This window comes from Stegodyphus dumicola, chromosome X1 (assembly GCF_044657685.1).
Source record: "Stegodyphus dumicola isolate Sdum_Otavi_A_Nest chromosome X1, ASM4465768v1".
In the NCBI taxonomy this organism is placed as follows: domain Eukaryota; kingdom Metazoa; phylum Arthropoda; class Arachnida; order Araneae; family Eresidae; genus Stegodyphus; species Stegodyphus dumicola.
In genome coordinates, this window is record NC_140780.1 from 26,512,161 (window position 1) to 26,656,339 (window position 144,179).

At 36.2% G+C, this 144,179-nt stretch overlaps 1 protein-coding gene across 1 annotated transcript; it reads right to left on the minus strand.

Annotated features, from left to right (window-relative positions):
• Window positions 1–7,326: 7,326 nt before the first annotated feature.
• Window positions 7,327–65,902, minus strand: LOC118189433 (protein GDAP2 homolog). The gene is made up of 11 exons (XM_035360031.2): window positions 65,650–65,902; window positions 53,272–53,445; window positions 51,055–51,194; window positions 44,904–45,057; window positions 28,962–29,050; window positions 26,217–26,456; window positions 25,684–25,849; window positions 24,014–24,167; window positions 21,378–21,572; window positions 14,751–14,894; window positions 7,327–8,273 (listed from the first exon to the last, which is right to left on the minus strand). Exons 2-11 carry the CDS (start codon window positions 53,442–53,444, stop codon window positions 8,226–8,228), a joined length of 1,503 nt encoding a protein of 500 aa, XP_035215922.1. The 5' UTR covers window position 53,445; window positions 65,650–65,902; the 3' UTR covers window positions 7,327–8,225.
• Between the last annotated feature and the right edge of the window lie 78,277 nt (window positions 65,903–144,179).

Genomic DNA, 144,179 nt, shown 5'->3' on the forward strand with positions numbered 1-144,179 from the left:
ACTAATTTACTGTCTTCCCCAAAATAGTTTTCCTAAAACTATTAATTTGCCACATTATGTTTGCAGCTTTTTCATAATCATCTTCATCAACATATAACCAGCTATTAAAAAAGGTGGAAAAGTAAAATAACTTCAATCTGGCAACATCATTATAATTTAATACTTTGAAAAACAGTTAACCACTAAACCACTAAAAAGTTGAAAAAACGAAAAAAGCTACAAAAATTCAAAAGCATGAGAACAGTACTGAAATATTTCGCTTCTTTTACTCATCTACTGCTGTTAATTCAAGAAACTAAACTTTTATTGTTGAATAAAACTCAAAGTAAATTTCAAATTTGAAAGCTCTATTCATTTCTACATTTTCTAATTCAATATAAAATCATATGCACAGAAAATTATCAAAATATTAAAAACCATATTATCTTTCAAAAAAATAAATAAATAAATAAATAAATAAAAACCTAAATTTACATAGAAGATTGCAATCTACATGTTACGACAAAGCGTCATCATTCAATTTTATTCGGGACAATGGCATTTTCATGAAGTACTATCACAAATTTGGTGAAAATTTCAGAATAAAATTAAATAAAGCACTGATATTATTTATATTTAATATTTAAGGCTGTACACAGAAATTTCCATATAAATCTGTTCATTTGGAAGCAAGCAATACTGGAAAAAAATTACCTACAAAATAGATATTAATAGATTAGCAATGTAGCATTCCAAGATTTCAACATTTCAAAATGTGGACAAATTTATACCAGAAGTCTGCCTTCAGCGATTAAAAAAAAATTATAGTTAATAAAATTTTCAGGAACATTCACAGGGATTTAGCAACTAATTTTAACTAATAATATTATTTTCCTAAACTACAGTATGAACTGCATTTCTTTTCAGACCAAACTTGAAGTCAGTTGGCAAAATTTCTTTCTCGAAAAATATGAACATTTCTTGCTCAGATATAGGTAGTAATTACAAAACAAAAGTGGCTAATTTTGGAAAATGATGATGCCATATTAATGCAAAACAGAGCTTGTAACTTTACAGCTTGCTGCACTTCGAAATTCCCAGAAATTTTAATTACTTCACCCTTTTATTAAACGTGCTTATAAAATAAATGATTCTTATAACTGCTTTCCTTCATGATTAGACAATTTTAATGGCCAGCAGAATACATTTAAAGTCTTGATAATTTTATTCATTAGTTTCACAGGCTTAAACTTTTTTTCACCGCTCCTACTCTATTATTCAGTCAAGCTTAAAAACCTAGACCATTATCTATAAATTTACACCTTCTACCAATTTAAAAATTTCAATTATTGAGATGTATGAACTTCAGAAGGTACTAGGTAAATAAGTATAAAATTTTCATGAAAATTTAAGTCCCCGCTGAACTTTAACCTTTAATTTCCCTGATTTTCCATGACAAAACACAATGAAGTACAAATAATTTTAGAATTTAAACAAAATGCAATGAATCAATAATTTATCTTGCTTATTACCATGAAGCAAATTAATATATATATATATCTAGGGGAAATACATATCCAAATCATTTATAAAAAAAGTAAAGCAGTTTATAATGGCATATCACTTATAAATACTACTGTCTTGAAGATTAAAAATAAAACTAAGGATCTTAAAATTATTACTAAAAAAAGTCAAAAAGGGGTTGATTAATATATTTATTCACTTACAATGCACAACACAATGTACTGATTTTTAAAATAAAATATTATTTACTTTTGAAGGGCTATGTTTCTAAACAGAGAGACAGTAGAACAATAACAAAGAGGTGAAGAAAACTATGAGTTAATTAAATTACATCAGATATAAGGGTGGTAAAAAAATTTCTGCAATAAAATCTTTCAATTTAAATTCAGCAATGTACTATTTAAAACATTATTATTAGAGAGAATTGATTTGTACTTTTTTGGGGGGGGGTAGGTTTATGGCATTTTGTGGAAATTAGATTTTTCTTGAAACCTTTGAAAAAACATTTATTTTTCATTTCCATAACTTTTCAGGATTTTTCAAATGAGTGGCAGTACTAGAAAACTCATCAAAATAAATATTAATTTCTTAACCTTCCTGTCATAAGGTGGAGTGAAAACAATGAAAAACAAAGATCTCTTCCTAAAATAATAAAGTTGACTTTACCAATTAAAAGTAAGCTACATAATCATTACCAAAAATTTAAAAGGGCAAAAATAAATTTTCATCACCTATGAAACTATCGGAGGATTTGCTACGCATTTAATATTTTGATAGGCTCAAAATTTCACCAAATATACATTCCACTTAAACCGTCTAATTGCATATGTGTTATTCATGCCAGTAACTGCATAATTAATTAATCACATGCACTTGCTCTAAAAGTAAATTTGAGTTTGGTAAATTAAACTGCAGTTACTTGAAGTTGATAAAATTTAATTTTGATAGAGTTTAATAAATGCAGCTAATATAAAAGGTACTAGTGTTTTTTACCATTTCTCAACTTACCTTCTATATATATAATTCATTTCAAAGACTAAATTCCTTTAACTTTTTAACAAAGTCTTTCACATAATCTGTTAATATGCAAGGATAACAAGAATATCTACAGTTTCAAACAAACTATTAAAATGTTTGAGCAAGTACTGAAAAGGTAGCAGGTTCATAATCATTATAACTGCTAATTATAATGAATGAAAATAAGATTATTAAAAAAATACCCAATCCAGAGACCCTGTATATTTATTTCTATTATTTTAAATTTTCATTCAAAAACTCAAACACATACTGTGAAATTTTAGAAAGCTGAAATTAATGCTGCATGAACAAAGAATATCATACTTCAAAAATTTTTCTTTACTATCAACAGGAATTTTGCAGCCATATTTTTATCATCATGCAAGATCAAGCACTCAAAAGAGATGCTACAAACATGATTTAAGAGTAAAGAACATTTTTCTGCAGTGTTCTGTCTAGGCCATTCAGATAAACTTGTCTGTCTTATTAGCCCCATCAGTTTCAGACATTTTATTCAAAATCCAGTATCTCATGTGTTAACCAGCAGATATCGCAACCTATTTATAAAAAGAGATTATCTGAACCAAATGGCAGGAAAGAGTCTTTGCCTAAAGGTTTTAAAATATTATCTAACAGTCAGATGCATAAGCTAAAGAAAACTCCTTTTTATATCTCCCTCTGGAAGAACAGATTTAAGCAAGATATAATTCGATGAGACATTTCTAAATCAACTTATGAATTTTTCATACACTTTGCTAGAAACTTTATTAACAAAGTGAACATTAAACATATCATAAACTGAATTATGTAACGATCTATACAGAGATTAAAAAGTAAATAGCAAATATGTAAAGGAAGGTAGAGGGGGCCAAAATAAGTATACAGTACAAAGTTCGAGATCTGAACTCGTCAGGACTTCCGCAGTTTTGGATTTTTCCAGATATCTGATCATCAGTTTAAATCTAGTAAGATGTCATGTAGAAATTATAAAATTAAAAATATGAAATCATGAAGCATTTATGATATAAAGGGTATCCAAAAAAAAAAAAAATGCTTAGGTTGCTTTGTTTCTTATGCTTATACTTTCTCTTTAATTCTGCATGCAGACAGACAGAACTTCTTGTTCAGGTACAAACTTCCATTGTTGAAGTCCTGTTATTGCTGTGTCCAGAATTCAAACTAACTTGTCAATCAAAATTTTTTTGTTTTCAGTAACCTGTCACTTTCTTCACTATCGATACCGGTATTTTCCGGATTTAGAACCATACTACAGATTTCACCACTCGTTAACTGATTGATGACTCAGGAGCATTGTCAGCACAATGAAAAACTTTTTATACAATTTTCATTTATTACCACTGATGTACGTGTGAGAAACACGTGCATACGAAAATATCCCTAACATTAACTAGGAAAGCCAAAATCTTAGTTAAGATAGACATGTTACAATTAATAATCAAATTTAATAAGGAAAAGTAACAGTTGCCGGGTACATTATAACGGCTTAAGAAATTCAGAGCACAGTACAGATGCGAGTACACAAGTTCACATATCTCGGCGAAGCAGAGACGCACACATTTGTTGAAGTAGTTCCACTTGACTGCCGGGGAAAATTCTTCTCTCCCCGTCAGCCTGTAGGTTTGCCAAACGGGTTTACTGTTTCGCCAATTGGCGCTTTTCTGTACAGTTTTTAAGTCCGTATCGCCTGTTTGGCGCTGCCGCTGCACCACTTATCATAAAATTTAGCTGTTGTTCACTACACATACTTGGCTATGTAGCATGAGATTGCCGATTAAAGACAAGTTGTTCCACTAAATATTATCTTGCTTCTTTTCAATGAATGGGACAATTAAGCCTGAATTGCATTAGTTTAGTTATTTATTATACTTTTGTCTGTTTCTTGCACATACTAAGGCTTATCCGAGTCCTGAATAAATAAATTCCCACATGTATTTAAAGGCTCATCGAGGGATGGCGCTAGATATCTTATCGCCTGAGGCAGTCTCTGTGGGTCCTAAAATTCTGCCACCAGGCACCTGTCTTTGTCTTCCCAAAATTCTGCCGCCCGGTGCGGCCATACAAGCTCTGGCGCAGGTTCTGGGTTTATGCAAATAACAAATTCGCTATTCTTAATTCAAATAGCACTAAATGTAATCTTTTGGCCTAGGAGTATCATTTATAAAATCTATTTTCAGCATACGGAAAGAAGTTTTTGTTAAATTTTTCCTAGTCAACATTTCTTAGCGCATTTAACTTAAATCTGTAATCATCGCCAACCATAATATCAACATAAAAGGTTAATGTTAGGGATAATGGAATGTTAGGGATACTCTTTATTATTCAATTACTAATATAAAAAAATTACTTAGGCATCCCAACATGGGTCATTACTCAAGTTGCATGTGTTTGTAAACATGGTGTGATGAAAGTAAAATATAATAAATAATGATTCGCCAGGGGTTATAAAATATTAGTAGGTGTAAAAATCAAATGTAGAATGTTTAGGTTTGAGATGTATGCCAAGCAGATACGGAGCCAAATTATTGATCATACAAATTAATGCTAGAATAATTATTCCTTCAATAACAAGGAATTTTATTTAGTGAAGTGAACTTAAGAATCGGAACTCTCCACGTTTTATTATGCCCGGGGGGGGGGAATTAAATGCATATGCACAAAGCATACCAAAAAAAAAAAAAAAATGTTGTTGGCTTTGAGGTCCGGATTTTAGGTCATTCCGGATATTGGACTTGTATTCTGTAATGGAATGCGAGCACAGAAATGGTACACTGAGATGGCACATGACAATATTGAGTGGTAGATAACAGATTTGCTGGCATAAATTCTCATTTCCTGTGCTAATTTCAAGCAGTGTACACTGTTACACAAATGCATAGCTCACCAATATACGAGGGTTGGAACTTTAATAGTGGCAACTATTTATTTACAAGGAATACAAAAGTGATTCATGTCACCATGTTTTACAGTCCTTCAATATAGTCGCTAGCATTGTGTACAACCTGTTTCCAATGATGTGGAAAGTCGCAGAATACCTGCAGCAGCGCCTGTTTTGTTGATAGTTTGAATGGACCGGTCTACTGCCGCAAGAATCTCAGGAACAGTTTGGAAGAGAGTGCCACGAAGTGGTTCCTTCATCTTAGGAATTAAGTCATAGTCACAAGGGCTTAGACCTGGGGAGTATGGTGGATGGTAAAGCACTTCCCAGCCCCATCACTTGAACAAATCAGTCACAGCTTGCGCTGCATGTGGCCGAGCATTGTCATGCAAAATGAGAGAAGCGTTCTGCAGAAAGTGTCGCCATTTTTTTCTCAAAGCTGGTCAGAGATTGTGCTCCAAAAATGAGTAGTAATACTGCGCAGTGATGGTCTGCTGTGGGGGAACCATATGCATTAGGATGACACCATCACAGTCGTACACGAGAATCACCCTAACTTTCACATTGCTGGGGTTCTGACGAAATTTCGAGCGTCGTGGTGACCCGTGATGACGCCATTCGTTTGATTGGCATTTCAGTTCTGGCTGGTACGATCCGGCCCAAGTCTCATCCAGCATAATGATACGGTGTAAAAAAGCATAATGATACGGTGTAAAAAAGCATCTCCTTCGCGCTCATAGCACTCCAGGTGGGTTCGGGCAGCATCGTATCGTAGCCATTTCTGCATTTCCGTCAATTGATGTGGAACCCATCGTGAAGCAATTTTTCTCATGGACAGGCGTTCCTTCAGAATGTGCAGCACAGTCGTATGCGCTAATCCTGCTTGTCCGGCCAGCTGACGAATCGTTTGGCGGCGATCACTGTCCATTAGTGCGGCAACAGCTTGCACATCTGCATCGCTGACACTTGGATGACCAGGCTGCAGCATGTCTGCCATGTTTTGGCGTCCTTCATTGAATGCTTTCACCCATCTTGCTACGGTTCTGTAAGGCAATGCAGATTCCTCGCAAGTCTCTTGAAGCCCTTGATGACACTGTCGTGCTGTACAACTTCTGGCACATTCAATTTTTATCCAACATCGTTGTTCTTGTTTTGAAAACATCCTGACAACACTTACTTTAGACCGCGAGCTAATACAAGGATCCGTTCTTTGCGTCACTCCACATGCACGTGACGTAGGCAGAACGAGTCTTTTTGCTGAGAGGTAAGGTAGGTATGTAGTTCACGTGTGGTATACGCGATATTCTTTGGTTTTGTTGCATAGCGTTTTTTTCAGCTGTGTTGCCACTATTAAAGTTCCAACCCTCGTACATTATATCTATGGAGATGGTGGGCTGAAATGGAGTAGCTGATCAAAGGATAGATTCAGGATTTGTTTGTTCTCTGCAATTCTTTTGAGTAAAAATTCCGTTTTAGCTACAGCTCTATAAATAAAATGCTTGCCACTTGAAATCTGCACAGGAAATGACGATTGAAGGCAGCAGAACATTTTTACCTGTTACTTAACAGCAGTCTGTACCATCTCAAAGTGCTATTTATCACACATTCCATTACAAATTTTGCTATTTCAGGCCCTCTACATGCCTTTACATTTTTATTTGACATTTTTTAAACACCTTGCATGACAAACTCAACTGATTAATTCATTTTTAAAAATTTAGTTTCAAGAAATACAGTACTTTTGCATTTTTCAACTATAAAAAGCACTGTTGTAAATACTAATGATGCTTTGATCAAAATTAGCTGTTAATCTGGATGAGGCATTTTCATTAAATACATATATAGGCATCATAACTCAGTTTTAGCGGATTTTCTTCTGTGATAAAGGAACTAAAAAGTAATTACTTGAATCAACAAAAATATGATAAGTTTTATTTTTAAAATACAGTAAAACAATTACACCTGAAATAATTTAACAAGCAGGAAGTTAATGAAATCTTGCATTAAGAACATGATTCTAACAGAATATATCTTTAACAGACAAATATTTTAAGATACAATTTATGAGTTATGCAGATGAGAGCATAATACACAGAATTAAGTTACCCCTCTAAGTAGCATGGCCTTTTGCACCTACTCATGAAGAAATGTATTTAAACTATATTTCTTTGCTAAATTTGTATAATTACTTTAATGTTTTCATAATCTTTCATTAAGATAATATTTAGATCATTAAAGAAAACAAGAAAACAAAATATTTTAAATAATAAGGCACTATACACCAAATGGCAAAAAAAAAATTCATAACCAGATAAAGGCAGTGCCACTCGAGGGGACTAAAAAAATTATTAAAAAAATAACATGAAAAAGATCAAAGTATTACACATTTTAATGATGAAAAGGATAGTCAAATTGAACCAAATTTGATACATTTTACACTGATAATATATTTATATAAGTTCTTACTAGATAACAGAATTACTGACAAGAATTCTCCATTATCATACCTGAAGTTTTCTCAGTAAGTTACAGGAAAGAACTTCCATCAAAAGTTCATTATATAAATAAAACTTCATGCAACTGATAAGAAAAGGTCTTTTTTGGTCATAAAATGCATATATATACATTCACTTTGAAACTTAAATAAGTACAGGCATTCAACCAAATTTTAATGTTTATTTACATGTAAAGAAATTACAAAAATATGTTTAAATTTGAGATTTATTTTGTATACATATATTAAAATAGATACTTCCTCAGATGTATTAAAATATATGGAAAAATATTCTTCAGATGATTCCATAAGAATTTAAGCTGTCTGAGCAGATGAGGGTTGGCAGTATCGAACACCATTCACCTAATATGAAAAAATGAAACATTGTTGTTAACTTAGTAGATTATATGTTTCATTTAAAATAATAGATTAAATTTTTAAATCAATAAAACAAAAAACAATCATTTGGCAATTTTAAAATATAAACTTTATGAAGCATTTTTTTTTCGAATTGCAAAAACAATTGCATGTTATTACAAAACAGTCAAAATATAGTAAAATGATCTGTTAGTTATGTGTTAGTTATGTACACATGGTGAGCACCAAATCTTTCTCAGATTGAAAAACTTTTACACAAAATAACTGCAGATGATAGAAATGTGAAATCTTTTATCATTATGTAATCTTATTTTTTTATAGATTTTTACCATGAATTCTTGTAAGGAAGGACAAGTAATGAAATGGTCTCAATGAAAGAAAGTGAAGTGGGTTTTGTGGTATCATTAAATTAAATCTGTCAACAATGGTGATTTTGAGCTTTGTATTGATGCATTTGTGCAGATATTAAGAGCATCAAGAATTAGGGAAAAAAGTTTTGATTAAACTAGGTTGATTCAAAAGACATGATGCTTTTTTTTTTTTTTTTTTTTGTTGTTCTTCAAAGGTCTTTTATTTATATAAAGAACAATGATCAGTCAATATTATATTGCTCGTTTTGTTTGGAACCTCTGTGCTTTATTTTAATAAGCGTCATAATTCCTCATTCACAGAGGAACCTAGCTTTATCAGGAGAAAGCTGTAGAAGGCACTGATAGGAATTGAATGTTATACCATGAAAAAAATTTTGAAGACTGTGAAACAAGTGAAAGTCTGAGGGCGCAAGATCCAGTGAGTATGATACACATTTCATCTAAACTCTAATAATTTTTGTCAGTAATCAAATTTGTGTGTGGTCTTGTTTACAAGCTCCTACCAATGAGCCAACAAATCAATTTGAACGTATGCTGTTGCTAACAGGACAGTTTCAATGAATCCATCTTCCGTAAACTCAGAGCCCATTAACCATACAGGAACTTCATTCATCTCTGTAACACGAGACCACATACACAAATTTGATCATCAGACATAAATTATTGGAGTTTGGTTGAAAATTGTTGTCATGTATATCATACATGCCCGATCTTTTGTCCTTAAGACTTTCACTTATTTCAGTCTTCATATTTTCTTTCATGGTAAAACATTCAATTCAGATGAGGCTATAAATCAGCACCTTGTTTAGCTTGTTGTTAATAATGGTTGGTTCTTTAGAGAGTGAGGATTTATGAAGCTTATTAAAAGAGCAAAAAGTTATCGAACAAAATGGACAATATACTATTGACTGATCATTGTGCTTTATATAAATAGAGAACATTTGAAGAACACTAAAAAATGCATCATGATTTTTTTAAAAACCGGATATCACTGGTAACCATCCAAGAAACGGTAGACCTGCTAAGAGTAATGAGCCTGTTGACAGCATCTGTGAATCAGATTACATAATAAGGACTGAATCCTTGCCAAACCAGTGTGTCATATTGGAAGATCAGAGTAATAGATGTTATATCAAGTTTAACAGAATAAATGTTGAAAAACAAGAAGGAAGAACTAGAATACCAATCTGACATTCTTCAAGCTACAAAGGTACACTGCGAAAATAAAAAAAAAAAGGGACATTTCTATATCTCCTGTTCCACTGGGACAATTGATGAAATTCAACTTGCATTTTTTATGTCTCGAAAGCGCGACTTAGGATATGTATTAGATTTATATACGTCATTGTTCTAATATAGGTATTTTGACACAAAATTGGGCTTTTTCTGAAATGACATGCCAATTTTTTTCCATATTTCGATTCTATGACTTGAATTATGCCAAATTGCCAAGTTTTGTAAAAATCACGAGTAAATCTTAAAATTAGCTCTTAAAATTTTAGCTCCCCAATGTTAATTGAATTTGATATATACTTATTAATATCTCTTTTTTTTATAAAGTTCATTTGATTCTTCCTTTCATATTTCGAAATTTAAGCTCATTAAAATACACACCCATTTTTAAGATTTATTTTTAAAATAATTTTTATAAAATTTTCGAAAAAAATTCGAATTATAACCTATAAACTTTTTGGCAATCATCTTAAAGTAGATGTGTTTCTAAACATACCTGCAAAAAATTTTGCTCTATGAATGTACAATAGAAAAGAAAGATAGCAAAAATGAAGACAGAATATTTCAAAAGTCCCCAAACTGTGATATATCTATGTGAGCAACACACTTATTTCCACTATTCAAGGTTTCATAATTTAAAAATTGTTGTCAAACATATGTTTAGAAAATACATCAAAAGTAATGTTACAGAAGCTGCAGATAAATACTGCAAGATTTTTTTTAGGTCATATTTTATTGCACATAACCAAGTGGATGCTTTGAATGCCAGTGGAAAGCTTTGAAATCTAAACTTGTCAAAGCTCCAATGCATTCTCTATTAAGAGTCTATGATACTACATGACAGCAGATTCAATAAAAGCAACCAGATAGTGATACAGTGAAACATGAAATGCCTTGCTTTGCTACTCTCAAGTTCACTCATAAAATCCTTCTGCTGAGGCTAAAGCAAATACACCAAGGAAAAAAATAAGAAAACTGGAGTTTGTTCTAATGGCTTATTTGGGACAACACACTGTGAAGATGAATGAATCCAGCAAACCACAGAATATCTTAGCAATAAATTAATGACCTCTGCAAGTTTGCTACAATGTTTATCCCAATGCATCCATGATTTTAAAGGTAAACGGGCAAATGAAGCAAAATTAAAAATGAGATATTAGTAATATGTGATTAATATTAAATAAAACCAAAAAAAAAATTTTTAAAAATAAAAACAAACCAAATGATTATAATTTACATCATTGAGAAGCTGTTAAAATAAAGATATCCAACATTATTTAAAACACAAATTTTATCAAAATTAGTACAAATATTAAAAAAATATATACATAAAGAAATTAACATAACAACATATTTTTTATGCAACTTCACGATTTAAAGAATTTATCAGATTATGTAAAAGAAAAAATTTAGCTTCATTGATACTGACATTAAAAAACAAGACTGAGTTGACACAGTTTATTTTAATGGTGAGAAAATAAAATTTATGAAGTCCTATGTGGCATAAACATAACTCCTTTTCTTAATACTGACATACTATTAATAATTTACTTAATTATGCATATACGTAATGCAACACAAGACATTTTCCTCGGTTTTAAAATGAGTTAAAAATCATTAAAGATATTCAACAGGATAGAAAAGGCTACAGATTTTAGTAATGCTTGCTACACAGGAGAAAACAACTCTAAAATGGCTTGACTGTGAAGATATTGATAAAGTTTCTGAAATGAATATAAAAAAATTAATTTTTACAGGCTGTTTAAGGACTATAATTACATACAGTTTTATACATTTTTCATTACACCAGAAACTCCTACATTATATAATTATTATTGTATTAGTGTTTGTAGTTCTCATTATTAAAAATTCTGAGTGATGTTATATAAGATTTCATTAGGAGCTACTTCAGTAAATCAGATCCCAACTTTAATTTTATATAGAATCCACTAGATGCTTAATCCGGAATTGTTTTAGTACCTTTTACTAACAACTTCAGTATGAAACAATCTTTCATGGTATTTAAATGCTGCTGGCATAATTCTTCCACCTGAAGGACAAAGAACAATGATACAAGTATTTTTGAACATGACAGCAAACATGCCATAATTTATCAAGATATGGCATCAGATTTTATTAGTCAATGTTCTATCTAGTTTTTTTTTTTTTTTTTTTACAAAATAAATGCTTCAGGATTTTGATACACTCAATTAAATAAGATTTCAAAAAGACACAATTAATTGATATACCAGCTGGCCAGAAGAAAGTTAAATCTTCACCCAATTGAAAATACCTTGTAAACTGATTTTACAACAAAATACATAACATTATGTTGCAAAGGGATTCAAAATTCGGATGTGTTACTGTTGGGATAAAACATATATTAAATACAGTTAAATGGCAGAATACTGGCATATGAATATAATAACGTCATAGATCCCTCAAAGGAGCAAATAATGGCAAAATATGACAGTGAATGTACTCCACAAACATGTAAAAATATTCTACAGACAATGAATAGCATGCTTCTAGCAGAATGGAGTACCATTATATTCAATTCAAAACTAGGATTTCTATAAATCCTCGATGTGTTCAGCAACTGAGATCAGATCAGATGACTTGGGTGATATGACAAAACTCTGATGAGCGTTCTACTCTAGATTTGACTCTAGAATTTGGCTACTCTAGAGTTTGGCAGCTCTAGATTTGTGTCACTGCACATTGGCTTGTTAGATGAAACTCATCAGAAGGATTTTCACATAGCACTAAACTACCCCAAACATTTGTAGATATAGCAAGGGTGAAAAAAATACCAGCTTAACAAACCCCATATCATTTTGGAGACACAAGATCTGTTTCAGTCAGTTTGCTGTTGATATACGAGATCCACGTCTTCAGGTGCTATTCCCCATTGAGACACTATTGCGCATTTACAAAATCAAGTTTCCGAATGTCTCAAAGCCCAGATGAACTACTCTAATTGAGCAATTGTCTCCTAAAATCCCTATCATACAGGTAATGCTCCACAGTCATTGCACTGATGTTTGTTGAGGCCCTAGCACTAAATTATGATACTACTTGCAGCTGTGTTGTACCTGTATTGCATAAAACAATTCTGATTAGCTAATGCTAGTAATGTTCATCTCGTAGGAATTCTAGAAAACCTGATACGTTTCTGAAATGGCCATATGGGAAATTTCAAACTACATTTCTACCTCTGAATTGCTATGACAAATCTCATAAATTCCGAATATTAAATTGCATTATAAAACAGCCTAAATATAAAAAAATTTCCATTCTTGGTAATAATAGTTATGGAAGTTTCTATAGATGTCTATCATATTATAAATGCACTGGCTGATGCAACTTATGAAGTGAAAGACCATGTATTTATAATTTGCTTAAAGTCAAATGTGCTGAAACTGTATGTTTATAGTTTTATGAAATATTAATTTGATAGTTTGTATTGACTCCAGGAAATGCCACAATGCAGCTCGCCAACAAAAAGACTAAAGTTTCTCATTACTTAGGTTAAGCTAAGTTTTTGCCCAACCATTAAGTGTTGAACCTAAGGAACATTAACAAAAGAATATGAAAGTTCTAATACAGTCCTAACACACAGCTTGATGACACGCGACTCCTCCTGACCCCATCTTTGGGCAGCAAGACAACTACAAAAAATGCAATTTACAAAATATTTGATCATCCAGTTATGATTAGTGTCACTAGACACAAAATCAGATGTCGATCAACATCCTCTCTAGCGGGGACCTAGATCTGATAGGTGTGTCTCTTAGTTTTCTCCTCCTCATAAATACAACCAACTGAATAACAGTCAAAATTTGCCTCACAGCCACAATGCTGGCTTTCTGCTAGGGTTCTATACCAAATGACTGAATGATGGGTTGATGTCTTTTTATCTATCCCATTAGGACACTGCTATTTAAAGAACTATTTGCAAGTCACACGCATCAAAACTGTTTAGGAAGTTTTTCTGCAGCTGCCATGGTTCTTTCTTAAAGCAGCAGGATTTCACAAGTAACAAATTCTATCACGCTCATGTCTTGTCTTCATGAAGATATCCAGAAGTTGCTACCCATTCTGATTACATCAAATATGCTAAAGAAAAATTCAATTCACAATTGTGTAAGTGCTTACATTATTTAATTTGTGTGACAATTTGCAGAACCACACATAGCAAGTGGTATAAAGGTACTTACTTATTAAGCTCTCGGTAGAATGGATAACGATTTTAGGATGTCTCTAAAAAGAAAATCAATAAACTTGCCATTGATTAAATCAAGTTTGTGTTTCCTCAACACTTCAGTAGAAGATCAGACCTCAGGGCCTTAGTGAATGTATGGCCTCACGGCTTTAGTAATTTTAAAAACTCTGATTTACAAATATATTCTGGCTGCACAGTTCAGTTCGAAAAGATACCCATATGCTGCAATATTAGAAGGAGAGTACTGCAAGAAATATTTGCTGCAAATTAAAAATATCTCAAAAATATTAATCATATATTATATATCAAATTAAAAATATCTCAAAAATATAATCAAATACATAAATATCTCTTAGTCCCCCCCCAAAAAAAACTAATTATGTATAAGTGACTCTGATAAAGTGACATTAAATGGCAATGACATTCTTAAGAAAGTAGTTATTTATAATTTGGAACACAGTATATAGTTAAATGACTTAAATAAGTTTACAGTTTAAAAAGACAACAGGGTTTATAAAACCATTAATTTTTCTAATATTAAACCAAATCAGAGACAAGTTCTAATTCATAATAAGTATGTTTTCTAGAAGCATATGAGAGAAAGGCTTTGTACTGGTTCATTTCCCAATTTACCTTATAATCATAATCAAGAATGAACTGCGGAATTTCTAACTGATCAGGAGGAATTAGGTAATAGAGATATTCCACACCACCCAATAGCTGGACTTTGTTCTTCAAGGAAGAAGCAGTAAACGTTGTGAACCACCAACACATTAACTGAAAAATAATTAAGCAGCTATGTAAGAATTTATTATACATATGTAAAAATTCATAGAAATAATTTTATAAACAAGCAATTTTTTATGATAAATACTGTTTGAAAAATTATGCACGACATCACTCTTTTTATTCATTTCTTGAGAAATTTTTAAAAAGACATACCACATATTCCAGCATATAATATGCACTTTTAATACAAAAAATAAGATCAAAATTAATGAGTGCATATTATATGCTGAATATAAAAATGATAACATTTAAAAATAAAGGAAAAATGTGTATACAAAGACTAGATTTCTACATGCTGTTTCATGTTTTAAATGCAGTTTATTTAAAAGAAATGATATACTACATGAACTTTCATTATCAGATAACATGAAACGTTCCTCATATTCATCATCCATTATATCTTCATGCACATCAACGAATTCTGTTTCATCTTCATAATCGTTGTTACTCTGATCCATAAATAAATAATCATCTTCCATTTCATCTAGATTGCGAGACATTTTTTAAATGACTTTTACGCACACCTAAAAACTGAATTAATGGCATTAGTTTGCCTGGAACAACTGCCATGTCTGTATTTAGACTACATGAACAGTTTCTCCATAGGACTTGATGGGGTGGGATCTGAACATGTCCTAAACTAAAAGATTTCCTGGATTTTTTAAGGCAAAAAACGCTTTTGCCAAATATTTCTAATCCACGATTTCACACCATTTCATCCATTCATAATTTCTTGTGAACAGGAATCAAAATACTACTTGGGAAATTATATTTCGGCCATGACTTTCTTTTTAAAATAAGGATGGGTTTTAACTGTATACCGTCAGCTAAAATGAAAGTCCTAATACAATAAGTTGAGATTTTTTGTGACCTGTTGATTTTATATGAACAGTTTTTGTTCCTTACATGTATATTGTTTAATTTTCTAACATATTAAATGTTATTGGAGTGTCATCCATATTTCCAATATAGGGCAGTAATAATTCTTTTGCTTTTGTAGGTCAATAACATACTTTTTGGAAACTTACCAATTTGTTGTCCAAATATTTTGGAAGCCTTTATCAAACTTTTTTTTTTTAATCATAGAACTAAGTTATTCCATGAAGTTTTCACTTTCATTTGCTTTTGTTTCCTACTTTAAGGCATATAAACATATCCTGTTTCGAGTTACAATTAAACCATTTTGATGATTTTCTAAGACCCAGTTCACAAAACTTTTCTCTAGGATAGGCCATTTCATTACTCCTTTATAAATAGCACACTTATTCTTCGGCATATTAGTTACTGTGATTTCATTTTCTTCCAATCAAGAATGGGGCTTTCACCAACACCAAGCATCCTTGCTGCAGCACAATTTCCATTTTCTGTCACAAACTGGAAGACTTTGCATTTGAAAGCAGCAGCAGCACTGCATTTCATTTAGCAGGAGGCCATATTTACTACTAAAAGAAACATTAGAAAAACTGCACTGAAACTAAGCAAATACTATTTACCAAAGTCTTCAAAGTTCACTTCCAAATCATGCCTTCAAATGACTGTAGGAAAAGAAAATTTGACTCCTAATTCTGTGAATTCATTAGAGTCAGTCATTGCATTCGTACTCGGGATAATGTTCTCCTTTTTTCGGAACCCTAGACTAACATTCTTTTGCAAACTGAATTAAATACAAGCCACTCTTTTTGAAGAATTATTTACTCCCTTAAGCATTTCCCCTACATACATACTGTTCCCTTATTGTTTGTCAGTTCAGTATACTACTGTTCAAAAGCCTAGGAAAAATTTTCGAATGAATGACTTCAAAAGATAAAGAGCATCCACATGTATCTTTCAGAAAAAAACTTCTCCAATAATGAATGAAAATTATAAAGAAAACAGAGATTCAATATATGCATTACACTTGTACGAACAGAACAAAGTTATAGTTTAAAAAGCCCTAAAAATTTTCAGTTTACTTAAAAATTATTTTTGTTGGTGCATTTAAAGTAATAAATATGCATTAAATTATATGATATAATGATATCCTGTAATTCTATCAATTAAGCACCATGCAGGGTGCCTACAATTAGACAGGAAATTGGCAATAAGTTTTATCTAAAATGGGATATCAATGGAAGTTTCAGTTGATCAGACTTCTCCACAGTGAAAATGTGACCCATGATACTTGAGAAAGGACATACACAGCCATAACTTTTATTCATCATACACAGATGCTACAAAAGTTTCTTAAAATTTAAAGCCCAAAACTGATTAACAGATTTTGTGTGCTATATCAGGCTAAGAAATGCTACTTCTGCATGCAAATGAACTGATGGAAATAATTTTGCTGACCTTTTTAAAACAACACAATTCATTCATAGGGTGAACAGAATGCTCAAATTGGATAACACTTTGGGCTGATATGAAATACTTCTAATATACTGAAAATAAGTAATGGTACTTTGATTATGACAACTACACACAGTAAAAAAATCAACTATCTAAAATGTTCGGGAAATGCCGAATGCTGGGTAGATATACACTGTAGATATTTGAAGGAACAAAAACTGCAATTCACAGTAGAAAAGCCAAATGAATGGAAAAAATTTTAATTTAAAATTATAAAAACAATCATCTTATTTTTTAGCAACAAGAATATCCAAAGTCTACATTTAAAATCATGTACAATTAAAAAAATACGCGTTTCAGACATAAAAGCTGACATATTTCATAAAAAACATCTTATCCAATAATGTAATCATGTGCATTGACCACAAAAGCTGGCGAAGATGTTGACAAACTTGTGTCAATCATTTTACAAACAATTCAATAGAATGGATCATTATTTAGTTAGATATTCAATAGATATAAGTTATGGATATATCATAAAAAATGAAATTGCTTATCATAATTTTTCATGCAACATTACCATTGCTTATCTATTCTCAAATAAAATTGCATTCTGCATCCATTAACACACACTTTTCTTAATGCTAGGATCAAGCAACTGTGATAATACTCCACTGCATGCTATTCTACAGAAGGTAGGACCAAAACTTTAACCACTTTTTTCTTATTTTTAAATATGAGGGGGAACAGTTCAACAGCAGTTAACTACTTTACAAAAACTAACTCAGCTTACTAAGAATTAATCGAGTTTACATAAAACTATGGTGAACATTTTATGCTTTTGTTGTGACGTTTAAGATTATCCATTATTGTCACAAAACCTGTTTGGTTACAGTGTCCTTTATAATGATTTTACAAGTCTCTCATTTGCTTAATTTTTTGGTTGGGGGGAATCTAAAACATTCCAGTAAGTTGAATGCCAAATAGCCAGACTTTCACTGTACTGTAATCCTTCAATTTGTGCAATGCTTGTTAAATTTCCACTTTTAGGTTATTTCATAATGAGAAGGGTTTTATGAAGAACATGGATAATTTGATATTAAAATTAAAATGGATTATTTAATTTAGACAGGGCACACAAATGATTTTTGCCTAAACTCAATTTGATTTTCAATGAGAGCCCCAGGGGGATGAAATGTTCCAAATACACTACAATCACAAATGTTCATGCCTTACTTGGGATTTGAGCTAAATTCAGCATTAGAATCAGTCTCCAGTAACCATTATACAGCTGGCCAGGGGTTAAGTTTATATTATTAAATAACCTTCCTCTATTGGGGTGATGTCAACTGATTCAAGGCAGAAAGGTGGAAACAGTCAAATAAAAAGAAAAATAATGCAAGGGCCAAATTCATATTTTACAAGAATTATTTTGGTAGAAAAACTTAATTAAATTGGATTGACACACATATCATCATATATTCCTTTCTTAATATGATGCAAAGAAATATGTTATGTAAGATATTATTTCACTACCTTAACTACAGTACTGTAAAACCCTGAAGTTACAGGATAGGTAGGACTAACAAAAAGCATGTCGCAGTAAATCAGCATCCCTTAGTTCTGCTTTAGGTAAATAAGAACAATGGTCAAAAAACATTTATTCAGAAGAAAAATACATAATAAAGATCACAGTTTTTATAAATATCAATATAAAACAGCATTCAAACAAATGTACTACATAAAACAGCTACATAAAATAGATATAGTGAGACCCGATGGTTTCACCATATTCTCTGACAGCCCAATATCAAGAGGGGGAGGATAAGAATGTCAAACTCTGTTCCTTGCTTTTTTAGTATCAAAGTATAAAACAATAACAGAACTGTATATATAAATTTAAAAGAAGTGCATTATTTATAAAGTTTTTTTTAAGAGGGTTGGTTATTAGTTTTAAAACACTGGACATAAGTTACAATGCAAATTACTGCTTTAAGTCAGATGCCATCTCACTAGTTGAAGATTTTAACTTAAGAATAAATGACTTTCCAAGAAAAAAGGAAAATAATAATTAAGATTAATGAATATCTTTATTACATTAAAAAGTAATTATTATTACTTTCTTTACAACTGTTTAAGGGTTTTCTTAATTTGCATAAATTTATTTTAAGTTTACCTATTCTCAACTTCTCATTCTCTCGCCAGGATGTAAATTTTAAGTTAAATGAAGTGCTATTTAGTGTTTCATTGTTATTTCGCATTAACTCGAGTAAGACCTTTGGCCTTATCTGTTTAGTATCATGCCGGTTAGATCTCTGTCAGTCGATCTCTCAGGAGTAATTTTGAAGTGTGTTCTTGCACTCGTTTTATTTTTCAGATTTGATTTTGTATTCTCGTCTACGTTTAAGTTATCACCGCAAGTGAATGGTGTTTTTTTAATGCACGAAGTCCGTGCTGTCTGTTATTTTAGTTTGAGTTAATAAAGGGTTATTTTCACCCTTTTTCTGTACTGGTATTTATTCCACGCGTGTGCGAGAATTCGCCAGGTTCATCATAGGATCTAAGTTAGTGCACGTGGACAGTTAGAGATATGTCTTACACTGTCTCTTTTTAAAACTTTAGGAAGGGATGCAATCATATTTCTTATAAATAAGTATCAGATTCTAAAACTTCAATTTTCATTGCTTCATAAACTAGCACCTATCTTTGATATTTCTACACACATTTTCTTCACCTCTTAGATTCATACCGTCTTATTAATTCTTTAAGCTATATTCAGAAAATGCAGTTTCACTAAAAATCTGATGCATCTGATTTTGTAAATGCTTATATATTGCTAGTCTGATGTTATAAAACAAGCAATATGCAAGCATTTCCAAAATTAAAGTTAACTAAAAAATTCAAAAAAAATTTTTTTTTTTTTTTAGTATTCTTCTCACAAGAAACCTGCTATAAACGACCAAGCTTGCACTTTCCATAACAACAATGCTTAGTTAAAAATACTAAGCTTAATCAGCTTATTGAAATCATTACCATTTTCATCAATCATTGCCATCAAAAGCACACTTTTTACAGGTTTTAAATCTGTCCCCCTTGCAACAAAACATTTCCTGGTAGATGTAACAAAAATTCGTTTAACAGAAAAATTTACATTTTCTTGGCATTTGAACATTATTTCTGTAGCAACCTTATTGTTATTCCTTTTGCTTAAAAATTATGTTTTGAATGAGCTATGGCTTAATCTTTCTCTAGCAGTTGCTAACTATGAATTAAAAGTGTCCCATGGAAACATCATTTACAACAAACATACTCAATCACAATGAAAAAATTCACTAAAAGAATGACTATTAACAGAGTGATCTATCCATGTGTTCAGCAACATCATGAAAAGTAAAGTAATAATGTAACAATGCACATTTTGACAAGGTCTCAAGTAAGATAACCCATGTTAGTTTCATTTTGAAAGGTAATTCTAGTTTTCATTGCTTCATTTTGAATGCTTGAGAGAGAATGGGTACGTTAACTTTGCATATTATATGATGGCTACCAGCTACAGGTGAGTTATACATTCACATTTTTATAAAGATTTACAGCATAACACACAGGAAAATCCTGAATCGTCTATGCATCCAGCCCATCTGGAATAGATTAGCTATGCTTTATGACATTAACCATTTGGCTACTAGTGTGGTCCATGACATACAGAAAAGAAAAATATATACACACATAATAGAAATCAAAATTTAAAAGTCATATTCAAATACAGTGAAGTAGAACAAAACAAAAATGATCAAAGCCACATAAACAACCTCTGCATAAAACTGAGAAAAATGAAAAAGTCTTAGTATTATATTTCTTGCCACATCTTCATCAGAGGTTTGATGTTCAGATAAATGTAAAAAGTATAGCCTGTTTCTGAGCTAATCAATGTAAAATTTAAAAATGCTAAAATATTAAAACTTATGACTTTTGAATTTGCAAATTAAATTTTATTTCATTAAATTATAGCAACTTTCACTATATAATTCAGGTGATAGTTTATTTAAACTTATTTTTTTTTTATTTTTATAATTTTATACATTATGTATGTGTAAATAGACATATATAAATTTTTAATGTATATATACATATAACAAAAGCACTTACTCTGCTCCAAAATGTAGGATGAACAATATAAAATGTTCTCAAATTCTTTTTATATTTATACTCAAGGATGCTATAAACATCTTTCAAGAACGTCAGAGATGGATTATTTTCACTTGTTGTAAGAGTATGAAAATACACAACAATATAATCTTTCTGTACAATGGAGTCAAGAGTAAGAATGAAGTACATAACAGCCTGCAAAGAAAAAATATTGAACATTTATTAAACTATTAAGTACACAATAAGTAGAACTCACAGCCACAAACTTAATCATGTTCTTATAAAACAACAGTTGTTACCATAGTATTTCCAACAATCTTTAAATCAGATTAACATAAGAAAACTGAACCAGATACAACAGAAATTGTTTTTATAGATTTTATAACCCCCCTTCTTGATTCTTATAATAATACAGTAAATCTAGGAATTGGAAAAATTTCAATTTAAATTTTCTCACTTAAACTGAGGGGGGAAATATATTGTTACAGCTACCACACTGCCCTCCCAAATTCTTGAAAATATAATCCAAAATAATTACTTTACATTTTTAATAAAAATATCCCAAAAGTCTCAAAAATAAATCTGTAAGTTTAGGAAGTTATTTAAACTTTAATCTGTAAGTTTAGGAAGTTATTTAACTTTTAAACTCCTAAACTCTCACCTTTTTATTTCATTTATTCCTCACTCAGCAGTTACAAAATAACACAAATGCAATTTGTAAGGTTTTACATAAATACAAATTAATCACAAAAATTTTGAATTCAAGGAAAAGATTTTGAATCACAAGAATTTATGATAACAAGGTTAGCAGGAGAATATATTTAGATGAATGAAACATGAACGTATCTCAATAAATGAAAAAGAGAAATTATATACATAGTACAAAGTCAGAGATCTGGAATTATCAGGATGTTGGCAATTCAGAAATTTCCAGATTTCAGATCATCAGTTAAATCTAGTTAAGATGATATGTACACATGCCAACATCAGAGCCCTGGTTATTGTTAATTCAGAAGAATGCTGATTTTCCAACAAGGCTAGTACTGGGAAGAAAATTTTTGGATTTAGAGGAGCACCAAGCAGCAAAATTTAAGAGATGGCAAACAATTTTAAGTTTAGGGCCCACAGTGCACAAAGCAGAAAAATGCATACTGATGCACGATAGAGGCTAGTTTGCATTCATAATATCCATACAAAAAGTTAAACTTCCATGCCAGAAACCAAATTCAAAATTAAAAGTGCTTTTATATAGGCTCCTTATACTAGAAATCTCATTTATAATATTTTAAAATATCATTAAAAAGAAGATGTTCATTTAATAAAATTTTTCATTTAATAAGGCATAATTGACACTTGGGCAGATAAATGAAACAGGTGATCACAATGTCAAAGAGTTATACGTACTCCAAATTTGAATCAGTTACACTAGGAGATTAAAGCAAAGAACATTCATTTTTGCCACTAACTAAAATGCCAAAGTATACTATTATAGATGTTTAGATTTGCAATTCAATGGCAATTATTTACCTGTAGACAGAGCAAAGCTACACATAGGAATGTTGCAGTGACTAATTTACTCTTTTCCTGCATATATTTGTTCACACTAAACATTATTTTAGAAATTAGATAAAACATTTATACAATTATTGCTGTTTCAGGCTCATCAGTATAAACTTTGGATCAGGTTTGCTTATGATTACATAAAAACTGTAATTTTCCATATGCAGGAGATTGGAACACAAACTTATGCATTTCACGTGCCCTTAAGAATTAATTTTTATACTTCAGTTCTGAAGAGACTAAAAAATTACAATTAGACAGACCATTATTAAAAGCAGTGTTTGGTAAAATCTTTTATTGATTAGACTTTGAATTTGACCAGATGGAAGAAAATTTTGAATACAACTGGTGTAACAAATCTCTGGACAAATGAGCAAAGGAAATACAATAGTAGTTAATCAGAAAATTTTATAAAACTGATCATCTATAAAGCTTAGTGACCTATTTATATGCTTTTCTTATTTATTAAGTTTGTTAAGTGATGTCTAGTGATACACATTGCTGCTGGAATATGCTTAAGAAATATTTATTGGCAAATGAACACAATTTGTACAATTCCCTATACTTTCAGTTTCGTTTTGTCCTGAGGGTAGCACAGGTCCTTTGTATGTCCAATTAGGTTAACTTATAAAGAGGTTATACTCCGAAAATGAATCACCACAGAAGGTGTTACTCACATAACAGTATACCTTTGGTCCTATAATTTGAAGAGCAAGGTTGTCTGCTCTCATATTTCAATTGTCTTTGTAAGACAGAAAAAAAGCAGAAATGATACTGGAGCACATTTCCTCTGATACAACAAATTTTAAAAAAAATCGCAGGATTTCAATTTAGATAATAACAACTCCCAAAAATGAAATATCACACTGAAACTTGCTCTCTTTGAAAAGAAATCATATCTAATAATAAAACATTCTTCATACAGAGCTGAAAAGGAAATTAAAAATTTAACAACACCCCCCAAAAATGAAAAATCACACCGAAATTTGCACTTTTTCAAAATAGAATCATAGCAAATAATAATAATAAAAAAAATTTCATCATACAGAAGTGAAAGGGAAATTAAAAATTGTTACCTTATTAAGATCTAACTGACTTGCTTTAAATCTTTGACCAATAAATACAATAACTGGCCTACCATACCTATCTTCACCACTCTGATATAAGCAACCTAAATTGGCAATGGAACGTAAATCTTCATTTCTGGCTTTACGCAATAACCTTTCATACCTAAAAATTAAAACAAATAAATACATGAATATACAATATGTACTTTTCAATAACTTGTGAATAAGGGAGCTTCATATACAAAATGGTATTATACATTCTGGGCTTAGATAATATGCTTTAAGTTTAATGATTAGATTATATTATGAACTATAATGACACAAACATGTAACTGGCTATGGCAAAGCTCACACTGCCTCATGAAAACTACTTTCTGTATAACTTTAAATGTTTGATAAGTACCCTTCCTGGAAAAGCCCACAAGGTTTAAATAACAATAGAGCCTTTTAAAGAAAAAGATTATGCAATACACATATATATTGCTAAATATAACTGAGTATTAAGTGATGTATTTGCTACACTGCCAAAAATCATTAATTATGTAAACTTTACAGTGAAGGAAACTTTCACCGAGTACAAACTTCCTAAATCTCATTTTCATTCAAGAAGTGTTGGGAATGATTTCTAATTGCAGGAATGATCTCATTGCAACTTACAAGTTGGAGAAAATGTAGTAGCAATAAGACAATAGCAATAGCTCGCTATAAAACAATATAATTTTTAATCAGTGTGATGATATTTAATATAAAAGATGTCAATGCTATGTCTGTAGAGACAATTAAGATTCTTGAAGACAGGAAATATGATCAATGAATTGTGCTCTCACCAGAATTCGAACCAGACCTTCCAATTGTTAAGCAGGACATTCTAACCACTAACACCACAACAGCACAAAGGGACCAACAATGCTGTATGAAAAACTAAACTCAGTAGTGCAACAGTCCTAGTGTGCCATGGACTGCAGTGCCCTGAAATCTGCTTTCTTGACCTTGGGCCCCAGAGTGCATCAACATATGCCCTGGGCAAGTGGTCAGCTTGTCGCAGAACCCCTGATGTTTAGTCCCCAAGAGAACTCGGTACTCATTTTATCGACCCACTCAAGGAATGAAAGGCTGAGTCAACCTTGCCCAGCCCGGGGATCGAACCCCAGACCTGTGGTGCAGCTGTGCGATGGGCTAGCCACTTTGCCACAGGGGGGTCACAATGCCATATAATCTACTCCATTTAAAGAGTAATTACGAAGATGCACAAAATCCAATCAATCACATCCATGAAGTATGCTGCAGACTAGTAAGTAAGAAATCATTTGAGCCCTCACTGGGATTTGAATCCTGGATATTTCAATTACCAGCATGACAAACTGTTTTTAATATTTAGTACACACATAGGTATGCTATAATTCCATATATGATCATGCTTTTATTTACAGTTTTCTACAATTTAAAACAATTATAATCCATATTATGCTAGCACATGTAATAAACAACCTCATTTGTTTTAACTTTTCATACAAACTTCTGAAGTAAAAACAAATCTACATTTTACTTCCTGATGTTTTGGTATTTATAAAGAATAAAAAATATGCAGCAAAGAATAAACAAGTAAATAAATAAAAAAAAAAGCAAAAATAAATAATGGGGCAATTTTGAAAATAAATTAACACAGAAATAAAACTAACTTCGTTTTCCTCTGGACTTCTGATGTTAAGATATCTTGAGAGAAAGAATGTTTATGTGCAATTGTTCGATGCCTGTCTAAGTCAGGATGCATTTTTGCAAATGCAGTTTTCCCAATGCATACCGATGACTGCAGTTCAGCAGCTAAATCAACACTTTCTTCAATATCTGCAAAAAATATTGAAATTATAAGAAATTAAGAGAGAAAAAAATCATATAATGCTGAATATAGTAAAACCAAAAAATAAATGAGTAAATACTCTACTTGCTAAAAATACTCTACTCCATAAGTTACTTAAATACTCTTATTAGCTAATAACTGAAAATGTAAATGAAATGAAAAAGGAAAATATATAAATAGTTATAATCAATATACTTAAGTTCTTTAAAAGTTTACAAAAACTTGGCTAAAATATTATAAAATCACCAGCTTTGAAAATATTAACTAAACTACTGAAACAAACCAACTTTTAAAATAACAACTAATCATTATGAATGAACTGAGCATATGAATAAAAATCTGCATTATGCATACCAGTTGTTACTTTGAAAGGTCTTTCTACAATTCTCATCTGCCTTTCAGGAATGCAAGCTTCACCATTTTCCCCTCCAATATCATGTGGTAAATAATATAAAGCATATTCTTGCTCTTCTTTAGATCTCGGATAATATAATGGCATCAAAAGTTCATAAATACCAACATCTACATCTTCAACAGCAAAAACAACTAAATCTATTGCATCACCATACTTCTCTAAAAATCTTCTTACAGTTCCTAAATATAAGATAAGATATATAAGAAAGTTTAACAGTTTTAAAAATTAATATGAAATTTTCATTCCTTTCAGAAGCTTATATTTACCTCTGGAAGTAGTTTAATAGCATAATTAGTTTTTCAGAAAATAGTGACACAGAAAATAAATAGTACTCGTATTCAAGACAAACATCCCCATAGCAGATTGAAATTGTACAGAACTATGCACTATTATTTTAAAAAGGTTTCACTGCACATAAGGTTTACCATCATATACGGTAACTACAGTGGTATGCTGATATAATAGGAAAATGAAGAATAGTGTATTTTCAGGCAAATGCTTTGCGATTACATATTTTCCACCAGTTATTTTTACATTTTTCAGAAATATCAATATCAAAATATTTTGTGCATATAAAATACACCGAATTAAATACACCGAATGAGCTACTTAGACAGAAAAATGGTTTGGATTCATTTATTTGATTAAGGCAAAGCATACAAGGGCTATCTGCCTAAAGGAAGGAATGTCTTGTTAAGATCTTTCTAATGGAAACTGGCTTGTATCCATGGAATGGGGACATCTAATGGAAATGTGGAAAACAAAGAAAAAAAAAAAAAAAGAGCAACCATACTGTTCACCTGGAATAAAACACTGGTCAAATTTCCAATGTTCATTGACTTTACTGTTTAGTCACTGACGGGCCTTAATGGAGATGAAAAAAGTGCTACCCAAGAAGAAAGAATGGATATGGTTTATTTCTAAAGCCTTAATTCCAAACCTTCAATCTACCAGATATTCAATGACAAACTTTTCAAAAATGAAATTTAAAAAGTCCCTCCCAATTACAGCCATGGAACCATTACACCTGAACATGTATATGGATTATGAGCACATGGAAATTAATTTCTTGAATAAAAGGAAACAGTTTTAAGAGATGGTTTCCAAAACCAAAAGTTGTGATTTAACCAAGTATGAAGATGCACAGATATCGATTAATTCTTGGCACCAAGCACATGAAAAGTAAAGCATAAAAAAAAAAAAAAAAAAAAAAAAAAAAATACAAATTAATATTTTTAGAGCTTTGAGAAATAGACTCAGTTATCTTATTTCATGGTTTTGATTTGATTCTTTTATTAATTCATTTTTAGTAGTACTCATATCCAGGAAAAATGTTGACCATTCACATGTGGATTACTGAGGAAAAAAATTAAATAGTTCAGAACATATGGGTTAGTTTTAAAATATGTCTTATTATACAAACCAATCTCATTTACAATGTCACATAAAACAAATCTGGAATACTTAACAGGAACTTTTCAAAGCATTCATATTTAATACAGACAGCCTTCGACTTTTGCATATTTTTAAAAATACAGTTTCTGAAAGATTTTTGGCCTAGATTGTGAAACTCTTTTGCCTCCATGCAGTTAGTTACTCATATAATGCCTTTGGCAGACTTCTCAGAACTGTTGTGCCTTCACTTAGGTTCAAAGCCGCAGTAGCAGGGGCCAAATTTCAAATACATACCAATGTGTTACACAGGTTTAGTCTTGCATTTTGCCATATTTTGATGCACTGTGCGTTTTGTCTTTTTCAAAAAAATATTTTGCTTTTATAAATTTATAAACCTGAACAAGAAATGGGGAAACTTCAATGCTTATGCAAACAAAGAGAAATTAAGGACTGGTACATTTGATACGATTGAGACAAAGACGGAAATACATTCTGAAAGCAATGAAGCTTTTGCTTTAATTGGCCATTCATATAATATAAACAGGTCTATGACTTGTTTACTTTTGCAAAACAACATTGCAGTATATTCTCAATGATTGTTTCCTAAAGATATGGCATATTGATGGATGACAGGGAAAGCTCTTTGTCACTGTAGATTGATAACATCAAAACAATATTCCTCGGATTTTTGCAGTTATTCAAGCTTATGCATTCAGATCAGAAGACTAGATTAAAAGAAGATTTTAAACAATGTTTCAACCAAATAATGGCTGGTTCTACAAATTTAAAATGAGATATTTTTAACATAATATTAAATTCAGTGGAGAATCGGCTGATGCAGATAAAGATACTGGAAAAGAATCTATTTCTTCATTGTCCAAAATTATTATAAATGGAGAATATTCTCTTAGTCAATCATTCAGTGTTAACAAAACAAGTTTATTTTTCAAAAAATGCCTAATCAATAGAGAAAGACAGAGCACATTATAGAACTCTTTATCAAGAAAAAAAAGTCGGGGGGGGGGGGTCGTATTCAGCTAACTCTTGATAAGTTTATAAAGAAAATATCTGAAAGCATTGAAACACACCTCATTAACTTAATTATGCATAAAATTATTGATTAATAAATATTTTAAAATACAATTCTTTTCTGCATCACTCTACTTTTGAACATTCAACATTTACACATATATTCAGGAACCAATTGCGTGCAAAACTCAAGGGCCACCTGTATTATTGTGCTAAATCACTACATAGAAAAGCCAATGACCAAATCAGAATACACTTACGTAAAGCTATATGTGCACCATCATGAGGTGGATAGTTTCGTCTCAGCGAATTAATCACACATAGCCCAACAGAACCAAGGTTGTGTTCCCTGAAAATATTTCATTGATATTACTGAAGTACATGTTATCAAAAGTTATTTAACAGCAACTATAAAAAAAATTTCAATTTTAAATATAAATTGATTTTGCATATTCGAAAGTCAGCATTTTGTATTTTTTTAGAGCAATACATCAAAGAAACTGCTATTATGCATGTAAATAAAAACATAACGACGTGGAAGTAGTGAATAAATTAAAAAACTAAAACACTTAGATTCTGTATCCCCAAATGATTACAACAACAAGAAAATATAAATTATGTGCTCTGTGTCAATTTTCATGGCCCCATTACCAAAACAGAGGCAAGACTATCACCAAGTTTAAACTGCTCGCATATAGTTTGTGGCTGCTGCATCTCTACGATTGCTTTTAATACGGCATCAAAAGGCTCACCTTTCCCAGAGGATTTCTGTCACATGATTACCGAAAAATACAACAAGACAATGCTGAGCCATTGCCCTTTGCTTTTTATTTAACCATTTAATAGAACCCCACAATCTTTCCACATTTTTTATATGTGCACATGTTGTTGAATCAAAAAAATTAAATTTGTGATTTACAGTTAAACGGCTGAAACTAGCCTTTACAGGCACATCTGTTTTACAGGTTTCGCCAACAGGCTAAATTAAATATATTGTTGACCCTACATGGTCTACAATCGTCGATATCAGTGTCCTTGCTTCCCAATTTGGAATCTGAAACAAACAAAAAAAGCACTGTCCACTTTCACGTCATAACGAACTGAATTTTTTTACTTTTGGAGCTGTACACAGCAAATTGAGATATTAGTGACAAGTTGGAAAGGAAGTGAAACTTTTTTTCTTTTGTGTTAAAGCACTGAATGCAAATGGCAGCAAATTGGATATATATTGTGATAAGCTGTTTTTAAAATGTTATATTGACTGCAGATATAAACATGCTTATAATTATTTTTATTCTATTTATATGAAAGAAAATATAGGTGTGTTTTTAAGGGGGAGTTGAATTTGCTATATACGCATGGGTAAGTTTAAATGATGAAAGGGACTTTGCAAGTTACTAATGCCAAAAAGCTGTCAAGTTATTTTTATGCTACTAATTAATAAAAATTTGCAAAATTTACATCCAATGCAATATAATTAGAGAGTTAATTACTTCTAAGTATTTTTGATTTGATTGGTGTTAACATTAAAAAATTAAAAAATGAATTAAGTACTTATTAAATATTATAAATAATATTTTCATTATTAGAGAATCTAGCATTGTTTCTAAAACAGTACAGTGCACAAAAAAAGAAAATGAATTTTAATTCCAATGCAATACAAAATAAAGCAGTTTCTACATATTTTCTTTACTAATTCTGTTCCTTTTCTTTTGCTTGGCTTCGGCTATTCATTTTGGTGATAAACTATTGTGTGAGACTGGCAGCAGGTAGTACATGTGAGGTTGCATAATACTTATGGCATTTTAAACTCAAAACATATTTACAACAATTATGAGAAGCTCTTTACCAATATATATAATTCAGCAATATCATAGAACAGTCCTTATGGTGTGAGGATCCTAACGAGAGTCTTTCTAGCTGAGATTTCAAGAGCATTCTGGGGATCTCTAGTTGAGAGTTCACGAGCATTCTGACATGTTGTCCTGATGGAAAAAATCTTCAAACTGAATTAGCCATGCCTTCTTAATTTTTCAGTAGTATTTTACATCCACTGATTCGTTATATCTGGAACGATATCAGAGGAAAACAAGGTCATTGGTTTGTCAGCCCTCTTGAAATCAAGAGGCTTTGATGAAAGACACAATGGAGAAGGCTAAAAATCTACTGTCAACTGGAACGAATTATTGCATCTGCAATATCAGAACCTTGTCATGTGACATGTCGTAAAAGCTTGGAAACAGTGACTTGCGGGGACTGCATACATAATTTTCTCATCTCTGTGTGGTCTGCCGCATACTGCCCCTCCAGTATCATCGTGATGACATGTAAAAAATCAGGGAAATGCACATGTCTGCCTGAATGAATTCGACGAATATATGGTTTGACGTGATGGGCAGATATAAATTTCAAAGTATCAGAATGGTAAGTATCCCTGTCAACATTCAACAGAAATGCTAGTTTCACCCAGTCAATCGAAACCAAAACAATTTTTCTATGAATGGATAATTTGAACACTTTTTCACCATATTTGAGAACTTTGAAAGGGCTGTCGTATGGTGGGTGCAGTGCCTGTCGTACTGTATCACGTTGCACAAACACATGTGAATATGTTTTTTAATCTCTGACAATAAACACTGTTTTTGCTATCCGAGCCCCAAGTGGTTTTGGTTTAAGTTACTGCATGCAACTTTGAAATTGTTTGGCGTATTCAACAGGATCGGTTACAACATTCGATGTGTTGAAAAAAAAAGAAAAAAAAAAAAAAATCACCTGGGAGTTTAATAGTAGTTCCATATACAAGGTTTAGCAGTAGTGCAACTGATGGTTTCTTTGAGAGCTGTTCTCAAGGCAAGTAGCACAGCTGGTAAAACTTCCACCCACTGTTCTGTATCACTGATTTGGTACATTAATGCAAAGGATGGTGAAATTTCTCAATTAAGCCATTGCTTTGAGGATAAACAGTTGTGTGTATTCATTGTACACCTAGGAGTTTAGTTAGAACCTTAAATAAGCAAGACTTGAATTGATGTCCTTGATCAGTTGTAGCTGGCACACAAAGCAGGTGATCCAGTTTGCATAGAACTCCACTACCACTGTAGCTTGAATATTAGCTTCTATCCATCTAGTAAACCAATTGATAGTTGTTAGGCAATATGCGAATCCATTGGAAGGTAGAAGTGGACTGATGAGATCTATATGAATATGTTGAAATCGTGTAGAAGTTTCACTACAGGATTTTGAAGGGGCTGAAATGTGTGTATTTTAGATTTCTGGCATGAAATACACTGTCTTACCCAGTTCATGACATCTTTGTCGATATTTGGCCACACATATTGACTACGAAGTAATTTTGACGTCGTTTGATTGGCTGGATCAGCTAAATTATGTTTGCAATTAAAACACAATTTTCAAAATGCCTTGGGAAAATAAGATCTTGCTATGCTGGTAGATATATTGCAATATAACTCTATTTCTGAATTTGGAAGCTTAACTTCTTTTATTTATAAAGAATTGTTAGTGTTAAGTATTTCTTTTAACTCATCTCTTGATTGTGCTTGAGCAATTTCTTCACAATCAATAGGACCAATAATTTTAATTTCATGAATGTGAGATAATGTGTCGGCGACAATACTATCAGTTCCTCTAATGTACAGAATATCAGTTGTAAATCGAGAAATAAAATTTAGTTGAATTTGAAGTGGGGAGCATAGTTAACATTTTTGTTTGAAACAAATATTAATGGTTTGTAGTCGGTAAATACTGTAAATTTGTGTCCTCTATCATGTATTTAAATTTGTGAATGGATGAGTATATTGCTAATAATTCTCTCTCAAAGGAACTGTACTTTGCCTCAGTGGTTATGAGATTTCTAGAAAAAAAGCTAGGGGTTCGACTCATTGTTTAGTAACCTAATTTAGAGATCCGCCAATAGCATAGTCAGATGCATAGACTTGAAGCATTAGAGATACATTTGGTGAAGGATGTGTTTGTGCTAATAATGCAGCATTTGCTGTTGTTTAACATTTTTAAAAGCTTCACTTGTTTGAACAGACCAAGGAATTTTGCGTTTGTCATTCTTTTTTTAACCTTTTCTATATTTGCTGAGTACTGCTTGATTATGTGCTGCACGTGGCAGGTACCTACAGTAAAAATTTAGTAAGCCTAAACACATCCTTAAGTCTTAAGTTTCCTAGTTTTTTTTTTTTTTTTTTTCCCCCCAAGTTCAGGATTGTGTTGACCAGTTCAGGTAAAGGCTTAGTGCCATACTTAGTTATTAGACAGCCTAAGAATTCTATTTCAGGAGCCTCGAAGACACATTTTCAAGTAATTAAGTCTCAATTCATTTAGTTCATGTAAAACTTTGGAAAGGTGTTGTTTATAAAGTGTTTTGTTTTCTGAAAATATTAGAATGTCATCTAGGTATGTGTAACAAAAATCTAGTCCTCTCAACACTTCATGCATGAAATGCTGGAACATTTGAGAATTTTTTAGAGCAAAATTTAATTAAGGAAACTCAAAAGGACCCAAAAGGTTAATTACTGCTGTTTTAGGTATGTACTTTTTACAGACGGATATATAATGATAAGCTCTTGCAATGTCTAATTTAGCCATGACTGTTTTGCCATGAAGGGATTGAGCAAAATCTTGTATGTGTGGCATAAGATATGAATCAAAAAACTGTAACCGAATTAAGTACTTTATAATCTCAAACTGGTCTATGTCAGTAGGCTTTGTATGTTCTACGTGTAGTGGTAATGACCAGATACTATTAGAGGGTCAACAAATTCCCTGATCTATCATAAATTCAAACTCCTTTTTTGTTTCCTGATAAACTTTGGGTCGCAGCTGTCCTGCTTTAAAGTGGACTGATTGTCCTTTAGTTTCAATATAACGAGCTGTGGCATGTTTGATTCTTTTACTGTAAATAGAAGGATTAGCAAGTTCTGGATATTGTCTAAGAATTTTGTGATATTGAGAATATTCCAAAACAGTCTTAATATCCAACTGAGTGCTGTGCTATAATTTGCCACCACTAGTGAGAGTTGTTAACGTATCAATGATTCTTCTTCTTCTCCCCCTCCCTTTGTTTTGTGAACAGACTAGTAATCCAAAATGGGTGAAAAAATTGTCACCTATTATATGAATTCAAACATTAGCTATTATGAAATCCCATTAAAATTTCACCCGAGATCAAAAGTTAAATTTAGCTGTTTAAATGCCGTATGTTTTTAATTTTAATATTATTTGCAGCAAATAGCTGTATAGTAGTAGCAGTATTTGTTTGGGTTCTGGCACACAACCAGGAAAATATTTACACCAGACACATGTCAGATACTTCTAAATACAAGTTTAAAACCAGAACATGAAATGAGATACATTTATATGAAAGGTACACAACAATCAGATGATTAAAGATGTGAAGATGAGGTATATTAAAACTCACAGTGTTAAAATACAAAGGAATATTCTTAAATATGATTCAGATTAAATAATAAAAACCAGACTCTTGCAGGTAATGAAATAAATTAGTGTTGACCTCTTTTCTGATTATTCGGTCAAGATGCAAGTCACAACTGTTAAAATGCTTCACATGAAGTCTGTTATCAGGGAACTGAGTTAAAAAAGTGACAAACTGTTAAAACAGCATTACAATTGTGACAGATGGGGTTCACTTGCACCTTTTAAAAGAGGATTATGGGTAATAAGACAATGACCAATTCTAATGCGAGTTAAAATTACCTACTCCCTCCGGTTTCCAGAAGCCTCCCAATATTCAACTTTATTCTTGATGCTTTACAACTTATTTACTTGTAGGTTCCAAAGTTGATGCCATTTATTTATGATCTTGTTTTTGATGGCCATGATGATGTTTTTAACTGGAACAAACCTAGCAGAGAAACTCGCAGTAGATTTTGCAGTAATGTCTGCTAGTTCGTTTCCCTTAATACCTGTGTCCAGGCACCTAGTGGTAAAGAATCAGATATCCATAAATAGTTAAATTTGAATGCAATTTTAAAATTTCAGCAGTTATAGAGTTCTGGGTATCAGTAAATGCCTCCAGAGCTTTTAGTGCACTATACGAGTAGGAATTAATAATAAACTTTTTCTTCGTTAACTTTGATATCTACTTCTGCTTTCCTTCTTTATGATTTACCATTACAAAAGAAGATCCAACATGACTGCTTGCTTTTGAACTCTCAGTGTACATGAAAGTGTAGCCACTGTATCTATGTCTACACTCAAGAGAAAGTTGTTTAAAGATGATGTCGCTCGTATTGCTTTTATTCAAATGATGAAAAGCATTAAGCAGCTGGATCTGTGCATTTTCCCAAGGTGCAATGTCAAAATGCTTTACTATCTGGGCCTTCAAGTTAGTTATAAGATGTTCTTCAATCAATGGCCAGACTCTTAGGAGGAAAGAAGGCATGCAAGATGGTAATGCATCAAACAAGTGAAGAAATAAGTCACTGTGCAAAGTGGTGTTGCTGGGATGTCCCAGTTGTGATAGTATATATACCCCTTCGCACCGACTGTCATGTATATGTGCCAGCAACGAACGCACTTACCTACCGGCCCACACGCAGGTGTGCCAGAGGATTGTTCCATTCTCTACCGACTGTCACGTATTTGTGCCAGTACTTTGGAACGTTTTTCAATCTATAATTTCTGCCACAAGATGGCACTGTATGTCCATATGGTTTCAGATACATATATATTAGACCTTCTACTCGAAATGAGAGAAGCATGACTCACATACACGTGTTTCTGATTATATAAACAAACGGGGAAATAAATGTTTCCGAATGGCGTGATTTATGACGTCTCTTTAAATCGCACTTTATTCGCACGTGGTAGTTGTTTATTGTAAGTAGAGAAGTTTTATTTGCTCTAAAGTGTTGGGTATTTCAGTTTGCAGTTCAGTTTTTAGAAAATAATTAGATCTAGTTAGACGTGAATTCTTTGTTTTTACCGTTCAATGTCGAAGCGCTGACAATGTTTAACAGAGCATGAAATAGCAGAAATGATGCAAAATATTTCAGATATTGATTCTGAAATTCTGATATTGATTCAGAAAGATTAACTGAAAGACATTTTCCAAAACTTTGTTCAGAAGAGACTGATAAGAAAATGAGACGACGATGCTTCGTTTGTTCACATTCCCGGAAAAATCCTCCAAAACGGCAAACGAGTTATTACGAGTGCAAGGAATGTAACGTGAGACTGTGTGTAGATCCCTGTTTTCAAATTTTTCATACGAAAAGAGAATTTTAAGTAATATATTTAGTTTTCAGATGTATAATGTTAAAATTCATAAAATGGTGAGTAATTAAAATAAAATGTGTAAAATATGCATTTAAACAAGAAATAAGGTAATTAAAGTATATATATAAAACTATTTATAAAGCATAAGCCGTTTAAATACTCTATAGAGCATTATTAAACAATGCGTTGATACTTCGGAAATTTCATGGATTTAGGCTTAGTAGCAAAAAAGCCCCCGGCCCTGGAGAGACGCTCGAGTAAGACACTGCTGGCCTCAGCGATAAGCGCGCATTTTCGCTACCCGGCTCGCAGGGATTAAAATAACGACTAAGACTACTACTCATGCCTTAACTGGAGAGATGGTTCAAATAAGTCAACATGTAGTCTCTGAAAGACGTCCTAAATGCCGCAGTACATATACAGAGAGCCTGGTGGTGAAGAGGTTCAAGTTTCGACAACGGAGGTAGGCCGTGCCGAGCCCTAAACCACTCAGCCATAGTCCAGTTTTGAGCAATTTAGTGCCCTGTAAACATGGAGTATAGTGCAGTCATCTGCCCCCCCCGGGAGGTGTTCGACAAGTAGTAGCAATGAAATGCATCCCTTTTGGCACTGAAAGGCAGGAAATGTCACTACCTGTGTCAACAAGAAACTTCATGTTTTTATGCTTGTCATGTATGTGTAATTGCTCAAAGTGTTTGCTGCTATTTCAGTATCCATGACTTGTTTCGGAATAGCAGTGGAATTTAGTTTTTCGCCTGAAACGAACATGGAGAAGTACATTTATGAGCATCAGCTTTAAACTTTTGGTGATAATAACAATAACCAGTATTGGCATGATTTGCGTGCCAATTGCGTAGCCTACTTTGTGAATGACTGCAGTTATCGCAGTATGTTGGATTTTTATTGTACTGCTTTTGAGACAATTCTTCGACTTACATAACGAGATTCTGTATTTGTTTGATCATTAAGCTTACTGCTGAATTTAACTCTGAATTTTTTTCATTATTTGATGCTGCACAAATAGCAAGTTTTACGTCATTTGTGATTTCCAAAACCTTACCTGCTATCTGGGATAGACTAATTAAATTTGCATCCAAAATGGATACAATTGATTTCGTACTGGAAGGAAGTCTTTGAATAGACAGATTTTTTTTGGAAATCATCATGTATTTTGTTTGATGCCATCTCTTTCATTTGTTTCAAAAGGATTGGATTGGATTATTTAACTACGGCAAAGCACACGATGGCTATCTGCCTAAAGAGAGGGATGCCTTCGTGGAGGACTTCCTAAGGTGAAACTGGCTCGTATACACGTTACACATGGGGAAAACCACGAAAACGCCAATGCAGCCAGCCCGTTCGCGGGATTCGAACCTCGGACCGAACTACCAGTGAAACTAGGATTTTTTTGTCCCCTAATTGTAATTCTGATAAAAGTTTACGAATTTGCTGTACTTCAGAATCTTGAAACTGTGCAATTAATCTGTTTTTTAAAGTTAAATATTGTCAGTTTCAGGAGGTGTTAAGATTAAATCCGAAACATGTGGTAAAGATGATGTCTAAATTTGCTACAATATGTGTAAATTTCATGTTATTGTTGGTAATTACAGCCAGATCAAATTGGATCTTACACTTAGCCACAATGTAATATTTGATTTCCAAATGGTAGGTATTTTCACAGCTATTCTATGAACCTGATCAGTTACAATTTCATGCGTGTACATCATTTTCCCGGAACAGCATTTCCTGCCTCCCAAAACAAAATGAGGAAAAAGGTCAGTGGTCTCAACCTGATCAGCTGTATTTGACAGAGTTATTTATACGCAATGCAAAATAATAGAGGGAAAATAAACATACCTCCATGTTCTTCTGTTCAGTTCGGTGAAACAGTGGGCACTTGCAGAAAATATTTTTTTGAAGAAGCACAGTTGAATATAAAGCACATGGTAAGCACACACAAATCACTGAATACAAGATGCTGCACACTACATAGCTGTCACACAACACTAATGAAAGTGAGAATTAGATACTTCTGGATTGGAGAAAACCTTTAGCGAAGATGCCTTTACCCAGATTTTCCGGGTAAGACAAGAGCGGTGTGAAGAATCTCGGTGTTACAATCCGCATCAGAACTGTTGTCAGAGAAGATAAATTTAATGTTCACTTGCGATGACAGTAGCTTGGTATTTCTTTTACTATTTGCTGCATTACATCAGTATAACAGGTTCTTCTTAGTATTAAACGTTTTTACAACAATATCTGTAAGAAGTGTTTTGCTGTGCAGTTGAACTTCCAGATGACCCAGCAATTAATGTGAAGATGCAGGTTGGTTGGCATTTAATGAAGCTTTGTCAGACGAACATGTGAAGATGCAGTTAATGAAGCTTTTCTGGACGAACTGCCATATAGCTGTCAGAAGAGTTCATGATAGTTTAGGTTGTTATCGCAGTTGTCAGTCCTTGGTCACCACTGGGGGGAGGGTGACTGGAGGCAGGTAGCGCATCTGACTCCGTATAATGATTAGTACATTTGTGAGGTTGCATACTACTTACTACATTTTAAACTCAAAATATACTTATTACAATTACAAGAAGCTCTTTACAAATATATATATAATTCAGGGCTAGCATAGAACAGTTAGTGAAGTGAATTATAGTCCTTGTGGCGTGAGGATCCCGACAACAAGAGTCTCTCTAGATGAGAGTTCAAGAGCATTCTGACGTGTTGCCCCGAGGGGAAAAAACTTCAGATTGAATTTGCCAAGCCTCCTTAATTTTTCAGTAGTATTTTACATCCTGATTCGTTATATCTGGAATGATATCAGAGCAAAAACAAGTTCATTAGTTCGTCAGCCCTCCTGAAATCAAGATGGACCCAGTGCAGAAAACTAAAATCTCTTGACACTGGTCATGGAGTTGTGCCTCTTGTACTGTTAACTGGAATGAATTATTGCATCTGCAAAGTCAGACCCATATCCTGTGACACGTCGTAAAAGCTTGGAAACGGTGACTTGCAGGGGCATGAATTTCTCATCCTGTGTGATCCACTGCACATATGTATTAAAAATACAATGACAGTGGTAAATGTCTTATAATTTTATGCATGCTTAAGCATTTTAAAGTAGTAGTTTTCAAGATCTTTTCAAACTTTTAACAGCTTCAACAATGCTGCAATCATACATCTGGATTTTATCCACAGTAACTGAAATTAGCTTCATGCAAAATAAAAGATCTGTATTTCACGCGACTGTTGTATTAAGAACTTTTGACTGAATAATCTTTTCTATTACCTCTCAGCTCTTGTTCACATTTTACATGAAAATTTATGTTCTTTTTACAGACTTCAAGGGTCACATCAGATTATTTGATTACAGTAAGCATACAAGGGCAAGGAGAGGGATGCCTTAATGGAGAACTTCATTAACGCAACACATGTATGGAGATTATTGCTTGATTGTGGATACTGGGTAAAATGTCTAACATCATCTTTGACTAAGATATTATCACATTTCTCTACTAATTGCTCGTATACGTAAAAATAGTTACATTTCTAATAATAAATTAACAACAGTCCATTAACTCTCCTCTTCATTCTAAAAATAACAAAGCAATAACTTTTTTAACATAATCTTTACTCGCTGTAATTCTAAGGAGAACTGGCTCATATGCATGTTACATAAAAACCTAACATGTTACCATCCCACTCACCTCAGGTTGAATACAGGTTAAACTGCCACTTTTTAGCAATCTTAAAAGCATTTGAGAGTGTTAAAAGATGGTATATTTAAATCAGTTATTTAAATCTGGCTCAGACAAGCAGGTGATTTCAAATCTATTTTATGACTCAATAACGCTTAATAATGCTAGACATAGTTAAATCTTTGGTCAATATGGTATGTATATAGGCTGAACAACTACGAGATAAAGTTGAAAATTATTTTAATTCTTTTTTCCCCATGTTTGTTGAATTATAGATTACAAAACTGTAAATTTTAGATTTGAATTTGCTTTTAACTTCTTTAATGGCACCCAAATTTTAACTTGAATGTGATATTAATAAAGGCATCAATAATTTTCACTAAACGTACAACACATGTATGGAGATTACTGCTTGATTGTGGATACTGGGTAAAATGTCTAACATCATCTTTGACTAAGATATTATCACATTTCTCTACTAATTGCTCGTATACATAAAAATAGTTACATTTCTAATAATAAATTAACAACAGTCCATTAACTCTCCTCTTCATTCTAAAAATATCAAAGCAATAACTTTTTTAACATAATCTTTACTCGCTGTAATTCTGAAAAATATCCTTCATCTAATCTCTGCTGTGTACTTAACGATGAAACCTTGACCCAGAATATGGATATTAATATGTTATGTGATCCAGAATGTAATCTGGTATAAGAGGTTTTTGCTGCGCAATCTCTCTTTTTTTGTTTCAACTTCTCTTCTTGGTTGCTCATTGGTTTGTCGCTCTCTCTGCTTTGTCTTGCTGCTAATTACACCATTAATCTAAAATGTTACATGCAATATAAAACTGTGGGGTGCATACTGTGCAAATGACGATGTGTGAAGAATAATGTTAGATAAATAGTTTATTGTTCAGCAATAAAAATCATGTTCAAGTTGGCCACATCTATCTGCAAGTCTCTCCTTCGTTATGGATCTTATCTTAAGCTTTGATTTTAACATATTTCCTATTACTAAAAAAAGGGGGAGACTATCTGATTTTAACAGACAAATTAAAAAAAGTTCTGAATAGTCTCCCAGGTTGTAAATCACCTTATTTACTTTTAATTTGCATGTATGCAAAGCTGGTAAGTAGTCCAGGGCAGTAATTCACTAATATCAAAAGTACAGCTCTGCATAAAGCATCATTAGGTAGACTTGCAGGAATAGCTAAATAGCAAAGTTGTTGAATTGCAAACTCAGCATACAATATGCTCAATCGCTTTGATTCTGGGAAACAAAATGAAAATTGGAATAAAAAATTATTTGCAAAGTGAAATATATGGTCAATACGCCCACCTCAGAAATAAAGACTAAATGAGCATGCACTTCTCATGCACATGAATTTTTTGTAAAAATGGTTGTTAATATGGCTGATTTCTGTAGCTTGCTTTTTAGAAAAAATATCGTATTCCCCAAAATTTTGTTCAACGATATTTTAGTTTGTGAAAATTACAAATCATACTGTTAATCATCTGCATTTTTTCGGTAGTTATCTTTCTCTTAAAGACAATAAATTTTATGTTTTCTGAAATTCATGTTTCTACCTACTACTGTACTTAAATATTTTATTTAAGTATATGAAGAACTTGGTAAAATATTACTCGAATTTTTCATACAGCTCTCATTTGAATCTAATAGCATACTAATTTTAAAATTAGCATATGCTTCAGATAGGTTTATAGAAATGAACTTATAATAGTGGTCCAGGAGATCAGGGGTCAATACTTGTGTTCATTTTTTTTATAGTTGCTATAAAAAACATGCCCTAATCAACAATTCTCAGATGAATAGGCTAGCTACATAATTGGTTTTTACCATGTGGATCACAGATTTTTTTTTGTAAGGTTAAAAATAAAAATATGTTCTAAAAATAAAATTCAATGGCACATATCTGGTAGTTAGAACTGCAAATGATAAGCATTTCTTTTATAACAAACCTGAACGAATATCTAGTCAAATGCAGAAATTAAATGAATACCTTGGGCACATTCATGAATTAAATAAAATTGTTGCTTCTCTAATTACACACACACACACACACACACACAAAAAAAAAAAAAAAAAAAAAAAGGAAAAAAAAATTGGATTGATATTGCAAAACACCTCTTGATACTTATTCTGAGGAGGATGGATTTTCTAATCAAAACTGGCTTACAAACCTGAAAATACCCAAATGGCGAGTTTGTAAGTGAAGATTTAAAACCGGGATGATTGGACTGGATTGGGTTATGACAAAATGTAGGACGTTTTAAGAGAGATTATTGCAACATTTTTTTTTTTAGCTTTTATAGATACTAGTTTATCCTGACAATTGAAGAAGTGTTTAGACTTAAATACAAAAGTGAAAATTAATATGATTTTTATAATTAAACAGGAAACATACATTTCATAACATGTTTAATTTTATTTGCTTTGGATTCTGTTTTATTACAGGATGTATAAGTTAAAAAAATATTAAAACACCTCTGAAAAGAAAAGAAGGTATCAACTTTTGATAAATAAAAAACACACTATTATGAAACCTGAGCTTTAGACTGGGTAAAAGTGTACATAAACACTCTTGCAGCAAAAGCAATTACACCCCTCTAGGAGTTTCAAAAACAGGGTAGTCTATATTTTAGGATACCCCTTGGATTATCGCAAAGTTGTTTCATTTATGGTAATCTGAGTATTTTATGATGAATGTTATGGAAACCCTATTATGATGTGATTTGTTGTTATGCCTGATTGTGGTGATTTTGACTGTTAGGAAAATATTTCTCAGGGCTTATTTATGCATTAGATGGTGGTGAGGAGATACATTGTTTATTTTGTACTTTACACCGCAAAATGCCTGCTGGCAGTACAATTAACCTGTAGTTTCTGTACGCTTTGAAATGAATGTGAAAGAAAGCACTGATTGACTAGTATGATTTGAAAGATAGAAGACTTAAAAGGTTTCTTCACCTCTCAGTAAATTACACAGTGAGATTTAAGGATTTGGAAACCGCAGCTCATAACACTATCAAAGGTATGTGGGATGTAATAAAAGGGGATTTTTCAAAAGAAATGCCACCGACAGGCCAGCCATATGGAGCATATTTTTTATTTTTAATTTTGTGAATTTATGTGGCAATGACAGTATGGTATTAGATAAATGTCACGATGGCAGTATGGTATTAGATAAATGTCACGATGGCAGTATGGTATTAGATAAATGTCATGATGGCAGTATGATATTTATGTGGTGATGACATTTATGTGGCAATGGCAGTTTGGTATTGATTTTAGTTCACATAATTTTAAATAGTTTTTGGATGCTGTCGAGAAATTCTGTATGTGGCACATTGAAGACAGACATTTCTAAATAAGTAAAGTCGATATTTTCTTTTTGTACTGCGCAGATTAGATAGCATGTACATTCATTTTTATGTTATTTCCTCGTTGTATTTTGAAATACAATTTATTAAGATTATAATTTTTTTTTTACATTTAAATTACATTTTATTCTATTATGTTTTGGATGCTATTTTGAGACGGCATTGCACATAAACAAGAATGGTGCCAAAACAAATCACAAATTTGTACCCTAAAATATGTTTTCCCCACAAACAAGGGAAAAAAGTCATGGTCAGTTGAGCCATAGCCATTATAGGATTTTACTGGTAAGGTTATCTACAGTTATTATGAGACTAGTGATCAACACTGCATTAGATTTTTCTTTTTCCTTACATGAATATTTTACTTGAAAGTATTTTGCAAATAGACAATGCTTTTTGAAGTTACTGTTTATCAAAAATTAAAAAATAGTGTATAAAATGATCAACTATTAAAAATCATTTCTTGTTACAAATTTACAAAACATTGCATTGATATTCTATTCTGCTTTTGCAACACTTAAAAAAGAGAGCATTTAGACAGAAAATTAACAAGAAACTGCATTTCTATTCCATCAGTCACCTTAATAGAAGAAAGAAGCAGAATGTTTTAGAAATTTGATTGTCATGCATATTATTCTTTAAAAAATTAGCAGCATTTACTTGAACATTTTACAAGGAAAGTATAAAACTTCTTAATGACAACCGCCACAAAACTTTCAAGAGTGATCATGGTTTCAAAGATGTAAGACAAAAAGCACAAAATATGTGAGTTTGCGTCAACCGCAACAGCCAGAAAAGGACTTGGTAATTTTTGCAAGCATCTGCAACATCCACAACCACAAACTGGAAACATGATGAATATCTTAGTTTTGGGACAACTTGGCTTCCAGAGAGAATACCCACCTCATCATAATGCTGCATATATAGCATACTTACATCACTTCAAGCCACAGCTGGAAATTTAAGTTGAAGTCTGCATTACCAAATTGGTACTGATGGCATTAGATTCTCAGCTAAGAGTATTACATATCACACACAGTAAAGTATATGTCTGAAATTGATGAGATATTCAAGATGATTAAAGAAATACACGATGGATACAAAACTGAGATAGGTACTCTTCTCATTTCTTGATTTGCTAGTAATAAGCTGTGACTTCTTCAATTTTATACACACATGCTCTCAAATTCATTCCACATCATGTTCCAGAGGTCTATCTCTATCAAGTCTTGGGAAAATTGGTCGTACTTTGTTCGGTACTGTCTCGTATTTTCAAACTACTACTGCTCAGGACTTTAGTTGCTATGGCAGAACAAGCAACTCACATACAAAGTGCATGCCAAATTGTGCTGGAACAATGTTATTTGCAGGCTACAACAACATAGGTGCCACAATATGGAGATTACTAGCCATTTGACTAAGCATACAATATACTTATTACTCATTAACACTATTTGTTTGCAGTAAACATATGCATACTCCATACCACACCACTGGAGTTAAGTCACTGCCACATAATATATTTGATATCAGCCAGGGATGTGCCTTTTATAACTTACAAATACATTGTTTGGTGGTCGGTAACTGCATACATTGAGGGCATGTGCATACCACTTTATGTATTCTGTTTCGAGGATTGAGATCAATTGTAAAATGGAAATGCACCTGTTGTTTTACTCACGTTTTATCACCCTTGAAAGTTTCACAGCAATTGTAAATAGGAAGTCCAATAGCTTTTCTTATTAATACATTGCTTACAAAATCACCATTCAACATACATAGCTTAATCACTTCAAGCTTCAGTTCAAAAACATAGCAGTTTTGAAACAAACTTACTTGACAAGTTGCAAAACCTTGAAATAACAGGAAAACAAAGCACTTTCTGCAGCTGTCTGATATTTAACATTAAACTTTGGCCCCACGGTGTGAATGACATATCGAGCAGGTAAATTATAGCCTTTGGTCAGCTTTGCTTCACCAGTTTTGCATGCTGATTCAAAATATAGTAAATTTATATATAAAAATCAAAACTTTATTAAGTATCATTTCAATCATGTTTCATAATAATATGAAATGGTTCATACATTCATCAAAAGTATTTCTTTTTTCATTATTACTGTTGCTTACAAAAACTAATGACACATATATTGCATCCCCGAAAAAGTCCGTATGTGGCCTTTATTTTCATAACGATTGGTCACAGACCTTCAGTTACAAAAATATGTTAAATGACAAGTTACGGAATTTTTAAATCACCAGTAGTTTCTTAAAAATTATGGAACTAACTTTTTATCCCCTCTCTACAATAAAAGTTTATATTCATTCAAAAAAGGTCTCGACTCCTACATTACAAACATTACTAATATTTTTAATTTCAAAATTTGAGATATTTTTAGATTTTTCAGTACTGTTATTGCCTTTTTCTTCCAGGGGTTGATTCAAAAATAAATTATGATAATTCAATTTCTTTTTCTAATATAATATCATTTAGTAGTATTCTTTCGCGATTCACTAATGCACAGTATTAATTAATAATTTTGTTACAACTGGTATGCCAAAAGCATTTTTCATAGGAATAATTTACAAATGTTCATGTGCTAAAAATATGTTACTGATCTTCACAAGCAGTTTTGTTACTTCAAAATCATAATCCAATAATGGCCCATCAACTACCAAGTAGTAAAATTGCTAAACACTGGTAATTCAACCATGTTCTGGTGAACAGGCTGGCTGCATGAGTTCCCATGGTTTTCTCCATATGTAGCTGGCTGCATGGGAGTTTTCCCCATGTGTAACATGGACATGAGCCAGTTTCCCTTAAGATGGCCTCCCAAAGGCATTACCCCTCTTAGACAAACATATACATACTTTGGCACAAGTTAAATTATCCAATTAAATGAACAATCCAATAGCCCTGCAATAGAATTTCACAGCATTAAAAATATTTTTTTATTTTAAGTGCTTGCAATAATACTAAGAATTTACTACTTGTTAATACTGAAGCCTTCCACTGTTTCCTGTAATATTAAAAAAAAAAAAAAAAAACTAAATGAGATCTATTTGAAAAAATCTGTATTAATCAAAACTTTTCATGACAGTTTGTTCATCACTTAATCTATTAAAAGTAGCAAAACGTTTTCCCTAACTAATAAAGCATTTTTAATTACATACAAATTTCAATATTTTGGTCTTTAATTTGGACATGACCCCCTGTATATTTAAAAACCATGATATGAAACTAAGATTAAAATCTTGTACCTTTTTTTAACATTAATGTTTGTGAAAAATGCAACACCATGAAGGAATTGTCAGAAATGAAAAAAAAATTATTTCACATATTTACCAATAGAGGTACAAATAAATAATCAAATTTACATGACAAAAAAAGGAACATCTGAAATCAGTACTTTGCGTGTCCTGAGTGACGAGAGCCTCTACACAAACATGGCATTAAATCACACAGGTTCTGAACGTAATCCTGGGGAATGGCATTCCATGTGGCTTCGACTTGATGCCAAAGTTCAATCTTCGAAACATACTTTCGCATTGTAGATCCTTTACATATTAGTAAATATATATATCGGAAATACTATTTGACATAATCGAAAGTTCAAACTTACTTTTTTAAAACTGCTCTAACAGTCTGCAAAAGATAATAAGCCGGATCAAATTCGAAGATTAAGGAACAACGCAATCTGCAACATTAAGTGAATTAATTTTAGCTTAGCTTATACCGTCCATTATACATTAAATGCGCAAGTGTAAACGTATATGCGCATGCACACATGCATATTTGCAGCCGTAAAGGTCTTACGACGCATGCGCAGAAAGTTTGTAGCTTTGAGGTCCGGATTATAGATCATTCCGGATTATGGGTGTCCGAATTAACGACTTTTGACTGTATATTCCATTTTCATTGCTTAATTTTTGTTCGTGCTTGTAACAGAAAAAAATTCCAGGGCAAAAAGAAAATTTTCATTGCATACTAGTTAAAGAATAGGTTTTAATGTACACAGCATGCTAACATGTACATTATTCAAATCTTTTCTGTGCCACTGAGTTTAAAAAGAAGAGTATGAAATGATCATAATAATCTCCCATTATTTTAAAATATAGAAACTAAAAATAAGCATAGACTTTTAAGTGGTGTTAAGAAACATCGGCATACTAATAAAATCTTGTAGCCCATTATTATCACATTTTTAATTATATATTAAAAGGACATTTAGTAGTTTATTAATTGTAAATTGCAGTTCTATTACTTTTGTTATTTGTAGTTCCAAACTCCACATAATTCCTGTTCTTTGAATATTGGCACTTATGGATGTTGTTTTAGGTTATTAGCATCTCTTAACCATGAATGTTAGAATTTAGGCTTTTTTGATATTATATTTAGGTAATTTCTTATACAAAATAAATTTTAATGACATTTATAAACTAATTAATCTAGTCTTTCATTAACAAGTGCTGGATATGTAAAAAATGATGGTTGTAACATTTTCCGCTACGAAACGTAAATTAAGTACTTCAGCATAGTTAAAATATTGATTATTATAATTCTTACCTTAAAAACCACTTTCTAATTTTTCATAACATCAGTAATTTTCAATCTGTGTTTATATTATTATAAAATGTTTGTTTTCTATTTATCTGTTCATTCAATCAAATTTATGCAAAAAGCTAATTTAAAACGCGCTCAGAAAGCCTAAAACGTGAAAATAATATATACAGCCTCTTTTCTGTCAGCTTACTTTAATTAAATGTGCAATATGGTAAAAGACTATATTTCTAATGAAAATTTTAAAACATCCATTTCCAGACACAAAATAATAATAAGAAAATACGGGTAGTTTATATTTTGGGGTCCCTTTAGATTATGGTAACCTTAGTATTTTACTGTGTATGTTTTGAAAACTCTACCATGACATGATTAATTGAACCCTTACCCCGATTTCGATTGTTGAGAGAATATTTCTAAGGGCTTATTTCTGTATTAGATGTCGGTTAGGAAGTACGTTGCTTATTTTGTGCTTTACACCATAAAATGGCTGTTGGTGATAAGATTAACCTGAAGTTTCTGTACAATTTGTAACAAATGGGAAAGAAAACACTGCCAGAATGGAAGGTGTTTTTTTTTTTTTTTAAGTACTTGAGGACACAAGAAAAGAAACTTTACTGAACGTAATTTGACGGAATAATCTTACCTGGAACGAAAATTATATCCGATTGCTGGAAGTCGTACAATTGTCTTTCTGATAATGGCTTCGTTCACCTCTCAGTAAATCATGCAACATTTAAGGACCCGGAAACTGGAGCTTAAATTAACATTATTCAAGGCATGTGGGGTATACTAAAAAGGTATTTTCAAAAAGGAATGCCACCAACGGTCTGGAACTATGGAGGCTACTTTTTTATTCTTACTTTTGTGAATTTATGTGGCAATGGCAGTATACAGATTCTAGTTCAGATAATTTTAAGCAGTTTTTGGATGCTATTAAGGAATTCTGCATGCCACACACTGAAGACACAATTTCTAAATAATAAGTTGGTATTTCCTTTTTGTACTGCTCAGTTTAGATACCATGTAGTTTCCACCTTTATTTTATTTTCTTGTTTTATTTTCATTTAAAATGCAGTTTATTTAGATTACTATTTTTTGTTTAAATGAAGTTTTTATTGCAATATGTTTTGGATGCAATTTTACTCAGGAGGGCATTGCATGTAAACAGAAATCACACACACACAAAAAAAAAGCCAAGAGGGTGAGGAGACCCCGAAAATACACATCTGCAGCGTTTCCAGATGACCTTATATATACATATATATTAGATATATAATGCTATAAACAGGAACATTTTCTAAATTAACGAATTCACTGCCAAAACTAAAATAGTGAATGAATTCGCACACGTCAAATCCTATTAATGTTTTATGCTTTTAAATTATTTTCTGTTTTATTACTTAAATATAGATATAACAGATTACTTTTAGCAGTAAATAAATTCACACAAGTATAAGCGTAGTTGGCATATGATAAAATATTTTTGCTTTCTATGCCAAATGAAAAATAACTGAATTTAAAAAAAAAAAATTACCCTGTTCTGTATGTTCACGCCAAACTCCTGCACTTGTGTTATGTTATTTTCTATTATTTTTAGACAAGTAACTGCACAAGATTTTTCGCAAACCATTTATAAGATTTTCTAAGTAAATAATGAACTCCCCAATAAACAGATTTGAGTTCTAGAGATTTAGCAATTGTGTCTACATTTAGAGGCATCTACACTTTGAGATTTTAAAAGAGGAAAATAAAAGATGTTAATCAAAAGGCTCTTTATTACTGCTTAATAAGTAGGCATATAATAAAATTATTTGGTGAATCTTCAGATTATGGTAACTTGGCGATTCTTTGGCGAAACTTTGGCGACCAACCCTGCTACAGCAACCTGCTAGTTTGTTTTTTTTTTTTTTTGACGCCATTTTGTTTTTCACGAAGTATAGGCATTTTTTTTTTTTTTTTTAAACTCAACATTTTTTCTAACAAACTGCTAGCCGAATTACACTTATGCTAGAACTTTTATGGGAAAAAAGTGCTTAATGCGACTTACATGATTTTTATGCAGTGTCTTATGCTGAATTGCTTGTAAAAAGCCATTGGTGCATCATGCTTTCCTTTGTCTAGTGCTTTATTTGCAGATATTTAAGCTTTACATAATAGGTTTTGCATGTCTTTATCATTCCTTGATCCACTAGTTGGAATAAGAAAGTGGTGTTTGGCAGAAGGAATAAAACCTCAACACATAGATGCAATGTTGCAAGGGCTTCAGTACTGTGTCCTGGAGCCTTATCAAGACTAAGGAAAATTTAATGCTCTAAGCAATGTTTCATTTCTTTAAGAAACAAATTTTCAAACCAGTCTTTAAAGAGGACTACCCCAACTTGACTGATGCTCTGCAGTCCACTGCACATAATTGAAATTTTCACATTAGACAAATTAAATGGAGACATTTATGATAATGTGTATGGGCAAAATTGCATTCGGCAAGGGTTTACTGTAAATGATCCATTTCAGTTCACCAAGTGTATTATTTAGATTCTTCCTGTATGCCAGACATCTAAATGCTGCATGTATTTGTTATGGCAATACTTATACTAGGTGATTTAGGTAAGGCAATCAGTATCAAGTTATCTCACAGCTGATTAATAAACTTAGTTTGCTAACTATGAGTATTCTCATATATAGCAATGTCTGATGTAACTCATTAAATATTTTTGGTTAATTTTAATGGTTATGGGCCCCGGTTAGGGGTATATTTTAATAGTTATAGGCCTGTGTTACAGATTTTTCAACATCCTATTTTTTTAAATCCAATTTTGCCATCAAGTAATATGTTTTATTGATTAACACATATCTCATTATCATCCTACCACTGATGACCTCAGAGTGCCATAAATAAATTTTGCAAAGATAACTGATATTTTTAGTTTCAAGTCAATCATAGTTATTAACAATTTGGCAAATTTTTATATATGTGATTCAATGCCAAGATTAAAAAATAATATGTCACATTTAAAAAATTACATGCTGTAACATAAGTTTTTGCACTAGAGAACGAAGAAATGTTGGTTACAACAACAATAGTGAATAAGACAGCATAATCGCATATGGTTATTTCACTTTAAGAATCGGATGTAATTTGAAAAGATTTAGAATTTCTCTGTAAACCTAATATAAGATGATGTCTGATCAAACAGTTTTATACTAGTTAAAATGTTTAAGTATATTTAGTATTAAAAATGCTTCTCTTCCTTTATATCACATTAAAGATAATTTTTTCGAGTCTGGTAATATTTATAAATATTCGAGTTCTTTATGATCAGTCAATAATCAATTTGACAAATTAAAGTTCATGTAGTTTCACACTAGATTTAGCAAATGCAAATTAATATGCACACTCATCATTAACAAATAGAAATAAAAACATACATTTAAGATTTAGAAGATCTTCTTTAAGTTGAGGTCCAGCTCTTTTCAGCAATCTATCATTTAATGGACTCCTATCTGTTAAGGCTTCATTAGTAGAATGAACTATAACTTGAATTCGCAGGGTACATATGTCTCCAGCCCTAAATTGAAAACATAATAGTAATAATAGTTAAACCTTTTAAAAATACTTAATTTAATTACAATGAATCATGAGACTTGTGCATGCCCAACTACAGCTAGTTGTTCATACTTAAACAAATAGCAATTTTTTTAATATTCGTCATTGAGCAATAATGATGGGATAAAAGAAACTATTCAGAAACTTCTCAATCAACTTATGATTGAACAAAGGAGATTAAGTACATGTTTTTCTTGGATTCAGGAAAACTTGCCATTAGTCTCTATATTCTTCACATAAACCTTGTCAGTGCACTAAGCATAGAGAATTATTATTATCATACATTTATATCCCAATTTTTGGCACTTTCCAATTATCTACTATCCACTGAAAAATATGCACAAATGTCACCAAAATAGGCAACCCATGAACTCACTAAAATGGTGGAATAATTAAGGTTACCCTATATAGAACTATGTAGAGCTCATTCTGGTAGATCTATTTCATTGAAATTTGGTAGACATGTTACATGGATCATGCGGGGGGGATAATCTACAATAAAAATTAACAGTTAAAATTTTGGCTGATAGATGGCACTTTTCATGCAATGTAGAAAGAACATTATGCAAATTAGCTGTATTTTAAAATGCCAATAGATAATACTGTAAAATCATTCTTCACCACGCCTTTAGAGAAGAAAGATCAAGCTTTTACTGATCAAGTTGTTACAAAGTGGTGGTAATTTTTCAACTGCTCTATCAGAATATCAACACTTCAATGATGAAGGATGAAAGATTACTTATGAAAAGGGCCTACATCAAGGCAGGGTTTGAAAACGATGATTACTAAATTTGAAGAGACTGGGAGTTGTGTGAAGTGAGGAAAAGGATGTAAACAGATTTCAAATGAAACTCTGAGAGAAGTCACTTTTGCTGTTGATTCCCACTATTCTTTGACAAGTTCTCGAATGGTGTCACATGATCCATCTCTTCTTTGATCAAGAGTACGAAAGGTTCTGCAATTCTCTTAAGTGGGACCCATACAAGATCCAAGTTCTGCAATAGCTGCATCTTGCTAATCCCTACAAGTGAGCTCATTTTGCTAGCCTACTTTTGGCCAGAATAGCCACTAATAATGCATGGCTTTCAAACATTTTGGGGTTGGACAAGTTACATTTAACCCTTGACGAAGCAGTGAATACTTAAAACTGTTGCATAAAAGATACTGCAAGTCCTAATGTTGTGCATGAACAGTCACTGCATCCTGATTGCATTATTGCATGGTGTGATTTTAGTACTGATTTCATTCTCGGTCTTTCTTAAAGAAGCTTCCCCAAAAGCGTTCCATCATAATGACAAAGGTTTGCCAATTCACAATCCAATATCTTTTCAAAAAATCGTAATGAGGTTCCGGAATTCACTAGCTGATGAAAAAATGTGGCATTTCTTCAGAAATATGGCATTTTACAAACCAAACAGTACAGAATGCACAAATTTGCATTTCATGAAGTTATACTTTGTAAGTAACCAAATTTGTGACAATTGTAATTTGTGCCATTCTCTGATTTTCTTTTGAAAGGAAAAACAGTTCACTATGTACATAGGAAAACAACAATGTGTGCAGTACCAAGTTGAGTGCAATGCCAAAATTCTACAAGTCTTTTTTTTTTTTTTTTTTTTTTTTAAGAGCTACAACTGATCACTGTGTACATAAGGAGAACAGTGTATAAAAAAGGCAAGCTTTCCATCATGGATATTTCGTCAGTTTTTAATTTTGTTAATTGTTTGCTGCTTTGAGCAATTCTTAATATGCTGCTTTTTTTAAAAACGGCTGTTGTCTTGCACATCTTAGTTTGGCTAAAAAGTATTTGCCAGACGTTGGGGACTTTTCAGAAAGGAGATGTGTATAGTTAATGTATCACAAAGTTACAACATAAGATACTGGTAAAAAACTTTAATCAGTGACCATAATTTTTCAGATTTTCCTTTAAATGTCTATATCAGCCTACCCATTAAAAGATATATTTATACATAGCAGCTCTCAATGAGATTAATATAAAAATTAACAACAACTTAGTTATGAAAAATAAAGCTACTTACCACAAAGCTACTTTGCTATTTATTTTTGAATCAAATGGAAAAGGGCTTGAAGAATGAACTTTTTCCTGATTCCCAAAATTGCTTGCATCTGGTAGGTCTCTAGGATTAATTTCATTCCATCTCTTTAAAGTAGATGCATCAACAATTTCAGGCGATACACCCAATGGATCCATTCTAAAATAATAAAATGTACAGTATCAAATAAATGCAGCAATAACAGAGCTATTAATGAACCAAATATAAGTTGATTTAGTTGTGCTCATATGACAAATATTTTTCATGTCGTACATATCCATAAGAATTTTATTGAGAAAAGTTTCTTTGCTCTAAAGCAAATAATATTAGCATTGTACAGCAAATTCTGAAAACACATGCTATACAATTTTGTGAAGAGAAAATGGTCACACACAAAGGGAAATAGCAAATTACTAAGTCTTCTCAATATTTCTGTGGGATTAAAAAACCAGTAACACAGTAGACACGAATATTTCATTTCTATTAAAAATAATCCGACACTCATGTTTTTAAAACAAAATATGAAAATTTCAAATTACAGCTAAATCATTCCTTTAAAATTGAAAAGATATCAGAAGCCCATAAAACTGTATAAAGAAGGCAAAATAATTGTACAGTCAAAAATCTTTAATCCGGACTCGTTGGGACTTCGGCGATTCCGGATTATCGATCATCAGTTTAAATCTGGTAAGATGGCATGCAGAACTATAAAATTAAAAATATGAAATCATAATTTATGAAGTAAAGAGCAATTATTATCTAAAGAGTATCAAAATTTACAAAAAAAAAAAAAAAAAAAAAAAAAAAAAAAAAAAAAAAAAAGGATAATATTTATTTACTTTATTAAACATTTCGGTACTATTCTGTTTTGAGGACCGTAAAAAATTGCAGCGAAAATGTATGCGCAAAAGCGGCAAATCTAGCAAATGCGCCCATTTAAAACAGCGTGCCAAATCTAGCGTACGCACTGATTTCAGATTGCGTAAGTTTATATAGTTCTATATTTCTTAAGACGCCAATGAAATACTAGTTTAATTTTTAAATCCTTTTTTGATTTTAAATCGTTTTTTAATATCCTATGGATTTAACAATTTGGGAACTATCCATGACGAAAAGTCAGCAATAGAATTTTGGGTAAAGTGCAGAATCAACCACTGTTTGACGTGTTTTTAAGAATTACATACTTGGTATCCATGTGCACATTGACCTATTTTCACTTTAAAAAAATCCCAGAATTGCATAAAAATGGCACTGCGCACACCCTTGGCTTTATCTATGTACATATCGACCTACTTTCAATTAAAAATTAAAAGAAAATTGATAAAATTCCAATTTTTTTTACCCTTGTAAAAAGTGGCAAACAAATAAGTGAGCGAATCTGCACTTTACCGAGAATATTTTCAAAGAAAAGGCATAATTCATTATAGAAAATTACATTTGAACAACCAACAAGGTGAAATTATGCTTTAGCGATAAGTCGGTAGCGAAATAGTGAAGCAGGCATCCATTTAGTTATATTTAGCAATTTTTATATAAATTATAATAATGATCTGAAATAGTTATTTACTATTACGCTTAAATTCAGTCATGTTTAGCCTTTTTCATATAAGTTATAATAATAAAAAAGTATTATATGAAATTAACCTTTCATCTAGATTAAAATATCAATCTTAAATAGTTATTTACTTCCTTTCTTGTGTTAGGGTTGCCGCAATTATTTTTGGCAGCACTGGCATCAACAATAGTTTGGCGATTTTTTACGACCCTCAAAACCGAATAGTACCAACATTTCTTTCAATGTATGTTGTTTAAGTTGCTTAGTTTTATGTGCTAATACTTTCTCTTTAATTCTATAAACAGACATATTTTCTTGTTCAGTTACAAAGTTCCGCCATAATCGAAAGTTCAAGCTTACTTTTATAAAATTGCTCTAACAGTCTGCAAAAAATAATAAGCCAGATCCAATTCAGAAAAATTAAGGAAAACCGCAATCTGCAACATTAACTGAAATAGATAATTAGGGCAAAGCACACAGGTCTATCTTTCTGTGAGAAGGGATGTTCTTGTGGAAGGAATTTCAATGGAAACCAGTCTATGCTACACAAGGAGGGAACTACACAAACAATATGCAGTCATGGACCTTATAAGAAATAGACTAACCCAGTGGGCGGGGCTCGCGTCACCGACATGTCGGCAAGAAAGAGTAGGGACGATCTGGTTTACTTTAACATTGAAACCTATGCGTTTGTATCACATAACTCTTTAATTATTAAATGTGATACTTTGTATAGTGATGAGATTATGAAAGGCCACAGTTATTTCCAAATAGGATTTAAAATATCTCATTAAATCACTTTTTACTGCATTTCGCGCATTTTTTTCACGCGTAATTCTTGTACAAACATCTTTACTTTGGTAAAACGGTAAAAACTCTAAGCACAAAATTTATGGACTTAATTTTGCGTAAAAATAAAGTAAAATTAAATAAGATTGATAGTACGTGATGCTTTGAAATAAATAAGGTAAAATTAAACAAGATCTGATAATTTTTTTCAAAAAATTAAATGAAAAATTTCAGGCAGTGATTTTTCAAACTATAATAACATTACAAAACGATCATATTTGATATAAGATCATTAAATTATTAACATTAAAGTGGATTAATTATTTTAATAATTTATAAAATTCGGAGCATGAAATTTTCTAAGCGTAATAAAGGGGGAAAAAAAAGATAAAATAAAATCTAGAAGCACTCAAATTTTATATTACGCCCAAAAGGAACCTTTTTTTAAAGTTTCGTGTGTTACCTATATTTATTGAACATCATGTTCTTCGCCCGTAAACCACATACATTTGAAAACAGCATATCTTTAGAATTTCCGCACTGGAGATAAAAACTGTTATTTTCCATACAGTGCTCGCTCTGAACTCGTTGAGTTTGTTAATCAAAAATTCGTTAAAGTTTTACAAAATATGAAATAGATTAAAATAAATTTGAAATTCGGCCGTCCAGATGCCCATGTTCGGTTGGAGGATTACATTATTCAAAATTTGATGTCTCTAGATACTGTCGTTTTTGTCACAGTGCAAGAAACATGCATGTATTCATGCAGATTTCTTCATTATTTAATTTCTTTACATATAATACAGGGCGATAATATTTGGTAACAACAATTTGCAAGGAAACATGGACACTTATAGTAAAACAGCGCAAAATATCGCTTCAAAACTAACAGCCATTCTAGGTGACTGCTGCTTTGGGTTAATAAATTAACAGTAAATAAAAAAAAATCTATGCAGAACTAAAAATAAATTAAAAAAAAATAGTCACTATAAAATACAAGCAAAATTAATTATTACGGTTAAATACAATTTTAATTAAGACACAATAACACGCCGAATAAATACTGATTCAGAAGTCAAACAAAAAAAATCAGCGTTAATTCACAAAATTTTCACAGGACTAGTTTCGATGGTTTTACCGAACCATCATCTTCAGCTGCAAAACCACAAATGAACAAGATAGGAAATAATGTTTAGATAAGATAAGAAAGCCTGGACAAGAATAAGCAAGTGGCGCCATCTGTTGGCGAAACCAGAACTAAAACATAATTTCTCTAAAAGCCGAAGGCAAATTTGGATTGGAATTAGGATCGTTAACTAGAACAGAAAGATTTTTATGAATGTGAAATGCCTCTAGAAAATCCAGTTCTCCAATGGAAGATGTTTTTTGAATAATTTTGGCAGCAGAAAAATTGAAAGTGTGATTTTCGGACCAACAATGTTGAGCAACAGAAGACTTCTGTGTTTCCTTTTTTCTAACATATGCCTCATGTTCTTTGACGCGAAATTTTAAGGCTCTCTTAGTTTGGCCAATGTAAATTAAACCGCACTGGCAAGGAATCCTATAAATACCCCAGGAATTCATATCCGGAATGGGGTCCTTGAGTATAGAAGTTGGAATTTTATTGATGGGAGAGTAAACAACCCGAAAGTTAAATTTCTGCAAAATATGTGCAACTTTATAGCTAATTGATGGAAAGAAGGGAATGACAACAGAATTTTTATAATCTCCTAAAATAAGAGTGTGGCTTTTAGTGTGTTGAGATGAGAATTTTTTAACTGCTTGATTAATAATGTTGGGTGAAAAGCCCCTGTCAATAGCTATTGCTTTTAAATAATTTAGTTCTTCATCAAGGGCTAGTTTGGAGGAGCAAACTTGAAGAGCACGGAAAACATAGGAATAAAATGAAGCTAACTTTTGTTTAGTCGGATGACATGATTTAAAGTGTGGTGGAAGGCAAACCGATGAAGGTTTACGGTAAACTGTAGTACTGAAGTTGGATGTGTTACGTGTGACCAGAATGTCGAGAAACGGAAGAGAATTGCAAGTCTCAAGTTCAAAAGTGAACTGAATAGCAGGATCAATAGAATTCATTGTTGAAAGAACTCTATTTAAATCATCTTTATTACCTTCAAACAGGGTAAAAGTATCGTCTACGTAGCGGAACCATGCCGGGAAGTTTAAAGTTTCAAACAATTTTGATTCATAATAATGCATGTAGATATCAGCCAGGATGGGACTGAGGGGGCTTCCCATGGCTATTCCCTCAGTTTGCTTGTAATATTTATTTTGGAAAACAAAATGTGTTTGTTTCAAACAGAGTTGAGTGAGAGAAATTAGCTCATCAATTTCGATGCAAGAGAAATGAAATTCGCGAAGTCTGGTTTCTAGACATCTTAATGCACCCTCCACTGGGACATTGGTGAATAATGATTTTACATCAAAAGAAACCATGAGTAAATTACGAGGAGAAATGTTTTGAAGAAATGTTCAACATTGTTGGTCCGAAAATCACACTTTCAATTTTTCTGCTGCCAAAATTATTCAAAAAACATCTTCCATTGGAGAACTGGATTTTCTAGAGGCATTTCACATTCATAAAAATCTTTCTGTTCTAGTTAACGATCCTAATTCCAATCCAAATTTGCCTTCGGCTTTTAGAGAAATTATGTTTTAGTTCTGGTTTCGCCAACAGATGGCGCCACTTGCTTATTCTTGTCCAGGCTTTCTTATCTTATCTAAACATTATTTCCTATCTTGTTCATTTGCGGTTTTGCAGCTGAAGATGATGGTTCGGTAAAACCATCGAAACTAGTCCTGTGAAAATTTTGTGAATTAACGCTGATTTTTGTTGTTTGACTTCTGAATCAGTACAATTTTAATATTAGAATTAAATGTATAAAAATTTTTAAGGAGTCGAAAGTGTTTATCACTATGATGTATTATGAAAGATAATTGAAATAAAATTCCTGTATAGAAATTGTGCTATAATACTCATAATTTTAAAAAAGCAGCACACTTTAGAATTTTAAACAAAACTTTCAAAAATTCGTTTTTAAATATTTTAGTACTTTTTACTTATTTACAGCAGTAAAAAGCATAAAAATTGCAAGAGAAAATTGCTTGTTTGAAATTTTCTATTAATTCAGATTTTAAATATTATTTTCTAAAAGACGTAGTTACAAATTTCCTTATAGCACAGGAAAATCTAAAAAAATATCCAGCCCTGAAAGCATGCAATAGCTTTATAATTATTTGGAACGTTAATTATGCTTGATAAATATGCTAAAGTTTTAAAAATCAATCTCAATTTCAAAAATGAAAATATATAGAAATTCTAATTTGTGAAATGAGGCACTACATACAGCTTTTTCTTGAAAATTATACATGCTGCAATAGGCAACCAATGTTAAACTTCTGCAAATCGTCCCTACTCCTTCGGATGTGATCAAGGTGACAGCCGGCAACGCCTCAGACGAGGGAGAAAACCCATTTGGGTTAGTCTATTTCTTATAAGGTCCATGTATGCGGTCAGCTTATTAAGCCACCAGGAACAGTAAACTATCAGTATTTTAGAGCAGTATTGAGTTGGTCATTCTCAGGGCAAAAGGATTTAAAATTTGAAATGTTGTTTGATGTCTGGTAATAATTGCTTTCTCAGTGCAATGAAGTTTTAGAAGGGGATATAATTTGGATATTAATTGATTAATGAAACTAATTAGTTAATTTGAAGAAACTAAAATATTTATACAATACTTTTTTTATTTATTCATAAATATAAAATTAGGTAGGGGATTATTATAAGCCTTTCATGACCAACAGCAAAGTTACAGATACAGCTTTTGGGGATATAATCACATTAGCTTGGCATGTGGCGGCATGAAAAATTCAACAAACTATTCTTTAATATATTTCCTAATATCAAGCATATAAAGAATTACTGTTAAGTTACACTATAACTTCTAAAGCATTTGTTTTGATGGATTCCTGCTATAAGATGTGAAAATTATTCACAATTTTCACTGAAAATTATCATTAAGAAATTATTTTAATAAAAATAATGTACACATCAAAAGTATGCAAAAATAGAGTAAAGAAACAAAAATTAATTATTAGCAGTTACAGGAAAAAATGTCGTACAGGGGCAGTGGTACAAAATATTACAGTACATGCAAAATTTTACTACAGTTTTCATGCTTTTATTTATCCTCCCTGAATTGTGAGCATTTGTCCATGTGAACATATTTCATGTGAGTTTTTTTCCATGTGAGCATATTTCTAAGTGAGCATTTTTCATGCGAGCTTTTTTCTATGCAGGCATATTTCCTTGTGGGCTTTTTTTCTGCGAGCTTTTATACCTGTTAGCATTATTCTGTGAGCATTTTTCCTGTGGGCATTTTTTCGGTCACCAGATTTTGTGCACCCTCTTGCTTGCCAAAATGCAATGGGGAACATCAATCTGGTGCCCCTTGGAAGTCGCACTCTGGGGGGGGGACAGGTGTCCCCACCCTTGCTCCGCTACTGTTCTCCCCATGGTGCTCTGGATATTGAATGATTTACACAAATATTCATCAACTAATAAAAATACATCTTTCACAAGAGATGAGCATTTGAAAAATCTCATATCTTCATAAAATTCATTGCATTTATGTGCATTAATCAAATTATCCTGCCATGTAACATTTCCAAGAGAGAAATTAAAAAGTATACTAAATATTTACATATTTAACTGATCATAATAGTCATATTTTTAAAAAAATAAAACAGCAAGTACACTGCATAAAAAAAATGGGACAGTTCTATATCTCCCATTCTACTGGGCCAACTGACGAAATTCAACTTGCACTTTTGATATCTCGAAAGCACAACTTAGAATATGTATTAGATTTATATATAGCACTGCTCTAACATAGGTATTTTGAAACAAAATTGGACTTTTTCTGATATAACATACCAATTTTTTTCCATATTTCGATTCTATGACTCAAATAATGCCAAACTACCAAGTTTTGTTAAAATTGCACAGGTAGTTTTTAAAAAGATCCTCAATGTTAACTGAGTTTGGTACATATTTATTATGCTCTTTTTTTTTTTTTTTTTTTTTGTTGTTAAACTTATTTCATTCTTCCTTTCACATTTAGAAATTTAGGTTCATTCTAAATAAAATTCACCCATTTTTTTTATAATTTACTTTTAAAATTTGTATTTTCAGGTAATTTTTATAAATTTTTCAAAATATTTTTGAATTATAATCTATAAAATTTTTACCATCATCTTAAGTAGACGTATTTCTAAGCATACCTGCAAAAATGACAGTTTTTTTATTCAAAATTTCCAAAGATATACGCGAATTTATATATTGGTGTGTTCTGAAATTTGGCATATTTGTTGAAAGTGATAAAACATCAAATGTGGTTTAGACACTTTGCTAAAATTATTTGGAAGTGGAAACGATGAGACTTTTTCCACTCATTTACAATGCAAAAAGGTAGCACCGACGTGCCTTATTTCTGCTCCGGCATAATGGAAGGAAAAGGAAAATTGGTTGCCACATATTAAGAAGTTCACCAAGTAAATTAATTTTGGCGATAACTGAAAAAATTGTGCCAAGATAAATTTTTTAATTTCTCCATTAATTTCACACCAAGTTTTACCAAATTTAATATTTAGGCATAATTTGAGTCGTAGAATTGAAATATGGAAAAACAATTGGTACACTATTTCAGAAAAAGTCCGATTTTGTGTTAAAATACCTATGTTAGAACAAAGTGATATATAAATCTAATATATATCCCAAGTCGCACTTTCAAGACATGAAAAACGCAATTTGAATTTTGTCAATCGGCCCAGTAGAACTGTCTCCCCTTTTTTTTTTCTTTTGCGCAGTGTACAGGAATATCGCTAGCTAGATAAAACTTAAAATACTAACTACTGAGGCTATAAACCCAATTACTGATTCAAAGGTAAGAATTAACAGACCTTAAATTTTCTCACATAATTTTTAAGATGTTTCAGCTACTCCCTCAAAATAATTATCATCCCATCTCTCATTTTAAATATCTCTAATACTTAGCTTTCATGGCAGAAAAAAAAAAAAAAAAAAAAAAAAAAAAAAATACCTATAATTCCTTATATGGGCACATCTGCAGCAAATATTGGGTTGAAACATAAGTAATGGCAGTTTATGTTGCACTTAAAATTACGCACTAAAAATAAAATGTATTGGCATAATGTTTTGTATTATTCAAAAGAGAATCTTTCCCTCTACAAGATGACGTATTTGATTTTTTTGTCTGAGCTAATTCTTGTTATTTTTCAGATTATTAAAATTTTAGTGTCAAGTGGACAAAAATAAGCATTTTCGACACCTTTTTGCACTTAATCGAGGTCCAATGCTACAGAAGCTGCCTGAGAGATTTGTGAAGTGTATGGAGAAGGTTCAATGCCTGAACAAACTGCAAGAAATTGGTTTGACAAATTCAAAAATGGAAATTTCGGGGAAAGTGCAGAATCACCCACAGCTTCGTGTGTTTCTCAAAATCGCTAACTTGAAAATAACAAGTCAAAGAATTACACAAACTCCATATCCATGTACACATTAACCTACTCTCACTTTCAAAAACATCAGAGAATTGAACAAACTCAGCATTGCACACTTCCTTTGTCTATGTACACATCGATGCATGCCATATAAGTGGGCGATTCTGCATCAACTTGAAAATAAAAAGTCAAAGAATTGCACAAATTTAGCATCCATATACACACTGACCTATTTTCACTTAAAAAAAAAATCAGAGAATTGCACAAACATAGCACTGCACACCCCCTTGACTTTGTACACATCAATACGTACCACATAAGTGAGCGATTTTGCACTTTAAATGAAATTTCGACCTCGAAAACGCTGCTCGTTCTGGATAACCAAATGAGTTTGATGAAGAATGCTTGAATTAACTTCTGCATGAAGACGCGCATCAAACCACTTAAGAATTAGCCAAATGAATGGGTTGTAGCTAAATGACTATTGTTCGACATCTTGGATCTACGGGATCTATCAAAAACTCAGATATTATCACCAATTTATTGTTTTGTTAAAATAAAAATTTTTAAATTAAAAAAAACAGTCATTACTTATGTTTCAACCTATAAAAATAGATTAAACTAAATGCTTAATTTAACTGGGGGAGGGGGAACACATACAATACTGAAACAAATATTTACAAAGAATTCCTCTTAAAACACATCTTTCTTTTGCATATATTTCTTCAGATACTTTGCTTCATTCAAATTCAACATAAGAAATAAATGTTATTTAATAAAGAAATAAAATTTTTATTAAATTATCCCCGCAGATACAGACTATATGGTTAAAGGACATGATGAGAAATAACAGACAAAGGATAAAAACATACTCTGCCCACTACATATACCTTTAAAACTGCACATAAAATTTTTTAAAGCTAGATCAGAATTTTAAAATTAAAATTCTGATCAGAACAGAAAGATTAACAAAGTCAACTATGATTTCAATCTTTGCAATTTCTACAGTACAGAATATCTGATTCAGAAAAATTTACGTAAGACTAATTAAATTGTATGTTTAAATGGCCCTAAATCTAGAGTTGCCAATTGTTTGGCTAACAAACTATTGTCTTACTACTGTCAGCAAGAATATTAGTGGGAAAAATCACATTTTACCTCCAAAATTAATTTCAATAAAAAATAAGAAATTTATAAAATCGTCATATTTTATAATGTTCGTGAAGGCAATAAAATAATTCATCAAGGCAGTGCTTTTACCTCGAACAGCACAGAAAAATTTTTGCTGCGTCTCGCACCAGATTTTTATTCCACATCATTCGACAAACACATTTAAAAGTGATTTGTAAGATTCCAATCAAACCTCCAGAAAAATAATTCATGATTTTTTGAATTCCGATCTACAGGAAGATGGTGACAAATTTACTTGAGCATAGCCTGAAGGCCAAAATGTGCCAAACATAAATTGAATATATTTCATCCCAATTTAAACGAAAGCAGACTTAGAAAACAATATACTTATGAATACTGATTATTTCTGAGACAAAGAGATACATGAACTTTAATATAAAACTGGTAAAAATCTCAAAACATGAAATGCATTAAAATACAATAGACCACTTTAAAACCAAATCAAATCTACCAACCAGCTTCTTTTACGCATTGAAATAAATTAAAATAGACTTCTTATTTGGTTAAATGGTCCAGAGGTAAGTAAGTCCCAATGATTAAAATCCTTCAATGTCATATTGTGTGTACCTGGATACTTCATTAAAGAACGATATAGCTAAAGAACATATAAGGAATATTCCCCAGGCATTTTGTGTTAAAATTCATAGGAAAATTCTTATACACAGAGAAAATACCTTTCATACATTTTTAGAAGCCTAGCAATCCTTCAAAGAAAAAAAAAGGGGGGGGTTACAATAGTTCCTTCATAAAAGTCTGAGGAAAAATCATTATATATCAAGAAGATAACAGATTTACCTTTGGTTTACATCCTAAATTTTGGGAATATTTCTAAGACAGTATATGATAGGGAAGATTATGGAACTTTTCTGGAATATTCTCATACTCCCTCTTTAATATCTAAGACGTATGTGCAACATAATCGCATCCAAACTTCACATGGCCTACTGGAAATCAATGCACACATAACGCAAGGACTGTCACTAATGAATATTAACGTAAACCTCCTATTCATCTTCGCTCAATACTTGACTCGCAACTATACTTCAGGAAAACAAGTCAGTACATCCATAATCCTATCCAGAAGAATTGATTGACAACATTGTTGGAGAGGAGATGACAAACATGTCATAAGCCTGTGTGTGAAAAATTACTAAATGGAGCTACATCACCAACAGTGCAGAAGAAAATTAACATTCTCTCAATAGAAAAATAAACACGTGAATAAAGTAGTTTCCAATATAGTCCAAATATCAGGAGAAAACAGCTTTTACAACTAAAACCCAGGAATGAAGAATCTATCTCATTTCCGATTCCTTGAGAATGAGTAACTACAAATAACTGATGTCTTGAAACAGCTTTTACAACTAAAACCCAGGAATGAAGAATCTATCTCATTTCCGATTCCTTTAGAATGATTAACCACAAATAACTGATGCCTTGAAAACATGACTTTGAAATAGAATGCTTTTGTTAACAACCAGGACATTCAATAAACTTACACAAATCTACTTCTGCAGTTATTAACTACTGGAATAATTTTTAAATTTTGATTTTTTTGCAGGCATAAATGCCATTGGAAACCAAAAAACTGATCAGTGTTAATAAACGACAAAATATGCAAAAGACAAATTTTGGTCTACAGAACATTTGCACTATTCTCATTCAATAGTGGTGACTCTCATATGCAATTTTTATCCATCTTTATTGTATGATAAAACAAAATTTATATCATTCTACCAACAAAAGTAAAATTCGGGGAATTTTTTTTTTTTTTTTTTTTTTTTACCTTAGATGTTGCAATATTTTAAATCTTTATTTAAAACATACTTAAAACTCACGTTTCTCACTACTCTAAATTTTAGTTCATAACTCAAAAAGGCACATACTACCGAGTGAATAATTAGCGATAACTGTGAATAAAACTTTTTCATTGTCAGTGAAAATAAAATCACAACTAACACATGGCAGCAATACTAATCGCATATTTAACTGCATAGAAAACAAGACATAAAATTATGCAATTCCTATAACAGTAAGTAAAAGTGTGAAATAAATAACACACAGAATTAATATGCCACAGAATTTTACTATACACGTGATGACACGTAATATTTCTTAAATATTCCATTAATAATCACATGAGCAAATAGTTTTATAAAACACAGAGAATAAACAGGAAAACCAACAGGGTGCGTAAACGCCTCTTTTTTGCCAATAAATAAAACTAGAAAACTCATAAAAAAAATAAGCATAATATATATTCACAAATAATAACAGAAAAAGAATACCTGACACAGCTAGGAATTAATTTCAAATACACATATTTTTTAAAGTATATTACAGCAGCTGTTCTTATCACAATAAATACAACACAAATTTGTAAACAAACAGATTTACGCAATTTCAGGTTTCTAAAAAGTGAAGTAATATTTCATTTTCTGTTAAGTTCACTCAGTGACACAATTAAAAAGTTAACCTTAACGATTGCTAACCATACAACTTCCACTACCACATATCAACATGCCCCTTTACTCACAAAAATCACATGATCGCACTAGTTTTAGTTTCTGTCGAAACACATTTCGAAGTGCTACTAATTTGCCCTGCATTAGCCAATCACGCTTAAGATAATTCGCAAACTTTAGCTATTTTCAAAGGTCGTAGCGTGATTGGTTCAAACATATGTTCAATAAACATAGTACCTATTCTCAACATATCTTCCACTTTATCGCCCTAAATCAAAATTCTCAGATGAGATGCCGTAATTTGTACAGTCATCATGTTTGTGGATAGCACGAGTAGAAATCTTCGTGAATAGCAATATCAGCAATTAAAATAGCATTTCATTGAGCATATGAAGCTAAAAATCCAGTAGAAACACATAAAATATGAGAAGTAAAATAAAATTATATATCCCAATATACAAGTCCCACTAAGTTTGAAGCTCACAATGAATGTGAATTTAACTTGAAAACTGAGAAATCTCACAGGAAAAATATTAATGCACTGTAATCTTGAATAGAATAGACTAAAATAAAAATGAAAATATATACAAGTCCTAGATAATTGTTCGCAGAGGTCCTCTGGTTTTCAAACTCCCAACCTCATAAGTAATTAGTGACTTATCCCGCTTAGCTATCAGATGCTGTTCAAAGCAGCACTAAAATAAAATTAGTAGAGCCCAAGGATTACCATTTGACATCGTGCTGAATAGGCTGGCTTTCTTGTGTGGTTAAGGTAATCAGAATCACCTATTTTCCTGACAGTTTCGTAAGAATGTTTCTCTCAATTTTGATAGAAGGTGTGCGTGGTACTAAGAATTTCTGTGTCGATAGGTAGAATATTCAGGTCGTTATGAACTGCCAAGTTTCGAACAAACCATGGTGCATTCAGAATAATACGCAAGCATTTATTTTGCAAATGTTGCAAGATGTTGCTATTTGTTTTTGTAGGAGCTGCGCAGGCTGGCGCTGTATAAATCAAGATTGGCTGCAGGTATAATATTGTTTTAGTATTGAAATTTTATCTTGAATTTCTTCCTAATATTGCTAAAAGGCTCATAAAAGCTTTGTGAGCTTTATCACATATATAACTGATGTGAGGTTTGAAACTTTGTCTTTCATTTAAATAGACTCCTAAGTATTTAATTTTGTTGTAACTTAATATGCCATTTCTGTTCCTATTCATCTGCAATGGTTTGACGAACAGAGTATTTGCGGAAATAGATGATGGAAGATTTATCAGCATTTATTTTTAATTTCCAGGCGTTGAACGAAAGCTAAAGATAATTAATTACCTGTTATAATTTCTTGTTTGCATGTTTAGGACTGACAGACTTGCATAACAGCGCCGTGTCATCCGCACAGCATGCAAGAATTACATTTACATTTTTCGTCATGTCATAAAGATAAATACTGAGGACTAAGACCACAAGGATGCTGCCCTGTAGGACACCAGAATTAATTTTTCAGCTACTAGGAATTTCATCCTGAATACGGACTTGAAAACTTCTTCTGTGAAAATAATTTGCGATGAGAATGATGACTGCGGTGGGAAATTTAAAGCAATCGGTTTGGTTAGGAGGCCACAATACCAAACCTTATCAAAAGCTTTCTCAATATCAATGAACATCTTCGCAACTTTTTCTGTAGAGTGACACTGATACCGAGGAATTCCCTGAATTTGTCATAAGTGCCCATAAAAGTCTAGGAAAAAGGAACGAAAATCCAGAACCCAAAGGAAGCGAGAAATTCCAGGAACTACTTTTTTAAAGAAAGAAAAGTGGTTAGATATCAGTTTCATCGCAACAGGCATCCATCAGACAACAACGATTAAAAAGCCTCAGTGATGCTGTTAGGTCTCTTGCTATTGCACAGGCACAAATCCACTGGACTATATATCTAAAGCCGCTCTCTATGCGCCCAGTCCCGGATCATCTAGCGGGGGGGGGGAACCGGGGTGCTTGCCCCGGGCGGCAACTCTTGTGGGCGACAAATTCAAATATAACGCTGGGTTGTATTTGGTATGTTGTTCGCTAAAACAGCTCTCTCCACAATGTTTTAAGGCCAAGTTTAAAAATCTTTTTTAAGAAGATTTATAATTAGATACTAAGAACCTTTTAAAGGAACATAACTTAAAATAAAGTTAAGTAGTACAGCCGATAACAACTATAAATATAAGATCAGAAAGACGCAAATAGAGGTACTCCAGGTATCATTGATATAATCAGACTGACCCTATCAGTAACTTCTGAAGTACGATAGCTTGTTAAAGAAGTCGCCTGATTTCCATAGCAACGTCTGCTAGGAAATGGAGAAGCATTGTAACTATTTTCTAAGAGCTAACCCAAAAAAATTAACCTTGGGCCATCCTGGACAAATGAAATAATTCAAATTAATATTCGTCGAGTATATACAAGACACCATCATTATGTCTTTGTACGTGTGAGTAACACGTGCATACGAAAATGTCCCTAACATTAACTAGGAAAGCCGAAATCTTAGTTAAGATAGACATGTTACAATTAATAATCAAATTTAATAAGGAAAAGTAACAGTTGCCGGGTACATTATAACGGCTTAAGAAATTCAGAGCACAGTACAGATGCGAGTACACAAGTTCACATATCTCGGCGAAGCAGAGACGCACACATTTGTTGAAGTAGTTCCACTTGACTGCCGGGGAAAATTCTTCTCTCCCCGTCAGCCTGTAGGTTTGCCAAACGGGTTTACTGTTTCGCCAATTGGCGCTTTTCTGTACAGTTTTTAGGTCCGTATCGCCTGTTTGGCGCTGCCGCTGCATACTTCCTCCGCAGTGTCAACGAAATGTGACATACCGATGCGGGGGTCGGATTAATCGTCCAGAACGGGTAATACAATTGTCCGAAGTTTTTTCACACTCTTGGAAGCAACTTGAGAAGAGTCCATGGTTACAAAAGCGGGTTTCAGTCTATCTATGGAGATCGTTTGCTTAGTCCCTTTTATTTCGAGATCAAACGTTTTATCTCGTCTTTCTAGCACCTTAAATGGTCCATCATAAGGAGTTTGAAGTGGTTTTCCAACTCCGTCGTGTCGAACAAACACATATGTGGACTTGTGAAGGCGTGGATGAATGAAACATGTTCGCTGGCCGTGGCTAGAAGTCGTGGTCGAGCGGACACTGGCAAAGTGAGATTTTAAATCCTCCACAAACTGTTTGGGGGACGCATCCGGAGGTGTCGGATTGAAAAATTCTCCTGGGAGACGGATAGTCTTTCCATACACCAGTTCAGAAGTGGTTGCTCCTATGTCCTCTTTGAGAGCGGCGCGGAAACCCATCAGCAGCGTTGGAAGGACAGCCACCCAGTCACTGGTATCGTGCGCTTTTAAGGCAGCTTTCAAAGGACGGTGAAATTCCTCGATCAGTCCATTCGCCTGTGGGTGGTACGGAGACGTCCTGATCCTCTTGATTCCCAATAATTGGGAAAGGGCTCGAAATAAGCCGCTTTCAAACTGTCGCCCTTGGTCGGTAGTAATAACAGTCGGACAACCAAATCGAGTAATCCAGTGGTCATAGAAAGCCTGTGCTACTGTGCGTGCTGTTATGTCTGGTATGGGTACTGCTTCGGGCCATCTAGTAAATCTATCTATCATAGTTAGACAGTAATAATTATTTTGAGAAGGAGGTAGGGGACCAACAAGGTCAAGGTGGACGTGATCAAACCTCTGTGATTGGTCTGGAAACTTCATTAACGGGGTTCTAGTATGTCTGCTTACTTTTGCTTTCTGGCACGGAATGCACTGCCGTGCCCATTTCGCACAATCTTTGCGGATGGAAGACCAAACAAACCGTGAACATACTAACTTTGTTGATGCGCGAATGCCGGGGTGAGACAAATTGTGCAAGGTGGCAAAAACTTTCTCACGGAATGCCGGAGGAATGTAAGGACGGGCGTTACCTGTTGACACATCGCAATATATCGGTAAGCTACAATTCGGTAAGGTAACATTTTTGAGATGTAGAACTTTTGACTCTTTAAGCAATGTTTGTAATTCTGGGTCGATTTCTTGCATTTTAGCGATTTCCTCATAGTCGATAGGGTTAGGCATGCTTATTGCTTCTATACGCGAAAGTACGTCGGCAGCGATATTCTCCGAACCTTTTATATGGCGAATTTCAGTGGTGAATTGTGAGATAAAGTCTAACTGCCTAGCCTGACGAGGTGAACACTTATCCAAACGCTGTCGGAATGCATACGTGAGCGGTTTGTGATCGGTGATTAAAGAAAAGTTCCGTGCTTCCAACATATGCTTAAAATGCCTAATAGCAGCATAAGCTGCCAATAGCTCTCGATCATACGCACTATAGTTTCTTTCCGCCTGCGAAAGCTTTCGTGAGAAAAATGCGAGAGGCTGTAAATTTCTATCAACTATTTGTGATAGCGTTCCACCGATCGCGAAGTCTGACGCATCAACCTGTGAAACCAACTGGGCATCTTTCTTCGGGTGTGCCAAAAGAACAGCATTAGCGATTAGCTGTTTGCACTTTTGAAATTCACTCCGCGCTTCCTCAGACAAATTCAGGATTGTCTTATCATTTTTCTTAGCCCCTTTTAAATACGAAGTTAACTGTACTTGATTCTGGGCTACGTTGGGTAAAAATCGACGGTAAAAATTTAAAAATCCTAAAAATCTCTGCAAATCTTTTACCGTTTTAGGAAGTGGGTAGTTAAGTATCGGTTCCACTTTGTTCGTCAGAGGCTTGGTACCATCTTTATTGATTATATGGCCTAAAAAAGATATTTCCGGAATGCCGAAAACACATTTCGAAGCGTTAATTGTCAATCCATATGAAGTTAATCTTTCAAAAACAGTACGTAGGTGAGATTTATGCTCATCTTCCGTATCACTAAATATCAAAATATCATCTAAGTAGACGTAGGCGAATTTTAGACCTCCAAGAATTTAGTTCATAAACCTTTGAAAGGTTTGAGCTGCTCCGCACAGTCAGAAATTTAAAAACGGAAATTCGAAAAGACCAAATGGGGTGCAAACTGCAGTTTTCGGTATATGATCTGGATGGACTGGTATATGATGATATGCCCGAACGATATCAATTTTTGAAAAAATTGTCTTTCCGCTAAGCGTATTATTAAAGTCTTGTAAATGCGGGATAGGGTATCTGTCGGGTTCGGTGCACGCGTTTAGTTTTCGGTAGTCTCCTACTGGCCGTATGTCGCCCGAACTTTTAGAAACTACATGAAGAGGTGATGACCATGCTGATTTTGATGGTCTACAAATACCTTGATCTATCATAAATTGAAATTCTTTTTTTTACTGCTTCGTATAACTTAGGGCTTAACCTACGCACGCGGTTTACTGTGCACAGGAGGACCGTTTGTTTCGATGTAATGAACCGTACTATGCTTTACTCTACCCGAATCGGATTTTAACTTCAGTACTTCCGGAAAGTCTTTCAAGATTCTGTGATATGGTGAATCACCAGATATTAACTTTACCGAAAAATAATTTTTAGAATCGGAAAGAGAACCAATACGAGTTAATTTCGTAGTATTATCGATAAGCCTACCTCGTTTTAAATCGATTAAAAGATCAAAATGCCTTAAAAAGTCGGCTCCTATTATAGGCACTGGTACATCAGCGATTAAAAACTTCCAAGAAAAGTTTCGTCTAAGTCCTAAATTCACAGTTAACAATTTTGTTCCATACGTAGAAATTCTGGAATTATTCGCGGCAAATAATTGAAGCGAATCAGGATGCATTTTCTTAAACTTAGAAGTCGATGTCACACATGAAACATCCGAGCCCGAATCAATCAAAAAGTTTAAATTTAATCTGTTATCGTAAACATGTAAACGACATGAATGCGCGACTGCCGATGAATTTCGATCGACAGCCGCTACTACTAGTTTTCCTGGGCCGTAGTGTTCTGAGAAAAGGAACAAGGTGCTCGACATTTTCGTGCATTATTACCGAATCGCGAATGAAAATAACAATAATTGTTCACACGCTCTCGAAAATGCCCACGCGAAAAACTACGTGCTGTGTTATGTTGATTCCGGGAGAAATTATTCCTCGTTTTTCCGCGGGAGAGTCGCTCGACTTACTTAGGGCAGAGATTTCACTCCTTAAGGCCTTAAGCTCCTCGAGGGGGGCACCAGAATCGTTGGGGTTTCTGGGGGAACTCGCCGGAGTTGCCTGGACCGCGAACACGCTGTTGTTCGTTGGCGTGCGCACTTCAGCTATCTTATCAGCCATTTTTGCTAAATTGTCTAAGGATTCCGAACTTATTGATAAAATGGCATGCACCTCGGAAGGTAACCTTTGCAGCCATAATGATTTTAAAAATTCGTCAGTTATACAGTTTCCACCTAATTCTCTCATTTTTCTCAATAAGTGAGATGGTTTGTCGTCCCCTAAATGCAATTCGGAAATAAGTCTGCGTATTTGCTCGCTTTCCGAATCTGAGAATTCTACTATTAACCTAGCTTTAAGGGCATCATATTTAGCCGTCGCTGGGGGATTAAATAAAATATCTGATACTGCGGAAAGAGTTTCAGGGTCTATCGAAGAAACCACGTGGTTGTATTTTGTACTATCGCTACTAATCTTCGCTAAAGCAAAGTTACTTTCAACTTGAATAAACCAAAGTTTAACATTTTTTTTCCATAAAGGGGGAATTTTAACTGCCACGTGTGAGATTTGTGGCTCCTGAACCGCCATATTCGATTCCTCGTTGGTTTGGTCTTCCGATCCTGGCATGGTTGCCAATTATAAATATATCGTAAATAGTAAACTTAATGTTTTGCACTATACCTTATCAAAACAGTATCAATTTAGAATAAAATAATGAAGACATTCAATATCTCAATAAAAGTGTGAGCACAAATATTACCCAAAGATCCATTTTAAACAATCAATAATTAAATTAAAACTATAATTTTAGAGCAAAACATATCATAAAAATATAATTAAGACTAATCACAGATAATTAAAAAAATTTGACCACATACCTGTAAATCCTCCTGAAGTGTGATAAACCACGTGTAATCCGTACGATAAAATGAGGAGGAAATAAATAGGGTGGAGCCTTTATCAGTCATAAGGAAGAGCATTGGCATCAAAATAAGGCATATTTTTAGTTTTTTAACAAAGATTGAGACAGATAGTCATTAGGGATCGAAACAGAAGGAGCGAGGGACAGGGTCACCAATGATGTACGTGTGAGTAACACGTGCATACGAAAATATCCCTAACATTAACTAGGAAAGCCGAAATCTTAGTTAAGATAGACATGTTACAATTAATAATCAAATTTAATAAGGAAAAGTAACAGTTGCCGGGTACATTATAACGGCTTAAGAAATTCAGAGCACAGTACAGATGCGAGTACACAAGTTCACATATCTCGGCGAAGCAGAGACGCACACATTTGTTGAAGTAGTTCCACTTGACTGCCGGGGAAAATTCTTCTCTCCCCGTCAGCCTGTAGGTTTGCCAAACAGGTTTACTGTTTCGCCAATTGGCGCTTTTCTGTACAGTTTTTAAGTCCGTATCGCCTGTTTGGCGCTGCCGCTGCATCTTCAAGATGAAGTAAGGCATTTAGACTTTTTTGCATCCAGTCGGCAATTTAGGCTCACCTTTGGTTTGACTCGGAACAGTGGAGCGTATTTTGGATTTTAAAACTAAATTTTTTATTTTAGTTTTCAGGTCTCTCCCGTACTCTCTCTTTTTTTAGATATGCGTGCTTTTAATAGCCTGCACTATATTTAGCGAGACGCGACCATTTATTTAGGACTGTTCAGTGTAATTACGTCAATTTTTAGTTATTAAGGCAATTCATAGTGAATTTCATTTGGATTAAAAGAAACCATCTACGCGCCGAGGGGGAGAAAAGCGGAATATAGAAAACGAGCCAAAGATAAGGCCAAACAGAGAAAGCAAATTTCAGCTAAGATGAAAAAATAACTTTACGGAGGAAGTAAACCGTCAGACCCTGCCGCAATTCCGATTATGTTGAGATTCTAGAGGGTATTAATATTTCTTGCAATTTGCACGATCAAACATGACTGCATATATCATCCCCAAACAATCTACAAGTCAGCATTTGAAAGAACAACTTCTTCATCGACATCAAACGAATAGCTGGAGGACTTGAAACGATGATATAAAGATCTCTTCATTTAGATGGGTGCGGGCAGCAGAAAGACGAAAAACTAAAATTTTTTTATTTGTAGGACCCATGCAGTTGGCTGGTCATAGAAAAAAATGAAAGAAAACCATCAATCTTTCTTAAGCACTGAATCAGTATTATTAGCCGGTAAACATCCAGAAAACTTAAACCTCAGTCCCATTCAACGTGATGGCAGACATTTGACATGTGATACGGAACATTAGTAAATCATGAAAAGCTTAGAATTTCTTGGTTTACATATTCTAAAGACAAGAATGAAATTTTTTGTACACCCTGCAAGATTTATCAGAAACATGCTACCTACATGCTGCCGCTACACCCTACTACAGGATTCATTAATTGGAAAAAAGTTTTAGCAAGATTAACTGAGCACGAAGCGTCTGGAATCCACAGAGGTGCACGATTAAGTGGAAAATTTGAGTACAACAAAGAAAGCAGGTTAAGGCATCGATCACGACACTGAGCTACTCTCATTCCCACAAAGAAAGAAAATGGAGAGAAATTCTATATAGTCATGGATGCGGTACCGTATCTTTGAACAAACTGTCATCCTTTTCTTGGGTCTGATGATATCCCAAGTAGCCTGTTCACAAAGTATCCTCGACCTAGCGAAGGAACTCTTCTGAATTTAACCTCTCCGTTTGCCAAACATAATTCAACTCTTAAGTACCAGTCAAAGCACCAAACAAAGGGAAAGGAATCATATTTATTAAAGATAATTCGAAATGAAGTTATTAACTTAAAGGCAAAACAGTCTGAAGTAGCATTTTAAATGATATTGAAAAAGCTAAATACTACACAATATTGTTCGATTGCACTTCATATGTGTCTCACACATGAAAATATGAACCAGGTGATTCAATACGTAAAAACATGTGGTGATGTGTGTGAGATAAAGGAAAATTTAATTGATTTCATAGAAGTTGGTGGAAGGATAAGAGAATGTATTTCTCCAATGCATTGTAGAAACTTAGTGTCTTAATTGACACTTGATGGTTTAGATATTGGACAATGTCGGTGTCAGTCTTATGACAACGAGTCTAATATGGCTGGTATTTCTAAAACAGTACAAGCTAGGATTACAGAAATGAATAAGCTGGAAGAATTTGTGCCATGTTTGGCTCACTCCTCGTACCTTGTCGATGTGCATTCTGTTTCTTCGTGCCCGGAAGCAGATAATCTGTTTGGAATTACTCAGAAAATACTTCGCTTTTTTGTCGGATGCACTACTCGGTGGTATATTATGAAACAATGTACAAAATACAATTTAAAAGGAAGCAGTCAGACAAGGTAGTCGACAAAATATGTGGATGTGAAACTCCTTCTAATGAATTTACCGGAAATATTAAAATATTTAAAAGAAATTAAAGGTATTTCTCTTGATGCGGAATCAAAGCATGAGGTAAAACATCTGGTACATGCTGTGAAAAATTTTGTACTTACTGTCAACCTGAAAATTTGAGCTAATATTTTCCTAAAATTCAATCGAGTTAATATAAGGAATTCCTCTTCCACGTTCTGCGTAATTAACGAAAGAACTGACCAAAACTGAGGAATTATAAAAAATGAGAGAAAAATCATATGGAATATTGAAGACAAGAGTCTAAAACAGTAGTCGAAAAAATTGCAGTTGAATCTATTCTGACAAAGAAAAAATTCCAAAGCACAAAAAGCAATCTGATGAACTGTTTGACGGCAAATCACGAGAACTTCAACCTGTTCAGATAGAAGTTTCAGCAAATTAAAACATACAAAAAAATATCTATGATCATAGGTGAGCCAGGAGCGTTTATCAAGTCTCGCGATTCTGGCAACCGAAAAATCAAACGGCAGATCAAATTATGACGATTCCATGTACTTATTTGCAGAACAAAAGGCTTACAGAGTAAAATTTTAATTTTCGTTACTAATTCCGTGATATTTTAATAGCGTTAAGGCAGGTAAGAACTCAAAATTACTTATGATATAGGAAGTATGAAAAACAAGACGGGAAGCACGAATGCTCTTAGTGATAGCCCATATTCTGTATAATCTTTTCATAATATTTTCTTTCCGCAGTAGCCCATATTTTGTATGCAATGGTCCCATTAGTGGCTGAGCAATAAAAGCCGCTGATCACCAGTAGTTGGTACGAGGAAAAGTATATATGGCTGTATGAGCATTTCCGTGATTTTCTCGTGTGTAACATACATACGAGCTAGTTTCCCTTACAAATTATTTCCTAGGGGCATTCCTCCTTTTCCATGCAGTGCCTAATGGCGAAATACGTAGTAAATAATCAGATCAATGTCCTCAGCAGTGGCCGAGTGATTAAGACCGCTGCATACTGGTAGTTCGACCTTGCTTTGGTTCAAACCCAGGAGAACGGGCTGGCTGCATGGTTTGTTTTCGTGGATTTCCTCATGTGAATACAAGCCAGTTTCCTTTAAAAAGTTCCTCCACGAAAGCACATCTCCTCTAAGCAGACAGCCCTACTGTCTTTACAATATTCATATAATCTAACCTAACTTAATTTAACCAGTATGCAATAACATGGAATAGTGAGAACCTTAGGAGATGCCCATTTCCCCTAGAGTGGAAAAACGAAACGTTTCGAAGACTTGTAAGGATCTTAAGTTTTACTAATGTTTATTTTATTTTAAATCTTTACTATCACTTCTTATTTTCTACTTCCGGCCAGAATTAAAAGCGTTAACTTATTTATGCAAAATTTGTCTGGCGAACGCCAAGTACTTAAGTTGTGGCTTTTTGCGAAGCGAGAGAGAGGAAGGAGTTAGTCGAAGCTGGCAGCTTGCCTTAGAAGTTTTACTCGGTTGCTGTTTGCCTTCCAGGCCAGAGGTTTAATCCTCGTGATAATTTTAAACGTATTGTAGTGTTAACAGTTCTCTGTACTACATACGGCTTCCTGTTAATATCCGGTCAATCTTACACGTAGGCCCTTGTTGATTATTCCAAATTTAAGTTAGAATTTAGTTATATTTTTATATTCTTACGTTCAGACCACAAGTAGTTGGTCTCTGTACTCCGAAGTACGGAAATTATTGTAAAGAGTGAAAAATAAAGGGTTTTGTATACCCTTCCTGTGTATCTTGTCTACTTCCCAGAGTTATTGAACATAGCTTTAGTAAGTTCCTGTTCCGAGTCAGGTCCTTGCATGTTCCCAAAGAAAGTAAGACGGAACATTGAACCTGATAGTTGCGCCCAACGAAGAAGAATAACCATGGCCGAGTTTCAAGAAGAACCTGTGCTGCCTGCAGAAGCGGCTCAGAATCCAGAAATGCCAGCTGCCGCCCTGGAAGGATTTGGTTACATCGTCCAGACCATGCGCGCTTCGATGAAACCAGAAGCAACATTTAATGGAAACTCACCGGTAACCAGTTTTTTGGGAAAATTGGATGACCACTTCATGCTCTACTCCGTGCACGAGTTTAAAAAAGTTACCTTAGCTACCAGCGCTTTGAGGGGCCAAGCGCTTAACTGGTTCAAATGTATAGGCAGAAGTCTCTTGGGTCAAGCAGGAAGTCCCACATATACTTACGAGAATTTCAAGACTGCCCTAGTAAAAGCCTTCCCTGTCGTAAGGGATCGTGCGAAATTAGAAACGTAACATTTCAGCATATATCAGCAAAGAATCGAAAATCTCTCAAGCTTTATTTTAAGAAAAATTCACGTCTTCAAACTCTTGTATGGAAACCGTCCGGATCCTGAGATAATTCAAGTGATTTTGCCGAGGTTACTTCCCCAAGTGCAAGACATTATTGAATTAAGAAATCCGACTACACTGGAAAAGTTATTTGAGCTAGCAATCCAGTTTGAAAGTAGAAGAACGGCGGACATTGAAAGAATACGCCAATATCAACAACGAAACCAATTTGGTGCGTCATGACCACAGCAAAGTCAAGCACACGGCTACGGAAGCAAAGCGAATCAATGGGCAAGGAAACCCGAGCATTCAAAAACAGCCGGCGAACGTCGACAGTTCAATAGCAATCCAGGAAAAAAGTCTCAAAGCCAGTGGAAAAAGAAGGAAAGCATGGAAATGAAAAATGATTTAAACTAAAACGGATTTCTGCTGACGGGAGGGTGCGGAAATCCGAAGGCCAAGAAAACCTCTCTTCCTTCAAGTTAAATACAGTAATGGTGAAAAATTTGACTCTTCCGAAGATTGAAGTGTTGGTGAATAATATCCCAGCCACCGCACTCCTGGATACAGGCGCGCAGTGTTCCTGTGTGGCAGAAGATTTTTTTAGGAAGTATTTTCGTAAATATCGCATATATAATTAGGATAATACGACAGTGTTAGCTGTGCAAGGAGAAAGATGTAAGTGCATAGGTAAATTACCGCTATACATCCGTATCAAGGACGAACAAGTAAAGGTTATGTTTTTCATAGTAAAGAATCTGCAAGCACATATTATCTTAGGAATAGATTTTCTTTCAGAGGCACAAGCAACGCTGGATTTTAATGAAGCGTCCCTTAAGCTGACGATGAAACCAGTTGGAGAAGAAAAGGCTGAACCGCCGATGTTAAACGTTGACCACCTGCCTGATGAAGAGCAACAAAGAATCCGACAAGTGGTAAGTGAATTTGCTTCGTTATTTAGTGATATTCCAGGACAGGCATTTTTTACCCGAACTTTAAATCAAACCCAAAGAAACTATTCCGCGACCGAGAGAGAGGCACTTGCAGTTCTGTTAGCAGTGCAAAAGTTCCGAGTCTATTTTGGAAAGGCTCCAATAACAGTGTACTCTGATCATGCGGCGGTAACTAGATTGTACTGAGGGAAAAACTTATCCCCAAGGTTAATAAGATGGGCACTCAAGCTACAAGAATATAATCTGGTAATCAAGCATACCCCCGGAAAGGAAAATATCGTAGCAGATGCCCTATCCAGAATTAAAATAGATGAAGAAGGTAATACTGTAAAGGTGGCAATGCTCACAGCATGTACAATAAATTCCCGAGAAACTGTAATAACTGAACTGGGTAAGGATCCTGAGTTTGGAAGCATTTATGAGTATTTAAAGGATCCTGAAAATTTTAGCCACCAAGATATTGTGGCGATAAGAAATAGGGCGGCCCATTACTAACTAATAGATGGTCTATTATTTTATACAAAAACTACAAATTCCAACAACGAGCATTCAAAAACAGCCGGCGAACGTCGACAGTTCAATAGCAATCCAGGAAAAAAGTCTCAAGGCCAGTGGAAAAAGGAGGAAAGCATGGAAATGAAAAATGATTTAAACTAAAACGGATTTCTGCTGACGGGAGGGTGCGGAAATCCGAAGGCCAAGAAAACCTCTCTTCCTTCAAGTTAAATACAGTAATGGTGAAAAATTTGACTCTTCCGAAGATTGAAGTGTTGGTGAATAATATCCCAGCCACCGCACTCCTGGATACAGGCGCGCAGTGTTCCTGTGTGGCAGAAGATTTTTTTAGGAAGTATTTTCGTAAATATCGCATATATAATTAGGATAATACGACAGTGTTAGCTGTGCAAGGAGAAAGATGTAAGTGCATAGGTAAATTACCGCTATACATCCGTATCAAGGACGAACAAGTAAAGGTTATGTTTTTCATAGTAAAGAATCTGCAAGCACATATTATCTTAGGAATAGATTTTCTTTCAGAGGCACAAGCAACGCTGGATTTTAATGAAGCGTCCCTTAAGCTGACGATGAAACCAGTTGGAGAAGAAAAGGCTGAACCGCCGATGTTAAACGTTGACCACCTGCCTGATGAAGAGCAACGAAGAATCCGACAAGTGGTAAGTGAATTTGCTTCGTTATTTAGTGATATTCCAGGACAGGCATTTTTTACCCGAAATTTAAATCAAACCCAAAGAAACTATTCCGCGACCGAGAGAGAGGCACTTGCAGTTCTGTTAGCAGTGCAAAAGTTCCGAGTCTATTTTGGAAAGGCGCCAATAACAGTGTACTCTGATCATGGGGCGGTAACTAGATTGTACTCAGGGAAAAACTTATCCCCAAGTTAATAAGATGGGCACTCAAGCTACAAGAATATAATCTGGTAATCAAGCATACCCCCGGAAAGGAAAATATCGTAGCAGATGCCCTATCCAGAATTAAAATAGATGAAGAAGGTAATACTGTAAAGGTGGCAATGCTCACAGCATGTACAATAAATTCCCGAGAAACTGTAATAACTGAACTGGGTAAGGATCCTGAGTTTGGAAGCATTTATGAGTATTTAAAGGATCCTGAAAATTTTAGCCACCAAGATATTGTGGCGATAAGAAATAGGGCGGCCCATTACTAACTAATAGATGGTCTATTATTTTATACAAAAACTACAAATTCCAACAACGAGCATTCAAAAACAGCCGGCGAACGTCGACAGTTCAATAGCAATCCAGGAAAAAAGTCTCAAGGCCAGTGGAAAAAGAAGGAAAGCATGGAAATGAAAAATGATTTAAACTAAAACGGATTTCTGCTGACGGGAGGGTGCGGAAATCCGAAGGCCAAGAAAACCTCTCTTCCTTCAAGTTAAATACAGTAATGGTGAAAAATTTGACTCTTCCGAAGATTGAAGTGTTGGTGAATAATATCCCAGCCACCGCACTCCTGGATAGAGGCGCGCAGTGTTCCTGTGTGGCAGAAGATTTTTTTAGAAAGTATTTTCGTAAATATCGCATATATAATTCGGATAATACGACAGTGTTAGCTGTGCAAGGAGAAAGATGTATGTGCATAGGTAAATTACCGCTATACATCCGTATCAAGGACGAACAAGTAAAGGTTATGTTTTTCATAGTAAAGAATCTGCAAGCACATACTATCTTAGGAATAGATTTTCTTTCAGAGGCACAAGCAACGCTGGATTTTAATGAAGCGTCCCTTAAGCTGACGATGAAACCAGTTGGAAAAGAAAAGGCTGAACCGCCGATGTTAAACTTTGACCACCTGCCTGATGAAGAGCAACGAAGAATCCGACAAGTGGTAAGTGAATTTGCTTCGTTATTTAGTGATATTCCAGGATAGGCATTTTTTAGCCGAACTTTAAATCAAACCCAAAGAAACTATTCCGCGACCGAGAGAGAGGCACTTGCAGTTCTGTTAGCAGTGCAAAAGTTCCGAGTCTATTTTGGAAAGGCGCCAGTAACAGTGTACTCTGATCATGCGGGGGTAACTAGATTGTACTCAGGGAAAAACTTATCCCCAAGGTTAATAAGATGGGCACTCAAGCTACAAGAATATAATCTGGTAATCAAGCATACACCCGGAAAGGAAAATATCGTAGTGGATGCCCTATCCAGAATTAAAATAGATGAAGAAGGTAATACTGTAAAGGTGGCAAAGCTCACAGCATGTACAATGAATTCCTGAGAAGCTGTAATAACTGAACTGGGTAAGTATCCTGAGTTTGTAAGCATTTATGAGTATTTAAAGGATCCTGAAAATTTTAGCCACCAAGATATTGTGGCGATAAGAAATAGGGCGGCCCATTACTAACTAATAGATGGTCTATTATTTTATACAAAAACTACAAATTCCAACAACGAGCATTCAAAAACAGCCGGCGAACGTCGACAGTTCAATAGCAATCCAGGAAAAAAGTCTCAAGGCCAGTGGAAAAAGAAGGAAAGCATGGAAATGAAAAATGATTTAAACTAAAACGAATTTCTGCTGACGGGAGGGTGCGGAAATCAATAGGCCAAGAAAACCTCTCTTCCTTCAAGTTAAATACAGTAATGGTGAAAAATTTGACTCTTCCGAAGATTGAAGTGTTGGTGAATAATATCCCAGCCACCGCACTCCTGGATACAGGCGCGCAATGTTCCTGTGTGGCAGAAGATTTTTTAGGAAGTATTTTCGTAAATATCGCATATATAATTCGGATAATACGACAGTGTTAGCTGTGCAAGGAGAAAGATATAAGTGCATAGGTAAATTACCGCTATAAATCCGTATCAAGGACGAACAAGTAAAGGTTATGTTTTTCATAGTAAAGAATCTGCAAGCACATATTATCTTAGGAATAGATTTTCTTTCAGAGGCACAAGCAACGCTGGATTTTAATGAAGCGTCCCTTAAGCTGACGATGAAACCAGTTGGAGAAGGAAAGGCTGAACCGCCGATGTTAAACGTTGACCACCTGCCTGATGAAGAGAAACGAAGAATCCGACAAGTGGTAAGTGAATTTGCTTCGCTATTTAGTGATATTCCAGGATAGGCATTTTTTAACCGAACTTTATATCAAACCCAAAGAAACTATTCCGCGACCGAGAGAGAGGCACTTGCAGTTCTGTTAGCAGTGCAAAAGTTCCGAGTCTATTTTGGAAAGGCGCCAATAACAGTGTACTCTGATCATGCGGCGGTAACTAGATTGTACTCAGGGAAAAACTTATTCCCAAGGTTAATAAGATGGGCACTCAAGCTACAAGAATATAATCTGGTAATCAAGCATACCCCCGGAAAGGAAAATATCGTAGCAGATGCCCTATCCAGAAAAGGTGGCAATGCTCACAGCATGTACAATAAATTCCCGAGAAGCTGTAATAACTGAACTGGGTAAGGATCCTGAGTTTGTAAGCATTTATGAGTATTTAAAGGATCCTGAAAATTTTAGCCACCAAGATATTGTGGCGATAAGAAATAGGGCGGCCCATTACGAACTAATAGATGGTCTATTATTTTATACAAAAACTACAAATTCCAACAACGAGCATTCAAAAACAGCCGGCGAACGTCGACAGTTCAATAGCAATCCAGGAAAAAAGTCTCAAGGCCAGTGGAAAAAGAAGGAAAGCATGGAAATGAAAAATGATTTAAACTAAAACGGATTTCTGCTGACGGGAGGGTGCGGAAATCCGAAGGCCAAGAAAACCTCTCTTCCTTCAAGTTAAATACAGTAATGGTGGAAAATATGACTCTTCCGAAGATTGAAGTGTTGGTGAATAATATCCTAGCCACCGCACTCCTGGATACAGGCGCGCAGTGTTCCTGTGTGGCAGAAGATTTTTTTAGGAAGTATTTTCGTAAATATCGCATATATAATTCGGATAATACGACAGTGTTAGCTGTGCAAGGAGAAAGATGTAAGTGCATAGGTAAATTACCGCTATACATCCGTATCAAGGACGAACAAGTAAAGGTTATGTTTTTCATAGTAAAGAATCTGCAAGCACATATTATAATAGGAATAGATTTTCTTTCAGAGGCAGAAGCAACGCTGGATTTTAATGAAGCGTCCCTTAAGCTGACGATGAAACCAGTTGGAGAAGAAAAGGCTGAACCGCCGATGTTAAACTTTGACCACCTGCCTGATGAAGAGCAACGAAGAATCCGACAAGTGGTAAGTGAATTTGCTTCGCTATTTAGTGATATTCCAGGATAGGCATTTTTTAGCCGAACTTTAAATCAAACCCAAAGAAACTATTCCGCGACCGAGAGAGAGGCACTTGCAGTTCTGTTAGCAGTGCAAACTTTCCGAGTCTATTTTGGAAAGGCGCCAATAACAGTGTACTCTGATCATGCGGCGGTAACTAGATTGTACTGAGGGAAAAACTTATCCCCAAGGTTAATAAGATGGGCACTCAAGCTACAAGAAAATAATCTGGTAATCAAGCATACCCCCGGAAAGGAAAATATCGTAGCAGATGCCCTATCCAGAATTAAAATAGATGAAGAAGGTAATACTGTAAAGGTGGCAATGCTCACAGCATGTACAATAAATTCCCGAGAAGCTGTAATAACTGAACTGGGTAAGGATCCTGAGTTTGGAAGCATTTATGAGTATTTAAAGAATCCTGAAAATTTTAGCCACCAAGATATTGTGGCGATAAGAAATAGGGCGGCCCATTACGAACTAATAGATGGTCTATTATTTTATACAAAAACTACAAATTCCAACAACGAGCATTCAAAAACAGCCGGCGAACGTCGACAGTTCAATAGCAATCCAGGAAAAAAGTCTCAAGGCCAGTGGAAAAAGAAGGAAAGCATGGAAATGAAAAATGATTTAAACTAAAACGGATTTCTGCTGACGGGAGGGTGCGGAAATCCGAAGGCCAAGAAAACCTCTCTTCCTCCAAGTTAAACACAGTAATGGTGAAAAATTTGACTCTTCCGAAAAATGAGGTGTAGGTGAATAATATCCCAGCCACCGCACTCCTGGATACAGACGCGCAGTGTTCCTGTGTGGCAGAAGATTTTTTTAGGAGGTATTTTCGTAAATATCGCATATATAATTCGGATAATACGACAGTGTTAGCTGTGCAAGGAGAAAGATGTAAGTGCATAGGTAAATTACCGCTATACATCCGTATCAAGGACGAACAAGTAAAGGTTCTGTTTTTCATAGTAAAGAATCTGCAAGCACATATTATCTTAGGAGTAGATTTTCTTTCAGAGGCACAAGCAACGCTGGATTTTAATGAAGCGTCCCTTAAGCTGACGATGAAACCAGTTGGAGAAGAAAAGGCTGAACCGCCGATGTTAAACTTTGACCACCTGCCTGATGAAGAGCAACGAAGAATCCGACAAGTGGTAAGTGAATTTGCTTCGCTATTTAGTGATATTCCAGGATAGGCATTTTTTAGCCGAACTTTAAATCAAACCCAAAGAAACTATTCCGCGACCGAGAGAGAGGCACTTGCAGTTCTGTTAGCAGTGCAAAAGTTCCGAGTCTATTTTGGAAAGGCGCCAATAACAGTGTACTCTGATCATGCGGCGGTAACTAGATTGTACTCAGGGAAAAACTTATCCCCAAGGTTAATAAGATGGGCACTCAAGCTACAAGAATATAATCTGGTAATCAAGCATACCCCCGGAAAGGAAAATATCGTAGCAGATGCCCTATCCAGAATTAAAATAGATGAAGAAGATAATACTGTAAAGGTGGCAATGCTCACAGCATGTACAATAAATTTCCGAGAAGCTGTAATAACTGAACTGGGTAAGGATCCTGAGTTTGTAAGCACTTATGATTATTTAAAGGATCCTGAAAATTTTAGCCACCAAGATATTGTGGCGATAAGAAATAGGGCGGCCCATTACGAACTAATAGATGGTCTATTATTTTATACAAAAACTACAAATTCCAACAACGAGCATTCAAAAACAGCCGGCGAACGTCGACAGTTCAATAGCAATCCAGGAAAAAAGTCTCAAGGCCAGTGGAAAAAGAAGGAAAGCATGGAAATGAAAAATGATTTAAACTAAAACGGATTTCTGCTGACGGGAGGGTGCGGAAATCCGAAGGCCAAGAAAACCTCTCTTCCTCCAAGTTAAACACAGTAATGGTGAGAAATTTGACTCTTCCGAAAAATGAGGTGTAGGTGAATAATATCCCAGCCACCGCACTCCTGGATACAGACGCGCAGTGTTCCTGTGTGGCAGAAGATTTTTTTAGGAGGTATTTTCGTAAATATCGCATATATAATTCGGATAATACGACAGTGTTAGCTGTGCAAGGAGAAAGATGTAAGTGCATAGGTAAATTACCGCTATACATCCGTATCAAGGACGAACAAGTAAAGGTTCTGTTTTTCATAGTAAAGAATCTGCAAGCACATATTATCTTAGGAGTAGATTTTCTTTCAGAGGCACAAGCAACGCTGGATTTTAATGAAGCGTCCCTTAAGCTGACGATGAAACCAGTTGGAGAAGAAAAGGCTGAACCGCCGATGTTAAACTTTGACCACCTGCCTGATGAAGAGCAACGAAGAATCCGACAAGTGGTAAGTGAATTTGCTTCGTTATTTAGTGATATTCCAGGATAGGCATTTTTTACCCGAACTTTAAATCAAACCCAAAGAAACTATTCCGCGACCGAGAGATAGGCACTTGCAGTTCTGTTAGCAGTGCAAAAGTTCCGAGTCTATTTTGGAAAGGCGCCAATAACAGTGTACTCTGATCATGCGGCGGTAACTAGATTGTACTCAGGGAAAAACGTATCCCCAAGGTTAATAAGATGGGCACTCAAAATACAAGAATATAATCTGGTAATCAAGAATACCCCCGGAAAGGAAAATATCGTATCAGATGCCCTATCCAGAATTAAAATAGATAAAAAAGGTAATACTGTAAAGGTGGCAATGCTCACAGCATGTACAATAAATTCCCGAGAAACTGTAATAACTGAACTGGGTAAGGATCCTGAGTTTGGAAGCATTTATGAGTATTTAAAGGATCCTGAAAATTTTAGCCACCAAGATATTGTGGCGATAAGAAATAGGGCGGCCCATTACGAACTAATAGATGGTCTATTATTTTATACAAAAACTACAAATTCCAACAACGAGCATTCAAAAACAGCCGGCGAACGTCGACAGTTCAATAGCAATCCAGGAAAAAAGTCTCAAGGCCAGTGGAAAAAGAAGGAAAGCATAGAAATGAAAAATGATTTAAACTAAAACGGATTTCTGCTGACGGGAGGGTGCGGAAATCCGAAGGCCAAAAAAACCTCTCTTCCTTCAAGTTAAATACAGTAATGGTGAAAAATTTGACTCTTCCGAAAAATGAGGTGTTGGTGAATAATATCCCAGCCACCGCACTCCTGGATACAGACGCGCAGTGTTCCTGTGTGGCAGAAGATTTTTTTAGGAAGTATTTTCGTAAATATCGCATATATAATTCGGATAATACGACAGTGTTAGCTGTGCAAGGAGAAAGATGTAAGTGCATAGGTAAATTACCGCTATACATCCGTATCAAGGACGAACAAGTAAAGGTTATGTTTTTCATAGTAAAGAATCTGCAAGCACATATTATCTTAGGAATAGATTTTCTTTCAGAGGCACAAGCAACGCTGGATTTTAATGAAGCGTCCCTTAAGCTGACGATGAAACCAGTTGGAGAAAAAACGGCTGAACCGCCGATGTTAAACTTTGACCACCTGCCTGATGAAGAGCAACGAAGAATCCGACAAGTGGTAAGTGAATTTGCTTCGTTATTTAGTGATATTCCAGGATAGGCATTTTTTAGCCGAACTTTAAATCAAACCCAAAGAAACTATTCCGCGACCGAGAGAGAGGCACTTGCAGTTCTGTTAGCAGTGCAAAAGTTCCGAGTCTATTTTGGAAAGGCGCCAGTAACAGTGTACTCTGATCATGCGGGGGTAACTAGATTGTACTCAGGGAAAAACTTATCCCCAAGGTTAATAAGATGGGCACTCAAGCTACAAGAATATAATCTGGTAATCAAGCATACACCCGGAAAGGAAAATATCGTAGCAGATGCCCTATCCAGAATTAAAATAGATGAAGAAGGTAATACTGTAAAGGTGGCAAAGCTCACAGCATGTACAATGAATTCCTGAGAAGCTGTAATAACTGAACTGGGTAAGTATCCGGAGTTTGTAAGCATTTATGAGTATTTAAAGGATCCTGAAAATTTTAGCCACCAAGATATTGTGGCGATAAGAAATAGGGCGGCCCATTACGAACTAATAGATGGTCTATTATTTTATACAAAAACTACAAATTCCAACAACGAGCATTCAAAAACAGCCGGCGAACGTCGACAGTTCAATAGCAATCCAGGAAAAAAGTCTCAAGGCCAGTGGAAAAAGAAGGAAAGCATGGAAATGAAAAATGATTTAAACTAAAACGAATTTCTGCTGACGGGAGGGTGCGGAAATCAATAGGCCAAGAAAACCTCTCTTCCTTCAAGTTAAATACAGTAATGGTGAAAAATTTGACTCTTCCGAAGATTGAAGTGTTGGTGAATAATATCCCAGCCACCGCACTCCTGGATACAGGCGCGCAATGTTCCTGTGTGGCAGAAGATTTTTTAGGAAGTATTTTCGTAAATATCGCATATATAATTCGGATAATACGACAGTGTTAGCTGTGCAAGGAGAAAGATATAAGTGCATAGGTAAATTACCGCTATAAATCCGTATCAAGGACGAACAAGTAAAGGTTATGTTTTTCATAGTAAAGAATCTGCAAGCACATATTATCTTAGGAATAGATTTTCTTTCAGAGGCACAAGCAACGCTGGATTTTAATGAAGCGTCCCTTAAGCTGACGATGAAACCAGTTGGAGAAGGAAAGGCTGAACCGCCGATATTAAACGTTGACCACCTGCCTGATGAAGAGAAACGAAGAATCCGACAAGTGGTAAGTGAATTTGCTTCGCTATTTAGTGATATTCCAGGATAGGCATTTTTTAACCGAACTTTATATCAAACCCAAAGAAACTATTCCGCGACCGAGAGAGAGGCACTTGCAGTTCTGTTAGCAGTGCAAAAGTTCCGAGTCTATTTTGGAAAGGCGCCAATAACAGTGTACTCTGATCATGCGGCGGTAACTAGATTGTACTCAGGGAAAAACTTATTCCCAAGGTTAATAAGATGGGCACTCAAGCTACAAGAATATAATCTGGTAATCAAGCATACCCCCGGAAAGGAAAATATCGTAGCAGATGCCCTATCCAGAAAAGGTGGCAATGCTCACAGCATGTACAATAAATTCCCGAGAAGCTGTAATAACTGAACTGGGTAAGGATCCTGAGTTTGTAAGCATTTATGAGTATTTAAAGGATCCTGAAAATTTTAGCCACCAAGATATTGTGGCGATAAGAAATAGGGCGGCCCATTACGAACTAATAGATGGTCTATTATTTTATACAAAACTACAAATTCCAACAACGAGCATTCAAAAACAGCCGGCGAACGTCGACAGTTCAATAGCAATCCAGGAAAAAAGTCTCAAGGCCAGTGGAAAAAGAAGGAAAGCATGGAAATGAAAAATGATTTAAACTAAAACGGATTTCTGCTGACGGGAGGGTGCGGAAATCCGAAGGCCAAGAAAACCTCTCTTCCTTCAAGTTAAATACAGTAATGGTGGAAAATATGACTCTTCCGAAGATTGAAGTGTTGGTGAATAATATCCTAGCCACCGCACTCCTGGATACAGGCGCGCAGTGTTCCTGTGTGGCAGAAGATTTTTTTAGGAAGTATTTTCGTAAATATCGCATATATAATTCGGATAATACGACAGTGTTAGCTGTGCAAGGAGAAAGATGTAAGTGCATAGGTAAATTACCGCTATACATCCGTATCAAGGACGAACAAGTAAAGGTTATGTTTTTCATAGTAAAGAATCTGCAAGCACATATTATAATAGGAATAGATTTTCTTTCAGAGGCAGAAGCAACGCTGGATTTTAATGAAGCGTCCCTTAAGCTGACGATGAAACCAGTTGGAGAAGAAAAGGCTGAACCGCCGATGTTAAACTTTGACCACCTGCCTGATGAAGAGCAACGAAGAATCCGACAAGTGGTAAGTGAATTTGCTTCGCTATTTAGTGATATTCCAGGATAGGCATTTTTTAGCCGAACTTTAAATCAAACCCAAAGAAACTATTCCGCGACCGAGAGAGAGGCACTTGCAGTTCTGTTAGCAGTGCAAACGTTCCGAGTCTATTTTGGAAAGGCGCCAATAACAGTGTACTCTGATCATGCGGCGGTAACTAGATTGTACTGACGGAAAAACGTATCCCCAAGGTTAATAAGATGGGCACTCAAGCTACAAGAATATAATCTGGTAATCAAGCATACCCCCGGAAAGGAAAATATCGTAGCAGATGCCCTATCCAGAATTAAAATAGATGAAGAAGGTAATACTGTAAAGGTGGCAATGCTCACAGCATGTACAATAAATTCCCGAGAAGCTGTAATAACTGAACTGGGTAAGGATCCTGAGTTTGGAAGCATTTATGAGTATTTAAAGAATCCTGAAAATTTTAGCCACCAAGATATTGTGGCGATAAGAAATAGGGCGGCCCATTACGAACTAATAGATGGTCTATTATTTTATACAAAAACTACAAATTCCAACAACGAGCATTCAAAAACAGCCGGCGAACGTCGACAGTTCAATAGCAATCCAGGAAAAAAGTCTCAAGGCCAGTGGAAAAAGAAGGAAAGCATGGAAATGAAAAATGATTTAAACTAAAACGGATTTCTGCTGACGGGAGGGTGCGGAAATCCGAAGGCCAAGAAAACCTCTCTTCCTCCAAGTTAAACACAGTAATGGTGAAAAATTTGACTCTTCCGAAAAATGAGGTGTAGGTGAATAATATCCCAGCCACCGCACTCCTGGATACAGACGCGCAGTGTTCCTGTGTGGCAGAAGATTTTTTTAGGAGGTATTTTCGTAAATATCGCATATATAATTCGGATAATACGACAGTGTTAGCTGTGCAAGGAGAAAGATGTAAGTGCATAGGTAAATTACCGCTATACATCCGTATCAAGGACGAACAAGTAAAGGTTCTGTTTTTCATAGTAAAGAATCTGCAAGCACATATTATCTTAGGAGTAGATTTTCTTTCAGAGGCACAAGCAACGCTGGATTTTAATGAAGCGTCCCTTAAGCTGACGATGAAACCAGTTGGAGAAGAAAAGGCTGAACCGCCGATGTTAAACTTTGACCACCTGCCTGATGAAGAGCAACGAAGAATCCGACAAGTGGTAAGTGAATTTGCTTCGCTATTTAGTGATATTCCAGGATAGGCATTTTTTAGCCGAACTTTAAATCAAACCCAAAGAAACTATTCCGCGACCGAGAGAGAGGCACTTGCAGTTCTGTTAGCAGTGCAAAAGTTCCGAGTCTATTTTGGAAAGGCGCCAATAACAGTGTACTCTGATCATGCGGCGGTAACTAGATTGTACTCAGGGAAAAACTTATCCCCAAGGTTAATAAGATGGGCACTCAAGCTACAAGAATATAATCTGGTAATCAAGCATACCCCCGGAAAGGAAAATATCGTAGCAGATGCCCTATCCAGAATTAAAATAGATGAAGAAGGTAATACTGTAAAGGTGGCAATGCTCACAGCATGTACAATAAATTCCCGAGAAGCTGTAATAACTGAACTGGGTAAGGATCCTGAGTTTGGAAGCATTTATGAGTATTTAAAGGATCCTGAAAATTTTAGCCACCAAGATATTGTGGCGATAAGAAATAGGGCGGCCCATTACGAACTAATAGATGGTCTATTATTTTATAAAAAAACTACAAATTCCAACAACGAGCATTCAAAAACAGCCGGCGAACGTCGACAGTTCAATAGCAATCCAGGAAAAAAGTCTCAAGGCCAGTGGAAAAAGAAGGAAAGCATGGAAATGAAAAATGATTTAAACTAAAACGGATTTCTGCTGACGGGAGGGTGCGGAAATCCGAAGGCCAAGAAAACCTCTCTTCCTTCAAGTTAAATACAGTAATGGTGAAAAATTTGACTCTTCCGAAAAATGAGGTGTTGGTGAATAATATCCCAGCCACCGCACTCCTGGATACAGACGCGCAGTGTTCCTGTGTGGCAGAAGATTTTTTTAGGAAGTATTTTCGTAAATATCGCATATATAATTCGGATAATACGACAGTGTTAGCTGTGCAAGGAGAAAGATGTAAGTGCATAGGTAAATTACCGCTATACATCCGTATCAAGGACGAACAAGTAAAGGTTATGTTTTTCATAGTAAAGAATCTGCAAGCACATATTATCTTAGGAATAGATTTTCTTTCAGAGGCACAAGCAACGCTGGATTTTAATGAAGCGTCCCTTAAGCTAACGATGAAACCAGTTGGAGAAGAAAAGGCTGAACCGCCGATGTTAAACTTTGACCACCTGCCTGATGAAGAGCAACGAAGAATCCGACAAGTGGTAAGTGAATTTGCTTCGTTATTTAGTGATATTCCAGGATAGGCATTTTTTAGCCGAACTTTAAATCAAACCCAAAGAAACTATTCCGCGACCGAGAGAGAGGCACTTGCAGTTCTGTTAGCAGTGCAAAAGTTCCGAGTCTATTTTGGAAAGGCGCCAATAACAGTGTACTCTGATCATGCGGCGGTAACTAGATTGTACTCAGGGAAAAACTTATCCCCAAGGTTAATAAGATGGGCACTCAAGCTACAAGAATATAATCTGGTAATCAAGCATACCCCCGGAAAGGAAAATATCGTAGCAGATGCCCTATCCAGAATTAAAATAGATGAAGAAGATAATACTGTAAAGGTGGCAATGCTCACAGCATGTACAATAAATTTCCGAGAAGCTGTAATAACTGAACTGGGTAAGGATCCTGAGTTTGTAAGCACTTATGATTATTTAAAGGATCCTGAAAATTTTAGCCACCAAGATATTGTGGCGATAAGAAATAGGGCGGCCCATTACGAACTAATAGATGGTCTATTATTTTATACAAAAACTACAAATTCCAACAACGAGCATTCAAAAACAGCCGGCGAACGTCGACAGTTCAATAGCAATCCAGGAAAAAAGTCTCAAGGCCAGTGGAAAAAGAAGGAAAGCATGGAAATGAAAAATGATTTAAACTAAAACGGATTTCTGCTGACGGGAGGGTGCGGAAATCCGAAGGCCAAGAAAACCTCTCTTCCTCCAAGTTAAACACAGTAATGGTGAGAAATTTGACTCTTCCGAAAAATGAGGTGTAGGTGAATAATATCCCAGCCACCGCACTCCTGGATACAGACGCGCAGTGTTCCTGTGTGGCAGAAGATTTTTTTAGGAGGTATTTTCGTAAATATCGCATATATAATTCGGATAATACGACAGTGTTAGCTGTGCAAGGAGAAAGATGTAAGTGCATAGGTAAATTACCGCTATACATCCGTATCAAGGACGAACAAGTAAAGGTTCTGTTTTTCATAGTAAAGAATCTGCAAGCACATATTATCTTAGGAGTAGATTTTCTTTCAGAGGCACAAGCAACGCTGGATTTTAATGAAGCGTCCCTTAAGCTGACGATGAAACCAGTTGGAGAAGAAAAGGCTGAACCGCCGATGTTAAACTTTGACCACCTGCCTGATGAAGAGCAACGAAGAATCCGACAAGTGGTAAGTGAATTTGCTTCGTTATTTAGTGATATTCCAGGATAGGCATTTTTTACCCGAACTTTAAATCAAACCCAAAGAAACTATTCCGCGACCGAGAGATAGGCACTTGCAGTTCTGTTAGCAGTGCAAAAGTTCCGAGTCTATTTTGGAAAGGCGCCAATAACAGTGTACTCTGATCATGCGGCGGTAACTAGATTGTACTCAGGGAAAAACGTATCCCCAAGGTTAATAAGATGGGCACTCAAAATACAAGAATATAATCTGGTAATCAAGAATACCCCCGGAAAGGAAAATATCGTATCAGATGCCCTATCCAGAATTAAAATAGATAAAAAAGGTAATACTGTAAAGGTGGCAATGCTCACAGCATGTACAATAAATTCCCGAGAAACTGTAATAACTGAACTGGGTAAGGATCCTGAGTTTGGAAGCATTTATGAGTATTTAAAGGATCCTGAAAATTTTAGCCACCAAGATATTGTGGCGATAAGAAATAGGGCGGCCCATTACGAACTAATAGATGGTCTATTATTTTATACAAAAACTACAAATTCCAACAACGAGCATTCAAAAACAGCCGGCGAACGTCGACAGTTCAATAGCAATCCAGGAAAAAAGTCTCAAGGCCAGTGGAAAAAGAAGGAAAGCATAGAAATGAAAAATGATTTAAACTAAAACGGATTTCTGCTGACGGGAGGGTGCGGAAATCCGAAGGCCAAGAAAACCTCTCTTCCTTCAAGTTAAATACAGTAATGGTGAAAAATTTGACTCTTCCGAAAAATGAGATGTTGGTGAATAATATCCCAGCCACCGCACTCCTGGATACAGACGCGCAGTGTTCCTGTGTCAGAAGATTTTTTTAGGAAGTATTTTCGTAAATATCGCATATATAATTCGGATAATACGACAGTGTTAGCTGTGCAAGGAGAAAGATGTAAGTGCATAGGTAAATTACCGCTATACATCCGTATCAAGGACGAACAAGTAAAGGTTATGTTTTTCATAGTAAAGAATCTGCAAGCACATATTATCTTAGGAATAGATTTTCTTTCAGAGGCACAAGCAACGCTGGATTTTAATGAAGCGTCCCTTAAGCTGACGATGAAACCAGTTGGAGAAAAAACGGCTGAACCGCCGATGTTAAACTTTGACCACCTGCCTGATGAAGAGCAACGAAGAATCCGACAAGTGGTAAGTGAATTTGCTTCGTTATTTAGTGATATTCCAGGATAGGCATTTTTTAGCCGAACTTTAAATCAAACCCAAAGAAACTATTCCGCGACCGAGAGAGAGGCACTTGCAGTTCTGTTAGCAGTGCAAAAGTTCCGAGTCTATTTTGGAAAGGCGCCAATAACAGTGTACTCTGATCATGCGGCGGTAACTAGATTGTACTCAGTGAAAAACTTATCCCCAAGGTTAATAAGATGGGCACTCAAGCTACAAGAATATAATCTGGTAATCAAGCATACCCCCGGAAAGGAAAATATCGTAGCAGATGCCCTATCCAGAATTAAAATAGATGAAGAAGATAATACTGTAAAGGTGGCAATGCTCACAGCATGTACAATAAATTCCCGAGAAGCTGTAATAACTGAAATGGGTAAGGATCCTGAGTTTGTAAGCACTTATGAGTATTTAAAGGATCCTGAAAATTTTAGCCACCAAGATATTGTGGCGATAAGAAATAGGGCGGCCCATTACGAACTAATAGATGGTCTATTATTTTATACAAAAACTACAAATTCCAACAACGAGCATTCAAAAACAGCCGGCGAACGTCGACAGTTCAATAGCAATCCAGGAAAAAAGTCTCAAGGCCAGTGGAAAAAGAAGGAAAGCATGGAAATGAAAAATGATTTAAACTAAAACGGATTTCTGCTGACGGGAGGGTGCGGAAATCCGAAGGCCAAGAAAACCTCTCTTCCTCCAAGTTAAACACAGTAATGGTGAGAAATTTGACTCTTCCGAAAAATGAGGTGTAGGTGAATAATATCCCAGCCACCGCACTCCTGGATACAGACGCGCAGTGTTCCTGTGTGGCAGAAGATTTTTTTAGGAGGTATTTTCGTAAATATCGCATATATAATTCGGATAATACGACAGTGTTAGCTGTGCAAGGAGAAAGATGTAAGTGCATAGGTAAATTACCGCTATACATCCGTATCAAGGAGGAACAAGTAAAGGTTATGTTTTTCATAGTAAAGAATCTGCAAGCACATATTATCTTAGGAATAGATTTTCTTTCAGAGGCACAAGCAACGCTGGATTTTAATGAAGCGTCCCTTAAGCTGACGATGAAACCAGTTGGAGAAAAAACGGCTGAACCGCCGATGTTAAACTTTGACCACCTGCCTGATGAAGAGCAACGAAGAATCCGACAAGTGGTAAGTGAATTTGCTTCGTTATTTAGTGATATTCCAGGATAGGCATTTTTTACCCGAACTTTAAATCAAACCCAAAGAAACTATTCCGCGACCGAGAGATAGGCACTTGCAGTTCTGTTAGCAGTGCAAAAGTTCCGAGTCTATTTTGGAAAGGCGCCAATAACAGTGTACTCTGATCATGCGGCGGTAACTAGATTGTACTCAGGGAAAAACGTATCCCCAAGGTTAATAAGATGGGCACTCAAACTACAAGAATATAATCTGGTAATCAAGAATACCCCCGGAAAGGAAAATATCGTATCAGATGCCCTATCCAGAATTAAAATAGATAAAAAAGGTAATACTGTAAAGGTGGCAATGCTCACAGCATGTACAATAAATTCCCGAGAAACTGTAATAACTGAACTGGGTAAGGATCCTGAGTTTGGAAGCATTTATGAGTATTTAAAGGATCCTGAAAATTTTAGCCACCAAGATATTGTGGCGATAAGAAATAGGGCGGCCCATTACGAACTAATAGATGGTCTATTATTTTATACAAAAACTACAAATTCCAACAACGAGCATTCAAAAACAGCCGGCGAACGTCGACAGTTCAATAGCAATCCAGGAAAAAAGTCTCAAGGCCAGTGGAAAAAGAAGGAAAGCATAGAAATGAAAAATGATTTAAACTAAAACGGATTTCTGCTGACGGGAGGGTGCGGAAATCCGAAGGCCAAGAAAACCTCTCTTCCTTCAAGTTAAATACAGTAATGGTGAAAAATTTGACTCTTCCGAAAAATGAGGTGTTGGTGAATAATATCCCAGCCACCGCACTCCTGGATACAGACGCGCAGTGTTCCTGTGTGGCAGAAGATTTTTTTAGGAAGTATTTTCGTAAATATCGCATATATAATTCGGATAATACGACAGTGTTAGCTGTGCAAGGAGAAAGATGTAAGTGCATAGGTAAATTACCGCTATACATCCGTATCAAGGACGAACAAGTAAAGGTTATGTTTTTCATAGTAAAGAATCTGCAAGCACATATTATCTTAGGAATAGATTTTCTTTCAGAGGCACAAGCAACGCTGGATTTTAATGAAGCGTCCCTTAAGCTGAAGATGAAACCAGTTGGAGAAAAAACGGCTAAACCGCCGATGTTAAACTTTGACCACCTGCCCGATGAAGAGCAACGAAGAATCCGACAAGTGGTAAGTGAATTTGCTTCGTTATTTAGTGATATTCCAGGATAGGCATTTTTTAGCCGAACTTTAAATCAAACCCAAAGAAACTATTCCGCGACCGAGAGAGAGGCACTTGGAGTTCTGTTAGCAGTGCAAAAGTTCCGAGTCTATTTTGGAAAGGCGCCAATAACAGTGTACTCTGATCATGCGGCGGTAACTAGATTGTACTCAGGGAAAAACTTATCCCCAAGGTTAATAAGATGGGCACTCAAGCTACAAGAATATAATCTGGTAATCAAGCATACCCCCGGAAAGGAAAATATCGTAGCAGATGCCCTATCCAGAATTAAAATAGATGAAGAAGATAATACTGTAAAGGTGGCAATGCTCACAGCATGTACAATAAATTCCCGAGAAGCTGTAATAACTGAACTGGGTAAGGATCCTGAGTTTGTAAGCACTTATGAGTATTTAAAGGATCCTGAAATTTTAGCCACCAAGATATTGTGGCGATAAGAAATAGGGCGGCCCATTACGAACTAATAGATGGTCTATTATTTTATACAAAAACTACAAATTCCAACAACGAGCATTCAAAAACAGCCGGCGAACGTCGACAGTTCAATAGCAATCCAGGAAAAAAGTCTCAAGGCCAGTGGAAAAAGAAGGAAAGCATGGAAATGAAAAATGATTTAAACTAAAACGGATTTCTGCTGACGGGAGGGTGCGGAAATCCGAAGGCCAAGAAAACCTCTCTTCCTCCAAGTTAAACACAGTAATGGTGAGAAATTTGAATCTTCCGAAAAATGAGGTGTAGGTGAATAATATCCCAGCCACCGCACTCCTGGATACAGACGCGCAGTGTTCCTGTGTGGCAGAAGATTTTTTTAGGAGGTATTTTCGTAAATATCGCATATATAATTCGGATAATACGACAGTGTTAGCTGTGCAAGGAGAAAGATGTAAGTGCATAGGTAAATTACCGCTATACATCCGTATCAAGGACGAACAAGTAAAGGTTCTGTTTTTCATAGTAAAGAATCTGCAAGCACATATTATCTTAGGAGTAGATTTTCTTTCAGAGGCACAAGCAACGCTGGATTTTAATGAAGCGTCCCTTAAGCTGACGATGAAACCAGTTGGAGAAGAAAAGGCTGAACCGCCGATGTTAAACTTTGACCACCTGCCTGATGAAGAGCAACGAAGAATCCGACAAGTGGTAAGTGAATTTGCTTCGCTATTTAGTGATATTCCAGGATAGGCATTTTTTAGCCGAACTTTAAATCAAACCCAAAGAAACTATTCCGCGACCGAGAGAGAGGCACTTGCAGTTCTGTTAGCAGTGCAAAAGTTCCGAGTCTATTTTGGAAAGGCGCCAATAACAGTGTACTCTGATCATGCGGCGGTAACTAGATTGTACTCAGGGAAAAACTTATCCCCAAGGTTAATAAGATGGGCACTCAAGCTACAAGAATATAATCTGGTAATCAAGCATACCCCCGGAAAGGAAAATATCGTAGCAGATGCCCTATCCAGAATTAAAATAGATGAAGAAGATAATACTGTAAAGGTGGCAATGCTCACAGCATGTACAATAAATTCCCGAGAAGCTGTAATAACTGAACTGGGTAAGGATCCTGAGTTTGTAAGCACTTATGAGTATTTAAAGGATCCTGAAATTTTAGCCACCAAGATATTGTGGCGATAAGAAATAGGGCGGCCCATTACGAACTAATAGATGGTCTATTATTTTATACAAAAACTACAAATTCCAACAACGAGCATTCAAAAACAGCCGGCGAACGTCGACAGTTCAATAGCAATCCAGGAAAAAAGTCTCAAGGCCAGTGGAAAAAGAAGGAAAGCATGGAAATGAAAAATGATTTAAACTAAAACGGATTTCTGCTGACGGGAGGGTGCGGAAATCCGAAGGCCAAGAAAACCTCTCTTCCTCCAAGTTAAACACAGTAATGGTGAGAAATTTGAATCTTCCGAAAAATGAGGTGTAGGTGAATAATATCCCAGCCACCGCACTCCTGGATACAGACGCGCAGTGTTCCTGTGTGGCAGAAGATTTTTTTAGGAGGTATTTTCGTAAATATCGCATATATAATTCGGATAATACGACAGTGTTAGCTGTGCAAGGAGAAAGATGTAAGTGCATAGGTAAATTACCGCTATACATCCGTATCAAGGACGAACAAGTAAAGGTTCTGTTTTTCATAGTAAAGAATCTGCAAGCACATATTATCTTAGGAGTAGATTTTCTTTCAGAGGCACAAGCAACGCTGGATTTTAATGAAGCGTCCCTTAAGCTGACGATGAAACCAGTTGGAGAAGAAAAGGCTGAACCGCCGATGTTAAACTTTGACCACCTGCCTGATGAAGAGCAACGAAGAATCCGACAAGTGGTAAGTGAATTTGCTTCGCTATTTAGTGATATTCCAGGATAGGCATTTTTTAGCCGAACTTTAAATCAAACCCAAAGAAACTATTCCGCGACCGAGAGAGAGGCACTTGCAGTTCTGTTAGCAGTGCAAAAGTTCCGAGTCTATTTTGGAAAGGCGCCAATAACAGTGTACTCTGATCATGCGGCGGTAACTAGATTGTACTCAGGGAAAAACTTATCCCCAAGGTTAATAAGATGGGCACTCAAGCTACAAGAATATAATCTGGTAATCAAGCATACCCCCGGAAAGGAAAATATCGTAGCAGATGCCCTATCCAGAATTAAAATAGATGAAGAAGGTAATACTGTAAAGGTGGCAATGCTCACAGCATGTACAATAAATTCCCGAGAAGCTGTAATATCTGAACTGGGTAAGGATCCTGAGTTTGGAAGCATTTATGAGTATTTAAAGGATCCTGAAAATTTTAGCCACCAAGATATTGTGGCGATAAGAAATAGGGCGGCCCATTACGAACTAATAGATGGTCTATTATTTTATAAAAAAACTACAAATTCCAACAACGAGCATTCAAAAACAGCCGGCGAACGTCGACAGTTCAATAGCAATCCAGGAAAAAAGTCTCAAGGCCAGTGGAAAAAGAAGGAAAGCATGGAAATGAAAAATGATTTAAACTAAAACGGATTTCTGCTGACGGGAGGGTGCGGAAATCCGAAGGCCAAGAAAACCTCTCTTCCTTCAAGTTAAATACAGTAATGGTGAAAAATTTGACTCTTCCGAAAAATGAGGTGTTGGTGAATAATATCCCAGCCACCGCACTCCTGGATACAGACGCGCAGTGTTCCTGTGTGGCAGAAGATTTTTTTAGGAAGTATTTTCGTAAATATCGCATATATAATTCGGATAATACGACAGTGTTAGCTGTGCAAGGAGAAAGATGTAAGTGCATAGGTAAATTACCGCTATACATCCGTATCAAGGACGAACAAGTAAAGGTTATGTTTTTCATAGTAAAGAATCTGCAAGCACATATTATCTTAGGAATAGATTTTCTTTCAGAGGCACAAGCAACGCTGGATTTTAATGAAGCGTCCCTTAAGCTGACGATGAAACCAGTTGGAGAAAAAACGGCTGAACCGCCGATGTTAAACTTTGACCACCTGCCCGATGAAGAGCAACGAAGAATCCGACAAGTGGTAAGTGAATTTGCTTCGTTATTTAGTGATATTCCAGGATAGGCATTTTTTAGCCGAACTTTAAATCAAACCCAAAGAAACTATTCCGCGACCGAGAGAGAGGCACTTGGAGTTCTGTTAGCAGTGCAAAAGTTCCGAGTCTATTTTGGAAAGGCGCCAATAACAGTGTACTCTGATCATGCGGCGGTAACTAGATTGTACTCAGGGAAAAACTTATCCCCAAGGTTAATAAGATGGGCACTCAAGCTACAAGAATATAATCTGGTAATCAAGCATACCCCCGGAAAGGAAAATATCGTAGCAGATGCCCTATCCAGAATTAAAATAGATGAAGAAGATAATACTGTAAAGGTGGCAATGCTCACAGCATGTACAATAAATTCCCGAGAAGCTGTAATAACTGAACTGGGTAAGGATCCTGAGTTTGTAAGCACTTATGAGTATTTAAAGGATCCTGAAATTTTAGCCACCAAGATATTGTGGCGATAAGAAATAGGGCGGCCCATTACGAACTAATAGATGGTCTATTATTTTATACAAAAACTACAAATTCCAACAACGAGCATTCAAAAACAGCCGGCGAACGTCGACAGTTCAATAGCAATCCAGGAAAAAAGTCTCAAGGCCAGTGGAAAAAGAAGGAAAGCATGGAAATGAAAAATGATTTAAACTAAAACGGATTTCTGCTGACGGGAGGGTGCGGAAATCCGAAGGCCAAGAAAACCTCTCTTCCTCCAAGTTAAACACAGTAATGGTGAGAAATTTGAATCTTCCGAAAAATGAGGTGTAGGTGAATAATATCCCAGCCACCGCACTCCTGGATACAGACGCGCAGTGTTCCTGTGTGGCAGAAGATTTTTTTAGGAGGTATTTTCGTAAATATCGCATATATAATTCGGATAATACGACAGTGTTAGCTGTGCAAGGAGAAAGATGTAAGTGCATAGGTAAATTACCGCTATACATCCGTATCAAGGACGAACAAGTAAAGGTTCTGTTTTTCATAGTAAAGAATCTGCAAGCACATATTATCTTAGGAGTAGATTTTCTTTCAGAGGCACAAGCAACGCTGGATTTTAATGAAGCGTCCCTTAAGCTGACGATGAAACCAGTTGGAGAAGAAAAGGCTGAACCGCCGATGTTAAACTTTGACCACCTGCCTGATGAAGAGCAACGAAGAATCCGACAAGTGGTAAGTGAATTTGCTTCGCTATTTAGTGATATTCCAGGATAGGCATTTTTTAGCCGAACTTTAAATCAAACCCAAAGAAACTATTCCGCGACCGAGAGAGAGGCACTTGCAGTTCTGTTAGCAGTGCAAAAGTTCCGAGTCTATTTTGGAAAGGCGCCAATAACAGTGTACTCTGATCATGCGGCGGTAACTAGATTGTACTCAGGGAAAAACTTATCCCCAAGGTTAATAAGATGGGCACTCAAGCTACAAGAATATAATCTGGTAATCAAGCATACCCCCGGAAAGGAAAATATCGTAGCAGATGCCCTATCCAGAATTAAAATAGATGAAGAAGATAATACTGTAAAGGTGGCAATGCTCACAGCATGTACAATAAATTCCCGAGAAGCTGTAATAACTGAACTGGGTAAGGATCCTGAGTTTGTAAGCACTTATGAGTATTTAAAGGATCCTGAAATTTTAGCCACCAAGATATTGTGGCGATAAGAAATAGGGCGGCCCATTACGAACTAATAGATGGTCTATTATTTTATACAAAAACTACAAATTCCAACAACGAGCATTCAAAAACAGCCGGCGAACGTCGACAGTTCAATAGCAATCCAGGAAAAAAGTCTCAAGGCCAGTGGAAAAAGAAGGAAAGCATGGAAATGAAAAATGATTTAAACTAAAACGGATTTCTGCTGACGGGAGGGTGCGGAAATCCGAAGGCCAAGAAAACCTCTCTTCCTCCAAGTTAAACACAGTAATGGTGAGAAATTTGAATCTTCCGAAAAATGAGGTGTAGGTGAATAATATCCCAGCCACCGCACTCCTGGATACAGACGCGCAGTGTTCCTGTGTGGCAGAAGATTTTTTTAGGAGGTATTTTCGTAAATATCGCATATATAATTCGGATAATACGACAGTGTTAGCTGTGCAAGGAGAAAGATGTAAGTGCATAGGTAAATTACCGCTATACATCCGTATCAAGGACGAACAAGTAAAGGTTCTGTTTTTCATAGTAAAGAATCTGCAAGCACATATTATCTTAGGAGTAGATTTTCTTTCAGAGGCACAAGCAACGCTGGATTTTAATGAAGCGTCCCTTAAGCTGACGATGAAACCAGTTGGAGAAGAAAAGGCTGAACCGCCGATGTTAAACTTTGACCACCTGCCTGATGAAGAGCAACGAAGAATCCGACAAGTGGTAAGTGAATTTGCTTCGCTATTTAGTGATATTCCAGGATAGGCATTTTTTAGCCGAACTTTAAATCAAACCCAAAGAAACTATTCCGCGACCGAGAGAGAGGCACTTGCAGTTCTGTTAGCAGTGCAAAAGTTCCGAGTCTATTTTGGAAAGGCGCCAATAACAGTGTACTCTGATCATGCGGCGGTAACTAGATTGTACTCAGGGAAAAACTTATCCCCAAGGTTAATAAGATGGGCACTCAAGCTACAAGAATATAATCTGGTAATCAAGCATACCCCCGGAAAGGAAAATATCGTAGCAGATGCCCTATCCAGAATTAAAATAGATGAAGAAGGTAATACTGTAAAGGTGGCAATGCTCACAGCATGTACAATAAATTCCCGAGAAGCTGTAATATCTGAACTGGGTAAGGATCCTGAGTTTGGAAGCATTTATGAGTATTTAAAGGATCCTGAAAATTTTAGCCACCAAGATATTGTGGCGATAAGAAATAGGGCGGCCCATTACGAACTAATAGATGGTCTATTATTTTATAAAAAAACTACAAATTCCAACAACGAGCATTCAAAAACAGCCGGCGAACGTCGACAGTTCAATAGCAATCCAGGAAAAAAGTCTCAAGGCCAGTGGAAAAAGAAGGAAAGCATGGAAATGAAAAATGATTTAAACTAAAACGGATTTCTGCTGACGGGAGGGTGCGGAAATCCGAAGGCCAAGAAAACCTCTCTTCCTTCAAGTTAAATACAGTAATGGTGAAAAATTTGACTCTTCCGAAAAATGAGGTGTTGGTGAATAATATCCCAGCCACCGCACTCCTGGATACAGACGCGCAGTGTTCCTGTGTGGCAGAAGATTTTTTTAGGAAGTATTTTCGTAAATATCGCATATATAATTCGGATAATACGACAGTGTTAGCTGTGCAAGGAGAAAGATGTAAGTGCATAGGTAAATTACCGCTATACATCCGTATCAAGGACGAACAAGTAAAGGTTATGTTTTTCATAGTAAAGAATCTGCAAGCACATATTATCTTAGGAATAGATTTTCTTTCAGAGGCACAAGCAACGCTGGATTTTAATGAAGCGTCCCTTAAGCTGACGATGAAACCAGTTGGAGAAAAAACGGCTGAACCGCCGATGTTAAACTTTGACCACCTGCCTGATGAAGAGCAACGAAGAATCCGACAAGTGGTAAGTGAATTTGCTTCGTTATTTAGTGATATTCCAGGATAGGCATTTTTTACCCGAACTTTAAATCAAACCCAAAGAAACTATTCCGCGACCGAGAGATAGGCACTTGCAGTCCTGTTAGCAGTGCAAAAGTTCCGAGTCTATTTTGGAAAGGCGCCAATAACAGTGTACTCTGATCATGCGGCGGTAACTAGATTGTACTCAGGGAAAAACGTATCCCCAAGGTTAATAAGATGGGCACTCAAACTACAAGAATATAATCTGGTAATCAAGAATACCCCCGGAAAGGAAAATATCGTATCAGATGCCCTATCCAGAATTAAAATAGATAAAAAAGGTAATACTGTAAAGGTGGCAATGCTCACAGCATGTACAATAAATTCCCGAGAAACTGTAATAACTGAACTGGGTAAGGATCCTGAGTTTGGAAGCATTTATGAGTATTTAAAGGATCCTGAAAATTTTAGCCACCAAGATATTGTGGCGATAAGAAATAGGGCGGCCCATTACGAACTAATAGATGGTCTATTATTTTATACAAAAACTACAAATTCCAACAACGAGCATTCAAAAACAGCCGGCGAACGTCGACAGTTCAATAGCAATCCAGGAAAAAAGTCTCAAGGCCAGTGGAAAAAGAAGGAAAGCATGGAAATGAAAAATGATTTAAACTAAAACGGATTTCTGCTGACGGGAGGGTGCGGAAATCCGAAGGCCAAGAAAACCTCTCTTCCTCCAAGTTAAACACAGTAATGGTGAGAAATTTGACTCTTCCGAAAAATGAGGTGTAGGTGAATAATATCCCAGCCACCGCACTCCTGGATACAGACGCGCAGTGTTCCTGTGTGGCAGAAGATTTTTTTAGGAGGTATTTTCGTAAATATCGCATATATAATTCGGATAATACGACAGTGTTAGCTGTGCAAGGAGAAAGATGTAAGTGCATAGGTAAATTACCGCTATACATCCGTATCAAGGAGGAACAAGTAAAGGTTATGTTTTTCATAGTAAAGAATCTGCAAGCACATATTATCTTAGGAATAGATTTTCTTTCAGAGGCACAAGCAACGCTGGATTTTAATGAAGCGTCCCTTAAGCTGACGATGAAACCAGTTGGAGAAAAAACGGCTGAACCGCCGATGTTAAACTTTGACCACCTGCCTGATGAAGAGCAACGAAGAATCCGACAAGTGGTAAGTGAATTTGCTTCGTTATTTAGTGATATTCCAGGATAGGCATTTTTTACCCGAACTTTAAATCAAACCCAAAGAAACTATTCTGCGACCGAGAGATAGGCACTTGCAGTTCTGTTAGCAGTGCAAAAGTTCCGAGTCTATTTTGGAAAGGCGCCAATAACAGTGTACTCTGATCATGCGGCGGTAACTAGATTGTACTCAGGGAAAAACGTATCCCCAAGGTTAATAAGATGGGCACTCAAACTACAAGAATATAATCTGGTAATCAAGAATACCCCCGGAAAGGAAAATATCGTATCAGATGCCCTATCCAGAATTAAAATAGATAAAAAAGGTAATACTGTAAAGGTGGCAATGCTCACAGCATGTACAATAAATTCCCGAGAAACTGTAATAACTGAACTGGGTAAGGATCCTGAGTTTGGAAGCATTTATGAGTATTTAAAGGATCCTGAAAATTTTAGCCACCAAGATATTGTGGCGATAAGAAATAGGGCGGCCCATTACGAACTAATAGATGGTCTATTATTTTATACAAAAACTACAAATTCCAACAACGAGCATTCAAAAACAGCCGGCGAACGTCGACAGTTCAATAGCAATCCAGGAAAAAAGTCTCAAGGCCAGTGGAAAAAGAAGGAAAGCATAGAAATGAAAAATGATTTAAACTAAAACGGATTTCTGCTGACGGGAGGGTGCGGAAATCCGAAGGCCAAGAAAACCTCTCTTCCTTCAAGTTAAATACAGTAATGGTGAAAAATTTGACTCTTCCGAAAAATGAGGTGTTGGTGAATAATATCCCAGCCACCGCACTCCTGGATACAGACGCGCAGTGTTCCTGTGTGGCAGAAGATTTTTTTAGGAAGTATTTTCGTAAATATCGCATATATAATTCGGATAATACGACAGTGTTAGCTGTGCAAGGAGAAAGATGTAAGTGCATAGGTAAATTACCGCTATACATCCGTATCAAGGACGAACAAGTAAAGGTTATGTTTTTCATAGTAAAGAATCTGCAAGCACATATTATCTTAGGAATAGATTTTCTTTCAGAGGCACAAGCAACGCTGGATTTTAATGAAGCGTCCCTTAAGCTGAAGATGAAACCAGTTGGAGAAAAAACGGCTAAACCGCCGATGTTAAACTTTGACCACCTGCCCGATGAAGAGCAACGAAGAATCCGACAAGTGGTAAGTGAATTTGCTTCGTTATTTAGTGATATTCCAGGATAGGCATTTTTTAGCCGAACTTTAAATCAAACCCAAAGAAACTATTCCGCGACCGAGAGAGAGGCACTTGGAGTTCTGTTAGCAGTGCAAAAGTTCCGAGTCTATTTTGGAAAGGCGCCAATAACAGTGTACTCTGATCATGCGGCGGTAACTAGATTGTACTCAGGGAAAAACTTATCCCCAAGGTTAATAAGATGGGCACTCAAGCTACAAGAATATAATCTGGTAATCAAGCATACCCCCGGAAAGGAAAATATCGTAGCAGATGCCCTATCCAGAATTAAAATAGATGAAGAAGATAATACTGTAAAGGTGGCAATGCTCACAGCATGTACAATAAATTCCCGAGAAGCTGTAATAACTGAACTGGGTAAGGATCCTGAGTTTGTAAGCACTTATGAGTATTTAAAGGATCCTGAAATTTTAGCCACCAAGATATTGTGGCGATAAGAAATAGGGCGGCCCATTACGAACTAATAGATGGTCTATTATTTTATACAAAAACTACAAATTCCAACAACGAGCATTCAAAAACAGCCGGCGAACGTCGACAGTTCAATAGCAATCCAGGAAAAAAGTCTCAAGGCCAGTGGAAAAAGAAGGAAAGCATGGAAATGAAAAATGATTTAAACTAAAACGGATTTCTGCTGACGGGAGGGTGCGGAAATCCGAAGGCCAAGAAAACCTCTCTTCCTCCAAGTTAAACACAGTAATGGTGAGAAATTTGAATCTTCCGAAAAATGAGGTGTAGGTGAATAATATCCCAGCCACCGCACTCCTGGATACAGACGCGCAGTGTTCCTGTGTGGCAGAAGATTTTTTTAGGAGGTATTTTCGTAAATATCGCATATATAATTCGGATAATACGACAGTGTTAGCTGTGCAAGGAGAAAGATGTAAGTGCATAGGTAAATTACCGCTATACATCCGTATCAAGGACGAACAAGTAAAGGTTCTGTTTTTCATAGTAAAGAATCTGCAAGCACATATTATCTTAGGAGTAGATTTTCTTTCAGAGGCACAAGCAACGCTGGATTTTAATGAAGCGTCCCTTAAGCTGACGATGAAACCAGTTGGAGAAGAAAAGGCTGAACCGCCGATGTTAAACTTTGACCACCTGCCTGATGAAGAGCAACGAAGAATCCGACAAGTGGTAAGTGAATTTGCTTCGCTATTTAGTGATATTCCAGGATAGGCATTTTTTAGCCGAACTTTAAATCAAACCCAAAGAAACTATTCCGCGACCGAGAGAGAGGCACTTGCAGTTCTGTTAGCAGTGCAAAAGTTCCGAGTCTATTTTGGAAAGGCGCCAATAACAGTGTACTCTGATCATGCGGCGGTAACTAGATTGTACTCAGGGAAAAACTTATCCCCAAGGTTAATAAGATGGGCACTCAAGCTACAAGAATATAATCTGGTAATCAAGCATACCCCCGGAAAGGAAAATATCGTAGCAGATGCCCTATCCAGAATTAAAATAGATGAAGAAGATAATACTGTAAAGGTGGCAATGCTCACAGCATGTACAATAAATTCCCGAGAAGCTGTAATAACTGAACTGGGTAAGGATCCTGAGTTTGTAAGCACTTATGAGTATTTAAAGGATCCTGAAATTTTAGCCACCAAGATATTGTGGCGATAAGAAATAGGGCGGCCCATTACGAACTAATAGATGGTCTATTATTTTATACAAAAACTACAAATTCCAACAACGAGCATTCAAAAACAGCCGGCGAACGTCGACAGTTCAATAGCAATCCAGGAAAAAAGTCTCAAGGCCAGTGGAAAAAGAAGGAAAGCATGGAAATGAAAAATGATTTAAACTAAAACGGATTTCTGCTGACGGGAGGGTGCGGAAATCCGAAGGCCAAGAAAACCTCTCTTCCTCCAAGTTAAACACAGTAATGGTGAGAAATTTGAATCTTCCGAAAAATGAGGTGTAGGTGAATAATATCCCAGCCACCGCACTCCTGGATACAGACGCGCAGTGTTCCTGTGTGGCAGAAGATTTTTTTAGGAGGTATTTTCGTAAATATCGCATATATAATTCGGATAATACGACAGTGTTAGCTGTGCAAGGAGAAAGATGTAAGTGCATAGGTAAATTACCGCTATACATCCGTATCAAGGACGAACAAGTAAAGGTTCTGTTTTTCATAGTAAAGAATCTGCAAGCACATATTATCTTAGGAGTAGATTTTCTTTCAGAGGCACAAGCAACGCTGGATTTTAATGAAGCGTCCCTTAAGCTGACGATGAAACCAGTTGGAGAAGAAAAGGCTGAACCGCCGATGTTAAACTTTGACCACCTGCCTGATGAAGAGCAACGAAGAATCCGACAAGTGGTAAGTGAATTTGCTTCGCTATTTAGTGATATTCCAGGATAGGCATTTTTTAGCCGAACTTTAAATCAAACCCAAAGAAACTATTCCGCGACCGAGAGAGAGGCACTTGCAGTTCTGTTAGCAGTGCAAAAGTTCCGAGTCTATTTTGGAAAGGCGCCAATAACAGTGTACTCTGATCATGCGGCGGTAACTAGATTGTACTCAGGGAAAAACTTATCCCCAAGGTTAATAAGATGGGCACTCAAGCTACAAGAATATAATCTGGTAATCAAGCATACCCCCGGAAAGGAAAATATCGTAGCAGATGCCCTATCCAGAATTAAAATAGATGAAGAAGGTAATACTGTAAAGGTGGCAATGCTCACAGCATGTACAATAAATTCCCGAGAAGCTGTAATATCTGAACTGGGTAAGGATCCTGAGTTTGGAAGCATTTATGAGTATTTAAAGGATCCTGAAAATTTTAGCCACCAAGATATTGTGGCGATAAGAAATAGGGCGGCCCATTACGAACTAATAGATGGTCTATTATTTTATAAAAAAACTACAAATTCCAACAACGAGCATTCAAAAACAGCCGGCGAACGTCGACAGTTCAATAGCAATCCAGGAAAAAAGTCTCAAGGCCAGTGGAAAAAGAAGGAAAGCATGGAAATGAAAAATGATTTAAACTAAAACGGATTTCTGCTGACGGGAGGGTGCGGAAATCCGAAGGCCAAGAAAACCTCTCTTCCTTCAAGTTAAATACAGTAATGGTGAAAAATTTGACTCTTCCGAAAAATGAGGTGTTGGTGAATAATATCCCAGCCACCGCACTCCTGGATACAGACGCGCAGTGTTCCTGTGTGGCAGAAGATTTTTTTAGGAAGTATTTTCGTAAATATCGCATATATAATTCGGATAATACGACAGTGTTAGCTGTGCAAGGAGAAAGATGTAAGTGCATAGGTAAATTACCGCTATACATCCGTATCAAGGACGAACAAGTAAAGGTTATGTTTTTCATAGTAAAGAATCTGCAAGCACATATTATCTTAGGAATAGATTTTCTTTCAGAGGCACAAGCAACGCTGGATTTTAATGAAGCGTCCCTTAAGCTGACGATGAAACCAGTTGGAGAAAAAACGGCTGAACCGCCGATGTTAAACTTTGACCACCTGCCCGATGAAGAGCAACGAAGAATCCGACAAGTGGTAAGTGAATTTGCTTCGTTATTTAGTGATATTCCAGGATAGGCATTTTTTAGCCGAACTTTAAATCAAACCCAAAGAAACTATTCCGCGACCGAGAGAGAGGCACTTGGAGTTCTGTTAGCAGTGCAAAAGTTCCGAGTCTATTTTGGAAAGGCGCCAATAACAGTGTACTCTGATCATGCGGCGGTAACTAGATTGTACTCAGGGAAAAACTTATCCCCAAGGTTAATAAGATGGGCACTCAAGCTACAAGAATATAATCTGGTAATCAAGCATACCCCCGGAAAGGAAAATATCGTAGCAGATGCCCTATCCAGAATTAAAATAGATGAAGAAGATAATACTGTAAAGGTGGCAATGCTCACAGCATGTACAATAAATTCCCGAGAAGCTGTAATAACTGAACTGGGTAAGGATCCTGAGTTTGTAAGCACTTATGAGTATTTAAAGGATCCTGAAATTTTAGCCACCAAGATATTGTGGCGATAAGAAATAGGGCGGCCCATTACGAACTAATAGATGGTCTATTATTTTATACAAAAACTACAAATTCCAACAACGAGCATTCAAAAACAGCCGGCGAACGTCGACAGTTCAATAGCAATCCAGGAAAAAAGTCTCAAGGCCAGTGGAAAAAGAAGGAAAGCATGGAAATGAAAAATGATTTAAACTAAAACGGATTTCTGCTGACGGGAGGGTGCGGAAATCCGAAGGCCAAGAAAACCTCTCTTCCTCCAAGTTAAACACAGTAATGGTGAGAAATTTGAATCTTCCGAAAAATGAGGTGTAGGTGAATAATATCCCAGCCACCGCACTCCTGGATACAGACGCGCAGTGTTCCTGTGTGGCAGAAGATTTTTTTAGGAGGTATTTTCGTAAATATCGCATATATAATTCGGATAATACGACAGTGTTAGCTGTGCAAGGAGAAAGATGTAAGTGCATAGGTAAATTACCGCTATACATCCGTATCAAGGACGAACAAGTAAAGGTTCTGTTTTTCATAGTAAAGAATCTGCAAGCACATATTATCTTAGGAGTAGATTTTCTTTCAGAGGCACAAGCAACGCTGGATTTTAATGAAGCGTCCCTTAAGCTGACGATGAAACCAGTTGGAGAAGAAAAGGCTGAACCGCCGATGTTAAACTTTGACCACCTGCCTGATGAAGAGCAACGAAGAATCCGACAAGTGGTAAGTGAATTTGCTTCGCTATTTAGTGATATTCCAGGATAGGCATTTTTTAGCCGAACTTTAAATCAAACCCAAAGAAACTATTCCGCGACCGAGAGAGAGGCACTTGCAGTTCTGTTAGCAGTGCAAAAGTTCCGAGTCTATTTTGGAAAGGCGCCAATAACAGTGTACTCTGATCATGCGGCGGTAACTAGATTGTACTCAGGGAAAAACTTATCCCCAAGGTTAATAAGATGGGCACTCAAGCTACAAGAATATAATCTGGTAATCAAGCATACCCCCGGAAAGGAAAATATCGTAGCAGATGCCCTATCCAGAATTAAAATAGATGAAGAAGATAATACTGTAAAGGTGGCAATGCTCACAGCATGTACAATAAATTCCCGAGAAGCTGTAATAACTGAACTGGGTAAGGATCCTGAGTTTGTAAGCACTTATGAGTATTTAAAGGATCCTGAAATTTTAGCCACCAAGATATTGTGGCGATAAGAAATAGGGCGGCCCATTACGAACTAATAGATGGTCTATTATTTTATACAAAAACTACAAATTCCAACAACGAGCATTCAAAAACAGCCGGCGAACGTCGACAGTTCAATAGCAATCCAGGAAAAAAGTCTCAAGGGCAGTGGAAAAAGAAGGAAAGCATGGAAATGAAAAATGATTTAAACTAAAACGGATTTCTGCTGACGGGAGGGTGCGGAAATCCGAAGGCCAAGAAAACCTCTCTTCCTCCAGGTTAAACACAGTAATGGTGAGAAATTTGAATCTTCCGAAAAATGAGGTGTAGGTGAATAATATCCCAGCCACCGCACTCCTGGATACAGACGCGCAGTGTTCCTGTGTGGCAGAAGATTTTTTTAGGAGGTATTTTCGTAAATATCGCATATATAATTCGGATAATACGACAGTGTTAGCTGTGCAAGGAGAAAGATGTAAGTGCATAGGTAAATTACCGCTATACATCCGTATCAAGGACGAACAAGTAAAGGTTCTGTTTTTCATAGTAAAGAATCTGCAAGCACATATTATCTTAGGAGTAGATTTTCTTTCAGAGGCACAAGCAACGCTGGATTTTAATGAAGCGTCCCTTAAGCTGACGATGAAACCAGTTGGAGAAGAAAAGGCTGAACCGCCGATGTTAAACTTTGACCACCTGCCTGATGAAGAGCAACGAAGAATCCGACAAGTGGTAAGTGAATTTGCTTCGCTATTTAGTGATATTCCAGGATAGGCATTTTTTAGCCGAACTTTAAATCAAACCCAAAGAAACTATTCCGCGACCGAGAGAGAGGCACTTGCAGTCCTGTTAGCAGTGCAAAAGTTCCGAGTCTATTTTGGAAAGGCGCCAATAACAGTGTACTCTGATCATGCGGCGGTAACTAGATTGTACTCAGGGAAAAACTTATCCCCAAGGTTAATAAGATGGGCACTCAAGCTACAAGAATATAATCTGGTAATCAAGCATACCCCCGGAAAGGAAAATATCGTAGCAGATGCCCTATCCAGAATTAAAATAGATGAAGAAGGTAATACTGTAAAGGTGGCAATGCTCACAGCATGTACAATAAATTCCCGAGAAGCTGTAATATCTGAACTGGGTAAGGATCCTGAGTTTGGAAGCATTTATGAGTATTTAAAGGATCCTGAAAATTTTAGCCACCAAGATATTGTGGCGATAAGAAATAGGGCGGCCCATTACGAACTAATAGATGGTCTATTATTTTATAAAAAAACTACAAATTCCAACAACGAGCATTCAAAAACAGCCGGCGAACGTCGACAGTTCAATAGCAATCCAGGAAAAAAGTCTCAAGGCCAGTGGAAAAAGAAGGAAAGCATGGAAATGAAAAATGATTTAAACTAAAACGGATTTCTGCTGACGGGAGGGTGCGGAAATCCGAAGGCCAAGAAAACCTCTCTTCCTTCAAGTTAAATACAGTAATGGTGAAAAATTTGACTCTTCCGAAAAATGAGGTGTTGGTGAATAATATCCCAGCCACCGCACTCCTGGATACAGACGCGCAGTGTTCCTGTGTGGCAGAAGATTTTTTTAGGAAGTATTTTCGTAAATATCGCATATATAATTCGGATAATACGACAGTGTTAGCTGTGCAAGGAGAAAGATGTAAGTGCATAGGTAAATTACCGCTATACATCCGTATCAAGGACGAACAAGTAAAGGTTATGTTTTTCATAGTAAAGAATCTGCAAGCACATATTATCTTAGGAATAGATTTTCTTTCAGAGGCACAAGCAACGCTGGATTTTAATGAAGCGTCCCTTAAGCTGACGATGAAACCAGTTGGAGAAAAAACGGCTGAACCGCCGATGTTAAACTTTGACCACCTGCCTGATGAAGAGCAACGAAGAATCCGACAAGTGGTAAGTGAATTTGCTTCGTTATTTAGTGATATTCCATGATAGGCATTTTTTACCCGAACTTTAAATCAAACCCAAAGAAACTATTCCGCGACCGAGAGATAGGCACTTGCAGTCCTGTTAGCAGTGCAAAAGTTCCGAGTCTATTTTGGAAAGGCGCCAATAACAGTGTACTCTGATCATGCGGCGGTAACTAGATTGTACTCAGGGAAAAACGTATCCCCAAGGTTAATAAGATGGGCACTCAAACTACAAGAATATAATCTGGTAATCAAGAATACCCCCGGAAAGGAAAATATCGTATCAGATGCCCTATCCAGAATTAAAATAGATAAAAAAGGTAATACTGTAAAGGTGGCAATGCTCACAGCATGTACAATAAATTCCCGAGAAACTGTAATAACTGAACTGGGTAAGGATCCTGAGTTTGGAAGCATTTATGAGTATTTAAAGGATCCTGAAAATTTTAGCCACCAAGATATTGTGGCGATAAGAAATAGGGCGGCCCATTACGAACTAATAGATGGTCTATTATTTTATACAAAAACTACAAATTCCAACAACGAGCATTCAAAAACAGCCGGCGAACGTCGACAGTTCAATAGCAATCCAGGAAAAAAGTCTCAAGGCCAGTGGAAAAAGAAGGAAAGCATAGAAATGAAAAATGATTTAAACTAAAACGGATTTCTGCTGATGGGAGGGTGCGGAAATCCGAAGGCCAAGAAAACCTCTCTTCCTTCAAGTTAAATACAGTAATGGTGAAAAATTTGACTCTTCCGAAAAATGAGGTGTTGGTGAATAATATCCCAGCCACCGCACTCCTGGATACAGACGCGCAGTGTTCCTGTGTGGGAAAAGATTTTTTTAGGAAGTATTTTCGTAAATATCGCATATATAATTCGGATAATACGACAGTGTTAGCTGTGCAAGGAGAAAGATGTAAGTGCATAGGTAAATTACCGCTATACATCCGTATCAAGGACGAACAAGTAAAGGTTATGTTTTTCATAGTAAAGAATCTGCAAGCACATATTATCTTAGGAATAGATTTTCTTTCACAGGCACAAGCAACGCTGGATTTTAATGAAGCGTCCCTTAAGCTGACGATGAAACCAGTTGGAGAAGGAAAGCCTGAACCGCCGATGTTAAACTTTGACCACCTGCCTGATGAAGAGCAACGAAGAATCCGACAAGTGGTAAGTGAATTTTCTTCGTTATTTAGTGATATTCCAGGATAGGCATTTTTTAGCCGAACTTTAAATCAAACCCAAAGAAACTATTCCGCGACCGAGAGAGAGGCACTTGCAGTTCTGTTAGCAGTGCAAAAGTTCCGAGTCTATTTTGGAAAGGCGCCAATAACAGTGTACTCTGATCATGCGGCGGTAACTAGATTGTACTCAGGGAAAAACTTATCCCCAAGGTTAATAAGATGGGCACTCAAGCTACAAGAATATAATCTGGTAATCAAGCATACCCCCGGAAAGGAAAATATCGTAGCAGATGCCCTATCCAGAATTAAAATAGATGAAGAAGATAATACTGTAAAGGTGGCAATGCTCACAGCATGTACAATAAATTCCCGAGAAGCTGTAATAACTGAACTGGGTAAGGATCCTGAGTTTGTAAGCACTTATGAGTATTTAAAGGATCCTGAAAATTTTAGCCACCAAGATATTGTGGCGATAAGAAATAGGGCGGCCCATTACGAACTAATAGATGGTCTATTATTTTATACAAAAACTACAAATTCCAACAACGAGCATTCAAAAACAGCCGGCGAACGTCGACAGTTCAATAGCAATCCAGGAAAAAAGTCTCAAGGCCAGTGGAAAAAGAAGGAAAGCATGGAAATGAAAAATGATTTAAACTAAAACGGATTTCTGCTGACGGGAGGGTGCGGAAATCCGAAGGCCAAGAAAACCTCTCTTCCTCCAAGTTAAACACAGTAATGGTGAAAAATTTGACTCTTCCGAAAAATGATGTGTAGGTGAATAATATCCCAGCCACCGCACTCCTGGATACAGACGCGCAGTGTTCCTGTGTGGCAGAAGATTTTTTTAGGAGGTATTTTCGTAAATATCGCATATATAATTCGGATAATACGACAGTGTTAGCTGTGCAAGGAGAAAGATGTAAGTGCATAGGTAAATTACCGCTATACATCCGTATCAAGGACGAACAAGTAAAGGTTCTGTTTTTCATAGTAAAGAATCTGCAAGCACATATTATCTTAGGAGTAGATTTTCTTTCAGAGGCACAAGCAACGCTGGATTTTAATGAAGCGTCCCTTAAGCTGACGATGAAACCAGTTGGAGAAGAAAAGGCTGAACCGCCGATGTTAAACTTTGACCACCTGCCTGATGAAGAGCAACGAAGAATCCGACAAGTGGTAAGTGAATTTGCTTCGCTATTTAGTGATATTCCAGGATAGGCATTTTTTAGCCGAACTTTAAATCAAACCCAAAGAAACTATTCCGCGACCGAGAGAGAGGCACTTGCAGTTCTGTTAGCAGTGCAAAAGTTCCGAGTCTATTTTGGAAAGGCGCCAATAACAGTGTACTCTGATCATGCGGCGGTAACTAGATTGTACTCAGGGAAAAACTTATCCCCAAGGTTAATAAGATGGGCACTCAAGCTACAAGAATATAATCTGGTAATCAAGCATACCCCCGGAAAGGAAAATATCGTAGCAGATGCCCTATCCAGAATTAAAATAGATGAAGAAGGTAATACTGTAAAGGTGGCAATGCTCACAGCATGTACAATAAATTCCCGAGAAGCTGTAATAACTGAACTGGGTAAGGATCCTGAGTTTGGAAGCATTTATGAGTATTTAAAGGATCCTGAAAATTTTAGCCACCAAGATATTGTGGCGATAAGAAATAGGGCGGCCCATTACGAACTAATAGATGGTCTATTATTTTATACAAAAACTACAAATTCCAACAACGAGCATTCAAAAACAGCCGGCGAACGTCGACAGTTCAATAGCAATCCAGGAAAAAAGTCTCAAGGCCAGTGGAAAAAGAAGGAAAGCATGGAAATGAAAAATGATTTAAACTAAAACGGATTTCTGCTGACGGGAGGGTGCGGAAATCCGAAGGCCAAGAAAACCTCTCTTCATTCAAGTTAAATACAGTAATGGTGAAAAATTTGACTCTTCCGAAAAATGAGGTGTTGGTGAATAATATCCCAGCCACCGCACTCCTGGATACAGACGCGCAGTGTTCCTGTGTGGCAGAAGATTCTTTTAGGAAGTATTTTCGTAAATATCGCATATATAATTCGGATAATACGACAGTGTTAGCTGTGCAAGGAGAAAGATGTAAGTGCATAGGTAAATTACCGCTATACATCCGTATCAAGGACGAACAAGTAAAGGTTATGTTTTTCATAGTAAAGAATCTGCAAGCACATATTATCTTAGGAATAGATTTTCTTTCAGAGGCACAAGCAACGCTGGATTTTAATGAAGCGTCCCTTAAGCTGACGATGAAACCAGTTGGAGAAAAAAAGGCTGAACCGCCGATGTTAAACTTTGACCACCTGCCTGATGAAGAGCAACGAAGAATCCGACAAGTGGTAAGTGAATTTGCTTCGTTATTTAGTGATATTCCAGGATAGGCATTTTTTACCCGAACTTTAAATCAAACCCAAAGAAACTATTCCGCGACCGAGAGATAGGCACTTGCAGTTCTGTTAGCAGTGCAAAAGTTCCGAGTCTATTTTGGAAAGGCGCCAATAACAGTGTACTCTGATCATGCGGCGGTAACTAGATTGTACTCAGGGAAAAACGTATCCCCAAGGTTAATAAGATGGGCACTCAAACTACAAGAATATAATCTGGTAATCAAGAATACCCCCGGAAAGGAAAATATCGTATCAGATGCCCTATCCAGAATTAAAATAGATAAAAAAGGTAATACTGTAAAGGTGGCAATGCTCACAGCATGTACAATAAATTCCCGAGAAACTGTAATAACTGAACTGGGTAAGGATCCTGAGTTTGGAAGCATTTATGAGTATTTAAAGGATCCTGAAAATTTTAGCCACCAAGATATTGTGGCGATAAGAAATAGGGCGGCCCATTACGAACTAATAGATGGTCTATTATTTTATACAAAAACTACAAATTCCAACAACGAGCATTCAAAAACAGCCGGCGAACGTCGACAGTTCAATAGCAATCCAGGAAAAAAGTCTCAAGGCCAGTGGAAAAAGAAGGAAAGCATAGAAATGAAAAATGATTTAAACTAAAACGGATTTCTGCTGACGGGAGGGTGCGGAAATCCGAAGGCCAAGAAAACCTCTCTTCCTTCAAGTTAAATACAGTAATGGTGAAAAATTTGACTCTTCCGAAAAATGAGGTGTTGGTGAATAATATCCCAGCCACCGCACTCCTGGATACAGACGCGCAGTGTTCCTGTGTGGCAGAAGATATTTTTAGGAGGTATTTTCGTAAATATCGCATATATAATTCGGATAATACGACAGTGTTAGCTGTGCAAGGAGAAAGATGTAAGTGCATAGGTAAATTACCGCTATACATCCGTATCAAGGACGAACAAGTAAAGGTTCTGTTTTTCATAGTAAAGAATCTGCAAGCACATATTATCTTAGGAGTAGATTTTCTTTCAGAGGCACAAGCAACGCTGGATTTTAATGAAGCGTCCCTTAAGCTGACGATGAAACCAGTTGGAGAAGAAAAGGCTGAACCGCCGATGTTAAACTTTGACCACCTGCCTGATGAAGAGCAACGAAGAATCCGACAAGTGGTAAGTGAATTTGCTTCGCTATTTAGTGATATTCCAGGATAGGCATTTTTTAGCCGAACTTTAAATCAAACCCAAAGAAACTATTCCGCGACCGAGAGAGAGGCACTTGCAGTTCTGTTAGCAGTGCAAAAGTTCCGAGTCTATTTTGGAAAGGCGCCAATAACAGTGTACTCTGATCATGCGGCGGTAACTAGATTGTACTCAGGGAAAAACTTATCCCCAAGGTTAATAAGATGGGCACTCAAGCTACAAGAATATAATCTGGTAATCAAGCATACCCCCGGAAAGGAAAATATCGTAGCAGATGCCCTATCCAGAATTAAAATAGATGAAGAAGGTAATACTGTAAAGGTTGCAATGCTCACAGCATGTACAATAAATTCCCGAGAAGCTGTAATAACTGAACTGGGTAAGGATCCTGAGTTTGGAAGCATTTATGAGTATTTAAAGGATCCTGAAAATTTTAGCCACCAAGATATTGTGGCGATAAGAAATAGGGCGGCCCATTACGAACTAATAGATGGTCTATTATTTTATACAAAAACTACAAATTCCAACAACGAGCATTCAAAAACAGCCGGCGAACGTCGACAGTTCAATAGCAATCCAGGAAAAAAGTCTCAAGGCCAGTGGAAAAAGAAGGAAAGCATGGAAATGAAAAATGATTTAAACTAAAACGGATTTCTGCTGACGGGAGGGTGCGGAAATCCGAAGGCCAAGAAAACCTCTCTTCCTTCAAGTTAAATACAGTAATGGTGAAAAATTTGACTCTTCCGAAAAATGAGGTGTTGGTGAATAATATCCCAGCCACCGCACTCCTGGATACAGACGCGCAGTGTTCCTGTGTGGCAGAAGATTTTTTTAGGAAGTATTTTCGTAAATATCGCATATATAATTCGGATAATACGACAGTGTTAGCTGTGCAAGGAGAAAGATGTAAGTGCATAGGTAAATTACCGCTATACATCCGTATCAAGGACGAACAAGTAAAGGTTATGTTTTTCATAGTAAAGAATCTGCAAGCACATATTATCTTAGGAATGGATTTTCTTTCAGAGGCACAAGCAACGCTGGATTTTAATGAAGCGTCCCTTAAGCTGACGATGAAACCAGTTGGAGAAAAAACGGCTGAACCGCCGATGTTAAACTTTGACCACCTGCCTGATGAAGAGCAACGAAGAATCCGACAAGTGGTAAGTGAATTTGCTTCGTTATTTAGTGATATTCCAGGATAGGCATTTTTTACCCGAACTTTAAATCAAACCCAAAGAAACTATTCCGCGACCGAGAGATAGGCACTTGCAGTCCTGTTAGCAGTGCAAAAGTTCCGAGTCTATTTTGGAAAGGCGCCAATAACAGTGTACTCTGATCATGCGGCGGTAACTAGATTGTACTCAGGGAAAAACGTATCCCCAAGGTTAATAAGATGGGCACTCAAACTACAAGAATATAATCTGGTAATCAAGAATACCCCCGGAAAGGAAAATATCGTATCAGATGCCCTATCCAGAATTAAAATAGATAAAAAAGGTAATACTGTAAAGGTGGCAATGCTCACAGCATGTACAATAAATTCCCGAGAAACTGTAATAACTGAACTGGGTAAGGATCCTGAGTTTGGAAGCATTTATGAGTATTTAAAGGATCCTGAAAATTTTAGCCACCAAGATATTGTGGCGATAAGAAATAGGGCGGCCCATTACGAACTAATAGATGGTCTATTATTTTATACAAAAACTACAAATTCCAACAACGAGCATTCAAAAACAGCCGGCGAACGTCGACAGTTCAATAGCAATCCAGGAAAAAAGTCTCAAGGCCAGTGGAAAAAGAAGGAAAGCATAGAAATGAAAAATGATTTAAACTAAAACGGATTTCTGCTGACGGGAGGGTGCGGAAATCCGAAGGCCAAGAAAACCTCTCTTCCTTCAAGTTAAATACAGTAATGGTGAAAAATTTGACTCTTCCGAAAAATGAGGTGTTGGTGAATAATATCCCAGCCACCGCACTCCTGGATACAGACGCGCAGTGTTCCTGTGTGGGAGAAGATTTTTTTAGGAAGTATTTTCGTAAATATCGCATATATAATTCGGATAATACGACAGTGTTAGCTGTGCAAGGAGAAAGATGTAAGTGCATAGGTAAATTACCGCTATACATCCGTATCAAGGACGAACAAGTAAAGGTTATGTTTTTCATAGTAAAGAATCTGCAAGCACATATTATCTTAGGAATAGATTTTCTTTCACAGGCACAAGCAACGCTGGATTTTAATGAAGCGTCCCTTAAGCTGACGATGAAACCAGTTGGAGAAGGAAAGGCTGAACCGCCGATGTTAAACTTTGACCACCTGCCTGATGAAGAGCAACGAAGAATCCGACAAGTGGTAAGTGAATTTGCTTCGTTATTTAGTGATATTCCAGGATAGGCATTTTTTAGCCGAACTTTAAATCAAACCCAAAGAAACTATTCCGCGACCGAGAGAGAGGCACTTGCAGTTCTGTTAGCAGTGCAAAAGTTCCGAGTCTATTTTGGAAAGGCGCCAATAACAGTGTACTCTGATCATGCGGCGGTAACTAGATTGTACTCAGGGAAAAACTTATCCCCAAGGTTAATAAGATGGGCACTCAAGCTACAAGAATATAATCTGGTAATCAAGCATACCCCCGGAAAGGAAAATATCGTAGCAGATGCCCTATCCAGAATTAAAATAGATGAAGAAGATAATACTGTAAAGGTGGCAATGCTCACAGCATGTACAATAAATTCCCGAGAAGCTGTAATAACTGAACTGGGTAAGGATCCTGAGTTTGTAAGCACTTATGAGTATTTAAAGGATCCTGAAAATTTTAGCCACCAAGATATTGTGGCGATAAGAAATAGGGCGGCCCATTACGAACTAATAGATGGTCTATTATTTTATACAAAAACTACAAATTCCAACAACGAGCATTCAAAAACAGCCGGCGAACGTCGACAGTTCAATAGCAATCCAGGAAAAAAGTCTCAAGGCCAGTGGAAAAAGAAGGAAAGCATGGAAATGAAAAATGATTTAAACTAAAACGGATTTCTGCTGACGGGAGGGTGCGGAAATCCGAAGGCCAAGAAAACCTCTCTTCCTCCAAGTTAAACACAGTAATGGTGAAAAATTTGACTCTTCCGAAAAATGATGTGTAGGTGAATAATATCCCAGCCACCGCACTCCTGGATACAGACGCGCAGTGTTCCTGTGTGGCAGAAGATTTTTTTAGGAGGTATTTTCGTAAATATCGCATATATAATTCGGATAATACGACAGTGTTAGCTGTGCAAGGAGAAAGATGTAAGTGCATAGGTAAATTACCGCTATACATCCGTATCAAGGACGAACAAGTAAAGGTTCTGTTTTTCATAGTAAAGAATCTGCAAGCACATATTATCTTAGGAGTAGATTTTCTTTCAGAGGCACAAGCAACGCTGGATTTTAATGAAGCGTCCCTTAAGCTGACGATGAAACCAGTTGGAGAAGAAAAGGCTGAACCGCCGATGTTAAACTTTGACCACCTGCCTGATGAAGAGCAACGAAGAATCCGACAAGTGGTAAGTGAATTTGCTTCGCTATTTAGTGATATTCCAGGATAGGCATTTTTTAGCCGAACTTTAAATCAAACCCAAAGAAACTATTCCGCGACCGAGAGAGAGGCACTTGCAGTTCTGTTAGCAGTGCAAAAGTTCCGAGTCTATTTTGGAAAGGCGCCAATAACAGTGTACTCTGATCATGCGGCGGTAACTAGATTGTACTCAGGGAAAAACTTATCCCCAAGGTTAATAAGATGGGCACTCAAGCTACAAGAATATAATCTGGTAATCAAGCATACCTCCGGAAAGGAAAATATCGTAGCAGATGCCCTATCCAGAATTAAAATAGATGAAGAAGGTAATACTGTAAAGGTGGCAATGCTCACAGCATGTACAATAAATTCCCGAGAAGCTGTAATAACTGAACTGGGTAAGGATCCTGAGTTTGGAAGCATTTATGAGTATTTAAAGGATCCTGAAAATTTTAGCCACCAAGATATTGTGGCGATAAGAAATAGGGCGGCCCATTACGAACTAATAGATGGTCTATTATTTTATACAAAAACTACAAATTCCAACAACGAGCATTCAAAAACAGCCGGCGAACGTCGACAGTTCAATAGCAATCCAGGAAAAAAGTCTCAAGGCCAGTGGAAAAAGAAGGAAAGCATGGAAATGAAAAATGATTTAAACTAAAACGGATTTCTGCTGACGGGAGGGTGCGGAAATCCGAAGGCCAAGAAAACCTCTCTTCATTCAAGTTAAATACAGTAATGGTGAAAAATTTGACTCTTCCGAAAAATGAGGTGTTGGTGAATAATATCCCAGCCACCGCACTCCTGGATACAGACGCGCAGTGTTCCTGTGTGGCAGAAGATTCTTTTAGGAAGTATTTTCGTAAATATCGCATATATAATTCGGATAATACGACAGTGTTAGCTGTGCAAGGAGAAAGATGTAAGTGCATAGGTAAATTACCGCTATACATCCGTATCAAGGACGAACAAGTAAAGGTTATGTTTTTCATAGTAAAGAATCTGCAAGCACATATTATCTTAGGAATAGATTTTCTTTCAGAGGCACAAGCAACGCTGGATTTTAATGAAGCGTCCCTTAAGCTGACGATGAAACCAGTTGGAGAAAAAAAGGCTGAACCGCCGATGTTAAACTTTGACCACCTGCCTGATGAAGAGCAACGAAGAATCCGACAAGTGGTAAGTGAATTTGCTTCGTTATTTAGTGATATTCCAGGATAGGCATTTTTTACCCGAACTTTAAATCAAACCCAAAGAAACTATTCCGCGACCGAGAGATAGGCACTTGCAGTTCTGTTAGCAGTGCAAAAGTTCCGAGTCTATTTTGGAAAGGCGCCAATAACAGTGTACTCTGATCATGCGGCGGTAACTAGATTGTACTCAGGGAAAAACGTATCCCCAAGGTTAATAAGATGGGCACTCAAACTACAAGAATATAATCTGGTAATCAAGAATACCCCCGGAAAGGAAAATATCGTATCAGATGCCCTATCCAGAATTAAAATAGATAAAAAAGGTAATACTGTAAAGGTGGCAATGCTCACAGCATGTACAATAAATTCCCGAGAAACTGTAATAACTGAACTGGGTAAGGATCCTGAGTTTGGAAGCATTTATGAGTATTTAAAGGATCCTGAAAATTTTAGCCACCAAGATATTGTGGCGATAAGAAATAGGGCGGCCCATTACGAACTAATAGATGGTCTATTATTTTATACAAAAACTACAAATTCCAACAACGAGCATTCAAAAACAGCCGGCGAACGTCGACAGTTCAATAGCAATCCAGGAAAAAAGTCTCAAGGCCAGTGGAAAAAGAAGGAAAGCATAGAAATGAAAAATGATTTAAACTAAAACGGATTTCTGCTGACGGGAGGGTGCGGAAATCCGAAGGCCAAGAAAACCTCTCTTCCTTCAAGTTAAATACAGTAATGGTGAAAAATTTGACTCTTCCGATAAATGAGGTGTTGGTGAATAATATCCCAGCCACCGCACTCCTGGATACAGACGCGCAGTGTTCCTGTGTGGCAGAAGATATTTTTAGGAGGTATTTTCGTAAATATCGCATATATAATTCGGATAATACGACAGTGTTAGCTGTGCAAGGAGAAAGATGTAAGTGCATAGGTAAATTACCGCTATACATCCGTATCAAGGACGAACAAGTAAAGGTTCTGTTTTTCATAGTAAAGAATCTGCAAGCACATATTATCTTAGGAGTAGATTTTCTTTCAGAGGCACAAGCAACGCTGGATTTTAATGAAGCGTCCCTTAAGCTGACGATGAAACCAGTTGGAGAAGAAAAGGCTGAACCGCCGATGTTAAACTTTGACCACCTGCCTGATGAAGAGCAACGAAGAATCCGACAAGTGGTAAGTGAATTTGCTTCGCTATTTAGTGATATTCCAGGATAGGCATTTTTTAGCCGAACTTTAAATCAAACCCAAAGAAACTATTCCGCGACCGAGAGAGAGGCACTTGCAGTTCTGTTAGCAGTGCAAAAGTTCCGAGTCTATTTTGGAAAGGCGCCAATAACAGTGTACTATGATCATGCGGCGGTAACTAGATTGTACTCAGGGAAAAACTTATCCCCAAGGTTAATAAGATGGGCACTCAAGCTACAAGAATATAATCTGGTAATCAAGCATACCCCCGGAAAGGAAAATATCGTAGCAGATGCCCTATCCAGAATTAAAATAGATGAAGAAGGTAATACTGTAAAGGTTGCAATGCTCACAGCATGTACAATAAATTCCCGAGAAGCTGTAATAACTGAACTGGGTAAGGATCCTGAGTTTGGAAGCATTTATGAGTATTTAAAGGATCCTGAAAATTTTAGCCACCAAGATATTGTGGCGATAAGAAATAGGGCGGCCCATTACGAACTAATAGATGGTCTATTATTTTATACAAAAACTACAAATTCCAACAACGAGCATTCAAAAACAGCCGGCGAACGTCGACAGTTCAATAGCAATCCAGGAAAAAAGTCTCAAGGCCAGTGGAAAAAGAAGGAAAGCATGGAAATGAAAAATGATTTAAACTAAAACGGATTTCTGCTGACGGGAGGGTGCGGAAATCCGAAGGCCAAGAAAACCTCTCTTCATTCAAGTTAAATACAGTAATGGTGAAAAATTTGACTCTTCCGAAAAATGAGGTGTTGGTGAATAATATCCCAGCCACCGCACTCCTGGATACAGACGCGCAGTGTTCCTGTGTGGCAGAAGATTCTTTTAGGAAGTATTTTCGTAAATATCGCATATATAATTCGGATAATACGACAGTGTTAGCTGTGCAAGGAGAAAGATGTAAGTGCATAGGTAAATTACCGCTATACATCCGTATCAAGGACGAACAAGTAAAGGTTATGTTTTTCATAGTAAAGAATCTGCAAGCACATATTATCTTAGGAATAGATTTTCTTTCAGAGGCACAAGCAACGCTGGATTTTAATGAAGCGTCCCTTAAGCTGACGATGAAACCAGTTGGAGAAAAAAAGGCTGAACCGCCGATGTTAAACTTTGACCACCTGCCTGATGAAGAGCAACGAAGAATCCGACAAGTGGTAAGTGAATTTGCTTCGTTATTTAGTGATATTCCAGGATAGGCATTTTTTACCCGAACTTTAAATCAAACCCAAAGAAACTATTCCGCGACCGAGAGATAGGCACTTGCAGTTCTGTTAGCAGTGCAAAAGTTCCGAGTCTATTTTGGAAAGGCGCCAATAACAGTGTACTCTGATCATGCGGCGGTAACTAGATTGTACTCAGGGAAAAACGTATCCCCAAGGTTAATAAGATGGGCACTCAAACTACAAGAATATAATCTGGTAATCAAGAATACCCCCGGAAAGGAAAATATCGTATCAGATGCCCTATCCAGAATTAAAATAGATAAAAAAGGTAATACTGTAAAGGTGGCAATGCTCACAGCATGTACAATAAATTCCCGAGAAACTGTAATAACTGAACTGGGTAAGGATCCTGAGTTTGGAAGCATTTATGAGTATTTAAAGGATCCTGAAAATTTTAGCCACCAAGATATTGTGGCGATAAGAAATAGGGCGGCCCATTACGAACTAATAGATGGTCTATTATTTTATACAAAAACTACAAATTCCAACAACGAGCATTCAAAAACAGCCGGCGAACGTCGACAGTTCAATAGCAATCCAGGAAAAAAGTCTCAAGGCCAGTGGAAAAAGAAGGAAAGCATAGAAATGAAAAATGATTTAAACTAAAACGGATTTCTGCTGACGGGAGGGTGCGGAAATCCGAAGGCCAAGAAAACCTCTCTTCCTTCAAGTTAAATACAGTAATGGTGAAAAATTTGACTCTTCCGAAAAATGAGGTGTTGGTGAATAATATCCCAGCCACCGCACTCCTGGATACAGACGCGCAGTGTTCCTGTGTGGCAGAAGATATTTTTAGGAGGTATTTTCGTAAATATCGCATATATAATTCGGATAATACGACAGTGTTAGCTGTGCAAGGAGAAAGATGTAAGTGCATAGGTAAATTACCGCTATACATCCGTATCAAGGACGAACAAGTAAAGGTTCTGTTTTTCATAGTAAAGAATCTGCAAGCACATATTATCTTAGGAGTAGATTTTCTTTCAGAGGCACAAGCAACGCTGGATTTTAATGAAGCGTCCCTTAAGCTGACGATGAAACCAGTTGGAGAAGAAAAGGCTGAACCGCCGATGTTAAACTTTGACCACCTGCCTGATGAAGAGCAACGAAGAATCCGACAAGTGGTAAGTGAATTTGCTTCGCTATTTAGTGATATTCCAGGATAGGCATTTTTTAGCCGAACTTTAAATCAAACCCAAAGAAACTATTCCGCGACCGAGAGAGAGGCACTTGCAGTTCTGTTAGCAGTGCAAAAGTTCCGAGTCTATTTTGGAAAGGCGCCAATAACAGTGTACTATGATCATGCGGCGGTAACTAGATTGTACTCAGGGAAAAACTTATCCCCAAGGTTAATAAGATGGGCACTCAAGCTACAAGAATATAATCTGGTAATCAAGCATACCCCCGGAAAGGAAAATATCGTAGCAGATGCCCTATCCAGAATTAAAATAGATGAAGAAGGTAATACTGTAAAGGTTGCAATGCTCACAGCATGTACAATAAATTCCCGAGAAGCTGTAATAACTGAACTGGGTAAGGATCCTGAGTTTGGAAGCATTTATGAGTATTTAAAGGATCCTGAAAATTTTAGCCACCAAGATATTGTGGCGATAAGAAATAGGGCGGCCCATTACGAACTAATAGATGGTCTATTATTTTATACAAAAACTACAAATTCCAACAACGAGCATTCAAAAACAGCCGGCGAACGTCGACAGTTCAATAGCAATCCAGGAAAAAAGTCTCAAGGCCAGTGGAAAAAGAAGGAAAGCATGGAAATGAAAAATGATTTAAACTAAAACGGATTTCTGCTGACGGGAGGGTGCGGAAATCCGAAGGCCAAGAAAACCACTCTTCCTTCAAGTTAAATACAGTAATGGTGAAAAATTTGACTCTTCCGAAAAATGAGGTGTTGGTGAATAATATCCCAGCCACCGCACTCCTGGATACAGACGCGCAGTGTTCCTGTGTGGCAGAAGATTCTTTTAGGAAGTATTTTCGTAAATATCGCATATATAATTCGGATAATACGACAGTGTTAGCTGTGCAAGGAGAAAGATGTAAGTGCATAGGTAAATTACCGCTATACATCCGTATCAAGGACGAACAAGTAAAGGTTATGTTTTTTCATAGTAAAGAATCTGCAAGCACATATTATCTTAGGAATAGATTTTCTTTCACAGGCACAAGCAACGCTGGATTTTAATGAAGCGTCCCTTAAGCTGACGATGAAACCAGTTGGAGAAAAAAAGGCTGAACCGCCGATGTTAAACTTTGACCACCTGCCTGATGAAGAGCAACGAAGAATCCGACAAGTGGTAAGTGAATTTGCTTCGTTATTTAGTGATATTCCAGGATAGGCATTTTTTACCCGAACTTTAAATCAAACCCAAAGAAACTATTCCGCGACCGAGAGATAGGCACTTGCAGTTCTGTTAGCAGTGCAAAAGTTCCGAGTCTATTTTGGAAAGGCGCCAATAACAGTGTACTCTGATCATGCGGCGGTAACTAGATTGTACTCAGGGAAAAACGTATCCCCAAGGTTAATAAGATGGGCACTCAAACTACAAGAATATAATCTGGTAATCAAGAATACCCCCGGAAAGGAAAATATCGTATCAGATGCCCTATCCAGAATTAAAATAGATAAAAAAGGTAATACTGTAAAGGTGGCAATGCTCACAGCATGTACAATAAATTCCCGAGAAACTGTAATATCTGAACTGGGTAAGGATCCTGAGTTTGGAAGCATTTATGAGTATTTAAAGGATCCTGAAAATTTTAGCCACCAAGATATTGTGGCGATAAGAAATAGGGCGGCCCATTACGAACTAATAGATGGTCTATTATTTTATACAAAAACTACAAATTCCAACAACGAGCATTCAAAAACAGCCGGCGAACGTCGACAGTTCAATAGCAATCCAGGAAAAAAGTCTCAAGGCCAGTGGAAAAAGAAGGAAAGCATGGAAATGAAAAATGATTTAAACTAAAACGGATTTCTGCTGACGGGAGGGTGCGGAAATCCGAAGGCCAAGAAAACCTCTCTTCCTTCAAGTTAAATACAGTAATGGTGAAAAATTTGACTCTTCCGAAAAATGAGGTGTTGGTGAATAATATCCCAGCCACCGCACTCCTGGATACAGACGCGCAGTGTTCCTGTGTGGCAGAAGATATTTTTAGGAAGTATTTTCGTAAATATCGCATATATAATTCGGATAATACGACAGTGTTAGCTGTGCAAGGAGAAAGATGTAAGTGCATAGGTAAATTACCGCTATACATCCGTATCAAGGACGAACAAGTAAAGGTTATGTTTTTCATAGTAAAGAATCTGCAAGCACATATTATCTTAGGAATAGATTTTCTTTCACAGGCACAAGCAACGCTGGATTTTAATGAAGCGTCCCTTAAGCTGACGATGAAACCAGTTGGAGAAGGAAAGGCTGAACCGCCGATGTTAAACTTTGACCACCTGCCTGATGAAGAGCAACGAAGAATCCGACAAGTGGTAAATGAATTTGCTTCGCTATTTAGTGATATTCCAGGATAGGCATTTTTTAGCCGAACTTTAAATCAAACCCAAAGAAACTATTCCGCGACCGAGAGAGAGGCAATTGCAGTTCTTTTAGCAGTGCAAAAGTTCCGAGTCTATTTTGGAAAGGCGCCAATAACAGTGTACTATGATCATGCGGCGGTAACTAGATTGTACTCAGGGAAAAACTTATCCCCAAGGTTAATAAGATGGGCACTCAAGCTACAAGAATATAATCTGGTAATCAAGCATACCCCCGGAAAGGAAAATATCGTAGCAGATGCCCTATCCAGAATTAAAATAGATGAAGAAGGTAATACTGTAAAGGTGGCAATGCTCACAGCATGTACAATAAATTCCCGAGAAGCTGTAATAACTGAACTGGGTAAGGATCCTGAGTTTGGAAGTATATTTTGAAGTATTTATGAGTATTTAAAGGATCCTGAAAATTTTAGCCACCAAGATATTGTGGCGATAAGAAATAGGGCGGCCCATTACGAACTAATAGATGGTCTATTATTTTATACAAAAACTACAAATTCCAACAACGAGCATTCAAAAACAGCCGGCGAACGTCGACAGTTCAATAGCAATCCAGGAAAAAAGTCTCAAGGCCAGTGGAAAAAGAAGGAAAGCATGGAAATGAAAAATGATTTAAACTAAAACGGATTTCTGCTGACGGGAGGGTGCGGAAATCCGAAGGCCAAGAAAACCTCTCTTCCTTCAAGTTAAATACAGTAATGGTGAAAAATTTGACTCTTCCAAAAAATGAGGTGTTGGTGAATAATATCCCAGCCACCGCACTCCTGGATACAGACGCGCAGTGTTCCTGTGTGGCAGAAGATTTTTTTAGGAAGTATTTTCGTAAATATCGCATATATAATTCGGATAATACGACAGTGTTAGCTGTGCAAGGAGAAAGATGTAAGTGCATAGGTAAATTACCGCTATACATCCGTATCAAGGACGAACAAGTAAAGGTTATGTTTTTCATAGTAAAGAATCTGCAAGCACATATTATCTTAGGAATAGATTTTCTTTCAGAGGCACAAGCAACGCTGGATTTTAATGAAGCGTCCCTTAAGCTGACGATGAAACCAGTTGGAGAAGAAAAGGCTGAACCGCCGATGTTAAACTTTGACCACCTGCCTGATGAAGAGCAACGAAGAATCCGACAAGTGGTAAGTGAATTTGCTTCGTTATTTAGTGATATTCCAGGATAGGCATTTTTTACCCGAACTTTAAATCAAACCCAAAGAAACTATTCCGCGACCGAGAGAGAGGAACTTGCAGTTCTGTTAGCAGTGCAAATGTTCCGAGTCTATTTTGGAAAGGCGCCAATAACAGTGTACTCTGATCATGCGGCGGTAACTAGATTGTACTCAGGGAAAAACGTATCCCCAAGGTTAATAAGATGGGCACTCAAACTAAAAGAATATAATCTGGTAATCAAGAATACCCCCGGAAAGGAAAATATCGTATCAGATGCCCTATCCAGAATTAAAATAGATAAAAAAGGTAATACTGTAAAGGTGGCAATGCTCACAGCATGTACAATAAATTCCCGAGAAACTGTAATAACTGAACTGGGTAAGGATCCTGAGTTTGGAAGCATTTATGAGTATTTAAAGGATCCTGAAAATTTTAGCCACCAAGATATTGTGGCGATAAGAAATAGGGCGGCCCATTACGAACTAATAGATGGTCTATTATTTTATACAAAAACTACAAATTCCAACAACGAGCATTCAAAAACAGCCGGCGAACGTCGACAGTTCAATAGCAATCCAGGAAAAAAGTCTCAAGGCCAGTGGAAAAAGAAGGAAAGCATAGAAATGAAAAATGATTTAAACTAAAACGGATTTCTGCTGACGGGAGGGTGCGGAAATCCGAAGGCCAAGAAAACCTCTCTTCCTTCAAGTTAAATACAGTAATGGTGAAAAATTTGACTCTTCCGAAAAATGAGGTGTTGGTGAATAATATCCCAGCCACCGCACTCCTGGATACAGACGCGCAGTGTTCCTGTGTGGCAGAAGATTTTTTTAGGAAGTATTTTCGTAAATATCGCATATATAATTCGGATAATACGACAGTGTTAGCTGTGCAAGGAGAAAGATGTAAGTGCATAGGTAAATTACCGCTATACATCCGTATCAAGGACGAACAAGTAAAGGTTATGTTTTTCATAGTAAAGAATCTGCAAGCACATATTATCTTAGGAATAGATTTTCTTTCACAGGCACAAGCAACGCTGGATTTTAATGAAGCGTCCCTTAAGCTGACGATGAAACCAGTTGGAGAAGGAAAGGCTGAACCGCCGATGTTAAACTTCGACCACCTGCCTGATGAAGAGCAACGAAGAATCCGACAAGTGGTAAGTGAATTTGCTTCGCTATTTAGTGATATTCCAGGATAGGCATTTTTTAGCCGAACTTTAAATCAAACCCAAAGAAACTATTCCGCGACCGAGAGAGAGGCAATTGCAGTTCTGTTAGCAGTGCAAAAGTTCCGAGTCTATTTTGGAAAGGCGCCAATAACAGTGTACTATGATCATGCGGCGGTAACTAGATTGTACTCAGGGAAAAACTTATCCCCAAGGTTAATAAGATGGGCACTCAAGCTACAAGAATATAATCTGGTAATCAAGCATACCCCCGGAAAGGAAAATATCGTAGCAGATGCCCTATCCAGAATTAAAATAGATGAAGAAGGTAATACTGTAAAGGTGGCAATGCTCACAGCATGTACAATAAATTCCCGAGAAGCTGTAATAACTGAACTGGGTAAGGATCCTGAGTTTGGAAGTATATTTTGAAGTATTTATGAGTATTTAAAGGATCCTGAAAATTTTAGCCACCAAGATATTGTGGCGATAAGAAATAGGGCGGCCCATTACGAACTAATAGATGGTCTATTATTTTATACAAAAACTACAAATTCCAACAACGAGCATTCAAAAACAGCCGGCGAACGTCGACAGTTCAATAGCAATCCAGGAAAAAAGTCTCAAGGCCAGTGGAAAAAGAAGGAAAGCATGGAAATGAAAAATGATTTAAACTAAAACGGATTTCTGCTGACGGGAGGGTGCGGAAATCCGAAGGCCAAGAAAACCTCTCTTCCTTCAAGTTAAATACAGTAATGGTGAAAAATTTGACTCTTCCAAAAAATGAGGTGTTGGTGAATAATATCCCAGCCACCGCACTCCTGGATACAGACGCGCAGTGTTCCTGTGTGGCAGAAGATTTTTTTAGGAAGTATTTTCGTAAATATCGCATATATAATTCGGATAATACGACAGTGTTAGCTGTGCAAGGAGAAAGATGTAAGTGCATAGGTAAATTACCGCTATACATCCGTATCAAGGACGAACAAGTAAAGGTTATGTTTTTCATAGTAAAGAATCTGCAAGCACATATTATCTTAGGAATAGATTTTCTTTCACAGGCACAAGCAACGCTGGATTTTAATGAAGCGTCCCTTAAGCTGACGATGAAACCAGTTGGAGAAGAAAAGGCTGAACCGCCGATGTTAAACTTTGACCACCTGCCTGATGAAGAGCAACGAAGAATCCGACAAGTGGTAAGTGAATTTGCTTCGTTATTTAGTGATATTCCAGGATAGGCATTTTTTACCCGAACTTTAAATCAAACCCAAAGAAACTATTCCGCGACCGAGAGATAGGCACTTGCAGTTCTGTTAGCAGTGCAAAAGTTCCGAGTCTATTTTGGAAAGGCGCCAATAACAGTGTACTCTGATCATGCGGCGGTAACTAGATTGTACTCAGGGAAAAACGTATCCCCAAGGTTAATAAGATGGGCACTCAAACTACAAGAATATAATCTGGTAATCAAGAATACCCCCGGAAAGGAAAATATCGTATCAGATGCCCTATGCAGAATTAAAATAGATAAAAAAGCTAATACTGTAAAGGTGGCAATGCTCACAGCATGTACAATAAATTCCCGAGAAACTGTAATAACTGAACTGGGTAAGGATCTTGAGTTTGGAAGCATTTATGAGTATTTAAAGGATCCTGAAAATTTTAGCCACCAAGATATTGTGGCGATAAGAAATAGGGCGGCCCATTACGAACTAATAGATGGTCTATTATTTTATACAAAAACTACAAATTCCAACAACGAGCATTCAAAAACAGCCGGCGAACGTCGACAGTTCAATAGCAATCCAGGAAAAAAGTCTCAAGGCCAGTGGAAAAAGAAGGAAAGCATAGAAATGAAAAATGATTTAAACTAAAACGGATTTCTGCTGACGGGAGGGTGCGGAAATCCGAAGGCCAAGAAAACCTCTCTTCCTTCAAGTTAAATACAGTAATGGTGAAAAATTTGACTCTTCCGAAAAATGAGGTGTTGGTGAATAATATCCCAGCCACCGCACTCCTGGATACAGACGCGCAGTGTTCCTGTGTGGCAGAAGATTTTTTTAGGAAGTATTTTCGTAAATATCGCATATATAATTCGGATAATACGACAGTGTTAGCTGTGCAAGGAGAAAGATGTAAGTGCATAGGTAAATTACCGCTATACATCCGTATCAAGGACGAACAAGTAAAGGTTATGTTTTTCATAGTAAAGAATCTGCAAGCACATATTATCTTAGGAATAGATTTTCTTTCACAGGCACAAGCAACGCTGGATTTTAATGAAGCGTCCCTTAAGCTGACGATGAAACCAGTTGGAGAAGGAAAGGCTGAACCGCCGATGTTAAACTTCGACCACCTGCCTGATGAAGAGCAACGAAGAATCCGACAAGTGGTAAGTGAATTTGCTTCGTTATTTAGTGATATTCCAGGATAGGCATTTTTTAGCCGAACTTTAAATCAAACCCAAAGAAACTATTCCGCGACCGAGAGATAGGCACTTGCAGTTCTGTTAGCAGTGCAAAAGTTCCGAGTCTATTTTGGAAAGGCGCCAATAACAGTGTACTCTGATCATGCGGCGGTAACTAGATTGTACTCAGGGAAAAACGTATCCCCAAGGTTAATAAGATGGGCACTCAAACTACAAGAATATAATCTGGTAATCAAGCATACCCCCGGAAAGGAAAATATCGTAGCAGATGCCCTATCCAGAATTAAAATAGATGAAGAAGGTAATACTGTAAAGGTGGCAATGCTCACAGCATGTACAATAAATTCCCGAGAAACTGTAATAACTGAACTGGGTAAGGATCCTGAGTTTGGAAGCATTTATGAGTATTTAAAGGATCCTGAAAATTTTAGCCACCAAGATATTGTGGCGATAAGAAATAGGGCGGCCCATTACGAACTAATAGATGGTCTATTATTTTATACAAAAACTACAAATTCCAACAACGAGCATTCAAAAACAGCCGGCGAACGTCGACAGTTCAATAGCAATCCAGGAAAAAAGTCTCAAGGCCAGTGGAAAAAGAAGGAAAGCATGGAAATGAAAAATGATTTAAACTAAAACGGATTTCTGCTGACGGGAGGGTGCGGAAATCCGAAGGCCAAGAAAACCTCTCTTCCTTCAAGTTAAATACAGTAATGGTGAAAAATTTGACTCTTCCGAAAAATGAGGTGTTGGTGAATAATATCCCAGCCACCGCACTCCTGGATACAGACGCGCAGTGTTCCTGTGTGGCAGAAGATTTTTTTAGGAAGTATTTTCGTAAATATCGCATATATAATTCGGATAATACGACAGTGTTAGCTGTGCAAGGAGAAAGATGTAAGTGCATAGGTAAATTACCGCTATACATCCGTATCAAGGACGAACAAGTAAAGGTTATGTTTTTCATAGTAAAGAATCTGCAAGCACATATTATCTTAGGAATAGATTTTCTTTCAGAGGCACAAGCAACGCTGGATTTTAATGAAGCGTCCCTTAAGCTGACGATGAAACCAGTTGGAGAAGAAAAGGCTGAACCGCCGATGTTAAACTTTGACCACCTGCCTGATGAAGAGCAACGAAGAATCCGACAAGTGGTAAGTGAATTTGCTTCGCTATTTATTGATATTCCAGGATAGGCATTTTTTAGCCGAACTTTAAATCAAACCCAAAGAAACTATTCCGCGACCGAGAGAGAGGCACTTGCAGTTCTGTGAGCAGTGCAAAAGTTCCGAGTCTATTTTGGAAAGGCGCCAATAACAGTGTACTCTGATCATGCGGCGGTAACTAGATTGTACTCAGGGAAAAACTTATCCCCAAGGTTAATAAGATGGGCACTCAAGCTACAAGAATATAATCTGGTAATCAAGCATACCCCCGGAAAGGAAAATATCGTAGCAGATGCCCTATCCAGAATTAAAATAGATGAAGAAGGTAATACTGTAAAGGTGGCAATGCTCACAGCATGTACAATAAATTCCCGAGAAACTGTAATAACTGAACTGGGTAAGGATCCTGAGTTTGGAAGCATTTATGAGTATTTAAAGGATCCTGAAAATTTTAGCCACCAAGATATTGTGGCGATAAGAAATAGGGCGGCCCATTACGAACTAATAGATGGTCTATTATTTTATACAAAAACTACAAATTCCAACAACGAGCATTCAAAAACAGCCGGCGAACGTCGACAGTTCAATAGCAATCCAGGAAAAAAGTCTCAAGGCCAGTGGAAAAAGAAGGAAAGCATAGAAATGAAAAATGATTTAAACTAAAACGGATTTCTGCTGACGGGAGGGTGCGGAAATCCGAAGGCCAAGAAAACCTCTCTTCCTTCAAGTTAAATACAGTAATGGTGAAAAATTTGACTCTTCCGAAAAATGAGGTGTTGGTGAATAATATCCCAGCCACCGCACTCCTGGATACAGACGCGCAGTGTTCCTGTGTGGCAGAAGATTTTTTTAGGAAGTATTTTCGTAAATATCGCATATATAATTCGGATAATACGACAGTGTTAGCTGTGCAAGGAGAAAGATGTAAGTGCATAGGTAAATTACCGCTATACATCCGTATCAAGGACGAACAAGTAAAGGTTATGTTTTTCATAGTAAAGAATCTGCAAGCACATATTATCTTAGGAATAGATTTTCTTTCACAGGCACAAGCAACGCTGGATTTTAATGAAGCGTCCCTTAAGCTGACGATGAAACCAGTTGGAGAAGGAAAGGCTGAACCGCCGATGTTAAACTTCGACCACCTGCCTGATGAAGAGCAACGAAGAATCCGACAAGTGGTAAGTGAATTTGCTTCGCTATTTAGTAATATTCCAGGATAGGCATTTTTTAGCCGAACTTTAAATCAAACCCAAAGAAACTATTCCGCGACCGAGAGAGAGGCAATTGCAGTTCTGTTAGCAGTGCAAAAGTTCCGAGTCTATTTTGGAAAGGCGCCAATAACAGTGTACTCTGATCATGCGGCGGTAACTAGATTGTACTCAGGGAAAAACTTATCCCCAAGGTTAATAAGATGGGCACTCAAGCTACAAGAATATAATCTGGTAATCAAGCATACCCCCGGAAAGGAAAATATCGTAGCAGATGCCCTATCCAGAATTAAAATAGATGAAGAAGGTAATACTGTAAAGGTGGCAATGCTCACAGCATGTACAATAAATTCCCGAGAAACTGTAATAACTGAACTGGGTAAGGATCCTGAGTTTGGAAGCATTTATGAGTATTTAAAGGATCCTGAAAATTTTAGCCACAAAGATATTGTGGCGATAAGAAATAGGGCGGCCCATTACGAACTAATAGATGGTCTATTATTTTATACAAAAACTACAAATTCCAACAACGAGCATTCAAAAACAGCCGGCGAACGTCGACAGTTCAATAGCAATCCAGGAAAAAAGTCTCAAGGCCAGTGGAAAAAGAAGGAAAGCATGGAAATGAAAAATAATTTAAACTAAAACGGATTTCTGCTGACGGGAGGGTGCGGAAATCCGAAGGCCAAGAAAACCTCTCTTCCTTCAAGTTAAATACAGTAATGGTGAAAAATTTGACTCTTCCGAAAAATGAGGTGTTGGTGAATAATATCCCAGCCACCGCACTCCTGGATACAGACGCGCAGTGTTCCTGTGTGGCAGAAGATTTTTTTAGGAAGTATTTTCGTAAATATCGCATATATAATTCGGATAATACGACAGTGTTAGCTGTGCAAGGAGAAAGATGTAAGTGCATAGGTAAATTACCGCTATACATCCGTATCAAGGACGAACAAGTAAAGGTTATGTTTTTCATAGTAAAGAATCTGCAAGCACATATTATCTTAGGAATAGATTTTCTTTCAGAGGCACAAGCAACGCTGGATTTTAATGAAGCGTCCCTTAAGCTGACGATGAAACCAGTTGGAGAAGAAAAGGCTGAACCGCCGATGTTAAACTTTGACCACCTGCCTGATGAAGAGCAACGAAGAATCCGACAAGTGGTAAGTGAATTTGCTTCGCTATTTAGTGATATTCCAGGATAGTCATTTTTTAGCCGAACTTTAAATCAAACCCAAAGAAACTATTCCGCGACCGAGAGAGAGGCACTTGCAGTTCTGTGAGCAGTGCAAAAGTTCCGAGTCTATTTTGGAAAGGCGCCAATAACAGTGTACTCTGATCATGCGGCGGTAACTAGATTGTACTCAGGGAAAAACTTATCCCCAAGGTTAATAAGATGGGCACTCAAGCTACAAGAATATAATCTGGTAATCAAGCATACCCCCGGAAAGGAAAATATCGTAGCAGATGCCCTATCCAGAATTAAAATAGATGAAGAAGGTAATACTGTAAAGGTGGCAATGCTCACAGCATGTACAATAAATTCCCGAGAAGCTGTAATAACTGAACTGGGTAAGGATCCTGAGTTCGGAAGCATTTATGAGTATTTAAAGGATCCTGAAAATTTTAGCCACCAAGATATTGTGGCGATAAGAAATAGGGCGGCCCATTACGAACTAATAGATGGTCTATTATTTTATAAAAAAACTACAAATTCCAACAACGAGCATTCAAAAACAGCCGGCGAACGTCGACAGTTCAATAGCAATCCAGGAAAAAAGTCTCAAGGCCAGTGGAAAAAGAAGGAAAGCATGGAAATGAAAAATGATTTAAACTAAAACGGATTTCTGCTGACGGGAGGGTGCGGAAATCCGAAGGCCAAGAAAACCTCTCTTCCTTCAAGTTAAATACAGTAATGGTGAAAAATTTGACTCTTCCGAAAAATGAGGTGTTGGTGAATAATATCCCAGCCACCGCACTCCTGGATACAGACGCGCAGTGTTCCTGTGTGGCAGAAGATTTTTTTAGGAAGTATTTTCGTAAATATCGCATATATAATTCGGATAATACGACAGTGTTAGCTGTGCAAGGAGAAAGATGTAAGTGCATAGGTAAATTACCGCTATACATCCGTATCAAGGACGAACAAGTAAAGGTTATGTTTTTCATAGTAAAGAATCTGCAAGCACATATTATCTTAGGAATAGATTTTCTTTCACAGGCACAAGCAACGCTGGATTTTAATGAAGCGTCCCTTAAGCTGACGATGAAACCAGTTGGAGAAGAAAAGGCTGAACCGCCGATGTTAAACTTTGACCACCTGCCTGATGAAGAGCAACGAAGAATCCGACAAGTGGTAAGTGAATTTGCTTCGCTATTTAGTGATATTCCAGGATAGGCATTTTTTAGCCGAACTTTAAATCAAACCCAAAGAAACTATTCCGCGACCGAGAGAGAGGCACTTGCAGTTCTGTTAGCAGTGCAAAAGTTCCGAGTCTATTTTGGAAAGGCGCCAATAACAGTGTACTCTGATCATGCGGCGGTAACTAGATTGTACTCAGGGAAAAACTTATCCCCAAGGTTAATAAGATGGGCACTCAAGCTACAAGAATATAATCTGGTAATCAAGCATACCCCCGGAAAGGAAAATATCGTAGCAGATGCCCTATCCAGAATTAAAATAGATGAAGAAGGTAATACTGTAAAGGTGGCAATGCTCACAGCATGTACAATAAATTCCCGAGAAGCTGTAATAACTGAACTGGGTAAGGATCCTGAGTTTGGAAGCATTTATGAGTATTTAAAGGATCCTGAAAATTTTAGCCACCAAGATATTGTGGCGATAAGAAATAGGGCGGCCCATTACGAACTAATAGATGGTCTATTATTTTATACAAAAACTACAAATTCCAACAACGAGCATTCAAAAACAGCCGGCGAACGTCGACAGTTCAATAGCAATCCAGGAAAAAAGTCTCAAGGCCAGTGGAAAAAGAAGGAAAGCATGGAAATGAAAAATGATTTAAACTAAAACGGATTTCTGCTGACGGGAGGGTGCGGAAATCCGAAGGCTAAGAAAACCTCTCTTCCTTCAAGTTAAATACAGTAATGGTGAAAAATTTGACTCTTCCGAAAAATGAGGTGTTTGTGAATAATATCCCAGCCACCGCACTCCTGGATACAGACGCGCAGTGTTCCTGTGTGGCAGAAGATTTTTTTAGGAAGTATTTTCGTAAATATCGCATATATAATTCGGATAATACGACAGTGTTAGCTGTGCAAGGAGAAAGATGTAAGTGCATAGGTAAATTACCGCTATACATCCGTATCAAGGACGAACAAGTAAAGGTTATGTTTTTCATAGTAAAGAATCTTCAAGCACATATTATCTTAGGAATAGATTTTCTTTCACAGGCACAAGCAACGCTGGATTTTAATGAAGCGTCCCTTAAGCTGACGATGAAACCAGTTGGAGAAGGAAAGGCTGAACCGCCGATGTTAAACTTTGACCACCTGCCTGATGAAGAGCAACGAAGAATCCGACAAGTGGGAAGTGAATTTGCTTCGCTATTTAGTGATATTCCAGGATAGGCATTTTTTAGCCGAACTTTAAATCAAACCCAAAGAAACTATTCCGCGACCGAGAGAGAGGCACTTGCAGTTCTGTGAGCAGTGCAAAAGTTCCGAGTCTATTTTGGAAAGGCGCCAATAACAGTGTACTCTGATCATGCGGCGGTAACTAGATTGTACTCAGGGAAAAACTTATCCCCAAGGTTAATAAGATGGGCACTCAAGCTACAAGAATATAATCTGGTAATCAAGCATACCCCCGGAAAGGAAAATATCGTAGCAGATGCCCTATCCAGAATTAAAATAGATGAAGAAGGTAATACTGTAAAGGTGGCAATGCTCACAGCATGTACAATAAATTCCCGAGAAGCTGTAATAACTGAACTGGGTAAGGATCCTGAGTTCGGAAGCATTTATGAGTATTTAAAGGATCCTGAAAATTTTAGCCACCAAGATATTGTGGCGATAAGAAATAGGGCGGCCCATTACGAACTAATAGATGGTCTATTATTTTATAAAAAAACTACAAATTCCAACAACGAGCATTCAAAAACAGCCGGCGAACGTCGACAGTTCAATAGCAATCCAGGAAAAAAGTCTCAAGGCCAGTGGAAAAAGAAGGAAAGCATGGAAATGAAAAATGATTTAAACTAAAACGAATTTCTGCTGACGGGAGGGTGCGGAAATCCGAAGGCCAAGAAAACCTCTCTTCCTTCAAGTTAAATACAGTAATGGTGAAAAATTTGACTCTTCCGAAAAATGAGGTGTTGGTGAATAATATCCCAGCCACCGCACTCCTGGATACAGACGCGCAGTGTTCCTGTGTGGCAGAAGATTTTTTTAGGAAGTATTTTCGTAAATATCGCATATATAATTCGGATAATACGACAGTGTTAGCTGTGCAAGGAGAAAGATGTAAGTGCATAGGTAAATTACCGCTATACATCCGTATCAAGGACGAACAAGTAAAGGTTATGTTTTTCATAGTAAAGAATCTGCAAGCACATATTATCTTAGGAATAGATTTTCTTTCACAGGCACAAGCAACGCTGGATTTTAATGAAGCGTCCCTTAAGCTGACGATGAAACCAGTTGGAGAAGGAAAGGCTGAACCGCCGATGTTAAACTTTGACCACCTGCCTGATGAAGAGCAACGAAGAATCCGACAAGTGGGAAGTGAATTTGCTTCGCTATTTAGTGATATTCCAGGATAGGCATTTTTTAGCCGAACTTTAAATCAAACCCAAAGAAACTATTCCGCGACCGAGAGAGAGGCAATTGCAGTTCTGTTAGCAGTGCAAATGTTCCGAGTCTATTTTGGAAAGGCGCCAATAACAGTGTACTCTGATCATGCGGCGGTAACTAGATTGTACTCAGGGAAAAACTTATCCCCAAGGTTAATAAGATGGGCACTCAAGCTACAAGAATATAATCTGGTAATCAAGCATACCCCCGGAAAGGAAAATATCGTAGCAGATGCCCTATCCAGAATTAAAATAGATGATGAAGGTAATACTGTAAAGGTGGCAATGCTCACAGCATGTACAATAAATTCCCGAGAAGCTGTAATAACTGAACTGGGTAAGGATCCTGAGTTTGTAAGCATTTATGAGTATTTAAAGGATCCTGAAAATTTTAGCCACCAAGATATTGTGGCGATAAGAAATAGGGCGGCCCATTAGGAACTAATAGATGGTCTATTATTTTATACAAAAACTACAAATTCCAACAACGAGCATTCAAAAACAGCCGGCGAACGTCGACAGTTCAATAGCAATCCAGGAAAAAAGTCTCAAGGCCAGTGGAAAAAGAAGGAAAGCATGGAAATGAAAAATGATTTAAACTAAAACGGATTTCTGCTGACGGGAGGGTGCGGAAATCCGAAGGCCAAGAAAACCTCTCTTCCTTCAAGTTAAATACAGTAATGGTGAAAAATTTGACTCTTCCGAAAAATGAGGTGTTGGTGAATAATATCCCAGCCACCGCACTCCTGGATACAGACGCGCAGTGTTCCTGTGTGGCAGAAGATTTTTTTAGGAAGTATTTTCGTAAATATCGCATATATAATTCGGATAATACGACAGTGTTAGCTGTGCAAGGAGAAAGATGTAAGTGCATAGGTAAATTACCGCTATACATCCGTATCAAGGACGAACAAGTAAAGGTTCTGTTTTTCATAGTAAAGAATCTGCAAGCACATATTATCTTAGGAATAGATTTTCTTTCAGAGGCACAAGCAACGCTGGATTTTAATGAAGCGTCCCTTAAGCTGACGATGAAACCAGTTGGAGAAGAAAAGGCTGAACCGCCGATGTTAAACTTTGACCACCTGCCTGATGAAGAGCAACGAAGAATCCGACAAGTGGTAAGTGAATTTGCTTCGCTATTTAGTGATATTCCAGGATAGGCATTTTTTAGCCGAACTTTAAATCAAACCCAAATAAACTATTCCGCGACCGAGAGAGAGGCACTTGCAGTTCTGTTAGCAGTGCAAAAGTTCCGAATCTATTTTCGAAAGGCGCCAATAACAGTGTACTCTGATCATGCGGCGGTAACTAGATTGTACTCAGGGAAAAACTTATCCCCAAGGTTAATAAGATGGGCACTCAAGCTACAAGAATATAATCTGGTAATCAAGCATACCCCCGGAAAGGAAAATATCGTAGCAGATGCCCTATCCAGAATTAAAATAGATGAAGAAGGTAATACTGTAAAGGTGGCAATGCTCACAGCATGTACAATAAATTCCCGAGAAGCTGTAATAACTGAACTGGGTAAGGATCCTGAGTTTGGAAGCATTTATGAGTATTTAAAGGATCCTGAAAATTTTAGCCACCAAGATATTGTGGCGATAAGAAATAGGGCGGCCCATTACGAACTAATAGATGGTCTATTATTTTATACAAAAACTACAAATTCCAACAACGAGCATTCAAAAACAGCCGGCGAACGTCGACAGTTCAATAGCAATCCAGGAAAAAAGTCTCAAGGCCAGTGGAAAAAGAAGGAAAGCATGGAAATGAAAAATGATTTAAACTAAAACGGATTTCTGCTGACGGGAGGGTGCGGAAATCCGAAGGCCAAGAAAACCTCTCTTCCTTCAAGTTAAATACAGTAATGGTGAAAAATATGACTCTTCCGAAGATTGAAGTGTTGGTGAATAATATCCCAGCCACCCGCACTCCTGGATACAGGCGCGCAGCGTTCCTGTGTGGCAGAAGATTTTTTTAGGAAGTATTTTCGTAAATATCGCATATATAATTCGGATAATACGACAGTGTTAGCTGTGCAAGGAGAAAGATGTAAGTGCATAGGTAAATTACCGCTACACATCCGTATCAAGGACGAACAAGTAAAGGTTCTGTTTTTCATAGTAAAGAATCTGCAAGCACATATTATCTTAGGAATAGATTTTCTTTCAGAGGCACAAGCAACGCTGGATTTTAATGAAGCGTCCCTTAAGCTGACGATGAAACCAGTTGGAGAAGAAAAGGCTGAACCGCCGATGTTAAACTTTGACCACCTGCCTGATGAAGAGCAACGAAGAATCCGACAAGAGGTAAGTGAATTTGCTTCGCTATTTAGTGATATTCCAGGATAGGCATTTTTTAGCCGAACTTTAAATCAAACCCAAAGAAACTATTCGGCGACCGAGAGAGAGGACCTTGCAGTTCTGTTAGCAGTGCAAAATTTCCGAGTCTATTTTGGAAAGGCGCCAATAACAGTGTACACTGATCATGCGGCGGTAACTAGATTGTACTCAGGGAAAAACCTATCCCCAAGGTTAATAAGATGGGCACCCAAGCTACAAGAATATAATCTGGTAATCAAGCATACCCCCGGAAAGGAAAATATCGTAGCAGATGCCCTATCCAGAATTAAAATAGATGAAGAAGGTAATACTGTAAAGGTGGCAATGCTCACAGCATGTACAATAAATTCCCGAGAAGCTGTAATAACTGAACTGGGTAAGGATCCTGAGTTTGGAAGCATTTATGAGTATTTAAAGGATCCTGAAAATTTTAGCCACCAAGATATTGTGGCGATAAGAAATAGGGCGGCCCATTACGAACTAATAGATGGTCTATTATTTTATACAAAAACTACAAATTCCAACAACGAGCATTCAAAAACAGCCGGCGAACGTCGACAGTTCAATAGCAATCCAGGAAAAAAGTCTCAAGGCCAGTGGAAAAAGAAGGAAAGCATGGAAATGAAAAATGATTTAAACTAAAACGGATTTCTGCTGACGGGAGGGTGCGGAAATCCGAAGGCCAAGAAAACCTCTCTTCCTTCAAGTTAAATACAGTAATGGTGAAAAATTTGACTCTTCCGAAAAATGAGGTGTTGGTGAATAATATCCCAGCCACCGCACTCCTGGATACAGACGCGCAGTGTTCCTGTGTGGCAGAATATTTTTTTAGGAAGTATTTTCGTAAATATCGCATATATAATTCGGATAATACGACAGTGTTAGCTGTGCAAGGAGAAAGATGTAAGTGCATAGGTAAATTACCGCTATACATCCGTATCAAGGACGAACAAGTAAAGGTTCTGTTTTTCATAGTAAAGAATCTGCAAGCACATATTATCTTAGGAATAGATTTTCTTTCAGAGGCACAAGCAACGCTGGATTTTAATGAAGCGTCCCTTAAGCTGACGATGAAACCAGTTGGAGAAGGAAAGGCTGAACCGCCGATGTTAAACGTTGACCACCTGCCTGATGAAGAG

Excerpts from the sequence above, each read along its gene's own strand:
- LOC118189433 (XM_035360031.2), bottom strand. The coding sequence starts at position 53,444 with ATGGATCCATTGGGTGTATCGCCTGAAATTGTTGATGCATCTACTTTA. Across the intron at positions 26,457-28,961 it reads TGGTGCACATATAGCTTTAC|GAACTGTAAGAAGATTTTTA; the intron begins GTAAGTGTATTC and ends TCTTATATTTAG. Across the intron at positions 24,168-25,683 it reads GAAGTCCAGAGGAAAACGAA|GTATGAAAGGTTATTGCGTA; the intron begins GTTAGTTTTATT and ends TTTAATTTTTAG.